Here is a 144,179-nt window from a genome sequence, read left to right on the forward strand (position 1 = left end):
CCCCTTCCTTTCTTTTGCTTTCGTTTTCACAGGAAGAGTTCTCTGGAAGAAGATCTGGTAAGTATTTGTGTGTGTGAGAGAGGGAGGGGGCAGGGGATTCCCAGGTTTGGAGGCCCTCCGCCCCCTTTAGAAAGCGTGGTGGGGAGGGAAATGTCTACTGGGCACTCTATTATTCCCTATGGAGAACGATTCCCATAGGGAATAATAGGGAATTCATCCGTGGGTATTGGGGGCTCTGGGGGGGGTCTATTTTTTGAGGTAGAGGCACCAAATTTTTAATATAGCATCTAGTCCCTCTCCCCAAAATACCCCCCAAGTTTCAAAATGATTGGACCAGAGGGTCCAATTCTATGAGCCCCAAAAGATGGTGCCCCTATCCTTCATTATTTCCTATGGAAGAAAGGCATTTTAAAAGGTGTGCTGTCCCTTCAAATGTGATGGCCAGAACTCCCTTCGAGTTCAATTATGCTTGTCACATCCTTGTTCTTGGCTCCACCCCCAATGTCTCCTGGCTCCACCCCCAAAGTCTCCTGGCTCCGCCCCTAAAGTCCCCAGATTTTTCTTTAATTGGACTTCGCTGTCACTCCACTTCACTGTCACTCCACTCCACTACAACTTCGCTGTACTAACCTCCACTCTCAGCTGTCACTCTTAACTGCCACTCTCAACTGTAGAATTCCATGTGAACCTCCTATCAATCAAGATTCTCAGACCCGGCTAACGCAATAACCACTCTCCAGTACACACTGGGAGGTTTGCTCAGCATTGATCCATTAGGCTTCTCATGTGAAGGGAGAAAAAGCTTCATTGAAAAGACCAGAGACAATCACTCAGCAAGGCAAAGTCTTGCCAAAACTGTAATCAATGTTGCATGGATATTATAGATGGAAGCAATGGCTTCAGGTTTGGCGCCTTAACTTCGCGCCCTTCACACATTTGAAAGAGTTCCCAAGAGTTAAATTGTTTCTGTTTAAGTCAAGGTTACTGTTCTCCTGCTGAGAGCTTCTGCCCTGCACCAGGCCAGTCTGTTGCTAAGGAAACAAGATAACCACATTCCATACAATTACACACTAGACCAGGGGTGTTGGACTCATATGTTATGAGGGCCGGATCTGTCATAAATGAGACTTTGTTGGGCCAGGCTATGTCAGATTGGGCCGAGCCATGTTGTGTCGGGCCATGTGTGCGCCTATTTAAGACTAGGTAGCAGAGATATAAATTTTATAAAGAACACAAACACACACATATATATATATATATTTTAAAAAACTAAAAACGTGCTTAAAACATTAGCACTCATTGGTCTTAAAGATGCTTTCTTTGTATTTCTCCCATGGGATCCAGCTCTGGCTCTTTCTTTCCTTTCTCAGGGGACCAGGAGGAGAGGAGCCACAGCCAATAGAAGGAGGAGAGGCTTGGCTCAGTAGCTCTGCTGTGTGATTGAGAGATCCTGGCATAGCGAGCTATCTTTCCCTCCCCCCTTCCTGCCCATTGCCTCAGCCAATGGAGGCTTTGCTCTGTAGCTCCTGTGCAATTGAGCAAGTCTTTCAAAGCAAGCTGTTATGCAGAAGGAAGCAACATATAGGGAGAAGGGGGCAAGTTGCTCGGGGGCCTGATATGAGCCCTCTGAGGGCCTGATTCGGCCTCCAAACTGCATGTTTGACACCCCTGCACTAGACACTCCAAGCCAACTCTCCAGTTACCAAACCTCAACATTGTGATTAAATGAACAGCAAAATATAAGGTGACCTATACACGTGACCTATAACGTGTAGGGTGAATAACTGTGATAATAGGTGCGATGATGTAAATATACAATATAAGGAAAGAAAATGCGAAACACGACTGATAAGCAACAATAATACTGCAAACAGTCAGCTTCAGTTACAAAACCAGAACACATCAAATACCTGACAGGAGCTCATTTATGGAATGCCGCCCATTTCTGGAACACCGTAGATCCTAAAATGTTACATATCCTGTGATTCCATGCTTATGACAATCCCCTCATATACACCAGAGAGAGTATATAACACAGATCATATTTTTAAAATGACCCTTTTAGAGTTATGGCTTGAATAATATGTTATATTTATATATAATATGTAGTGCTCTCTCTCTCCCTCTGTCTGTCTGTCTGGCTGAATGCCTGCCTGCCATCCATCCATCCATCCATCCATCCATCCATCCATCCAGGGCTCTTTTTCTAGCACATTGCTGTTATTGTGCCATGCATGGAATCTATCTTCCATGCATTTTTCATCCAGTTTATCCAAATTATTTCTACCTTTACCATTTCAGGCCACAATGTTCTCCAGCTGGTGCTCCTTGTCTTTACCATGTCAAGATTATTATCCATCAACATCTGTCACACCAGCTAGTTATGTTGTACCTAGTTGACAAGTATTTTTATGGGAGGGTGACAATGACAAGGGATTGCAGGGTGAAGGACCAGGTCTCTGCATCCCACAAACTGGATTGCCCTAAACCCCATTTCCATAGTCCCTACAATTCTCTTCAGCACTTGCTGGAACACGCAGGTACCAATTATTCCCGGTTTTTATATTGTCAAAAGAAGAGCAGACACTGCCTGTTTTTCGCAATAGTCTTTAATGCAATCGGATTTCCTTTTTGTAAATGAATACCTGCTCCGCTCCACTTCGTTGGCCAACATAATTGCCGCCATTTTGCTTTTCTGCTTAATATCAAGCCTGAAAAACTTGAAAACTTCCTCATGACTATGTGAACTTTGCAATATTCAGAGTAGAGGTATTACCCTATCGTTGCTTTTGAATTGTGAATTGTGTCTGACAGACCAACGTGACTACCTGTCATTTCACTTGGAAAAAAAGAAAAGGTGCTTACAAATCTAAATTAATTTAGTGCGTTATGCCAAGACATACTAGAAGCTTATCTTAGAATTATCACCCCATTACTTGATATGAACCCTGGTCACATAAACACAAACAAAACAAGGCTTCGCTGGTTTTTATCTGATAAAAATTCTAAGATCACATGTCAAGTCACAAAATTCAGTGTATTAACTCTTAAATTATGGGAATCACATTTAAAAAGTTCTTAAATCTGAATTTCTATTACCAAGCTTTATGACTGATAAAACAGTATGCTGGTCTTAGTCAAGCACAGGTAGTTCAATAATAGAGCCCTTTGTTTTCAATCAAAGTTACTACTTTATTTAAACTCCAAGTTGCAGATAAGACACTGTCTTTGAGAAGACTGAAGAAATAAGGTTACAGCATACTATATAGATACAAACAGACACGTTTGGAATTCTGAGTTCAAAGGGCAAAGCAGTAATTTTTCTTTACCTAGCAATAGCCTTCTAACGCCAACCCGTGACCAAGATAAGACCTGTAGAGGCCTGGGATATTAGGGGGGAATGTAGGTATTAAAAACAAAGAAAGTCAATTCCGTTAGATAAACATCCTCTGCCAGATGGCTACAGAGATGTGTGAAAAGGGGGGATGGGAATGGCTGATACCCAGAGCCCTTACTTGACAATACTTCAGCCGTTATATCTCTGTGAAACCATAGTGCTTGACAGTCTTAAGACCATGATAAACAATCATATGTAACGTAACTTACTAGAGCAGGGGTGACAAACATGTGGCCCAGGGGCCAAATCAGGCCCCTGGAGGGCTTCTATTAGGCCCCCGAGCAACTAGCTGTTTTCTGCTTCCTTCTCCCTCTCTCTTGCGTCTTTCTGCATAACTGCTTGCTTTGGAGGGCTTGCTCTTCTCCATTGGCTAAGACTCCTTCCTTGGGGAAGAAGGTGGGGAGAGAGAGCTTGCTTTACCAGGCTCTCTTAATTGCACAGCAGGGCTACCAAGCCAAGCCTCTCTTCCTTCTGTTGGCTGAGGCTCGTCCCACTCCTTTGGGAAAGGAAGGAAAGAGCCCAGTTCCCCAGATCCCATGGGAGAGATACAAGGAAAGCACCTTTAAGACCAACAAAGTGCTAATGTTTTAGGCGTGTTTTATTTTAAGGGTTTTTTTTAAAAAAAAATCTTTAATTGTGTTTGTCTGTGCCCCTTATAAAGTTTGGCATTACATTTTATGACACACAGGGCCCAGCCCAACAAGATCTCATTTATGTCAGATCCGGCCCTCATAACAAATGAGTTCGGCACCTCTGTACTAGAGGCTCTGTGGCTGCCAGATTGGTCCAAGGATCCTGGAGATCTTTTACTTTCCTGTGGGAATAGACCAGGAATTACTGAGGGAGAAGAGGGGAGGTAGTTGTGAATATCCTGCCTTAGGCAAGGGGTTGGGCTAAAAGACTGTTGAGGTCCCTTCCACTTCTATGTTTCTATGTCTGTTCTCTCTGAGCTAGAATACTTTTTTTTTCTGATCAGAAAGGTCTGAACATTTTTAACTTTTTAAATAGAAATCTGGAATTTACAGGAACTCAAATGCTGCAAAAGAATGAGGATGGATGTATCTAGGAGCCATAAGAAGAAGCTTATGGGATGCAAAGGTACTGCAAAAGCCCATCCTGGTTCCTTTCTGTATTGTGCGCAGTGGTGTAGTTAGGCATTTTGGGACTATGGACAATGATCACACCCTGACACCCCTTCATGGGTACTAATGTATACTTCATGTGCATTACAACCTGATTTGGGGTCCCTCTGCTGAACCCATAACTTCCACCTCAAAAGCAGGCCCTGGTTGGATAAATGATTCTAGGATCCTTGCAGAAACTTCCTCCCATGGAGATCAGGATGCTGATCTCCAAATCACAATGAAAATGGTGGTTGTCAGGATTTGCAGTTGCGACCCTGCGACTTTTCTGTGATAGCCATATTATCCAGCTACCCCCAAATATGGTGATGGTTGAAAGAGCTGTCGAGTCAGTCAACTTAGGGCAACCGCATAAGGTTTTCAAGGCCAAAGATGCTCAGAGCTGGTTTCTCATTGCCTGCCTTTGCATCGTAACCGTGGACTTCCTTGAAGGTCTCCCATCCAAATACTAACAGGGCAAACCCTGCTTAGTTTTTGAGATCTGCCAAGAATAGGCTAGCCAGGGCTATCTTGGTCAGGGCACCCCGAAATGAAAAATACTGTTATTGGAATTGGTTAATTTGAGTCAAGGAGCCCCATGGCGCAGAGTGGTAAAGCTGCAGTACTGCAATCCGAGCTCTCTGCTCATGACCTGAGTTCAATCCCGGCTGAAGCTGGGTTCAAGTAGCTGGCTCAAGGTTGACTCAGCCTTCCATCCTTCCGAGATCGGTAAAATGAGTGCCCAGCTTGCTGGGGGGAAAGTGTAGATGACTGGGAGAGGTAATGGCAAACCACCCTGTAGAAAAGTCTGCCGTGAAAAAGTCATGATGTGACATCACCCCAGAGTCGGAAAAGACTGATGCTTACACAGGGGACTACCTTTACCTTTTTAGTTTGCATCAACCAAAGATATGCTCCCTATTGATAGGGTTGTCCATTCTGGGTTGGAAAATACCTGGAGATTTTGAAGGTGGAGCCTGAAGACTTTTCAGGAGGGGAGGAACCTCAGCATAGTACAATGCTATAAAGTTCACCCTCCAAAAGCGGCCATTTTCTCCAGAGGAACTGATCTCTATCGTCTGGAGATCAATTGTTATAGCGAGAGAACTCCAGAACCCACCCAGACATTGGGAGCTCTCCCTATTGATCAGCCAAGTATGTCCATTCTTTTAAAATATATGCAGTTGGTAACTACCACCTTTGAAGAGGAATTCCTCGTCTTTCTCAAAAAAAGAATGGGTCTATTTGTTGAAAACTCGCTTTAAAACATCTTCATTAGCCATTCTTCCTTAGTCATTCTTCACCTCGACACATTCTATCAGGCTGTATTTCCTGGTGAATTCTCTCCTGTTCTTCTTTTAAGTCCTTCTTCAAAGCTCATTATTATTCTCGTGTCATCCATTTCCAGATCAAAGCTGATAAATCAGCTAAGTCATAACATTGATCCTCGGAAGCTCCAACAAGGTGACATTCAGGTCACATTCTGGTTTAAGCAAATTTTTGTTTGCTTTGCTTTTATTTTAAAAACAGTTGTTTAATCCCACCAAATATTCCATATGCATTGTATTCCTGCTGTCCATTATCTTTCTATATCTTTCCAAATTAAGCCATCATATTTTTCCAGCTGAGAGTTATTCCCCATCGATACATGTTTCTCACTGGTCATGGTTGATTTACCAAATTCATCCCTAGTGTAATCAACCGAAATCAATGTCTCTTTTAGAGTTAAGTTCTTCAGCAAATCAGGGTTCAGTGCTCCATTCTCTGCATTGACAAGAGATCCGTCCTTTTTGCAGAATTTGGTTAGTTCTCGAAACTCCACAGATGGTGACATCTAGTGGATGTGTCATGAACAAAGTGTTGTGAATTTCTGGCTGGAGTGCAAAACCCAAATCAACAGTGCATTGGTATAGCATTGTGACTAAGCAGGGTGTCAGAAGGCCTTTATCAGCTAGCTAGATGCACCTGAATAATATTTCCAGTTGTCTCAAGGGATGGTCTTCAATGCCTTTCAAAGGACCTCACCTTTCCCTAAGGTTGAGAGAGTCAGAATACTGATGTGAAATAGGAATCGTTGCAGGATAAATGATGCAAAATTGAAGGACTTATGCAAAATTTGTTTGAGTTAGCCTAACACACATGAAGGAGCCCTGTGATGCAGAGCCATAAGCTGTAGTACTGCAGTCAAAGCTCTGCTCACACAACCTGAGTTCAATCCTGGCAGAAGATGGGTTCAGGTAGCCAGTTCAAGATTGACACAGCCTCAAGATTGACACAGTTCAAGATTACAGGTCGGTAAAATGAGTCCCCAGCTTGCTGGGGATAAAGTGTAGGTGACTGGGGAAGGCGATGGCCAATCACCCCATAAAAAGTCTGCCAAGAAAATATCATGATGTAATGTCACCCCATGGGTCGGTAACAACTCGGTGCTTGCACAGGGGACTACTTTTACCATTAACACACAGAATTCAGCTTTGTTTGGGGCGGAATCTAGATTGTGCGATGCAGAATTTTAATTGTAACTGGAAGACTATCGGCACTCTTTATATACTGTAAGGTTCCATTGTAAGCTAACAGCAGCTGAATATATATATATTTGAAAATCTGAGATGAATTTGTGCAAACAGCCGCAGACAGCAGGAGCAACAAAAACAAGAGACTGTCTGAACAAGTTAGAATACAGCAGTTTGATGGATCGATATTCTGCATGCAGGGACAGCTTCAAAGGCAAGGAAACCGTGGCTCATCATGATGAATATTAGCAGTGACACAGTGAGTGGTCAAATGGTGAAGGGTGAAAAAACCCAGCTGAGGAAGCAAGGGACAGAGCGGGCTGCCGCTTTATCAGAACAAAACCACCGATGCAGATTATTGCACAATAAAACCAGGGTGGGACCCGCCATAAATTTTATGGTGATGTTTACGAGATCGATGCACTGTTAAGCTGCACATCTCAGAAAATGGATGCCTGGCGAGATTGCCTTCTGTTAATGAACACAGTGCGTATGATTCCCCACCGCTGTGGCATTGCAATATAATAGACAAGCTCCATGTGTTTTGAGGACAGAGGAAGGACTTAAGAAGGAGAAGGATGGAACTCTTACTTGGGAAATCTGTCCATTTGCCAACACACCCTCTGCCAAATGAAACATATTTTTGTCCCGCCATGTTTCTTCAGGCTCAACCCAAGCTGGGAACAGAATGCCTCACTCCCATGGGCATTCGGTTCATAACCAGGGCTTTTTTTGTAGCAGGAACTCCTTTGCATATTAGGCCACACACCCCTGATGTAGCCAATCCTCCAAGAGCTTACAGGGCTCTTAGTTCGGGGCCTTCTGTAAGCTCCCGGAGGATTGGCTACATCGGGGTGTGTGTGGACTAATATGCAAAGGAGTTCCTGCTACAAAAAAAGAAAGCCCTGTTCATAAGGGTAGCATCCAGATGAATGGTAGGAACATACATTTCTCCACATACAAATAGGTCTGAATTGAGATTTGGGATTGACAGAATGTCTTCTGATGTCACAAGTGCACATGGGCCTCCCCAAATGATGGCAAAGCTGTGCTCTTCTCATTTTTGGTTCATGTGAAAAGGAGGAGAACATTCATCCATGTCAAAGGCTGGGAATTCTCAACCCCTCTGTCATGGGTACTGGGGACCCTGCAGAAGAAGCCGAGCCTGCAGAAGAAACTGTGCCCCTGCCACCTGCACCAGCGCCCCTGCCTCCTGCTGGAGAAGATCCAAGCCCCCCTGCCTCACCCTCTCGGGTGGCTCGTGTGCGTGACCGCCTTCGTCAGGACCTCAGGGATCGGAGGAGGGCAGCACGCTCACGAGCAAGACGCTCCCTGAGCCCTGAGTTTTGAAAGGATTCTGGCCCTTCTAGGAGTGAGGATGCTTGAGTCTCAGCAGGATCCTGGCTGCCTCTCTGAGCCAGCAATTAGCCCAAATGGGCAACAGACAGCAGAGGGCTATATAGCTGTGGGCTTTGGGAGGAGGCTTTGTGGAAGCAACTAGTTACTTACCTGACGTTCTAGCATCCACTTTGGCTTTTGACTTTGGCTTCTGGACCCCCTGACTTTGGCTTTGACTTCTGGACCCCCTGACTTCGGCTTCTGAACCTCTGACCTGTGATACCTGGACTGTGATTCGGTTTTGGTGCCTTGGACCCTCTTTGCTCACCAGCTACAGACCTTGGACTACCCCTGGACTTTGCCTGACCCGGCCCCAGCCCGTGACACCCTCTCAGTTACAACCCTTTATGTGTTCAGATTTCCATACACGCACAAGGGGTTGTTTTGCAGGAAAAAAGGTGCCTGAGCTCATTAGCAAAATTCATTTGCATACACCACACACCCCTGACATCACTGGAAGGCGTACTAAATTAGATCAGCTCAGCATCTACCTTAAAATGCTTCTTGAATTAGAAATGTCATCATAAAACCTTAGTCCCATCATATGTTTTAAATGACTTTCTCCTGCGTGGCCACAGTGGCATGAGGAAGTGGCATGAGATTTCCATCTGTCTGCTTTTGTGGGGAGAATATTAACAAAGTTTGCCAAATCTTAGAGTTCAGCAAAATTCTCACAGGGGGTTGAACAATGGAGCCCCAAAGCAAGTTTCTTTTTTGGGGGGGGGAGGGTGGGGGGGGATAAGAAAGAAAGAGCGCAATAAAATTTAGAGCGCCGCTCCTGTGAGTTCCTGCCAAAAATGAGGCTTGTTGAGTGCTTCCTTTGTTTTTATATATATTTCACAACAATGAATGCTTCATGTAAGCAACAGATTACTGATTGCAAGATTATCTACTATACATTTCCATGTACTGAGGCAATTTTCCCTCTCAGAAAAGGAAATGCCACACATGACGGTTCATTAGGATTGCCAAGTCCAATTCAAGAAATATCTGGGGACTTTGGGGGTGGAGCCAGGAGACATGGGGGTGGAGCCAGGAACAAGGGTGTGACAAGCATAATTGAACTCCAAGGGAGCTCTGGCCATCACATTTAAAGGGACAGCACACTTTTTAAAATGTCTTCCTTCCATAGGAAATAATGAAGGATAGGGGCACCTTCTTTTGGGGCTCATAGAATTGGACCTGCTGGTCCAATCATTTTAAAACTTGGGGGGGGTACTTTGGGGGAGACGCACTAGATACTATACTGAAAATTTGGTGCCTCTACCTCAAAAAACAGCTCCCCCAGAGCCCCCGAAACCTCCAGATCAATTCCCCATTATACCCTATGAGAATCGATCTCCACACAGGGAATAATGAAGTGCTCAGCAGACATTCCTCCCCCCCCCATTTCTGGTGACTGAAGTGAGGGATTGGCCTGTCTACTCAAAGTACAAAGTAACACCTACACCACATCCCAAGAGGAAGCCTTTCAATTGGAGCCTGAAGCCTCCGGAGGTGGAAAGTCACATGGGGGCTGTGGGGGCGGGGCTTCCCCCCAGGGGCCAGCTGACTGGGGGTGGGAAGGAGCCTAGGAAAGCGGAAGAACCCCCGCTGGGACCAGGGGATTGGCGAGCCTACGGTTTATGTTCAGATAATCACCAGTAGTTTTCCATAGGGCTTGTTCAAAGAGAGGGGCTGTGCCAACTAAGCCCAAGGTACGAAAGGAAAGGTGAAGCAAAGTCAAGGATTTGTATTCCTTTGGGTTTTGCTGATGCCCTATTTTCACTTTATGCTGCATATCAGTCAACTTCTTACCCATTTGGAGCCCCTCGTTTCTTTGGAACCTGAAACAAATAATTGGAGAGAAGGTCAATTTTTTTTTTTTTAAAAAGAAACTTGAAAGCAGCAAAGAAAAGATCCCCACCCCAGAAATGTAAGAGGGCAACCCTGAAAGTCAGATTTCCTCAGATAGTTAGGGAGGCTCAGTGGAGACTCTTCCCTCATTCAGACCCCGTTTTGATTCATAATTAGAATCCCAAAGTGGGGTTCTTTTTATAGAAATAGAACTGAGGGCCATAGGGTTGCCAAGTCCAATTCAAGAAATATCTGGGGGGCTTTGGGGGTGGAGCCAGGAGCAAGGGTGTGACAAGCATAATTGAACTCCAAAGGGAGTTCTGGCCATCACATTTAAACGGACCACGCACCTTTTTAAATGCCTTCCTTCCAAAGAAAATAATGAAGAATAGGGGCACCTGCTTTTGGGACTCATAGAATTGGACCCCCTGGTGCAATCTTTTTGAAACCTGGGAGATATCTTGGGGAGCAGTACCAGATGCTATACTGAAAATTTGGTGCCTCTACCTCAAAAAACAGCCCCCCCAGAGCCCCAGATACGCGCAGATCAATTCTCATTATTTCCTATGGGAATAAGTCTGCATAGGGAATAATAGAGTTCCCAGCAGATCTTTCCCTTCCCTCCCCTTGCTTTCTGATGACCCTGAAGCGGGGGAGGGCCTCCAAACCAGGGGATCCCCTGCCCCCACCTGAGGATTGGCAACCCAAGAGGGCCATATGAGGTTGCCAACCTTGATGTGAGGCCTGGATATCTTTATTACAATTGATCTCCAGTCTCCAGAGTCAGTTTGGTGTAGTGGTTAACTGCGCAGACTCTTATCTGGGAGAACCAGGTTTGATTCCCCACTCCTCCACTTGCAGCTGCTGGAATGGCCTTGGGACATCCATAGCTCTTGTGGGAGCTGTCCTTGAAAAGGCAGCCACTATAAGAGCTCTCTCAGCCCCACCTACCTCCCAGGGTGTCTGTTATGGAGGGGGGGGGAAGGTAAAGGAGATTGTGACCACTCTGAGACTCTAAGATTCAGAGTATAGGGCGGGATATAAATCCAATATCATCATCGTCTTCTTCTTCCCTGGGGAAAACGGCTGCTTTGCAGGGTGGACTCTATGGCCTTGTATAATGATGAAGCCCCTCCCCTCTCAAAACTCTGCCATCCTCAGACTGCACCCCCAGAATCTCCAGGTATTTCTCCCCCCCAAGATGGCAATCCTAGGTTTCATCGGAACAGCAATAGACTGGGGATGGGACCTTTAACCCTTAAACCAGTAGACAAGTTGCTCCTTTAAGACCAAGTAAGTTTTATTCAGAATGGAATTTTTGTATGCTCTAAGCAGACAAAACGAGAATGGGAATGTTTTTTGCAGATTAAAAAAAAAATCACAAATTAGGGGTCTGCATTTGTTAGTTAATGTTGTTAACTGGGCTGAAAAATTATCCAGTGTTGTTTTTATCGCCCTCCAATGTTGTTTCAGCCCTGCTTTGTTCTAACGCTAACGTTCCCATGATTCCACATACCAACTCGCTGCCCACTTATATTAAGAACTGCTGCTTGCCATTCCAATTTTGTCTGATGAAGTCTGCTTAGAGCAGGGGTGGGGAACCATTTTTTCTGCCAAGGGCCATATGGATATTTATAACGTCATTCACGGGCCATAAAAAATTATCAAAAACCAGTACTCCACTGAGGGATTGAGGCCGGTAAAATTAATGCAAATAATTGTTTTTCTATTTGAAGTCATGTGGGGAGAGCCTAATCTGGCACACCCCCCCCCCCCCTAGCCATCCACCCTAGGCAAATGCATAGGTCCAGAGCTTTTTTTAAAAAGCCCAGCAGGAACTCAATAGTTTATTAGACCACATCCCCTAATATTAGCATATTAGGTCACACAGTCATTAGCATACTAGGCCACACCCTCTGGGATAATCAATAGGGTTGCCAAGTCCAATTTAAGAAATATCTGGGGACTTTGGGGGTGGAGCCAGGAGACTTTGGGGGTGGAGCCAGGAGACATTAGGGGCAGAGCCAAGATCAAGGGTGTGACAAGCATAATTGAACTCCAAAGGGAGTTCTGGCCATCACATTTAAAGGGACGGCACACCTTTTCAATGCCTTCCTTCCATAGGAAATAATGAAGGATAGGGGCACCTTCTTTTGGGGCTCATAGAATTGGACCCCCTGGTCCAATCTTTTTGAAACTTGGGGGGTATTTTGGGGATAGGCACTAGATGCTATACTGAAAATTTGGTGCCTCTACCTCACAAAACAGGCCCCCCCAGAGCCCCAGATACCCACAGATCAATTCTCCCATTATTTTCTATAAGAATAAATCTCCAAAGGGAATAATACAGTTCCCAGCAGACATTTCCCTCCCCTCCCCCCGCTTTCTGATGACCCTAAAGCGGGGGGAGGGCCTCCAAACCGGAGGATCCCCTGCTCCCACCTGGGAATTGGCAACCCTAATAATCAAGCGCAAACTGAACTGGGACAGTAACTTTTCCAGGCCCTGCAGCAATTCTGGCCGGCCAACCAGGCCCCAGGAAGGTTGCCGTACAGTACATCTGGGCTCTGTGATCCCTGCCTGGCCCTGGGGAGGCTGCTGCACAGCGCAGCTGGGCCCCAAGGTCCTCACTGGCCAGCCAGGCCCCAGGGTGGCTGCCACATGGCTCAGTTTGGTCCAGCAATCCCGAGGGCCACAACAAGTGACCTCGAGGGCCATATATGGCCCTTGGGATGGAGGTTCCCCACCCCTGGCTTAGAGCATACAAAAACTTACACTCTGAATAAAACTTAGTTGGTCTTAAAGGTGCCACTTGTCTGTTGCTTTGTACTACTGCTTCAGGCCAACACAGCTGCCCACTTGGATCTACCTTTCTCTGGGGGCCATTTCCCCAATCAGCCTCTCCTAGGGTTACCAAAAATCCTGGAGGCAATAGAAGCTTAATATATGCCAGTCGGTAACTGAAGCTTTTCATGACATGAAGGTAGATAACATCCCATTAACCTGGTATTGATGACAGAGCATTTCTTCTCCAGGCAGCTGACAACCCTAACCACAGTTGCTTTCCCTCTTTTCCCTGTTACCTGTGGTGGGGGGGGGGGGGGGTGCGAAGCAAGTTAGAGAGGGGAAAAAATGGATTAAAAACAGAAAAAGGAGGAAATGAAGTCTTCTGATTTCACTGGTGTTACAGAGAATACAATGAAGGCGTTTCAATTTATTGGATTTATATCCCGCCCTCCACTCCGAAGAGTCTCAGAGCGGCTCACAATCTCCTTTATCTTCCTCCCCCACAACAGACACCCTGTGAGGTGGGTGGGGCTGGAGAGGGCTCTCACAGCAGCTGCCCTTTCAAGGACAACCTCTGCCAGAGCTATGGCTGACCCAAGGCCATTCCAGCAGGTGCAAGTGGAGGAGTGGGGAATCAAACCCGGTTCTCCCAGATAAGAGTCCGCACACTTAACCACTACACCAAACTTAAACTACACCAAAATTAAAACAGGAGACTAAACCTCTCTCTGTCACTCAGGCGACCACCATTCAACCTTCAGAGACAGAGTAGCACCAGGATCTTTTCTGACAGGCTTTCAAGGATTCCCACATCCAGGGCAGGAAGGACTGACGGTTTTTACTAGGCTAGGGAGACACATGTATTAGGGCTTGCGGGGGAGGGGAGAAACAGTAAAAGCAAAAGGTTGTAAGCCACATACCACCTTCTGTGGTCAAAAAGCGGGACAGAAAAATCCATCAAACCGCCCAAGCAACTGAACATCAGCACAGCACAGCAAATGGCTAAGGCTGAACCCTCCTTCCTTCCTTTCCTTTCTTGCTTGTGCTTTTTCCATAAAAGGGATTGTTCAGAAGTGGTGCCTCCCGCCTGTCTAAAGCGAAACTGTCTGTTTCCTTTGGCAGCAGGTGTAACCAATACTCCCTCTAAGCTGTGGAGCCCAGTGAGCAAACATTCTACTTTGGGAGCTCCTGGCATCGAAGTTGTGAGCGCCTGCATCAGTTCCCCGTCTGATTTTTTCCGACTCTTTTGTGGGAACTTGGGAGAAAAGGTGTCCAGATCATTTTAGACTCTGTGATCTCTCCCCTGAGTCCCTAGCAGTGATGGAACTGAGGGATGCGAAAGAACTTCTGCGCCTGAGGTTGGTTGAGCTGGAACTGAGATCTGCTAGAGCTCGTCTTTCTGCGCACATTTTCTTAGGGAAGCAAGCCGAAGTACTGTCCCCAGCCAGGTATCTTTTCAACATCACTATCCCAAAACATCGGATAGCTTTCTCAAAAGCACGACTCAACGCACTTTTCTCTTCGGTGCTTTTGGGACGTTACGCTGGGTGCCCATATCTGGAAAGATTGTGCCCCTGCAATTGCAATGAGGTCGAAACAACTCTCCACGTCGTTTTGCGGTGCCCTAATTACAAGGACTTGAGGGCAAGATTAATCTCTCCAATTCTCGGGTCCTTGGCGGGCAGGCCGGAGGATGAGCAGATTGCCTTCCTCCTGTCTGACACTCATTCTGATGTTTCATCTAAGATTGCCCGTTTCTGTTATGTTGCTCAGTTGGAAAGGAGGGAAATTGGGAATGTAAATCTTGGTTATGAGTTTTAACAATATGTGCAATAGTTGGCTTGAGGAATTTTGTGTAAGAGGTGATGGGTTTGTTTTTATGATTTTGTTTTTGTTTGTATTAAACTGGTCGGATGACCGTGAATAAAGTACTACTACTACTACATCAGTTAGTTTGCTCTGGGGGCCATTTTTCCTGAGCGAAGGAAAAAAATGTGTGAGCCAGAGCCTAAAAGACTGTGAGCTGGCTCACACTAGCTCAGCTTAGAGGAAACACTGTGTGTAACTACTAGGGTTCCCAGTTCTGGGTTGGGAAATTCCTGGAGATTTGGCAGTGGCATTCGGGGAGGATGGAGTTGGGAGGGGAGAGGGGCATCAGTGGGATAGAACGCAATAGAGTCCACCCTCCAAAGAAGCCATTTTCTCTAGGTAAACCCTTTTCTGTATGCACACATGAAGCTGCCTTCTACTGAACCAGTCCATCAGTCCCTCAAGGTCAGTAGTGTCCATTCAGACTGGTAGCAGCTCTCTGGGGTCTCAGGTGGAGGTCTTTCCCATCATCTGCTGGCTGGTCCTTTGCTGAGCAATCGGGTTACAACAGATAAAAGGAAGTACTTCTTCACCCAAAGTGTGACTAACATGTGGAATTCACTGCCACAGGAGGTGGTGGCGGCCACAAGCATAGCCACCTTCAAGAGGGGGTTAGATAAAAATATGGAGCAGAGGTTCATCAGTGGCTATTAGCCACGGCTTATCGTTGGAACTTTCTGTCTGGGGCGGTGATGCTCTGTATTCTTGTGCTGGGGGGGGGCACAGTGTAAGGGCTTCTAGCCCCATTGGTAGACCTCTTGATGGGACTTGGGTTTTTTGGCCACTGTGTGACACAGAGTATTGGACTGGATGGGCCATTGCCCTGATCCAACATGGCTTCTCTTATGTTCTTATGTGACACAAAGTGTTGGACTGGATGGGCCATTGGCCTGATCCAACATGGCTTCTCTGATGTTCTTATGTGACACAGAGTGATGGACTGGATGGGCCATTGGCCTGATCCAACATGGCTTCTCTTATGTTCTTCTGTTAATTGGAGATGCCAGAGATTAAATTTGGGAACTTCTGCATGCCAAGCAGAGCCCCTACCGCTTACCCACAGCTGCTTCCCTAAAGAGTCTCAGTTCTAATTCTGGGAGCTTTTCAGGCCTCACTAGGGTTGCCAATCCCCAGGTGGGGGCAGGGGATCCCCTGGTTTGGAGGCCCTCCCCCCGCTTCAGGGTCGTCAGAAAGCGGGGGGGAGGGGAGGGAAATGTCTTCTGGGAACTCTATTATTCCCTATGCAGACTTATTCCCATAGGAAATAATGAGAATTGATCTGCGCGTATTCCCTATGGAGAATACGCGTATTCCCTATGGAGATTTATTCCCAGATAAAATCATGGAGAATTGATCTGCGGGTATCTGGGGCTCTTGGGGGGCTGTTTTTTGGGGTAGAGGCACCACATTTTCAGTATAGCATCTAGTGCCTCTCCCCAAAATACCCTCCAAGTTTCAAAAATATTGAACCCCCAAAGAAAGTGACCCTATCCTTCATTATTTCCTATGGAAGGAAGGAATTGAAAAGAATTGAAAAGATGTGCCATCCCTCTAAATGTGATGGCCAGAACTCCCTTTGGAGTTCATTATGCTTGTCACAGCCTTGATCTTGGCTCCACCCCTAATGTCTCCTGGCTCCACCTCCAAAGTCTCCTGGCTCCACCCCCATAGTCCCCAGATATTTCTTGAATTGGACTTGGCAACCCTAGGCCCCACATGGGAGTTTGTTTATATAGTTACAAAATTCAGTTCTTTTGGGGGGCCGGAGCGCACAGGAGCAGAGCTCTGCCTAGGCTGGCCAGGGCTCTGGTTGGCAAGCTGGGGAAGGCATGGGGAGGCATCTTGAAATGCTTCCCTGATCACTTCAGCCTTCTCCAGTGTACCCACTGTGGTGGGCACATTGGGGAAGGCATGGGAGAGCTCCTGCCGGGCTTTTTCTACAAACAGACAAACAAACAAAAAGCCCTGACAAAATTTGTGTTCTGCCTTTCTGCCCTTCCAAGGACCACTACCAAGCAACTAACAATTTAAAACATACACAACAATTTAAAACATACACATTTTTAAAAGCATTAACCTCACGCTCCCAAACAGACCATTGACGCAATAAAAAATAAAGTTAAAATACATACCAAATGCATTAAAAACAGCTATAAAAACCTGGGCCAGGAAGGAAAGATTACTGAGGGAATGTCAAAGAAACAAACAAACAAAAATCTTCACCCATTGGAGGACAATGGCAATAGAAGGTGATAGAAGAAGAATTTCCTTGGAGAGTTCCAGAGCTTTGGAGTGATAACTAGGGATGGGCATAAATCGGCTAATGAACTAAATGAATTTTGGTCTGTTAGTGGTAAGCAAAGCAATATTTGTGAACTGAAGAACCACCAGAAATGTCCACAACTTTTGATGTAGTCCTTGGTAGATTTTGGTGATTCATAAACCCTGCTTTCTGCTCTTCATTTAAAAAAAAAGATGAGTGGCATGGACTACCCCTCCCTGTCAACTGTTTGAATGGCTCTGAGCCATTTAAACCCTGCTTTCTGCTCCCCACAAAAAAGCTATGGGAAGCAGAAGGCAGGGGTTGAAACTTTAAATGGCCCACAAACCAATATGAACCGATTTTGTTCACCAACCAGCATATCGGCTGGTGGTTCAGTTCGTGGTTCAGCCACAAATGAGGAGCCCAACTGCAAAAATGTGGTTTGTGCCCATCTGTAGCCATAAACAAGAAAGTGCTCTCCTATGTTGCCTCCTGCCTAATATTAGAGGGCAACCCTATGTGTAACCCAATCATCATATGAGATGGAGGAATCATTCAGACTAGGGCTGCGTGAGAATATGAATTATCCTAAGCATTGTTCACTGTTTCACTAAACACCTACCACTGATAGTACAGCAAGCAATAGACAATGACAGCTTACCACCTGTAGATCCTGCCGGCACCTTCAGATTCAAGAAGCTGCCCATGCCAAATTTGGGACTCTGCCCACCACCCACACTCCGTATGAACTTAACCCTAATTCCTAAAATTTCAACTCAACAGGATGTCTCTCTCCCTGTTGAGCTGAAAGTTCTGATTAAAGGGGATTTATAATATAGTGGGTTCAATGCAAGGAGGAGACACGGTTGCAGTGATCATAGCTCTCTTTATTAGTTACAGCAAAAAACAAGATCTGGAGCTGACTGTGGCTCAGATCATGAGCTACTCATTGCAACATTCAGGCTTAAACTGAAGAAAACTGGGGAAACCATTAGGCCATTCAGGTTTAACCTTGAAGAAGTAGAATTGCAGTTTTATACCCTGCCCTTGTCTCTTAATCAGAGACTCAGAGCGGCTTACCATCTCCTATATCTTCTCCCCCCACAACAGACACCCTGTGAGGTGGGTGGGGCTAAGAGAGCTCTACCAGCAACTGTCCTTTCAAGGACAACCTCTGCCAGAGCTATGGCTGACCCAAGGCGATTCCAGCAGCTGCAAGTGGAGGAGTGAGGAATCAAACCCAGTTCTCCCAGTTAAGAGTCCGCACCTTTAACCACGGCACCAAATTGGCTCTCTAAGCAGCATCAAACTGGCTCTCTAAACAGCTCTCTAAACAGGTCGCATCCCTTATGAATATACAGTGGAGGTGAAGGAAAGGTTTAAGGAACTAGAGTTGATAGACAGAGTGCCAGAAGAACTATGGACGGAGGTCCGTGACATTGTACAGAAGGCAGCCATCAGCACCATCCCCAAGAAAAAGAAATACTCGAAAGCAAAGTGGCTGTGATGAGGCTTTACAAACAGCTGAGGAATTTATTTATTTAATTAATTTATATCCCACCCTTCCCAACAAGTGGCTCAGGGCGGCTCACAACATAAGAAATTGACATAAATAGGATATAAGCATAAAAACAGTTAAGATGATTAATACATTTAAATTTAAAACATTAAGCCATTTAAAACAATAAACCATTTAAAACATTAGGGCAGCAGACATCTAGTATAACTACACTCAGTTTCTTGTACCAGCTAGTCATAGGCCAGCTGGAAGAGGGTTGTCTTACAGGCCCTGCGGAACTGGGCGAGGTCCCGCAGGGCCCTCACCTCTTCCGGCAGCTGGTTCCACCAGGAGGGGGCCGTAACAGAAAAGGCCCGGTCCCTTGTAGATTTTAAGCGGGCTTCTTTTGGCCCGGGGATAACTAGGAGGTTTTGCGTTCCCGATCTCAGTACTCTCTGGGGCACATGTAGGGAGAGACGGTCCTTCAGGTAGGCAGGTCCTAGGCCATATAGGGCTTTAAAGGTAATAACCAGCACCTTGTACCGGACTCGGTATGAATGGCTGAACTAGAAGACTGCCTAATTGGGCTAAAAGGACCAACTATATACTATCCTGGGTTCCCACGCTAGGATGCCATTGGATCATTTGAACCAGCAGGGGGGCTCTGGTTGAACCTGAGCAGCAGAGATTTGGATCCTACTGTCCATTGTTCAAGAGTCCCCAAGATCAGTCCTTAAGGCTCCAATGAGCCAGGCAGGACCACGGGTAAAGAGCATCCACATCCACAACAGGATTTATTATCTATTTTAACTATTTAAAAACATAGCTCTGTCGCTGGCATCCGTGCGATAAACACATAGTTGAGGTTTCTTTGAAAAGTCATATAATGATTGGAAAGCTGCCAGTTTCGGGCCATCGTTTCAATGGAATCATTCAATTAAAAACTGTATACGTGAAGTTCATCTTCATTCAATTTCACTGTGGTTGCCAAAGTAATTAAACTCATTTTCTGTTTCTTGAAAGATGTTCCAGTGACGACTTGGAAACTTAAGCTCGACACAGCATGGGAGAGATTGTTTTGGACAAGCTTCTCTCCAGGTATTTTCCGGCACAATCGTTTCTTGGGGAGGCGTCAAATGTGACAACGGAGATCTTTAGAAATTCAAGCCTTTACTAGCTGAAGGACAGCTTCTTCGTAAGGACTCCAGTATGCCCTTTGCAGTACTTGGCAAGCCAGAACAACTATGTATTCGCAAATAAAGAAAATATGAAAAAAACCCTCTTTTGTATTGTTTCTGTTTCTTATACAAACCTCATTATACAGAGGCAATCTAATTCTGTGTACAAAAACAACTGACGTCAAGCAAAATGTCTCACTGCATTCTTATCAGGCCCAAGCAATCCTAAAAGAACATAAGAGAAGCCATGTTGGATCAGGCCAATGACCCATCCAGTTCAACACTCTGAGTCACATAAGAACATAAGAAAAGCCATGTTGGATCAGGCCAATGGCCCATCCAGTCCAACACTCTGTGTCGCATAAGAACATAAGAGAAGCCATGTTGGATCAGGCCAGTGGCCCATCCAGTCCAACACTCTGTGTCACATAAGAACATAAGAGAAGCCATGTTGGATCAGGCCAATGACCCATCCAGTTCAACACTTTGTGTCACACAGTGGCCAAAAAAAGCAAGTGCCATCCGGAGGTCCATCAGTGGGGCTAGAAGCCCTACCACTGTGCCTCCCACACCAAGCACCAAGAATACAGTGCATCACTGCCCCAGACAGAGAGTTCCAACAATAGGCTGTGGCTAATAGCCACTGATGGACCTCTGCTCCACATGCTTATCCAATCCCCTCTTGAAGCCACCTATGCTTGTAGCTGCCACCACCTCCTGTGGCAGTGAATTCCATGTGTTAATCACTCTTTGGGTGAAGAAGTACTTCCTTTTATCCGTTCTAACCAGATTGCTCAGCAATTTCATCGAATGCACACAAGTTCTTGTATTGTGAGGAAGGGAGAAAAGTACTTCTTTCTCTACCTTCTCCATCCCATGTGTAATCTTGTAAACCTCTATCATGTCACCCCGCAGTCGACGTTTCTCCAAGCTAAAGAGCCCCAAGCGTTTTAACCTTTCTTCATAGGGAAAGTGTTCCAACCTTTTAATCATTCTAGTTGCCCTTTTCTGCACTTTTTCCAATGCTATAATATCTTTTTTGAGGTGCGGTGACCAGAATTGTACACAGTACTCCAAATGAGGCCACACCATCAATTTATATAGTGGCATTATGATACTGGTGTCAGACCCCAGAGTCAAGGAACATGCAGAGGATAGCTTCAGACATTTATTCCAAGCATCTTTAAGGAAATACAAGAAGTTGCTGAAACTGGGGTTCCAGCCTGAAGGCACCAGCTATATACTCTTGGTTGGCCGTTACCAATTCAAGCAAAGCGCGGTAAATAATAGCGAGTACATTTGGCGGGCTTTCTATTCCCCTTTTCCACCCCCCATTAGTCCAGGTGTTCTATCTACTAGCTTCTCCATCTCCTCCAGCGTGACCTTGGTTGCCATGTTAACTCGCTTCTAAGATAACAATTTGGGGATGTGTCTACTAGCCAAAAGCGAAAACAAAGTGAAGCAGCAATTATGTATTTCAGATTGGAATGCAGACAGTTTCACTCGTCAGTTACAAAAGTGTTCAGGGTTACTGATATACATTGTCTGGGTAGTTTATGGCAAGAGGATACAGTGTGGGGTAGACTCTTGACAACTGCCTGATTTGTTTTCAATTCCCTTTCTAATAATTCCCAGCATAGGCTAGCCTTTTTTATTGCAATTGCACACTGTCTCGACATTTTTAGTGAGTTATCTACCACAACTCCGAGATCTCTCTCTTGGTCAGTCCCTGCCAGTTCACACCCCATCAACTTGTATTTATAGCTAGGATTTTTGTGCATTACTTTACACTTGGTCACATTGAACCTCATCTGCCACATTGACGCCCACTCGCACAGCCTCGATAGATCCCTTTGGAGTGCCTCACAATCTTCTCTGGTTCTCACCACACTGAATAATTTAGTGTCATCTGCACACTTAACCACTTCACTGCTTACTCCCACTGCTTACTGAACAAGTTAAAAAGCATGGGACCCAGTATTGAGCCCTGCGGCACTCCACTGCTTATCATTCTCCACTGCGAAAATTGCCTATTTATATTTACTCCTATTAGCCAGTTTTTGATCCAGGGAGGTTGCCACATGGCTCAGTTTGGCCCAGCAATCCCTGAAGGCCACACCAAGTGACGGAGGTACCCCACCCCTGAACTAGAACCTCTTTCCTTTTCACTGATAGCTCCCACACTATTATGGTTGACAGGCCTCCTGCTATGGTGGGAAACCGCCTGCAAAGAACCCTGTCTTCCTGCCGCTGCTCCAAGAAAACTCACAGATTGTCACTGGGCTGATGATGACATCAGCCCTTTCTAGGGATTGGCAGAAACTCTATGGTTTTAGGTTACGTTGACACTGACAGCACACCCCCATGCCTCCGGACTCCCACCAGCTGCCAGATTACGCTCGGCAACCTACATTCTATATAAGTGGGGGCTTCTGTATCCTACAACTCTTCTCAACCCTCCTTCAGCCTAAGGAGTCTTCCTCCAATTTAAGTAGCTCTTCCTTAAAGGACTAGGGAGCCCCGTGGCGCAGAATGGTAAAGCTGCAGCACTGCAGTCCAAGCTCTCTGCTCACAACCCTGTGGAAGCTGGGCTCAGGTAGCCGGCTCAAGGTTGACTCAGCCTTTCATCCTTCCGAGGTCGGTAAAATGAGTCCCCAGCTTGCTGGGGGTGGGGAGGGAAGTGTAGATGACAGGAGAAGGCAATGGCAAACCACTCTGTAAAAAGTCTGCCATGAAAATGTCATGATGCGACATCACCCCAGAGTTGGAAATGACTGGTGCTTGCATAGGGGACGACCTTTACCTTTTCCTTAAAGGAATGGCATGGCTTTTCCCAGTGCTCCTGGTCTCTAGAACTCTGCTGCTGTTCCAGGGCACGCCAGCTTCTCCTTAGGGCACAGCAGGAACTGAACCATATTACTGGACTTCTGGGTGGCAGGAAGTTGCCCCCCTATCAGCTGGCCTTGATGTATGTGCGACTGGACCCCATTATGTAGGAAACCACCTTCTGCCAAGCCTCAAATCCACACTGATTTTCATTTTCTCCTGTTTTGGATATATCATGAAGGACAACATTTCTCATCCATGGAGCAGCTGTAGCCAAACCCACTTGCCGACATCCATTTTGGATTGACACCACAGCCGTTAAGGCCAGATGTGAATTGACACTTGCAAAACAGTAAGTGGAGGCACCCTAAAACACAGCCACAAGGGCAGTAATGAAATAGCCTCACTTATTCTCAAGAGAGAGCAGGGGTGGTTTTGTAGAAAAATAGGTGGTGGAGCTCATTAGCATCTCATTAGCGAATGCCACCCCTCCACCAGCCAAAAGCAACCCGATGCAAGAAAGGAGAGCCCCGGGTGAGCGAGGCCTGCTTGAGCTGGCTAGAGATCCAGCCAGCCCAAGCAGGCCTCACTCACCTGAGGCTCTCCTTGCCCTCCCACCCCCCAGTCAAAAGGCCAGCAAGTCACCTGCCACCCAAAATCACATAAGAAGTGGAGAAAGGGTGGTGCAGGCTTCTCCAGGGGTTAATGAGGGCACCTGGGGGTATGGTAAAGTTTCTAGTGGCTGTCTGCTCTCCTAATCCGGGGATTGTTATGCAACTGCACCTTCTATTCAATGGACAAAGTAGGTGGGGAGGAGGAGGGGGAACACTCAGAAAGGTACAGGAGCTGTGCTCCTTTGAGCTCCTGCTGAATTCAAGGCCTGAGAGAGAGTGTTTGGTAAAAGACATCCCTCTTTGACCAGTGATTTTCCTGCCCCCCAAAGCCCAAGCCCTCCAAAACCCAAGCATTGACTTGGAAAAAATTCACAAACACGTGGCTCTATTCTATTCTAGTTTGCATCTTCTGAGTCCCTCTAACTCCCGCTACCGGATCTAATTATTTTGTTGTAGTTCGAGACATTAACTTGTCAGGCTGTTGGGGAGGGGGAGGCAGATACGGCCCGATACAAATTGTTATAAATGACACTCTATTTCACCGTTCCAATAATAAACACACCGTAGTGGCACGACAAAGGTGATAATTACACGTTTGTCATGTAATTTCTCAAAGGCTCTGAAGAGGCGACGGCAAGGCAAATCAACACTAATGTGTATGCACGGCGCACGAAAGGGAGGAGGGAGGCAGGCGAATAAGCTTCGTAAGGCGAACCCAACGTGAAGGTGAACCCTTACTGCAGCCTCCTCTTCCTGTTCCCTTGGTAGTGTGTGCAAGGTCACCATCTTGTGCCTGCTTTGCACAAGCAGTGCCAAAAAGATGAAAAGAGAGTAGGGCTGACAACTCCAGGTTGGAGAAATACCTGAGAATTGGGGGTGGTGCCTAGAAATGGCAGAGTTCGGGCATAGGAGGGAGATTGGTGAGGATGCGGAGCCATAGACTAGGGCTTTACTAATGGAAAGAAGCAGGGGTGGAATTCTAGCAGGAGCACCTTTGCACATTAGGCCACACACCCCTGATGTAGCCAATTTTCCAAGAGCTTACAAAAGCTAGTAAGCTCTTGGAGGATTGGTTACATCAGGAGTGTGTGGCCTAATGTGCAAAGGAGCTCCTGCTAGAATTCTACTCCTGGAAAGAAGTAGTTGAAAGAAGTTTTATGGAGAAATTGGAGATTGGTGCCTTTGCTTATTGACTTCTGTACAATATTCAATAAGATGCATTTCACTTTTCTTCAGGAGAGCCAGTTTGGTGTAGTGGTTAAGTGTACGGACCCTTATCTGGGAGAACCGGGTTTGATTCCCCACTCCTCCACTTGCACCTGCTAGCATGGCCTTGGGTCAGCCATAACTCTGGCAGAGGTTGTCCTTGAAAGGGCAGCTGTTGTGAGAGCCCTCTCCAGCCCCACCCACCTCACAGGGTGTCTGTTGTGGGGGAGGAAGGTAAAGGAGATTGTGAGCCGCTCTGAGACTCTTCGGAGTGGAGGGCGGGATATAAATCCAATATCTTCTTATCTTCTTCTTTATCTGAAGTGTCTGAAGAGTTTATGTTCAGGAAGCCTTGTCTCATTCGGTTATTACATGGAATCAAATGTTATATGAAAAAGCCACCTTCAGAAATCAATTATATGGACCGTTTCCTTTATAAAACATAGAAATCAATTATATGGTCTCTTTTCTCAACGAAAAGAAAAAAAGGAAAAGAATTGCTACTGTTTATTCCTAGTAAGGTTTTTGAATATGTGGTGTATGATGTAAGATGTTGATGGAGATGAATATTACATGATAATACACAAAAAGAACATATCAATATTTTTGGAAGAAGCATTTATTGCAATCAATTGTACAATTTATTCTAATCAGCATCTTTTATCATGGTTATTTTTCTTATTGTTGAATAGACTAGGCATGGGCATGAACCGAACCATGAAGCAAAATTCACTACGAATTTTGCCCTGCTTGTAGTTTGTGAAGAGAAGTTCATGACGGATCTACCATCACGAACTTCTGCGAACTTTTAAAACAGTTGGTAGTAATTTGTTTAAAAGTTTCAAGGGACTGCACAAGACAGCCCCTAACATCTGAGCGGCAGGGAGAAAGCTACTCCTCATTCTTCAGCTGTTTTTCAGGCTTTCTGCAAACCACTGTGACCCCTGCCTTTCAATGTTGGACGTAGATTCAGATTTGCATTAGAGCATGGACAGAGTGCCAAAATAGAATTGCACTAATCTTGATTATAGAACTCATATGCACTAACCTGCCTTAACAAAGTATTATATATATGTTCAAAGTATTATATTTGCAGTATTATATTTGCCAACTCTCTTTACGATCTTCTTTAGCATGATGCTTCAAAGAGCCGCAGTAGATCTAGATGATGACGATGGTGTCTACATCCGCTATCGCACCGATGGCAGCCTGTTCAACCTGAGGCGACTAAAGGCCCACTCCAAGACAATGGAAAAACTCATCCGAGAGCTACTGTTTGCTGATGATGCTGCACTCGTCTCCCACTCGGTATCAGCTCTGCAGCATATGATGTCCTGCTTTGCAGAGGCTGCCAAGCTATTCGGCCTAGAAGTTAGTCTGAAGAAGACAGAAGTTCTCCACCAGCCTGCACCCCAGGAAGATTATCACCCTCCCTGCATCACTGTGGGTGAATCAGTTCTGAAGACAGTCCAGCAGTTCAGCTACCTGGGGTGCATCATCTCCTCAGATGCCAAGATCGACAAGGAGATTGACAACAGGCTGGCAAAGGCAAACTGTGCATTTGGCCGACTGCACAAAAGAGTGTGGAGCAACAAGCATCTGAAAAAAGGCACAAAGATCAATGTTTACAAAGCGGTTGTGATGACAACCCTCATCTACGGCTCCGAATCGTGGGTTTTATACCGTCATCACCTGCGACTTCTCGAGCGCTTTCATCAGCGCTGCCTTCGCACCATCCTCAACATCCACTGGAGTGACTTTGTGACCAACACTGAAGTCCTCAAGCAGGCGGAGGTTACCAGTATCGAGGCACTGCTGCTGAAGACGCAGCTGCGCTGGGCAGGGCATATCTCTAGGATGGAAAACCACCGCCTTCCCAAGATTGCCCTGTATGGCGAACTCTCCACCGGCCATCGAAATAGAGGGGCACCAAAGAAGAGGTACAAGGACTCCTTGAAGAAATCCCTTGGCACCTGTCGCATCAACCATCACCAGTGGTCTGACCTAGCCTCAGATCGCAAAGCATGGAGACACACCATCCACCAGGCTGTCCTCTTCCTTTGAGAACGCACGCATAGCTGGTCTTGAGGACAAAAGGAGACTGAGGAAGAATCGCACTGCTACAGCACCAACCCTAAATCAGACTTTTCCCTGCAGCCACTGTGGCCGGACCTGCCTGTCCCGCATTGGTCTTGTCAGCCACCAGCGAGCCTGCAGCAGACGTGGACTATTGCACCCTTCTTAAATCTTTGTTCGCGAAGCCAAGCCGAGAGAGAGAGAGAGATTATATTTGCTGAGCTTGCCTTAAAGTATTATAGTGCCTTTTTTATTATTTTGGTTCCAAAGTCCTAACGAAGAACAGTGGGCTACTATTAGAATATTTGCTAAGCATGTTAGATATGAGGGAAGTCTCTTCTTTAGCAGAGACTTGTTATCTTCATTTTGTTCTGTAAACATCTTTCAGGGGAAAGTAAGCTATCTTTTCTACCTCCAGGAGTCTCCGGGATCCTATCTCTAGAAGAAGGTCAAATCCCCCTGTTACAGCAGAAGCTCTGCTCTTACTCATCCTGGAATTGGGCCAGGAGGCCTACACTGGAGTCGAACAGGGAAGGGGGAGAAACCGCAGATATGAAGTATGGGGAAGTGGGACATGGGGGTTCAGATTAGTGACCCCCGGGTGATATCTATCCATCTCTCGCTTCTAAGTTGGGATATGGGACCTATTTGACCAATGAATGTAATCAGAATGTCAAAGGTGAAGACCGGTGTAGCCAATCTGTAAGTTGGCCTTTGTTTACGGAAAGGTATAAGATTTTGTGGCTATGGGGAAGAATTTCGAAGGAGAACGGAGGAGGGGGTGAAGGGTTTGTTTCCCCTTCCCACATTCAATGTGGAAAAAAAAAAACGATAAAAGAAATCTGCACATTAACTCTTCTGTGCCTCTGTCATTTGGAAAGTCCCTTGATTAGAAAGAAGGGGGCTTCATCCATTTGCTACATCAATGAGGTTTGAGGGGCTATGAACCATGAATCAGTTCAGTTAATGAACAAACCTCCTGGTTCGGTTCATGGTTCAGTTCATGGTTTGGCCACCACCCATGAACTGAACTGCATTTTCCTGGTTCATGCCATCCCTACCATAGACTCCACACTCCAAAATAGCTATTTCCTCCTCTCCCTTCTCCTCCTTTTGTCAAGCAAACCAGAATGACCTGTTTCTCACTGACAGGTCAGATCTTCTTGAGATCATATTTTTCACAGACCTGGCATTGAGTATCATCAAAATCAAAGTAGAACCACTTAACAGAGCCTCCCCACCCACATTTTGAGAGATAGGCTGAACCAGCATGGTGGCCAGGCCTCCCAATGAGTTCCAGGAATTATTTCTTTTGGATTTAAGTGCTGGCCTTTAAAGATGAAAGCCTTCTGAATTCTTTGTAACCTCTTATTTCCTCTCAGATGCCTGGATCCAACCATTCTATTCCTGGCGTCGCTGTACTTTAGGGTGGGGAAAAACCTGGATATTTTGGTGGGTGGAGCCTGGGGAGGGTGGGGTTTGAAGAAGAAAAAGATGAAGATGATGATGATATTGGATTTATATCCCACCCTCCACTCCAAAACTCAGAATGGATCACAATCTCCTTTCTCTTCCTCCCCCACAACAGACACCTTGTGAAGTGGGTGGGGCTGAGAGAGCTCTCACAGCAGCTGCCCTTTCAAGGACAACTCTGCCAGACCCAAGGTTGACCCAGACTCAAGGCTGACCCAAGGCCATTCCAGCAGGTGCAAGCAGAAGAGCGGGAATCAAACCCAGTTCTCCCAGAGAAGAGTCTGCACACTTGACCACTACACCAAACTGGCACTTGAGGTGAAGAGAGACCTCAGCCATAGAATCCACCCTCCACAGCAGCCATTTTCTCCTGGGGATTGATTGTAATAGCAGGGGATCTCCAAACCCCCTCCAAGGCTGGTAATAAGAGGGGTTGGGCTAGGCTGAGAAAATATGAAGGGGTAAGATTGCTTTTTTCTGCAAGTGCACAGAAAGAATAGGGAAGCTTCCTCCCCTATCTTTCCTCACTCCATCTATCGGCTTGCATAGCTATGACTCTGCAGAGATCCCACAACCCCCGGGAATAATCTTTCTGGGGTCCGGAAGAGGTTGCAAGGGTGGAGAGGCACACTGGGAAACTGTGTGCATATTCAGTGCACAAAGATTTGCAGCTATGCCTTATTCCTTGATTAATCCCAGGAGAAGGAAGGACTGACGGTTATAGACAGAAATGTCTTTTCCATTGAAAGCAATGATGAATGACTTACAATTAACTCATCTGAACATGTGTGACCACGTTGCTAAGGAGTCTGAACCAAATGATATAGCCCAATTTGTAATTGAAAAACATTTTACAACCTGGAAATGGCATGGCTTTTTATTCTTAAAAAGGTAAAAGTAGTCCCCTGTGCAAGCACCGAGTCATTACCGACCCATGGGGTGATGTCACATCGTGACGTTTTCTTGGCAGTCTTTTTGTTATGGGGTGGTTTGCCATTGCCTTCCCCAGTCATCTGCAATTTCCCCCCAGCAAGCTGGGTTCTCATTTTATCAACCTCCGAGGGATGGAAGGCTGAGTCAACCTTGAGACAGCAACCTGAACCCAGTTTCCGCCGGGATCAAACTCAGGTTGAATACGTGTTTGACACCCTGCGTTAGAACATGTAAAAAAAAAATAAATCAGGATCTAGTTGGAACTCTACATGAAATTTACTGATTTAGGGCACTGTTGTCCTTGGGATTAATCGAAGGAATTGAATCTAGTGTTTCTTTTGCCTTTAAGTGATTTTATGTACCATGTGGATCTGTTGCAATATTCCAATCCAGGTAGGGAACCCTTGTGCAAAAGGCTGAAGCTGTTTTCTGCATCCACGACTGCAAGACCTTGGGAAGGTTGACAGGAGGACACTGGAAATGAAACTGCAGCTAACAGTCATTACGGAAGAGGTTTCGATACGGTTGCTGGAGGTACGCTGGTGGCCTGGGAAGGGGAGAGGGAGTTGCTGACGGATAAGGGCATCACACCTCTGTTCATGCAAGTTCAATTTCATTTACATAATGAACAGAAAAATGAAGCAGAACGTGTCAAAGGGATCCATCACAGTGGCAGGAGCAACCTCCTTGTCAGTTGACTTTACCGGAGATCACAGAATCAGTTAGGGAATCACAGCTCCGGTATCGTTGCGGGGGGTTTCTCTCTGCAGAATGAACGAGTCTGCCACAAGGAGAGGCAGTGCGCATATCTACATCATGTGGATACTTGCTGTGCCCAGTGAAGAGAACAATTTCAAGGCATGGTAATTAACATCCCAAAAGAATAAATCCCACACAGTATTGTGGCCTGCAAGAGTCCCATCCAATGGTCTGTTTGGTCACTGTTGTGTATGTGGACTCATGCTTACGAAGACTGAAGAAGAAGACTGCCGATTTATACCCTGCCCTTCTCTCTGAATCAGAGACTCTGAGTGGCTTACAATCTCCTATATCTTCTCCCCCCCACAACAGACACCCTGTGAGGTGGGTGGAGCTGAGAGCGTGCTCACAGAACCTGCCCTTTCAAGGACAACTCATGCAATAGCTATGGCTAACCCAAGGCCATTCCAGCGGCTACAAGTGGAGGAGTGGGGAATCAAACCTGGTTCTCCCAGATAAGAGGCCGCACACTTAACCACTATACCAAACTGACTCTCTTATGTTCCTTTACCAGTGTTCCTGCCTGGCTCATCGGAGCCTTAAGGACTGAGCTTGGGGAATCTAGAACATTGGCAGCAGTATCCAAATCCTTGCTGCCCTGGTCCAATCAGAAGCCCCCTGCTGGTTCAAACGATCCAATGGCATCCTAGCGCAGGAATCCAGGACTGTATATAGTTGGCTCCAGGCCTCGGATTAAGTGGGAGCTCACAGGAGCACAGCTCCTGAACCTTTCTGAGGGGTTCCCCTTCCTCTTTCCCACCTTGTCCATTGAATAGTAGGTGCAGCTGCATAACAATCCCTGGATGAGCTTCACCACCTATTTTTCTACAAAACGATCCTTGGTTGGCCCCATTGGCCCAATTCAGCAGTCTTGTCCTTCAGCTAGGGTTGTCAAATCCAATTCAAGAAATATCTGGGAACTTTGGGGTGGAGCCAGGAGACTTTGGGGGTGGAGTCAGGAGACATTGGGGGAGAGCAAAGATCAAGGCTGTGACAAGCATAATTGAACTCCAAAGGGAGTTCTGGCCATCACATTTAAAGGGACGGCACACCTTTTCCATTCCTTCCTTTTATAGGAAATAATGAAGGATAGGGGCACCTTCTTTTGGGGCTCATAGAATTGGACCCCCTGGTCCAACCTTTTTGAAACTTGGGGGGTACTTTGAGGAGAGGCACTAGATGCTATACTGAAAATTCGGCACCTCTATCCAAAAAGCAGGGCCCCCCAGAGCTCAGATACCCGCGGATCAATTCTCCATGATTTTCTATGGGAATAAATCTCCATAGGGAATAACAGAGTTCCCAGCAGACATTTCCCTCCCTTCCCCCCGCTTTCTGACGACCCTGAAGCGGGGGGAGGGTCTCCAAACCGGGGGATCCCCTGCCCCCACCTGGGGATTGTCTTGCCTTTAGCCATCCTGTCTCTTGGCATTTCTCCGTTCTTCAAAACTCCTCCTCCTTTGTCCAGCATTTCCCCTGGCTTTTTCTCAGCGTATTGCCTACTCTACAATTATCTTTTATTCATGTTGTCTCTAGGTTCCCTAGCCTCTCCAGCCTTTTAGGTCATCTCAATCTTCGGCCTGCTTCAAAATTCTACTCTGGTTCCTAAGGCTGGTGTCAGGTTTTAACCCTGGCAACCCTACCTTCAGCCGTTACTATGCTGTAATATAATAAAGAGTTGTGATCACGACAACCACGTCTCTGCTCTGCACTGAACCCACTATATTATAGCCACAATCCTACTAGGTGGCCTTTGGGAAGCCATTCACTGAGCTTCATCACACGCACTGGCAATCTGAGGGAAATATCTGTGTCGAAGGGCTGTTATCAAGATTACAGAGGGGATTCCTGCAAAGTCTTTAGGCCACTTGTGGGATTTTTCTGGAGACCCTGAACGCAAAACGAGAAACACTCTGAACAGCAAGGGCTGAGCCTGACGAGATGCTGAGAGTTTGGGGACCAGCAGTGTTTTAATCTAATAACTGGATTGTGTGGGCCCAATGGATATCAGGGCAGTGGGGCAAAAGGGGAGCTTAATAGATTTTTACGACTGGAAATGGGCCCAGAGAGTTCCTATGTTTTCCCACTAGGGAATTATACGGGCAGGGGTGGAATTCTAGCAGGAGCTCCTTTGCATATTAGGCCACACCCCCTGATGTATCCAATCCTCCAAGAGCTTACGAGGCTCTTTTTTTTGTAAACTCTTGGAGGATTGGCTATATCTGGAGGTTATGGTCTTATATGCAAAGGAGCTCCTGCTAGAATCCCCACCCCTGTATATGGGTATGAAATCAAGACCTTTGTGGCAGCTATGGGAGGGGGGGAAGGCTCTGAGGCAATGGCCTTCTGGACTAAAGAATATCCAGTCCCCAACTCTGGATGCTCCTATAAATTCTTTATATCCCAAACTATCACAATCTAACAAAAAGGACAAAAGCTTTACATTAAAGACTGGTAGCATGTAAGCTATGAGCTCTCCAAAGGCCTCATTTGGAAACCTGCTGGGCTATGGCAGTACTTATATGTGAGATAAGCAGGGCTTTTTTTGTAGCAGGAACTCTTTTGCATATTAGGCTACACCCCCTAATGAAGCCAATCCTCCAAGACCTTACAGGGCTCTTCTTACAGGGCCTACTGTAAACTCTTGGAGGATTGGCTATATCACAGGTGTGTGGCCTAATATGCAAAGGAGTTCCTGCTACAAAAAACCCCCCTGGAGATAAGTAGAACCTGCTTTTTTATAGATATTTACCTAGACAGGCAAGACACAGATGGTGATGTACAACAAAGGTTTAACAGATAATAAAACATGTGTGGTAGGCTTCCCAAGCCCCAGGTCCCAGACGGGGATCCCCCGGTTTTACAGGCTTCCTCCCTCCCCCAGCCAGCTGGCTGGCGGGGGATGCCCCACCCCCACAGCCATCATGCACCTCCATGAACGATTCCCATAGGGAACGATGGGGAATTGATCTGTGAGTATCAGGGGCTCTGAGGGGGCTGTTTTTTGAGCTAAAGGTGCCAAATTTTCAGTATAGCATCTAGTGCCTCTCCCCCCAAATACCCCCTAACTTTCAAAAGGATTGGACCAGGGGGTCCAATTCTATGAGCCCCAAAAGAAGGTGCCCCTATCCTTCATTATTTTCTATGGAAGGAAGACATTTTAAAAGGTGTGCTGTCCCTTTAAATGTGATGGCCAGAACTCCCTTTGGAGTTCAACTATGCTTGTCACACCCTTGCTCCTGGCTCTGCCCCAATGTCTCCTGGCTCCACCCCCAAAGTCTCCTGGCTCCACCCCCAAATTCCCCAGATATTTCTTGAATTGGACTTGGCAACCCTAATGTGTGGATAACTTAAATATATAAAATGAAGCTAGCTCTCAAATAAAGTAAATAACTCCTGAGGGAAGAATTGATTCCCCTTTCTCTGGACAGGGTATCTCGGTAGGTTCGAAGGTGCTGTTTTCTCTCACAGAGCATCTTCTCACAGTGTGAGCAACAGGCCGTGGTCTCCCAAATTTCCCCCATAACTACTCATCGAAGACTGTATACTATGGAAAACCATCCATAATGGACTATGTATCAACTCCTAGGAGTTTGCCAAATATTGCTAGGAATGGTGAGTTTATCCCAAAGATTAACACAGAGCCATGCATAAGTCCCTGAATGCACATACAGATCACAGTCCCAGTCACCCCTCATCCATGACCAGTCTTCACTACCCTGAGAGAATCAGGAAGGCAAAGGGGAAAAAAAGCTATTGCCAGTGAGATAGGGTGGGAAAAGGACAATACAGATTCTTCCCAGCCACCATGACTGCAAGGCCACCCTTCCCGTCCACGACTGCAGTCACGTCTATGTACATGAACTACCGCTGGCACAGATGAAAGGAGACTGCACCAACGGCGCCAGGAACTCGTCAACAAGTCAATGCCCAACATCGAAACCAGCTGCCAACTGGCCACATCCATTGTTTCCCCTTTCCTCCCTTTTGTCTTGCTAAAGGTTTCCAAGAGGTGTTACAAGTAGTTAGCATATGGACTCCAAATTCTCACATGATAGCAGAATCCTGGACTTCATTAGTCCACCCTGGGATCCAATCCAGGGAGGTGGTGGGGGCTCCAAGCATAGCCAGCTTCAAAAGGGGATTGGATAAAAATATGGAACAGAGGTCCATCAGTGGCTATTACCCACAGCCTATTGTTGGAACTGTCTGGGGAAGTGATGCACTGTATTCTTGGTGCTTGAGGGAGGGGGGGCAAAGTGGAAGGGCTTCTAGCCCCAATTGTGAACCTCTTGATGGCACTTGGTTGTGGGTTTTTTTGCCACTGTGTGACACAGAGTGTTGGACTGGATGGGCCATTGGCCTGATCCAACATGGCTTCTTTTATGTTCTTATGTAAGGATCAGGTATCTCTTCCAATTGGGGATACTCCCTAATGGGCATTGTGCCCCCTTTCTAAGGTAGGAAAATTGACTATTTAAGGTCCTATACATAGATATTCTGGGTTTCCCTGTTGGTACCCCACGTATTGCCAGCAGAGACAACCCACATATCTTCCCCCTCATAGTAAGTCCCGCTGGTCAGTTCTAGCTCTTCCTCTCCTCGTTGCTGAGATCTTCTCTTCTCTTCAGATAGGTAATCTATATCACCCGTGATCATCGCTTCAATCCAGCTAATGCAAATGTCCCTATCCAATTTTCACCTCTGTATTCTTAGTTCTTTATGATGGTGTGAGTGTTAAAAAAAGAGCCCCGTGGCGCAGAGTGGTAAAGCTGCAGTCCTAAGCTCTGCTCACCATCTGAGTTCGATCCCAGTGGAAGTGGGGTTCAGGTAGCTGGCTCGAGTTGCTGAGGTCAGTAAAGGTTTACTTCCGAGGTCAGTCAAAGTTGTCGCCAGCTTGCTGGGGGGAAAGTGTAGATGACTGGGGAAGGCAATGGCAAACCACCCCGTAAAAAGGCTGCCGTGAAAATGTGAAAGCAACGTCACCCCAGAGTTGGAAACGACTGGTGCTTGCACAGGGGACTACCTTTACCTTTGAGTGTTAGTGTAACTGTATGATTGTGTAAGCTATATTTTTCCAATTTAAAAAAAATTGAACTTTAGCAACCAATTTCCGCATTATTGGATCTCTGGGGAATTCCAATTCCCGTAAACATAGGTCGTTGATCCTGCTCTGGCCATTTGCTTATTAAATCTAATTCCCCTAATTAGTTCTCAGAAGCGATTTGGCTAACAATAGAACCTGTACACACCAGTTAGGAATGACGGGGTCTGGACGGGATGCTTGCTTGTACCTCTAAAATAAGCTGTCTGAAAGAAAAGGTCACCTTGGTCTTTTTCTGGCCTGCCATTCTATTATTTGCTAGAGGTGTCTTCCATCACCAGAGGAAAGCATTCAAATATGCATTTTTTTTTTTGCCTATACCATGAAATGGTACAGTCCCAGTGTCAAGATCCCTTGCCATGTTGTGTTTTTGGTATTATATTCATGCTACATTAGGCTGGTTTGCTGTATGGCCAGCATCAGTTTGTGTAGATCCCAAACGATCGTCCCCACACCTGCCCCCCTAGATCTAGAAGGACACATCCACCTCCAGCAATATTCCATGCCATTTCACTAGGGGGATAGCCCCACTGCCACGCAAGGCCACCCCCCCCCCCCTTATGCTGCTAAGTTGGTGGAACTCCTTTCGTTGTAGTGTTCTGTCTACTAAGTATCAAAACTATTGTCCATTGCACAGTCAGTGATAACTTCACATTGGATCTCTGAGATTAGCCCTTCTATTTGATCTTGGCAAAGAAGAAGAAGAAGATATTGGATTTATATCCCGCCCTCCACTCCGAAGAGTCTCAGAGCGGCTCACAATCTCCTTTACCTTCCTCCCCCACAACAGACACCCTGTGAGGTGGGTGGGGCTGGAGAGGGCTCTCACAGCAGCTGCCCTTTCAAGGACAACCTCTGTCAGAGCTATGGCTGACCCAAGGCCATGCTAGCAGGTGCAAGTGGAGGAGTGGGGAATCAAACCTGGTTCTCCCAGATAAGAGTCTGCACACTTAACCACTACACCAAACTGGCCGTGTAGCAGTGAGAGTGTCAGGCTAGGATTTGGGAGACCCGGGTTCCAATGCCCTCTTGTGCCATGGAAGCTTGCTACGTGACTTGGGGCCAGTCACATGATCTCAGCCTAAGCTACCTCACGGGGCTATTGTGAGGATAAAATGGAGGAGAGAATGATGCAAGTTATGGGACTATTACATTGCATAGAAAATCTTGTCTTATGTAAAACCTGCTGTATCTGTCCCTCAAGAAGCTAAAATGATTGCTATTTGGTATTTGCTGATTGCTATTTGGTATCCCATTATTAATTACCTTACTGAAAAATGAGGTTATACCTAATAAACATATCTATAAAAGAATGTCTGATTACTCTTATTTCGATTACTTTTGATCTTTGTTTTTTGATTACTTACGTAATGCAAATGGCGATTTGTGCTAACGTTGCGATGGTACTTTATATATTATGAGGTCTAATGGTATTTAATTATTTACTTTTAAGCTTGGAGATAATTTTGATGGATGTATTAATGGGTTTTATCCATTTTAATGCGGCTTATGTTATGTTTAAGGTTCTTAATTGTATCCTGTTCTTTATATTCAATAAAAAAAAACTTGGTTTTTTGGAGGGGGGAAACGAAAACTGTGCCCCACATTAGGAGCCAGTACAAACTGGCTCTTAAGGTCATTACTATCTTGTGGTGAATTCAGACCAATTATACTCCGTTTATTTTTACTTTTCTGTGAGAACCAACTGTCCTTGCACAGGCGCGCTTTTAGTGGCTCAGATGCTGGCAGGACTTTGTAATTGCCCCAGATAAGGTATATAACCTGTGACACCTGTAGCCATCTTTAGTTCTGACACTTCCCTGGAAGTGTCTATGTTCTGTCCATCAAATAGAGATCTTATCCAGACAACCTGGAGAGCGTCTTTTGTTGAGGATAGCAGCAGAGTTGACACCCAGTACTATCTGATTCTGTGGACTGTGTACCACGGACCTTAAAAGGTAAAGGTGTAAGCACCAGTCATTTCTGATGTCGCATCACAATGGGCGTTTTCGCACTGACCTTCAAGTGGTGCGACCACCCTCCTCACGCCGGCGGATCTGCAGGGATTTCGCACCAGAAGCGCCGGCGCACCCAAAAGAGCCGGCGACTTCCGTCGCGAAACCAGCTCAAATGGAAACCGCCAAGAAGCAGGAAAACGTTTGAGCTGGTTTCGCGACGGAAGTCGCCGGCTCTTTTGGGTGCGCCGGCGCTTCTGGTGCGAAATCCCTGCAGATCCGCCGGCGTGAGGAGGGTGGTCGCACCACTTGAAGGTGAGTGCGAAAACGCCCAATGTTTTCATGGCAGACTATTTTATGGAGTGGTTTGCCATTGCCTTCCCTAGTCATCTACACTTTTCCCCCAACAAGCTGGATACTCATTTTACCAACCTCGGAAGGATGAAAGGCTGAGTCAACCTTGAGCCGGCTACCTGAACCCAACTTCCGCTGGGATCAAACTCAGTTCATGGGCAGAGAGCTTGGACCGCAGTACTGCAGCTTTACCACTCTGCACCACGGGGCTCCTAGACCTTAAGAAATGGCAAATGTTTGCTAAGTCAAAGGAAATAACATACATCAGGGGTGGCCAACGGTAGCTCTCCAGATGTTTTTTTCCTACAACTCCCATCAGCCCCAGCCATTGGCCATGCTGGCTGGGGCTGATGGGAGTTATAGGCAGAAAACATCTGGAGAGCTACCGTTAGCCACCCCTGACAGACATACATCATGGAAGCAAAAATGGTGTTGTTTTGCAGTAATAACAAAAGTATTTGATTGTATTAGACTGACATCATAATGGGAAGGACTTTCATTTGGCAATTGTCGGATGTCTCCACGATGCAGTTGCTTCCCTTAAAAATGATATGCAGCGTTTCCTATAATCACAATGTTATTATAAACACATCACTGTGCCATTGATTCTTCCAATCGATGCATCTCAGATTTTAATTTTCTGATTACGAAGACTTCGGGAGATGGGGAAATTATTAACGGAGCAGCCTATTTCAAACAACAACAATCCCAGACCAAGATCTGTATTTCATTGGCTGTACCTGCGCCAGTATAGCAGCCAATATGATGTCTATGAAGGCTGTCAAGCTCAGAGATTCCCTTCAAGAAAATGGATACTTTGGAGGGTGGCCCTATGGAGTCATACCTTGCTGAGCCCCCCTCTCCTAAAACCCCATCATCTCTGGTCTCCAGGAATTTCCCTATCCAGAATTGGCAATGGGAACTCTACTTTATGCTTCCATCCAGGGGTCGTTTTGTAGAAAAATAGGTGGTGGAACTCATTAGCAGAACTCATTAGCATAAGCCACCCCCCACCAGCCAAAAGCAACCCAATGCAAGAAAGGAGAGCCCCAGGTAAGTGAGGCCTGCTTGGGCTGGCTGGATCTCTAGCAGGCCTTGCTCACCTGGGGCTATCCTTGGCCACCGCCCCCCCCCAAGTCAAAAGGCCAGCAAGCCACCAGTCATCCAAAATTACATTAGCAGTGGAGAAAGGGTGGTGTGGACTTCTCCAGAGGTTAATGAGGGTTGTTGGGGGTGTGGCAAAGCTCCTGGTGCCTGGCTGGCTGCCTGCTCTCCTAATCCAGGGATTCTTATGCAGCTGCATCTACTATTCAATGGACAACGGAGGCAGAGAGGAGGAGGGGGGCATCAGAATGGCTCAGGAGCTGCACTCCTGTGAGCTCCTGCTGAATTTAAGGCTCAAGGTCAATTCAGCCTTCCATCCTTCTGAGGTTGGTAAAATGAGTACCCAGCTTGTTGTGGGGAGGGGGGGAGAAGTGTAGATGACTGGGGAAGGCAACGGCAAACCACCCTGTAAAATTCTGCCAAGAAAACATTCTGATGTGCCGTCACCCTGAAGTTGGAAACGACTGGTGCTTGCACAGGGGACTACCTTTACCTTTATATGGAATAACAAATATGTATAATGATCAGGGCTTTTCTTTTCGCAGGAATCCCTTTGCATATTAGGCCACACCCCCCTGATGTAGCCAATCCTCCAAGATTAGGGTTTGTAGAATCTTTCGGGATCAAGTGCCGTGTTCTACTGGAGAAAGTTTTCCTTCCAGACGTTTCGTTCTCAGCTGCGGAGAACATCCTCAGTGGCGTTGCAGCCGGAGCAGGCGCTCTGACCTTCTTGGCTGCTGTGCATTGAGAGACTTTCTGTGTGTGATTTAAAATGTGCGGGAGGTGCCGGAAGGGCCAACTGACCAGCTTATCAGCAGAGCCATTATTTGTGAGCTTGAAGGACTGTGGCTCTCAGTTCCTTGCTCATTTGTCCCACCCACCCACCCACCCCAGGGAGGGTGGGGGGGAACCCAATTTGGTGCCTCCCCCTGCCAGCAGCCAGGTAAGACCTGGCAACCCTAGAGATCGCAGAAAGTCTCCTGTATGCACAGCAGCCAAGAAGGTCAGAGCGCCACTGAGGATGTTCTCCGCAGCTGAGAACGAAACGTCTGGAAGGAAAACTTTCTCCAGTAGAACACGGCACTTGATCCCGAAAGATTCTACAAACCCTAATGATGTTACCAGCCGTGAAAACCTGAATTCTTTGATAATCCTCCAAGAGTTTGCAGGGTTCTTAATACAGGGCCTACTGTAAACTCCAGGAGGATTGGCTACATTGGATGTGTGGCCTGCTAAGCAAAGGTGTTCCTGCTACAAAAAAGGCCCTGATAATGATAATTGACATGCAACACTTCAGACCTCTTGTGTTTGAGCAGACCGAGGTCTTTTCCGACTTCCGTCTAGCCAGTCTCTTAAAGATGGATTGACTCGCAGCTCTGCTCTGCACTGGTGTGTTGTCTATTCTTTCTTTTCAGGAGTTTTCCTAGAATATTGATGTGCAATAGCTCTGGAATACTAATGCATAGTTTTATAGAAAAAAATTGAGTCCTTCTGAAGTAAGCTACCGGCAGCTTCAACCCCTCTGTTCTCTCTGGGAATATTGTGATTTTTGTCTTTATATGGAGTACCCTCAACTAGGGATGACTTCGGATTATTTCGGGTCTCTGGGTGACAGAAATCAGGTCCCCCTGGAGAAAATGATGGCTTTGGAAAGTGGGCTGTATGGCATTTGAAGATATTGGATTTATATCTTGCCCTCCACTCCGAAGAGTCTCAGAGCGGCTCACAATCTGCTTTACCTTCCTCCCCCACAACAGACGCCATGTGAGGTAGATGAAGATATTGGATTTATATCCCGCCCTCCACTCCGAAGAGTCTCAGAGCGGCTCACAATCTGCTTTACCTTCCTCCCCCACAACAGACACCCCGTGTGGTGGGTGGGGCTGGAGAGGGCTCTCACAGCAGCTGCCCTTTCAAGGACAACCTTTGCCAGAGCAAGTGGAAAAGTGGGGAATCAAACCCGGTTCTCCCAGATACGAGTCCGCACACTTAACCACTACACCAAACTGGCTCTCCCCCCCCCCCCCACAAACTGGCTCTTGACCCCACAGTTGTCCCTTGGCTCCACCCTCCCAAAATCTCAGGGAGTTTCCCAGGGCTTTTTTGGTAGAAATAGCCCAGTAGGAACTCATTTGCATGTTAGGCCATGCCCCCTGACATCACCATTGTTTAACACGGGGCTTTTTTGTATAAAAAACCCAGTGAGAACTCATTTGCATATTAGGCCACACCCCCTGACACCAACCCAACCGGAACTGCATTCCTGTGCATTCCTATTCAAAAAAAGCTTTGGAGTTTCCCAACCCAAAGCTGGCAACCTCGATTGCAAAAAGCTTACATTCTGAATAAAACTTTGTTGGTCTTAAAGGTGCACTTGACGCAATTCTTTGAAATAAATAGCCCGTAAAGGCTACTGTATCCAAGACTGCTCCAGTCTCCCAGAACCGTCCAAATCTTGGTCAGTTCTGAGTCTCTCTGGTGGGAGAGCAGGGTGTCCAAGAAGAATAGGGTAAAACTTATGTGGAAGGGAAACCAGAAAGAGTACCCCAATCAAAGCCCAAATTCCTCAGCAGCATACGACAGAAGGCATGGTGTAGTGGTTAGAGTGTTGGCATTAGGTTGCGGAAGACCCATTTCAAATCCATGTTCTGCCCCAGGATGCTCACTGGGTAGAAGAAGAAAATATTGGATTTATATTCTGCCCTCCAGTCTGAATCTAAGAGTTTCAGAGCATCTCACAATCTCCTTTATCTTCCCCCCCCTACAACAGGAACCCTGTGAGACGGGTGGGCCTGAGAGAGCTCTCTCAGAAGTTGCTCTTTCAAGGAGGAGGGACGGTGGCTCAGTGGTAGAACATCTGCTTGGTAAGCAGAAGGTCCCAGGTTCAATCCCTGGTATCTCCAACTACAAGGCGTCCAGGCAAATAGGTGTGAAAAACCTCAGCTTGAGACCTGGAGAGCCGCTGCCAGTCTGGGTAGAGAATACTGACTTTGATGGACTGAGGGTCTGATTCAGTATAAGACAGCTTCATATATTCATATGATAGCTCTGTGAGAGCTATGGCTGTCCCAAGGCCATTCCAGCAGCTGCAAGTGGAGGAGTGGGGAATCAAACCCGGTTCTCCCAGATAAGGAGTCTGCGCACTTAACCACTTCACCAAACTGTCTCTCCACTGGTAACTCCACCAAACTGGCTCTCCACCTTGGTCCAGTAACATGCTGTAAGCCTAATCAACTTCACAAGGTGGCAATGAGGATAAAATGGGGGACTTGTGTGCAATCTTGGATAAACATCTAAAGAAGATTTTCCAGCATCCTTCTCTTTGATTCAGGAAGGGCAGATTCGTTTAACTAAAATTTCACAATGAATGGGGTTGCCAGCTCTGGGTTGGGAAATACCTGGCTAATAGGGTTGCCAAGTCCTCTTCATCCCCCAGTGGGGGACATTCACGTGCACGATGCCTGCATGCGACAAAATGGTGTCACCTGGAAGTGACATCATCAAAATGGCGGTGCTCCATGTGGGGCTGCTCTAGGCATTTCTAGGAAAACTCTATCGTTTTCCCAGATGCTCTAGCCATTTGGGAGGTTAAAACTCTATGGCAGGGGTGGCCAACAGTATCTCTCCAGATGTTTTTTGTCTACAACTTCCATCAGCCCCAGCCAGCATGGCCAATGGCTGGGGCTGATGGGAGTTGTAGGCAAAAGACATCTGGAGAGCTACTGTTGGCCACCCCTGCTCTATGGTACCTCCCAAATGACTAGAGTGTCTATTTTGATGACATCACTTCCGTCACATTGGGCTGTTTCCCCCCACCAGCCCAATGTAAGCTGGTGGGTTGAGAACCTCCCGGGCGGGAGATTCCCTGCCCAGACCGGGGGCTTTGCAGCCCTACTGGGTAATTTGGGAGTGGAGTCTGGGAGGGCTCTCAGTAGCATAGAAGGCCATAGAGTCCACCCTTCAAAGCAGCCATTTTCTTTAAGGGAATGGATCTTGTTCATCTGGAGATTGGTTGTAATTCTGGAAGATCTTTAGGTGCCACCTAGAGGTTGAGAACCCTCAATAATGAATCCCAGAGGAATAGCCATGTTGAGCTACGGTAGCATGACAAAAAGTCCTATGGCACCACGAAGATAATGTTATGCATGTATGGCACAATGAATGTATTTATGAGGCTCTTGGGTCAGGAAAAAAAAATGGAGAAAGGGTGCAGATATGTAAGCTGTGAACTTTAAAAGGTCACCTGAGCAAAGAAGAAGAATTGCAGATTTTATACCCCGTCCTCCTCTCTGAATCAGAGACTCAGAGCGGCTTACAACCTCCTTTATCTTCTTTCCCCACAACAGACACCCTGTGAGGTGGGTAGGGCTGAGAGAACTCTTACAGCAGCTGCCCTTTCAAGGACAACTCCTACAAGAGCTATGGCTAACCCAAGGCCATTCCAGCAGCTGCAAGTGGAGGAGTGGGGAATCAAACCCGGTTCTCCCAGATCAGAGTCCACATACTTAACCAGTACACCAACACTACACACTATACCAACTAGATCTCTTTGCTTTTTGACTCTTAGGAATGTCAGAAAAGGGAAATCTGATGGAAATTTTTCTTCCGCTAAGAATTTCTCAAAGGGCACCAACCTTAGCGAGCTGAGGCTAAATCCGGAAAAGACAGAGGTCCTTTGCTTGGGCCGTCGGGGTCCGGGAAGGGAAATCCCTCTTCCTGTTTTTGACGGTGCACCGCTGATTGAGACGCATACGGTCAAGAGCCTGGGGGTACTACTGGAGCCTTCCTTAACAATGGAGGCCCAGATAGCAGCCACTGCCAAGTCCGCATTTTTCCATCTTAGGCGGGCAAGGCAACTGGCTCCCTTCCTGGAGCGCGACGATCTAGCAACGGCGATCCATGCAACGGTCACCTCGAGGTTGGACTACTGCAATGCCCTCTACATGGGGCTGCCCCTGTGCCGAACCCGGAAATGGCAGCTGGTGCAGAACGCCGCCGCCCGGTTGTTATTGGGGCTCCCAAGATGGGAGCACATCCAGCCAGGACTCTGGGCTCTGCACTGGCTGCCAATACTCTACCGAGTTTGGTACAAGGTGCTGGTCATTACCTTTAAAGCCCTATATGGCCTAGGACCTGCCTACCTGAGGGACTGTCTCTTCCCACACGTTCCCCAGAGAGTACTGAGATTGGGAACTCAAAATCTCCTTGTTGTCCCCGGGCCAAAGGAAGCCCGTTTGAAAACTACAGGGGACAGGGCCTTCTCCGTAATGGCCCCTTCCTGGTGGAACCAGCTGCCGGAAGAGGTAAGGGCCCTGCGGGACCTTGCTCAATCCCGCAGGGCCTGTAAGACAGTCCTCTTCCGGCTGGCCCACAACTAACCGGCACTGAACTTGAACTGAGTGTAGCTGTAAGATCGCTGTATGGTTTTAATGTTTACGTGTATAACCGTGACAAATGTCTAGATTTTAACTATGTAAATTATGAAATGTTAATCTTTTATGCTTAATTCTATATTCTATGTTAGTTTTTATATGTTGTAAGCCGCCCTGAGCCACCTGGTGGGAAGGGCAGGATATAAATCACAAATAAATAAATAAATAAATAAAAAATGTCTGTGCTGATATCGGGGTCATGCCCAGGGCTGGTGCTAACCTTTCTGGTGCCCTAGGCGAATCACCCCCTAGTGCCCCCCCCCCAGTTATATATATATATATATATATATATATATATATATATATATATATATATATATGGAAAATGAAGAGCACCAAACTTGAAACTTTTCACATTTTTAATTTACTGATTTTTAATGTTAATTTTTTAAAAAAAAATGTGATAAGTCATTTAAACAATTGTGAGAATAAGTCCTTGCTTGTCCCCAGGAAGAAGGGTGTCGGGATAGGATGAGAGGGGAGGCCAAGTCACACATCGGGGAGAGGGGGGTGGCTTGTTTTTGTTGAGGGCAACTTGGTGATGGGAGAGGACAAGGCGACGGTGGTCAGGAGCCAGAGTCATGCGCTGGGAGGGGGCACCCAGTGGTGCCCCCTAGGCTAGGTGGCGCCCTAGGCGAATGTCTACTTTGCCTACTCCCATGCACTGGCCCTGGCCATACCAATCAACGAGATGCAGGACAGGTACTGCTAGTCAGCTGTGGAAGGGGGTGCGGCAGAGGTGGGTTGTTAAAAAAAATAACAACGCAGTTCAAATGTTTTTTCCCCACCAAAAAAAGTTGGTTTTTCAATACTAATAAAACTGTAGGAGGACGTAATAGCTCAGAGTGGGAGGAAATAATAAGAAAGGTGAAAATAGAGGGAGACCCTTTTCCCTAAGATTGTGGTGCCTTTTGGAAATCGCTTTAGAGCATTTACAGTCATGCACATAACACGCTCTTTCTCTCTCTGTGTATGTGTCAGAGAGAGAGAGAGAGAGAGAGAGAGAGAGAGAGAGAGAGGAGTCCAATTGCAATGAGAATTCTGCCATCTAGTGTTCAGTCATGGTTTTCCGCAACGTGAACCTCAAACATCTATATTTGCAGACTGAAAGTGTACGGCTAGGGAGAGGGAGAAATGGCCCTATCTGTCAAGGACTGCACAACTCCCAATAATGACACCTCTGTGGAGGTTTTTTTTTTTTTTTTTAAGGGTTATTAAAAGAAAGAATATGCTAGTCATGAACAGTTCTTGACGAAACAGCAGTTCTTACAGACATACCCTTGGTCATCCACCGTTACAACATAATGCCCTTTTCGCATCTCGGATTGCCCCGCAGCCCCCCTCCAATTCTAGCTTGAACAAGTCTGCCAAAGCCAAAGTGCCATATCCTTCCAAGCTTCCAACCACATTGGAAGAAGGGCAGAGACAGAAGCAGATGGACCCTTAGGACGCTTGGGGATTTTCTGAAGCTTGGATGAAGCCCTCTGCGAAAGGAAGGTCCTAGTATCTGGAGATGCTCGTTTAGCGGCTTTCAGTCTTCTGCTGGACTATGGTCTGTCTTGGATTCCAGCTTGCAGCACATTGAACAGAAGATATTCCCTCTGGTAAAGGAACAAGTGGCTGGGTCGCCATCTTAACTTTACCTGTGGCATTTTTCTGGGATAGTTCTGTCCAGCAGTGGTCGTTTTGTAGAAAAATAGGTGGCAGAGCTCATTAGCATATCTCATTAGCATATATGCCAATATAACCCGACGCAAGAAATGAGAGCCCTGGGCAAGTGAAGCCTGCTTGGGCTGGCTAGAGATTCAGCCAGCCCAAGCAGGCCTCACTCACTTGGGGCTCTGCTGGGATGCACCCCCCCCCAGTCAAAATGCCAGCAAGCCACCTGCCACTCAAAATCACATAAGAGATGCTGGCTTCTCCAGGGGTTAATGGGGGCTACTGGGGGTTACTGGCAAAGACCCTGGTGACTGCCTGGCTGCCCATTCTCCTAATCCAGGGATTGTTATGCAGCTGCACCTGCTCTTCAATGGACAAGGTAGGTGGGGAGGAAGAGGAGGAATCCTCAGAAAGGTGCAGGAGCTGTGCTTCTGTGAGCTCCTGCTGAATCTGAGGCCTGGTTCTGTCTGTTCAGCACTGCATTTGTTCCGTGTTTTGTATTAAGTATTTCAGTCCATCTTCAATATTAAGAGGAGCCCGATGGTGCAGAGTGGTAAGCTGCAGTACTGCCGTCCAAGCTCTGCTCACAACCTGAGTTCGATCCCAGTGGAAGCTGGGTTCAGGTCGCCAGCTCAAGGTTGACTCAGTGTTGAAATTCAAGTTAATTGCATTTCAGGCATCATAAGGTTAACTGTTGTTGTTTACCAGAAAGTAGGATATGATGTAACTTATATCCAATTAGGATCCGTCTTTCCTAAGTCCAAGAAAACAGACTGAGATGTAAGCACTGTGTTGGTCAGTTGGCACCTTGTGTGTGGGATTTCTTTTGATCTTGTATGCAAGCTGAATTGCTCTTTTTCCTGCCCCAAAGTTATCTGGGAAGAAGAACCAGTAGACGAAGCCTTGTAAATAAGCTATGTAATCGGTAGGACATACACAGCCATGTTTTATTCCCTTTATCACAGGTACCTTTCCCTGATGTTTTATACTAGTAAACTTTATCTCTTTTGATAAGTCTCTCAGCTCTATTTATGCAACCTCCTCACCTCTGAATTTAAAATGCATTTCCCAACACTCAGCCTTCCATCCTTCCATGGTCAGTAAAATGAGCAACTAGCTTGCTGGAGTTAAAGTGCAGATGACTGGGGAAGGCAATGGCAAACCCCATAAAAATGTCTTCCAAGAAAATGTCATGATATGACATCACCCTATGGTTGGTAATGACTCAGTTTTCAATGAAGAAGATAGAAGATATTGGATTTATATCCCACCCCTATACTCTGAATCTCAGAGTCTCAGAGGGGTCACAATCACCTTTACCTCCCCCCCCACCACAACAGACACCCTATGAGGTAGGTGGGGCCAAGAGAGCTCTTACAGCAGCTGCCCTTTCAAGGACAACTCCTAGAGAGCTATGGCTGACCCAAGGCCATTCCAGCAGGTGCAAGTGGAGGAGTGGGGAATCAAACCTGGTTCTCCCAGATAAGAGTCTGCACACTTAACCACTACATCAAACAGACACCCTGTGAGGGTGGGTGACCCTTTATCCCAGGGCTTTTCAATGTGCAGCCCGAGGGCCGGATCAGGCCCCCAGAGGACTTCTATCAGGCCCACAAGCAACTCACTGTCATCCTTATTTTTCTCTCTCTCTCTTGCTTTCTTTGGCATCACAGCTTGCTTTGCTAGGCTTGCTCAATTACACAGAAGCTACAGAGCAAGCCTCTATGTTCTCTGTGTTCTCCATTGGCTAACCAGCACATGAAGCAACTTATGTCCAAAAGCTTGGAATGCCCAGCCATTTCATGTTTCCCCTGGGTCTTAGGCTCAAGGCATTGACCATGAAATTTCTGTAATGAATATCAAATCAATAAATCAAAAGTAGGTTTGCAACTTACAGACACACGCCTGAATAGCATACTCAAGATTGCTAGAGGACAGACATTGTCTTCAGATTTTGATGCAATAATTCAGAGCAGGAGGTGTCAGTTATAAATAAACCTGTGACATAAACAAAATATTGCAAGAGTGCTCATCTTTTAAGCCTATTCTATTTTAAATTGTTAATTGTGTTTGTCTGTGTTCTTTATAAATTTTATATCTCTGCAACCCGGTACTACATTTCATGACATGCATGGGCTGGCCTTACAAGGTCTCATTTATGTCAGATCCGGCCCCTCATAACGATTGAGTTTGACACCCCTGCTTTATCTGTAGAGGGGTCTCCTGCTGGCTTGCCCTTCCTACAGATTTCTTATAAGTCTCCTGAAATTCTGTTCTGTGTTGTAAGATCCACACCCCCAGATCTCCAACTCACATCATAATTCTGCTCTCCTGTCATTGCCTTCTTCCGGAATACAAAGCAGCACAATCTCTGGGATATGTTAACTTTGAAGTGTGTTGCCAGCAACAAGAAATGCAGATCTCAGATGTCAAGAACAAGCAATCAGGTACGTGAGCATCAGAGATGAGATTAGAGAGGGGAAAAAAAGAAGACAATCTGGTGGGGAGATGCAAAGATGATGGAGGGTGTCCTATTTAAATACCCCAGCCCCGATAGAAATACTAAAAAATAAAATAACTAAAGAGACATCTGAGAATAAAACCCAATAACAAAAGTGACATGTTTCTTGGAACTACACTAAGTATGTGGGATGATTCTCTGACTTCTAAATGGGTTTTGCGCTATGCATTATGTATGCCCGTTAATGTAATGCACCAAAAGTTTTACTTTACGAATAGAAAAGTTCAACATGTATCTCCCAGTGATAAAATCACGGATTTTCTAGAGAAGGGCTTCCCAACCTTTTTGCTTCTGTGAACGCTTTTGGAATTCCAATACAGGCTGATGCATGCAATTACAACATGGCTGCCCTAGGATCCAGAGCCACATCCAGAGAGGAAGCCAAAGCACATGGGAAAAGAGGGGTAATTAAAAGAAGAAGAAGAAGATATTGGGTTTATATCCTGCCCTCCATTCCGAGCCTCAGAGCAGTCACAATCTCCTTTACCTTCCCCTCTGCAACTGACACCCTGTGAGGTGGGTGGGACTGAGAGGGCTCTCACAGCAGCTGCCCTTTCAAGGACAACTCCTACGAGAGCTATGGCTGACCCGAGGCCATTCCAGCAAGTGCAAGTGGAGGAGTGGGGAATCAAACCCGGTTCTCCCAGATAAGAGTCTGCACACTTAGGAAAAGAAAAGGAAAGGTCCCCTGTGCAAGCACCAGTCGTTTCCAACTCTGGGGTGACGTTGCTCTCACATTTTCATGGCAGACTTTTTATGGGGTGGTTTGCCATTGCCTTCCCCAGTCATCTACGCTTTCCCCCCAGCAAGCTGGGTCCTCATTTTACCGACCTCGGAAGGATGGAAGGCTGAGTCAACCTCGAGTCGGCTACCTGAAAACCCAGCTTCCACTGGGGATCGAACTCAGGTCGTGAGCCGAGCTTAGGACTGCACTACTGCAGCTTTAACACTCTGCGCCTCGGGCTCTTACCACACACTTAACCATTACACCAAACTGGCTCTCTTGGAACAAAAAACACTTGGAAGGAGGACGGAGAATAAAACCAACTCCATGATGACAGTTGCCACTGACACAATGTTATTGTAATCAGCACAGCCAATTGGATCTCCAGTGGCCACTCAGAAGCCCTGCTGGGCAAGAGCCCTGCTGGGTGGGACCACCCACTTTCTAAAAAATAGTTGATGAGTCATAGGAAAGGTATCACTGAGTGCCGTGCTGCCCCGAGCACTGCACTGAGGGCTTCTGAGGGTAGACATTTGCCCATCATAGGAAAGCAAATGGCTAGCCTACTCCACAAGGAAATCAGAGCAATTCAGTCTTAAAACATGATTACTTGAAAGGGTCTTCCATTTTGATCAGGGGGCTGCAGGAACAGCCAAGTTCATTATTTATACAGCTTAAGAAAAGTTTGCTGCATTCTAGAACAGGGGTAGCCAACACGATGACTGTGGGCACCAGGGGTGGAATTCTAGCAGGAGCTCCTTTCCCTATTAGGCCACACCCCCTGATGTAGCCAATCCTCCAAGAGCTTACAAAAAAGAGCCCTGTAAGCTCCAAGAGGATTGGCTACATCAGGGGTGTGGGGCCTAATATGCCAAGGAGCTCCAGCTAGAATTCCACCTCCGGTGAGCACCGGTGGTGTCCTCCAGCACTTTTTCTGCTTCGTGCCATCTGTGTCTAGGAAGTGGGCAAGGCCAGGTAGGTCTTTTGCCCAGCCAGACTTCTGATTGGACTAGGGTTGTCATGAGGCCAGTTAGGGTGGGGTTTCATCCCATTTCAGGGACTCCAATCCACCCCTGGTCAAGTTGGCTGGTAGGGAAGCCTAGCCCCCAAACAGCCCCCTCCTGCATCAATGTTGTTGGCGCGATGATGTCCCATGGAAACGAAGAAACCACTGAGTAGGATAATATTTCCAAATCTGATTCAGTTCTCAAATTCATTTATCAATTAGTACAGCATAGGGTTGCCAATCCCCAGGTGGGGGCAGGGGATCCCCCGGTTTGGAGACCCTCCCCGGGCTTCAGGGTTGTCAGAAAGCGGGGGGAGGGGAGGGAAATGTCTGCTGGGAACTCTTATTATTCCCTATGGAGATTTATTCCCATAGAAAATCATGGAAAGTTGATCTGTGGGTATCTGGGGCTCTGGGGGGGGCTGTTTTTGGGGTAGAGGCACCAAAGTTTCAGTATAGCATCTAGTGCCTCTCCCCAAAATATCCCCCAAGTTTCAAAACAATTGGACAAGGGGTCCAATTCTATGAGCCCCAAAAGAAGGTGCCCCTATCCTTCATTATTTCCTATGGAAGGAAGGCATTGAAAAGGTCCCTTTAAATGTGATGGCCAGAACTCCCTTTGGAGTTCAATTAGGCTTGTCACAGCCTTGATCTTGGCTCCACCCCTAATGCCTCCTGGCTCCACCCCCAAAGTCCCCAGATATTTCTTGAATTGGACTTGGCAACCCTAGTACAGCATTTAAACAATACATAGACCAAGCTCATTAACAAATTTCAGATACAAAAGTAAATATCTCCCCAATACAATCCTCAGCCAGTGTGTAACCTTCTCTCACAATTTCCTTTTAACCTTCCCCCACCCCAATAAATTAAAGTTCATTCATATGAGTCCACAGTGCTACCACACTTTTCCAAAAAGGGGATGAAGAATATGAGGTTGAAGCGTATAATATTCTGTTCAGCCTTCATTTTTAAAATTTATTTTAGTAAATTTCGATTCTGCTCATTCCCCGTAGGGCTCAGGGCGGAGTGCAACATATGATAAAACAATCAAATACAATCAAAAACATTTTATAAACAGACAACTCAACAGCACTCAGATTACCATGACATCACATATTGCCCAGCCTGGCCATCTCACATCATGATATCTCATAGGGGTGGCAGTTATTATTCCATTTCCTAGCACAGATGACAGTGCTGGCCGGGGAGGTCAACCAGATCAAGAATAGACGCCCGCAGCCTCAGCTAAAAGCCTGGTGGAACAGCTCCGTTTTACAGGCCCTACGGAAGGCTAATAAGCCAGGTAGGGCCCGGATCTCTGTAGGGAGTTGATTCCACCAGGTAGGGGCCAGGACCGAAAAAGCCCTGGCCCTAGTTGAGGCAAGGTGGGCGTTATTAAAAACACACCCATTCCAGATATTCCAAGATGTTTCACATCTTCCTCAGTTTTCAGACTAAAATGGAACCAGATTTCAATAGCTTCGTTCATAGAGTTACAGTTCATAGCTTTTACAGTCGAACCATTGTACTATTTGATATACCAATTCGCATGGCTTTTTGTAGCAGGAACTCCTTTCCATATTAGGTCACACACCCCTGATGTAGCCAATCCTTCTGGAGCTTACAGGGCTCTTAGTACAGGGCCTACTGTAAGCTCCTGGAGGATTGGCTACATCAGGAAGGTGTGGCCTAATATGCAAAGGAGTTCCTGCTACAAAAAAAAAGCCCAGCGAATTTGAGAACTGAATTAAATTTGGAAACAATATTCTACTCAATGGTTTCTTCATTGCCTAGTACTAACACTGAGATCCCTTCATAGGTTGATTTTCTCCAGGGGAACAGATCTCTGCATTCTGTAGATCAGTTGTAATTCTGAGAGATTACCAGGCCCCACCTGGAGCCTGGCAAAGCTTCTCTGAAAATAGCCCATGGGAAAGGCTTTGAGCTTCATGCAGATAAGGGCTGCTGCATTAATTTTGCCCAGGCGCAGGCTGCGTTTCTTCCTTGAGCATTATTTATGACAATTAATTGTCATGCTTCATTGGCTGTTGCGAGGCTTGAGCCAAGGACACAGCGTGAGAGCTGGGATTCCATATATATTCCCATATTTCAAGCATCATAAACTTTAAATTAAGAAAAAACTGAGCTAACAGATAGAAGTTGATTTTGTGTATTTTAGGAAAGGCATTAATAGTTTTTGATTGGAATGGGCACTCGTAACGGCAATTCGTGCCTTTGATGCCCTTGCACACGGCCAAGTTAAACAGAACTATTTATCCTTGCAATCATCGCAATTATTAAACAGTCCATGCAAGACTTAATTTCAGTGTATTTATTGCATGGAAATTGAGAATACCCCCCAGCCCCTGTCTCTGAGAATGAGAGTACACACTGAATCTAATTACTTTTTTGCAGTTACAAAGTGCTCTCTTAACTAAAAGAGCCCCAGGTCACGAAGGTAGCCAGCTGGAGTTTTCCCAATGCACCAAGTTAGGCAACTGACTCCTTACCTATCTCACCTCAACCTAGCCACAGTAATCTATGCAATGGTCACCTCCAGGATAGACTATTGCAGGGCTTTTTTGTAGCAGGAACTTCTTTGCATATTAGGCTACACCCCCTGATGTAGCCAATCCTCCAAGAGCTTAAAGGGCTCTTATTACAAGGCCTACTGTAAGCTCTTGGAGGATTGGCTACATCAGGGGCATGTGGCCTAAAATGCAAAAGAGTTCTTGCTTTTTGTTGGTCAGTTGCACAGTCGAGTCCGACTCTTTGCGACCCCATGGACAAAGTCACGCCAGGCCCTCCTGTCTTCCATCATCCTCCGAAGTCTGCTCAAATTTGTGTTTGTTACATCAGTAACGCTGTCCAGCCATCTCATCTTTTGCCATCCCCTTCTTCTTTTGCCTTTTGTCTTTCCCAGCATCAGGGTCTTCTCCAGTGAGTGCTCCCTTCTCATTTGGTGGCCAAAGTATTTGAGCTTCAGCTTCAGCATCTGATTTTCCAGGAAACAGTCTGGGTTGATTTCCCTTAGGACTGACTGATTTGATCTTTTTGCAGTCCAAGGGACTCTCAAGATTCTTCTCCAGCACCACAGCTCAAAAGCATCTATTCTTCTGCGCTCAGCCTTCCATATGGTCCAACTCTCATAGCCATACATTACTACTGGGAATACCATCACTTCGACTACGTAGACTTTTGTTGGCAGGGTGATGTCTCTGCTTTTTATTATACTGCCCAGGTTTGCCATAGCTGTCATCCCAAGGAGCAAACATCTTTTAATTTCCTACTATATATATATATATCTATATATATTGCCTGGCCTGCAAGCTCCAACGGTTCCAGAATGTGGCAGAGTAGGTCCTTACGGGGATCCCTCGGACAACACACATCCAACCTGTGCTGCATGAGCAGATCTGAGTCAAGGTCTTGGATTTGACCTTCAAGACCATTAGCGATCAGGGACATATATATCTTCAGGACCACCTATGTTCCTGGAAGAGTGTTACACTCTAGTAATAAGAACTGAAGGGAGAAGAAGGAGGAGGAGGAGGGGAAGGAGGAGAAGGAGGAGGAGGAGAAGAAGAAGGCATCACCCATAGCCAAACAGATCCATCAGACACAGTCCAAGATCTGTAAATTATTAATAACTCAAAAAAAGTTTTGTTTGTTTTTAAAAAATAACTACAACATTCAAATTTGGATTGTGAAAGTTTTACCGTGGAGTGAGATGCACAAATTAACTAAAACTTTAAGAGGCTATGATTTAGATATATTCAAAAAGGAGTGGAAGAAATTTAAAGGCTATATGGAGAAAGAGTGGAACGTGAAAAGGCATTGGACAATTTTTTAGTATTAATGAGAAAAGAAAAGTATTGAACTTTGATTGGTTAGTGGTACCTTATAATTGAATTTAAATTTATAACTTCAGGGAAGTCAAATATTGGAGGGAGGGAGGGTTGAAATATCATATGGGTTAGTATAGAAAATTAAATATTGTAACCATATGATATTAATAAATTGTTAAAACACAATTTTTTCAATCATTGCATGCAGGGAAAAACATTTAATGTAGAAAATGGTGGTGCAGGAATAATGGTGGGAGTCTTTGTTGGGGTTCACCTGCGATTCACTGTGAAGAGCTTAATTAAAATCTGTCAAGAGATGCCTGTGACTGCAGGGGGTGGCCACAAGGTGGGGATTCCTCATTGTAGCCCTCTTTGAAGAGGGGGGTGGGAACAGGGGCAAGGTCAGAACCAGTTGGTGTAGTGGTTAAGTGCGCGGACTCTTACCTGAGAGAACCGGGTTTGATTCCCCACTCCTCCACTTGCAGCTGCTGGAATGGCCTTGGGTCAGCCAGAGCTCTGGCAGAACTTCCTTGAAAGGGCAGCTTCTGGGAGAGCTCTTTCAGCCCCACCCACCTCACCTCAATATGACCAAAGTTTAGTCATTTTAGCTTCTAGAGAGTGATTTCTAGAGAGCCAGTTTGGTGTAGTGGTTAAGTGGGTGGACTTTTATCTGGGAGAACCGGGTTTGATTTCCCACCCCTCCACTTGCACCTGCTGGAATAGCCTTGGGTCAGCCATAGCTTTTGTAGGAGTTGTCCTTGAGTGGGCAGCTGCTGTGAGAGTCCTCTCAGCCCCACCCACCTCACAGGGTGTCTGTTGTGGGGGAGGAAGATAAAGGAGATTGTGAGCCACTCTGAGATTTGGAGTGGAGGGAGGGATATCTTCTTCTTACACGAAAAAACTTTGTTTCCTTCCTATTCTTCCTCCATTTTCTGCTATTTTTGAATGTGCTTAATGTGTTTAAATTCAGATATATCAGCAAGTACTTACAGTATTTTGGAGACGATAACTACAGCAATCTCAGCCCCACCCACCTCACAGGGTGTTTGTTGTGGGGGGGAGTTAAAGGAGATTGTGACCAATCTGAGACTCTATGATTCAGAGTATAGGGCAGGATATTAATCCAATATCTTCTTCTTCTTCATCGTCTTGGGCAGGAGCTCACAGGAGTAGAGCTCTGGAACCTCTACATTTTTATTGTGCTCTTTCTTTCTTAACCTCCCCCCCAAAAAAACAAAACAAAAACAAAAACAAACCAAAACCAACCAAAAACTTGTTTCTGGTCTTCATTGTTCAACTCCACTCCCCAACATTTTTTTCCTGAACTCTAAGATTTGACAAACTTTCTAATATTTTTATCCACACAAAAAAGGGATAATAACAAAACCATATAAAGCAAGATCAATGGAAATCTTCATCATGCCCCTGTGGCCACAGAGAAGAAAGTCATTTAAAAAGCAAAATGGGAGTAAGGTTTTATGATGACAATTCTAATTCAAGAAGCATTGTAAGGTAGAAGAAGAAGACTGCAGATTTGTACCCTGCCCTTCTCTCTGAAACAGAGACTCCGAGCAGCTTACAATCTCCTATATCTTCTTCCCCCAGAACAGACAACCTGTGAGGTAGGTGGGGCTGAGAAGGCTCTCACAGCAGCTGCCTTTTCAAGGACAACTTGTATGAGAGCTATGGCTGACCCAAGGCCATTCCAGCAGCTGCAAGTGGAGGAGTGGTGAATCAAAATCGGTTCTCCCAGATAAGAGTCCGCACACTTAACTGCTAAACCAAACTGGCTCTCATTTTTTGCAGTTACAAAGTAGATGCTGAACTGATCTAATTTAGTCCACCTTCTGGTGAAATCAGGGGGTGTGTGGTATATGCAAACGAGTTGTGCAGATGAGCTCTGGCACCTCTTTTTCTCCGAAATGACCCCTGGGCATGATCAGCATGAGTCAGAGGGTAGGAGACATGCTGCCTGGTGATCTAAGGATGAGAGATAAGAAAGGTCGAGACCGAGCTTTCTGCTATTAGTCACCATATGACTTTGACCCCTCAAGTGTCTTTCCCTGTGCTCATGAATGTCATCTTTCTTCCTAACACCTTCCTATCATTCTTACTCATCCCATCCAGCTAATTGCCTGGAACCATTTGCAGGATTCTTTCCACTTCTATCACCTTAACACCTTTCATAGCAGACTATCATTGATAGGAGACTTTGGATTTGTCATTTTATCTAATATTGCTGGGTAGTTGCTTTTGGGGGAAGGAAATGCCGCAGCTCAGAGTGGTTCCAGGAGCTTTTCACCAAAGCAGTAGCCATATCTTTAGGAGAACATCAGTTTTGCACATTTGCTGTTGAATCTTTTAGTCATATAATCAGCCCCTAACCCAATCAGGTTATGGTTTCAAAAAATCATGGCGCGCCTTTGGAATAATATAATAACCGTATTTTAACTGGAGGAACTTTGAAAGAACACTAGCAGAGAATATATGTCTGTAACTGGAGATGCGTGTTCAGATATATTTGAACTGAATATATATACGAGCTAGGAAAAGAGAGGGGGGAGGGACAGTGGCTCAGTGGTAGAGCATCTGCTTGGTAAGCAGAAGGTCCCAGGTTCAGTCCCCAGCATCTCCAACTAAAAAGGGTCCAGGCAAATAGGCATGACAAATCTTAGCTTGAGACCCTGGAGAGCCTGGAGAGCTGCTGCCAGTCTGAGTAGACAATACTGACTTTGATGGAACGAGGATCTGATTCAGTATGAGGCAACTTCATATGTTCAATCTCCGGGGTTTTCCAGGATAGCCTTAAATGGTTCTCCCCACGAATCCCAGATATATTTGGGATTAACTGGGAGTGTTGAGAAGATACCGGTGTTTGAAAGCTCAAAGGATGTTTTTCTTTTCCTTTTTTCCCCCTGAGCATCTGCGTTTTCCCAGGCTTTGTACCAGGCTGATTTGTCTTAAATTGTGGCTTTTAAACTTGTTTTTTGTTGACTACGCATTCTTTTGCTTGGGTTGCTTCATGTCACGTTTGCTTTATTTAAAGGATCCTTGGGTTTTGCATGCTATTGATGATCAGGTTGTACATTGGCTGGATTCTCTGCTAGGCTTGCATCAGCAATTTTGTATTAGAATGTTCATTGATTTTTGAGGGTGCTTATGTATTTTTAAACCACCCCCCTGTCTCCTGTAGGCTAACTGATGGTCAACAAAAATGGACCCTCTTTGCCCTTACCGAGGACTCTATCAAAGTTTGAAAACATGGCATATTGACAATGACTGAACATGGACCTATTTTTAGATATCTGGAAAGCTTTTGTAGAAATTATGTGAAGATTGGCCACCACTGCTGTTACTATGGCTTTTATTTTTGTAGAAAAAGCCCAGCAGGAACTCATTTGCATATTAGGCCACACCCCTGATGCCAAGCCAGCTGGAAATGCATTCCTGTGCATTCCTACTAAAAAAAAAAACACCCTGGTTTTTATATTTTTGACTCTACTATATGTAGCGGTGGAATTCTAGCAGGAGCTCCTTTGTATATTAGGCCACACACCCCTGATGTAGCCAATCCTCCAAGAGTTTACAAAAAAGAGCCTTGTAAGCTCTTGGAGGATTGGCTACATCAGAGAGGTGTGGCCTAATATGCAAAGGAGCTCCTGCTACAATTCCACCCCTGACTGTATGTATAATTGTCTTTTTAAAAATTCTATTCAGTTGTATTTTGAGGGGATTTCCCCCCCTCTTATCACAGGGCAAAAATTGCTCTAACTTGAGTTGCTCTAATGTTTGCATTGACACCTGTAAATTTAATCATCAGGTTTAATTTATGTAAGATTTTTGTATGTTGCCTTAATGTTGTCACATGACAGTAGAAAACCAAAATTTGTAAGTCATCCTAAAGTTAAGAATTGTAATGCCCAACACTTCATTGTGAAAGGAAATTTAAAAGAGAGCCAGTTTGGTGTAGTGGTTAAGTGTGCGGACTCTTATCTGGGAGAACCGGGTTTGATTCCCCACTCCTCCACTTGCACCTGCTGGAATGGCCTTGGGTCAGCCATAGCTCTGGAAGAGGTTGTCCTTGAAAGGCAGCTGCTGTGAGAGCCCTCTCCAGCCCCACCCAGCCCCACCCTGTGTCTGTTGTGGGGAAGGAAGGTAAAGGAGATTGTGAGCCGCTCTGAGACTCTTCGGAGTGGAGGGCGGGATATTAATCCAATATCTTCTTCTTCTTCTTCTTATTTCTGGGCGGATTTTTTTTAAAAAATAATGTAAGGTACACCACAAAATAGAGATGTGATTGTTTGCCACTTACTTTCAGCCATCACTTGGTTCTTTTATATTCAGCTGCCCCCAAATCAGCAAATGCGAAAGTGTGGCCTTTCAGAATGCTTCCATAGGGCCTCTGTCTACTTCACACTTTACCCTGCTCAGAATAGAACATTGCACTCCTGCTCGGTGTGCGGTGGCTCGGATTTATAACGCTTTAGGTAGCCGTGGCCCTGGTATGATGACAATGATAGCCTCGTTAAGCACATCTCATTTGAGTCAAACGGCAAGATGCGTTTTGTTTATATGGCTCATTTCGCCGACAAATTAGATTTCAAATTGATTGCCTTCGAGAATGTCTTTCTTCATCACTTTCTGCAGGAGGCAATCGCAAAGAGAGTTGCGGCAATTAATGAGCTCCTAGATCAATCGAAGGCAGGGCACCGATGACGGAGTTTGAAGGAATCTAAAGGTCCTTCTGAGTGTCCCACTGTGGGCACGTTCTATCATTACACAATCTTCTATGAGCCCCATTGAAAGCAATTAGATCGGCACAAGGACCGACTCCCCAATAGCCCTATGCTGCTCTCTCCTCTTCTCCGCAGAGCTTCCATGGGATTTCACACTATCTGCCTCGGGGCTGCAACTCACTCCGCCTCTTTGGCGCAGCAAACAAGATCCTCTAAAAACTGGTTTCTGTTTGCCATGTGAAAAAAGTGAAGCGACTTGCAGTCCCGGGGCTTCTTCCCTCCAGCTGCCAGCTCACCAGGCCTCAGCAGTCTCTCACACTTTCTCTCTGACTGTTGCTCTCTCACTCTCCACCGTTGCTGTCACTCTTCTGCTTTCCCTCTCACTGCCACTCTCTTGCTCTTCCCTTCTCTGTCGCTCTTTCTCACTGTCACTTTCTCTCTCTCCCCCTTGCTGTCACTCTCTCTCTCACTGTCACTCTCCCCTCACTGCCACTCTCTCGCTCTCTTGTTTGCTGCCACTCTCTCGCTCGCTGTCACTCTCATCCTTGCACTCTCTCGTTTTGCTGTTGCTTTCTCATCTTGCACTCTTTCTCTTGCTGGTGTTCTTTTGCGTTTGTTGCTCTCTCATGTGCTCTCTCATTTACTCTTTCTCTCTCACGTGTGCTCTCTCTCTCCCTCCCTTTTCCTCCAATCCTGGAGACCCTCCAACGGGAGGGCCTTATAAAGGGAAGGGTTTTTTTTTAATATAGTGGCCTGCCCACTGCCCCCCATAGCCATCAGCCTGCTACGCAGTGAGCTGTGCACAACCACAAAATGGGCTGCTACAATACGGCTTCCAGAGGAGATGGAACCAGTTCCAAAATGGTTGCTGAAGCTTACTTTCAGTCACACAGTGTAGATCCGTGTTCTGTGGTGGCAGCTGCTGCCAAAGCAACATTCTTTTAAAAACAACAGCAACTATATAGCCAATCAAATTTCCAAGGGTCAATCAAACACTTGTTGGGCAAAAGCCCCATGTAGCCCCGCCTACTTTCTGAAAATACTTGGCGGGCTTCAGGAGATGTATTGAAAGGCACCAAGGTGTTCAAGCAGGGCCGGATCTAGGAAGGGGCGGAGGGGGCGCATGCCCCGGGCACCACCAGAGGGGGGTTCCAAATCGGGTATGGAGTCCAGTTCTGTGTTCAAGGTCACCATTTTGGGGACCCCTGATCTAGAACATCTTTATTTTTTAAAGTAAACGTACATAAATAGTACATAATGTGCATAACTAGTAAGTAGTACATTAAAATGGCTACTCACGATGCCAACTTAAACCTGTGGCAAAGGCACAGGAAGAAGTATATCCCAGGGGTGGCCAACGGTAGCTCTCCAGATGTTTTTGCCTACAACTCCCATCAGCCCCAGCCAGCATAGCCAATGGCTGGGGCTGATGGGAGTTGTAGGCAAAAAACATCTGGAGAGCTACCATTGGCCACCCCTGGAATATCCCATCATCAGCCTCGAGCCTTTCACTGTTTTGCGTGATTCTGTTACTTAGGATATTGATAGCCACCCTTTTTTTAACTCGACAGGTACGAAGGCAGGAGGTTAATTTTTATAAGTGCTGAGCAAGCTGCAGCGCCTCTATAAACAGGAGCACTCTTTAGCGGTTTTGACAGCCCCACAACAAATGTAGGCATGTAAAAAATGATTTAGAAGTCCGGCGTGAGGTTGCAGTTTCATAAATCTCAGCCCCGACTCATTTATCTTTCTTAAAAAAAACCTTACAGGCTTTGGCTCCAGAAAGATAAAATAAGACTTAGCGGAGTCTAAGCAGAGGGAGAATTTCCGAGCTGAGAATGAACTCAGTACAAATGAGGCCTATTGAGGCCTTGGTGGTGAAGAGGGTTGCCAAGTCCATTTCTGGGAACCTTGGGGGTGGGGCCAGGAGACTTTTAAGGTGAAGCCAGGAGACTTTGGGGGTGGAGCCAGGAGCAAGGTTGTGACAAGCACAATTGAACTCCAAAGGGAGTTCTGACCATCACATTTAAAGGCACTGCACATCTTTTAAATGCCTTCCTTCTATTGGAAATAATGAAGGACAGGGACATCTTCTGAAGGGATCAGGACTTTCAGCTCCCCTTCCAAGCTCAGAGGCCTTGCCTCAATGTCTTTTGCTAGCTCAGCACCTGGCTACCATAGGGACGGAGTAATACCTTGTGCACTCTGGGGGGAAAGCCAGTTGCCAACTGATCGCCTTCCCCCTGCCTGGGACTCCCCTTTAAAATAGCATGTCTGAAACAGTGGAGATCTATGTGATACAGAGAACCACCTCCAGAATCAAAAGTTTAACGAGTTCATGAAAAAGAAAACGTTTACAAGCCTACTTTTAGCACAACAGCAGAGCGAAGCAAGGAAGAACAAAAGGAATCGGTCAAATGCAAATCCTTTGTCCCTCTCAGCTGTATGCTGAAACTAGGACAGACTTTTTAGCTAGTTCTTCAAAGATCTCCAAAGAACTTTTAGCTTTTTGTCCCAGTTTTCCAAAGATCTTCCAATACTGTAAAGTACTGGGGTCGGCGCAGTAAGAGACCAGAGTCGGAGAGTGATTTCAGCAAGCTTTACTTCAGGAACACCAACACAGACTGAGCTCTATTCAAACCTCCCGCTCCTTTATACAATTCTTGCCCCCTTCTGATTGGACCTTAACTATGTACATGGATTGGCTATTTACAGAGGCCTAAGGGCCTATCAGGGTACAGTATGAGCCTAGATGTTGATTGGCTACTTATGTTTCAATCCTTCCCCTGATTGGGCACGCTTAGGCCTTCTCTGGAACCCTGATGTGGAGTACAAGCTTGGCTTGTTCAGCTTCCCTCCAAAAGTAACAGTTCCCTCCAAAAGTAACAGTTCTCCATTTGAACCTAGGACACAACAAATACCTTCTCTCCTTCTTTGCACTCTCCTTTCTTTGGAGGTTTTTCAACAGAGGCTAGATGGCCATCTGACAGCAATGCTGATTCTATGAACTTCGGGAGATCGTGAGAAGGAGGGCAGGAAAGGTTGCATCGGTGCTTAGTTCTTGTGGTTCTTTCTTAACTCCTTTGCATATTAGGCCACACCCCTCTGATGTAGCCAATCCTCCAAGAGCTTACAGTAGGCCCTGTAGTAAGAGCCCTGTAAGCTCTTGGAGGATTGGCTACATCAGGGGTGTGTGGCCTATTCTGCAAAGGAGTTCCTGCTACAAAAAAGCCCGGCTCCCAGCTCTCTAGGCAAGGTGCATGGTCCAAGATGCCTGCTTGTTCCCCACCTCAGACACGAGGTCTGTTCAGCTCAGCATCCCAAGAGAAAGAGAGACCACCTTCCCCTTGTAGGGTAGTTTGAACAAATCTATGTCTTTGATTCCAGTCAGCCCAAGTCGTGTTATCTCTAAAGATTTGTTTCTTCAAGCCTCTCTAGAATCTGACACCTCTTTAGTTGTTGTAGATTTTCTGTGGTCTTGGCATTGTAGAACCTGATGTTTCACCAGCAGCTGTAACTGGCATCCTCAGTTCTCTCTGTGTCAAAGTGAGAAGAAGATGGTAGGCAGGTAATTTATATCAACTCAGAAAGGTGGGGTAGGACTGAGTCATTATCTTGTAGGAGCTTCCCAGGCTGTGACATGCTAATGGAGGAACTTCCCTGAGGAGGTCCTTTTGCATCTGGATTGGCTGTTGAAAGTCTAATCTTATCTGTAGTGCTGTCGTAAGATGTAGAGCATTTTGTGTTTTTTCAGGGCCGGAAACCATGCCCTATTTGTTTTTAAACTCTCGTCCTTCCTGTTGACATTGTCTTTGTGTTTATAGATTTCAATGGCTTCCTTGTGTAATCTGACACAGCAATTGGATGCATTGTCCAACATTACAATGTCTTGGAGTAAGATACAATGTCCTGTTTGAGTTAGGCTATATTCAGCCACTGCTGATTATTCGGGTTGGTCAAGTCTGCAGTGTTTTGCATGTACTTTTATTCTTGTCTGGATGCTACGTCGTGTGGTCTCAACATATACCTGTCCCAACTCTGTTTCCTGCCTGAAGAATGGGGGAGAGCGGGTGTGTGTGAGTGTGACCTTTGTCTAAATCAATTCACATCTGTATGAAACCCAAGTGCCATCAGGAGGTCCACCAGTGGGGCCAGGATGTTAGAAGCCCTCCCACTGTGCCTCCCCAAGCACCCAGAATACAGAGCATCACTGCCACAGAGAGAGTGTTCCAATGATTCGCTGTGGCTAATAGCCACTGGTGGACCTCTGCTCCATATATTATCCAATCCCCTCTTGAAGCTGTCTATGCTTGTAGCTGCTACCACCTCCTGTGGCAGTGAATTCCATGTGTTAATCACCCTTTGGGTGAAGAAGTACTTCCTTTTATCAGTTCTAGCCTGACTGCTCAGCAATTTCATTGAATGTCCACGAGTTCTTGTATTGCGAGAAAGGGAGAAAAGGACTTCTTTCTCTACTTTCTCCATCCCATGCATAATCGTATAAACCTCTCATGTCACCCCGCAGTCTACGTTTCTCCAAGCTAAAGAGCCCCAAGCATTTTAACCTTTCTTCTTTCATTTCAGTTCTTAATACCTTTCTCCGTAAGGCCCGCCCCCATTCTGTAGCTAGATGGGCACTGCATAAGAAACATGAAATCAGATCTAATCAAGGAAGTTGCAGTGTGAGCTATGATAAGCAGAACTAATTCACATCCATAAAAGGTAGGCCATGCTGAGCTATTCAGGCCTACAGTGAGGAAAGAAAAGTGCCCATTCAAACTCGGTGGAAAGATAGCATTACATCTTTTAATGAATCCTAATCCAGGACTTTCATGCTGGACTCTCCCTTTGAAGCTTTTTTTGGCAAGAGAACACTAACGTTAAGATCAGTAACTGTATGTCCTGGAAGTGTCAAGTCATTTTTAAGTTAGAAAGTTTTTTTTTTTAAGCTAAAATGGAACACACTGCAGAAAAGCACAAGGTAAAAGTGTCACTTTCAGAAGCACCGCGGATATTTCAAACACCAGTGATTCAGAAGTGCAAAGAACGCTGGAAAATAAAGGAAATGAGTTTTCAGGGGAGAAAAAAGAACGCAGCTCAGTCTCACTTTGCAAATGGGACACAAGTGGCTTTGTTAGGGAAAGGCACATCAAACCCATGAACAGCTGGCAGCGGAAATGGATTACAAAGTTTTTTTAAAGGGGGCTCGGTGTAAGTAAGCGTTAAAATGTTGTACCTTGGAGCAAAAGTTCCTCCATTTACAGACATACTAATGGGGTCTGAAGCAGGGCTTTTTTTGTAGCAGGAACTCCTTTGCATATTAGGCTACGCCCTCCTGAGGTAGCCAATCCTCCTGGAGCTTACAGGGCTCTTAGTACAGGGCCTACTGTAAGCTCTTGGAGGATTGGCTGCATCATGGGTATGTGGCCTAATATGCAAAGGAGTTCCTGCTGTAAAAAAAGCCCTGGTCTGAAGTATCGTAATACCTTTGCACAGATCTGTGGTGCAGCTGCATTTGGAATATTGCACACAGTTCTTGTTGGTGCATCTCCAAAAGGCTATTGTAGAACGTGAGAAAATACAGGGGAAAAAGGGAACTGAGATGATCAGTGTGTAGGAGCCACATCCCTATGAGGCAAGGCTGAGGACTTTGGGGCTTGGTTTAGAGACAAGGAGATTAGGAGAAGGGGGACACATGGCAAAGGTTTATAAAGGCTTTAAAAGGGGGTTAAACAAATCCATAAAGACCACTCCATGGACCTCTGATGGACCTCTGCTCCATATGCTTATCCAATTCCCTCTTGAAGTTGGCTATACTTGTAGCTGCTGCCACCTCCTGTGGTGGTGAATTCCATGTGTTAATCACCTTTTGGGTGAAGTACTTCTATTTATCCGTTCTAACCTGACTGCTCAGCAATTTCATTGAATGTCCACGAGTTCTCGCATTGTGAGAAAGGGAGAAAAGTACTTCTTTCTCTGCCTTCTCTGTCCCATGCATAATCTTGTAAAACCTCTATCATGTCACCCCATGGTGTCTAAATTGTTAACCATGGTGTCTAAATGAAATGCCATGTCCAGAGGCAGAAACCCTGAGACTACCAGGGCTGGCAGGTTACAACCGGCAGAAGCCTTCTAGGGCCATCTGAATGGACACCAAAGTGACCAGAAAGATGGACTATATCAGCGTTTCCTAACCTGTAGGTGGGACCCCAAAATGGGTCATGAAGCCTCTGAAAGTGAGTCATGGGCCAGCCCTCCTTAATTCTTCACTGAATATGCCTGTTTATCAAGTATAGCCTGCCCTGATTGTTACTAGAGTGAGTTTCTTAGAATATTAAGAGGGATTAGAGGAAGTAATAAAGGAGAGAGTACTCAGAGACCAGGATGTAACCTCCTGTGATGGACTGCACATTTTAAGAGGCTTAGAAGCAGGGGTGGAATTCTAGCAGGAGCTCCTTTGCATATTAGGCCACACACCCCTGATGTAGCCAGTCCTCCAAGAGCTTACAAGGCTCTTTTTTGTAAGCTCTTGGAGGATTGGCTACAGCAGGGCTGTGTGGCTTAATATACAAAGGAGCTCCTGCTAGAATTCCACCCCTGCTTAGAAGTGCTGAACTGCCAACTAAAGAAGTGTGAAGGATTAATTCTTCACAAAGCCAGAAGGCATTGAGTGACAGGTTGCTTCAGGCAGTCTGATTGGTCAGCATCAGTTGACCAGAAAAAAAAAAAATCTCGTGAAAGCTGTATGCTGAGGAGAGTTAATCGAAGTCCTGCCTTAACTAAGAAGAGACATGTACTGAGACCATCTGGGAATAGTTCTGACAGAAAAGGGTTTAGTGCTGACAGAATCAGATTTCAACTGTGACTGAATACTTTAGCTGAGAGCAGTTTGAACACAGACAGAGAACAGGGTGAAAGTTTGGCAAGGAAGTTTGGGTAGTAGAATAAAATTTCCATTCAGGCCAAAGGAAAGGGGAAAACTCGAGAGAGAGAAGAAGAATCTCTACCTAGTCCAACAGGGAGAGTTGTCTCTAAAGAGTACAGAGTTGTCTCTAAAGAGTACAGAGTTGTCTCTAAAGAGTACAGAAATCCCTGGTCTGGTGTGGTTAGAAACTGCCTGGAGAGACCTAAAAGTCTGTTAACAGCCCAATATGTGTATCGGTGTTCCAAGAGAAGGGGTTTGAGTACTGGGAAGAGAGTCTCAGCCTTCTGGGCACCAAAAGGGTCAGAAATTACTCAAAGTATACTAGTGTTTGAGAAAACACTGGAACAAAGGCTTCTCAATATAAAGATCTAAGTAACTGTGAATAACTAATTAGCCTGATACATAAGAACAAAAGTCTGTGCTTGTACTAATTTTGCCTCAGTAACTTCAAACCCTGATTTCACCTGACCTTTTTCCCTGATGTAATTTTTTTTTGTTTGAATTTTGAAAGCATCAGCAGTGTCATTTTCAGTGGTTTAAGTTAAACCCTCTGATTTCTGGGATGAGCAAATAGCCATTATATCTTACTGATGCAAAGTAGAGCAGCCAGAGTTTTTTTGGAGAGAAGAATACATGTTGCCAGGGCTGCTCAGTCTGTGAGGGGACAAACAAAAAGGAGGGGGAACTTAGCCTCGGAGGGAGGGAAGTGAACAGTGTTTGGTGTACAGAGCCAGACGTAGTGGTTAAGTGCCAGTTTGATGTAGTGGTTAAGTGTGTGGACTCTTATCTGGGAGAACCGGGTTTGATTCCCCACTCCTCCACTTGCACCTGCTGGAATGGCCTTGGGTCAGCCATAGCTTTGGCAGAAGTTGTCCTTGAAAGGGCAACTTTCTGTGAGAGTCCTCTCAGCTCCACCCACCTCACAGGGTGTCTGTTGTGGGGGAGGAAAATAAAGGAGATTGTGAGCCACTCTAAGACTCTGAGATTTGGAGTGGAGGGTGGGGTATAAATCCAATATTATCATCATCATACTTCCATATTCGAAAGCTGTGTATGTCAGAAAGCCACTTGAATGGGGTTCACAGTGGGGACAGGTACCCCTTCTATGTAATGTTTTGTTGGTTTCTCAAAAACATCTGGTTGGCTACTGTAGAAAATGGAATGCTGAAGTAGATGGGTGCCAAGATCACAGTTTGCTGTGGGTGCCAAAAAACCTTGGGCTAGCCTTGGACGGGTCATTATACCAACTAAATTTGGACATGTGGGTTGCCGCATTGAAAAGTCTGGCAACCTCTCAACTAGATGACTCATCAGTCCGATCCAGCACACCTGCTTTGATATTTTTAAATCAACAGCATCTTCAAAATTGCTTCTGTCCACAATCTCTTGGCATCTTTATCAACCAAGGCTGAACTAAAAAGTAGTTATTAAGTGAACTGCCTGTTTGGAACTACGGCTTCTTTGTCCCAAAACCTTAGCAAACATTGAAAATTAGAAGATTGTGGTACATACAACCCTTCAGGCCTCATTTTGGGCAGGAGCTCAAAGGACCTCTAAATTTTATTGTGCTTTCTTTCTTACCGCCCCTCCCCCCAAAAAAATTCTTGCTTCTGGGCTCCATTGTTCAACCCCCACTGTGATAATTTTGCCAAACTCTAAGATTTGACAAACTTTCTAATATTTTCCCCCTGCAAAAAATGAGAAAATAACCAAAACTTATCAAACAGACTGATGGAAATCTTCCTCATGCCACTGTGGCCACATAGGAAAAAGTCATTTAAAAATATGATGGAAGTAAGGTTTTCTTATGACAATTCTAATTCAAGAAGCATTTTAAGGGAGATGCGGAGCTGATATCATCGAGTACACCTTCTGGTGATGTCAGGAGTGTGTGGCATATGCAAATGAGTTATGCAAATGAGCTGTGTTAATGAGTTCCGGCACCTCTTTTCCCACAAAATAACTCCCGCACACCACCATCCGATCATTCCACCTTCCATGGGGCAATGACAGTTCCACAGCGGCCTCCCTTCACCCAGCTTGCTTCTTTGAACAATATTTTGGGGATAGACAGACTCATTACCTGGATGAACATGAGAGAAGCCATGTTGGATCAGGCCAATGGCCCATCCAGTCCAACACTCTGTCACACAATGGCCAAAAAAACCCCAAGTGCCATCAGGAGGTCCACCAGTGGGGCCAGGACACTAGAAGCCCTCTCATTGTGCCCCCCAAGCACCAAGAATACAGAGCATCACTGCCCCAGACAGAGTTCGAATGATAAACTGTGGCTAATAGCCACTGATGGACCTCTGCTCCAAATGCTTATCCAATCCCCTCTTGAAGCTGGCTATGCTTGTAGCCACCACCACCTCCTGTGGCAATGAATTCCATGTGTTAATCACCCTTTGAGTGAAGAAGGACTTCCTTATATCCATTCTAACCCGACTGCTCAGCAATGTCATTGAATGTCCACAAGTTCTCATATTTTGAGAAAAAGAGAAAAGTACTTCTTTCTCTACCTTCTCTATCCCATGCCTAATCTTGCAAACCTCTATTATGTCACCCCGCAGTCGACATCTCTCCAAGCTAAAGAACCCCAAGCGTTTTAACCTTTCTTCATAAGGAAAGTGAGAGCCAGTTTGGTGTAGTGGTTATATGGGAGAGCCAGGTTTGATTCCCCACTCCTCCACTTGCAGCTGCTGGAATGGCCTTGAGTCTGCCATAGCTCTGGCAGAGGTTGTCCTTGAAAGGGCAGCTGCTGTGAGAGCCCTCTCATCCCCACCCACCTCACAGGGTGTCTGTTGTAGCGGAGGAAGATAAGGAGATTGTGAGCTGCTCTGAGACTCTGAGTGGAGGGTGGAATATAAATCCAATGTCTTCTTCTTCTTCTTCCCTATGAAGAAAGAAAGAAAGAAAGAAAGAAAGAAAGAAAGAAAGAAAGAAAGAAAGAAAGAAAGAAAGAAAGAAAGAAAGAAAGAAAGAAATCCTTAATTGTGTTTGTCTATATCCTTTATAAAGTTTATATCTCTGCTACCTGGCATTACATTTTATGACATACATGGCCTGGCCCAGCAAGATCTCATTTATGTCAGAAAGAAAGAAAGAAAGAAAGAAAGAAAGAAAGAAAGAAAGAAAGAAAGAAAGAAAGAAAGAAAGAAAGAAAGAAAGAAAGAAAGAAAGAAAGGCGATGCTGCAGCATTTCTAGAGGGATGTATGCAAAGGGCTCAGAAAATGCAAAAAGCAGGCATTGTTATTATCAATTCTGACTGAAAGAGTCAAGACCTTTAAAAACGACCTTCTGGTCTGTTTGCTGAAACCGGGTGTTGGATTTTTTCCCCCTTTTCTTCCATGTGGAAGACAGCATACCGGACCTTTGTAAAACTCCATCGGTTCACATTTTTGTTCTCGTCAACCTATTGCGAAATGCAACACAATGGTGTCGCTTGACGATTTCAATCTCTCCCTGACATCGTTTACTTTCTCTTAGTGGTGTTAAATGAAATGCCAAGGGTTCTCCTGCCTGCCAGCCTGTTGTCAAAGCATCCTCAGGTTTCCTTTTTTCTTTTTTGTAAACGAAAACCCCACAAACAATGCCTAAATAAAGAAGGAATCCGGCTGAAGGAGAAATATTGTATCTGATTCCATGTGACATCAGAATCCAATCCCTAATAGAAAGCCTGAACGCCATTTCAATCTCTCGTTCACATCTGCATTGGCCGGTATCGTCGGGACCAGTTCTCATTACTTACCTCACCAAATTGACACAAAATAGTCGCATGGTCAAATAGTCCAAGACAATTTCAAAAAGATATATATATATATATTTCGCATGGAACACCTATGAATAAACAACGGCCGTTTCTCCGCAGACATGTTTATAAGCTTGACTTTCCCATGTGACGTTAAGAAATTGGAAAACAGAATGAGAAAACCACAACAGCCAATTTATATGCAGATGAAGCCCGTCTCCTATAGGCTGCTTATTTCCTGTCTATTTACTCCAACATCCTTCATGCTGTGTAATGTTTATAAGACACCGTGGGGAGAATTTATCCAGGGACTGACAGAGAGGTGCCCTCCAAAACGTGGATAACCCTCAGCTCTGCTTCACCCTAGTTGCTGAGTTGGGCGAGTCTTGAGCAAATGCTTGGAGAAAAGTAATGGAATGGATGAGGACCTGAAAGACTATGCTGTTTCAGCAAGCATTCAACTCAAATAGCGACCATCACTAAGGATATTAGACCTGAATGGATGTTTTAAGACCACTGCATGCCATCATTAAATTGTATGGAATATATGAACATATGAAGCTGCCTTATACTGAATCAGACCCTCTGTCCATCAAAGTCAGTCTTGTCTACTCAGACTGGCAGCGGCTCTCCAGGGTCCCAAGCGGAGGTTTTTCACGCCTATTTGCCTGGACCCTTTTGAGTTGGAGTTGCCAGGGATTGAACCTGGGACCTTCTGCTTACTAAGCAGATGCTTTACCGCTGAGCCACCGTCCCTCCCCTAATGAACATATGAAGCTGCCTTATACTGAATCAGACCCTCAGTCCATCAAAGTCAGTCTTCTCTACTCAGACTGGCATCAGCTCTCCAGGGTCTCAAGCTGAGGTTTTTCACGCCTATTTGCCTGGACCCTTTTTATTTGGAGTTGCCAGGGATTGAACCTGGGACCTTCTGCTTACTAAGCAGATGCTTTACCACTGAGCCACCGTCCCTCCCCTAATGAACATATGAAGCTGCCTTATACTGAATCAGACCCTCAGTCCATCAAAGTCAGTCTTCTCTACTCAGACTGGCAGCTGCTCTCCAGGGTCTCAAGCGGAGGTTTTTCACGCCTATTTGCCTGGACCCTTTTTATTTGGAGTTGCCAGGGATTGCACCTGGGACCTTCTGCTTACTAAGCAGATGCTTTACCACTGAGCCACCATCCCTCCCCTAATGAACATATGAAGCTGCCTTATACTGAATCAGACCCTCTGTCCATCAAAGTCAGTCTTGTCTACTCAGACTGGCAGCTGCTCTCCAGGGTCTCAAGCTGAGGTTTTTCACGCCTATTTGCCTGGATCCTTTTTATTTGGAGTTGCCAGGGATTGAACCTGGGACCTTCTACTTACCAAGCAGATGCTCTGCCACATATATGAACATATGAAGCTGCCTTCTACTGAATCAGACCCTGGGTCCATCAAAGTCAGTATTGTCTACTCAGACTGGCAGCGGCTCTCCAGGGTCTCAAGCTGAGGTTTTTCACGCCTATTTGCCTGGACTCTTTTTAGTTGGAGATGCCGGGGACTGAACCTGGGACCTTCTGCTTTCCAAGCAGATGCTCTACCACTGAGCCACCGTCCCTCCCCTAATGAACATATGAAGCTGCCTTCTACTGAATCAGACCCTCAGTCCATCAAAGTCAGTCTTGTCTACTCAGACTAGCAGCAGCTCTCCAGGGTTTTAAGCTGAGGTTTTTCGTGCCTACTTGCCTGGACCCTTTTTAGTTGGAGATGCCGGGGATTGAACCTGGGACCTTCTGCTTACCAAGCAGATGCTCTACCACTGAGCCACCATCCCTCCCCTAAATTAGCACCTGAATTGTTTTTAACTTAATGTTTTATTGTTGTTTCATTATGAATTGTGAGCTGCCCTGAGCCTGCTTTGGCAGGGTGGGCGGGATATAAATGGAATAAACCTAACCTAACCTAGCTCGGTCCAGACCTGAGTGAAATGCTCTCGGTCAATGACAAAGCCACTCAAGACCAGGGTGTTCTGACGGTGGGTGGAGGCAAGGTGATACCAGGGGATCTGTAGGCATCCATTAGTAGGCTGTTGGCCAATTGGGCTGCCGTGAGGATATGTCACTGGCATGCCACTCTGTGATTGGTGGCCAGATGGTGCATTGCAATAGATTCCAGTGCAATTGCTGTGTTCTGAGTTCCTTGGATCTTGAGGGTTTCTTTGCACATATTTTCCCTCTGCTGGGATGAGGAAAAGAAATACAGATTAACTAAGGCAGCACCAGGCCAGCTGTAGAGACTCACCAGCAGGCCTCAGATTTAGCAGGAGCTCACAGGAGTGCAGCTCCTGAACCTTTCTGAAAGCCCCCCCTTCTTCCTCCTCACCTACCTGGTCCATTGAATAGGAGGTGAAGCTGCATAACAATCCTTGGATTAGGAGAGCGGGCAGCCAGCCAGCCACCAGGGGCTTTGCCACACCCCTAGCAGCCCTCGTTAACCCCTGGAGAAGCCAGCACCACCCTTTCTCCACTTCTTATGTGCTTTTGGGTGGTAGGTGGCTTGCTGGCCTTTTGACTGGGGGGGGGGGGCGGGGGAAGCCCAGGAGAGCCCCAAGAGATGCCCTTTCAAGGACAGCTCTGCAAGAGCTATGGCTGACCCAAGGCCATTCGAGCAGGTGCAAGTGGAGGAGTGGGGAATCAAACCCGGTTTTCCCAGATAAGAGATCGCACACTTAAGAAGAAGAACTGCAGATTTATATCCCACCCTTCTCTCTGAATCAGAGACTCAGAGCGGCTTACAGTCCGCCCACTTAACCACTACACCAAACTGGCTCTCTAGAAATTACTCTCTAGAAGCTAAAATGACTAAACTTTGGTCACATTGAGGTGAGGTGGGTGGGGCTGAAAGTGCTCTCCCAGAAGCTGCTCTTTCAAGGAAGCTCTGCCAGAGCTCTGGCTGACCCAAGGCCATGCCAGCAGGTGCAAGTGGAAGAGAGGGGAATCAAACCCAGTTCTCCCAGATAAGAGGCCCCGCACTTAACCACTACAGCAAGTTGTTATCGACCCATGGCAGACAATAACGTTTGAAGAAGATGATACGTATGAAGCACGGTGAGCAATCAGAGTATTGCATGAATGCTGATTCTTATTTTTAAAGCTACTGCAATCTCCAACAGGATGGGAAGAAGAGAAGGGATCTTTTTAATGGAGAAAATTGAACCATCTGCCAACTGCCAAAGATCCGTCCTGTCTCGCTCTGCAGATGATCACTGAGACAAAAGTGTTTGTGAAACTATCCACACTTTAGAGGTATATGGGGGGGGGGGGAGTCAAACAGGAAAGAAAGAAACATGGACCCAGCTGTTTTTGCTGAGGAATCAGGAAAAATGCACTCCGGAAAATGCAAGAAGGTGATAGAGAAATACATTAACGATCTCATTATTCCTAAAAGATCTGCAGAGTTGGTCAGAAGGATGTTTTATTCCTCACATTATTTCTGTGCAATGGCGCTGGCTTTCTTCTTTAGTCCCCCCCTGGAGACTCATTTGTCCTAGTTTATTGCAAATGCGGTTTCCCTGCAAATGCCAATATTAATGTAGGAGGGTTTCCTTCCTTGCACAAATCTAATGCAGAGAAGTTGCACCGATGAATGTTCTAGGCACCATTCAGAGTCGGTAACGCAACATTTCAGATGAGAAAAAGAATGGACGTCCTGTTTGACTGTAAAAAAAAAAGGGCCCTTCCAGTAGGACTGCAAGCCTTCCTAGTGGGGCCTTTGTGTGGAGGTGGAGATTATGATTATCTCCAGACATGAGAATTCAGAGAAGAAGAAGAAGAGGTGAAAGAGGTGGTGGAGGAGATTGGATTTATACCCCGCCCTTCACTACCTGAAGGAGTTTCAGAGCGGCGTACAATCTCCTTTCCCTTCCCTTCCTCACAAAGACACCCGGTGAGGTAGGTGGGGCTGAGAGAAACTGCTCTTGAGAGGAACAGCTTCCAACAGAGTTATGATTGACCCAAGGTCACTCCAGCAGTTGCATGGGGAGGAGTGGGGAATTAAACCTGGTTCTCCCAGATAAGAGTTTGCACTGAGCTGATCTAATGTAATACACCTTCTGGTGATGTCAGGGGTGCGTGTCATGCAAATGAGTTGTGCTAATGAGCTCCAGCACCTCTTTTTCTACAAAATGACCCCTGGTTGCCATTATGGAGGAAGAAGAAGACTGCAGATTTATACCCCGCCCTTCTCTCTGAATCAAAGTCTCAGAGTGGCTTACAATTTCCTTCACCTTCCTCCCCCACAACAGACATCTTGTTAGGTGGGTGGGACTTATAGGACTCTCACAGCAGCTGCCCTTTCAAGGACAACTCCTGCAAGAGCTATGGCTGACCCAAGGCCATTTCAGCAGCAGCAAGTGGAGGAGTGGGGAATCAAACCCAGTTCTCCCAATAAGACTCCACACACTTAACCACTACACCAAACTGGCCGTGTAGCAGTGAGAGTGTCAGGCTAGGATTTGGGAGACCCGGGTTCCAATGCCCTCTTGTGCCATGGAAACTTTCTAGGTGACCTGGGGCCAGTCACATGATCTCAGCCTAAGCTACCTCACAGGGCTATTGTGAGGATAAAATGGAGGAGAGAATGATGTCGGTTGCTTTGAATCCTCATTGGGGAGAAAACCGGAGTGTAAATGAAGTCAATAATTGAATCTTGTAGGACAGGGGTGGCCAACGGTAGTTTTCCAGATGTTTTTTGCCGACAACTCCCATTAGCCCCAGCCAGCATGGCCAATGGCTGGGGCTGATGGGAGTTGTCGGCAAAAAACATCTGTTGAGCTACCGTTGGCCACCCCTGTTGTAGGAGATAGACCTCCAAAATGATCATTCCCCCCTTTTGTAACCTTAGAAGCTCATTGATTCACAAATCTTTTTTAAAAAAATAATTTTTATTGAAATTTTGTGAAAGTGGAGAAAAAGAAAAAAAAACAGAAATCAACCTACAACATGTGGCAATCAAGGCTAGAATCTTGAGTAGCAGAAGACACTTATTCCTTTTTTTTTAATTCCATCTTTTTCATGCAAGGGCTAAAAGAACTGAGACAAATTGTGCAATTGCTAGAGGGCTCTTAGGATCCTTATCACTGAGCAAAAAAGCCAGTACAGGGGTGGTGGGGGGGGAGTTGGTTGGTTAAGAAAGTAGGAACATAAGAGAAGCCATGTTGGATCAGACCAATGGCCCATCCAGTCCAACACTCTGTGTCACATAATAGAAGCCATGTTGGATCAGGCCAATGGCCCATCCAGTCCAACACTCTGTGTCACATAAGAACATAAGAGAAGCCATGTTGGATCAGGCCAATGGCCCATCCAGTCCAACACTCTGTGTCACATAAGAACATAAGAGAAGCCATGTTGGATCAGGCCAATGGCCCATCCAGTCCAACACTCTGTGTCACATAAGAACATAAGAGAAGCCATGTTGGATCAGGCCAATGGCCCATCCAGTCCAACACTCTGTGTCACATAAGAACATAAGAGAAGCCATGTTGGATCAGGCCAATGGCCCATCCAGTCCAACACTCTGTGTCACATAAGAACATAAGAGAAGCCATGTTGGATCAGGCCAATGGCCCATTCAGTCCAACACTCTGTGTCACACAGTGGCCAAAAAAACCAGGCACCATCAGGAGGTCCACCAGAGGGGCCAGGACACTAGAAGCCCTCCCACTGCCCCCCGCCCCCAAGCACCAAGATCCAGAGCATCACTGCCCCTGATGGAGCTCTGTTGGACCTCTGCTTCGTATGTTTATCCAATCCCCTCTTGGAGTTGTCTGTGCTGGCAGCTGTCACCACCTCCTGTGGCAGTGAATTCCATGTGATAATGAAGTGGGTGAAGAGGGACTTCCTTTTATCAGTTCTAACCCGACTGTTCAGCAATTTCATTGAATATACATGAGTTCTCATATTGTGAGGAAGGGAGAAAAGTACTTCTTTCTCTGCGTTCTCTGTTCCATGCATAATCTTGTAAACCTCTGAATAAAAGTTTCATAGAGCAATCCCTCATCAATGTTTCCTCTACGGTGAGTTAGTGTGAGCTAGCGCCCAGATTTTTAGCCTCCAGCTCACACATTTTTGTCTTAGCTCAGGAAGAATGACCCTAGAGCACGATCACTGATGTACCGGAATAGCTTACAACTTTAATGCCAGCAGCTCAAACTTTAATGCCAGTAGCTCACAAAGTAGAATTTTTGCTCCCAAGACTCTGCAACTTAGAGGGAGCATTGCTTATAACCTCGAAAAATCTGCACTCCATCAGAGCACAAAAGGATGAATCAATTTTGAGGGTTTTTTTTTTTTTAAATTGAAAGGGAAAATGACCATTTTAAATGAGTAGAGTTGCTCTGCTCTCAGGCACATCTCCTTTGGAAACCGGAACTGCTGATTAAGCTTGCCTAGTTTATCGAAAGTCAATCGATTTCTGCAAGGGTTTGCCGACAATCCAGTTAAAATGGAAGGAAACAAAGTCATTTGCTCAACGAGGGTCTGCTTCCGAAGTAAGAATTTGCACGAGGCTCCTTGTTCTTCTTGGTGCGAATCAAACCAGAATGTCAAACCACTTCCCATCTGGTTTGTATGTAACGAATTTGGGGAGGCGGTGGAAATGCACCAGCTGTGAAAACAAATTCCAGGCTGTAATTGTTACCCAGAGATCATTCAAAAATATACAAGCACAAAACGCGGCCATCATAAACATGGACCATAGACTTTCTTTGGGAAAGCAAAGCTGCTTTCCTGGGAAAAACAGTCTTAGGAAGAAGTAACATAGGAAGGAGGTATCAGTGAAAGGAAAGGTCCCCTGTGCAAGCACCATTAGTTTCCGACTCTGGGGTGACGTTGCTCTCACAATGTTTTCACGGCAGACTTGTTACGGGCTGGCTTGCCATTGCCTTCCCCAGTCATCTACGCTTCCCCCCCAGCAAGCTGGGGACTCATTTTGCTGACCTCAGAAGGATGGAAGGCTGAGTCAACCTCGAGCCGGCTACCTGAAAACCCAGCTTCCACAGGGGATCAAACTCAGGTCGTGAGCAGAGCTTAAGACTGTAGTATTGCAGCTTTAACACTCTGCACCACGGGGCTCCAAGGAAAGGAAATGTCCCCTGTGCAAGCACCAGTCGTTTCCGACTCTGGGGTGACGTTGCTTTCACAACATTTTCATGGCAGATTTTTTACGGGGTGGTTTGCCATTGTCTTCCCCAGTCATCTACGCTTTCCCTCCAGCAAGCTGGGGACTCATTTTGCCAACCTCGGAAGGATGGAAGGCTGAGTCAACCTAGAGCCTGCTACCTGAAAACCCAGCTTCCACCGGGGATCGAACTCAGGTCATGAGCAGAGCTTAGGACTGCAGTGCCAGTTTGGTGTAGTGGTTAAGTGTGCAATCTCTTATCTGGGAGAACTGGGTTTGATTCCCCACTCCTCCACTTGCACCTGCTGGCATGGCCTTGGGTCAGCCAGAGCTCTGGCAGGGGTTGTCCTTGAAAGGGCAGCTGCTGTGAGAACCCTCTCCAGCCCCACCCACCTCACAGGGTGTCTGTTGTGGGGGAGGAAGGTAAAGGAGATTGTGAGCCGCTCTGAGACTCTTCGGAGTGGAGGGCGGGATATAAATCCAATATCTTCTTCTTCTTAACACTCTGCGCCACAGGGCTCTTAGGTATCAGTGAGGGGGATACCAAATGAAAGAAGAAAAGTCTTCAACTACTGGCAGAAAACAGCAACCAAGGGGATAGACAAATCTCTCTGGGAAGAGAGCTCGATAGCGTTGGTGTCATGATCGAGAAGGCCCTCTCCTCAGTTGACACCTGCCTAATCTCAGAAGGCAAAGGTATCTGAAAAGGGCCTCCAAAGCTTAACACCTGTATTGTTTTCCCCTGGGCTCTTGGATATACCTGGAGGATACAAGTGGTTGTTGTTTGGTACATACTTGCCACATGGTCAGTGGGAAGGGTGTGTCAGAACTTAAGAACTTCAAACGGATCCCATACTTGGTTACAAAGCTAGGATTTTATTGAAGAGAACTAAGCACTGGAAGAGGCAAGATAACAGTGATGGCGAGAGCCAGCACCAGCACAATTTTATACACGTAAAACAAACATCTCACAAAGCCCCAATTCACACCGTTACAGGCACATCTGTCTTCTCACCATCGCTATCAGTAGAGAGGATGCCTCCCTACTTCGAAGGCCATGCTGCTCGGCTTCAAAGGGTCCCAGTGTGAGAATGTGCAGAGACACAACATAACTCATTCTACAACCCCAAATATTTTGGATACCAGTGGGGCAAGGTTAATTACTATTCAAGCATCTTGGGTCAAGCAAGGGTTACAACATGGAGTCAGTTTGGTTCAGTAACAAAGCAGTTCTAAGTCATAGTAAAAATACATTGCAGCATTGGTCACATTATAGGGGACCAGCAGTAAAGATACAAGTTCTGACATACTGCCCCCCCTAAGCGCCCCCTCCCGCGGGGCCTGCCTTGGGCTTGTGCGGGTACAGTAGGTGAAACTTTTTCAGCAGTTGCGGAGCGGCTACATTCTGAGATTCGACCCACTCGTCACAGCTCGGGGGGAAGTGTTTCCACCTGATCAAATAATACAGTTTCCCCCATTTGACTCTGGAGTCCAGGATCTCCTGGACCTCATGGTGACTCTGACCCCTCACTGTCGTCGGAGGGGGCGGTGGGGCCCTGGGATGGAAGGACGTAGCACCAGGGTCTTTCTGAAGCAAGCTGCAATGAAAAACAGGATGGATCTTACTGAGAGATTTGGGCAGTTCGAGTTCCACGGTCACTTTGTTTATTACCCTTTTTATTTTAAATGGGCCCAGGAACTTCAGTGCGAGTTTGCGACAGGCCTGGGGAAGGGGAAGGTTTTTTGTGGACAGAAAAACTGTATCCCCCACCTTCAAGTCCCACTCCTGGGAGTGCTTTTTGTCAAACTGCTTTTTGTAGGCCTTTTTCGCTTCCTCCAGGTTTTCCTGAATACCCTTCCAGCCTTCACGGAGGCCCTCCCACCATTGCTGACAGGAAGTGGGTTCGGCCGGGCTGGCGGGGAGGGCGAGAGTGGGAAATGGTTTGCCCTCGTAACCATTGATGATTTGAAAAGGGGAGGTTTTGGTTGAGCTATGGAGGCTGTTGTTGTAGCCATATTCTGCAAAGGGGAGGAGGTCCACCCAGTTGGACTGTTGGAAGTTAATGAAGCAGCGGAGGTACTGTTCCAGAAGACCATTAACCCTCTCCGTCTGTCCGTCCGACTGGGGGTGGTAGGCAGAGCTTAGCCCCTGCTCGATACCAGCTAGTTTGCAGAACTCCCGCCAGAAGTTGGCAACGAACTGTGTCCCGCGGTCACTAATGACCTTGTCTGGGAATGAGTGTAGGCGTACAATGTGGGTGAAAAAGAGCTGGGCGAGTTTCTTGGCCGTGGGAAGTTTTTTGCATGGGATGAAATGGGCTTGCTTAGAAAATGTGTCGACTACGACCAGGATGACTGTTTTGCCCTGTGAGGGTGGGAGTTCGACAATGAAATCCATGGAGACTACCGACCATGGTCTGGTGGCGGTAGGGAGTGGAACCAGGTGGCCTGGGGGTTTACCCCCCCTTCTTTTTGCCATGAGGCAGGTGGGGCATGAAAGAACAAATTCAGAGACATCTTTCTTAATTTTCGGCCACCAGAACTGGCGGGTGAGTAAGTTGAGGGTTTTGACATAGCCAAAGTGGCCGGCCAGGCGACTTGAGTGACAGCGCTCCAAAACCTCTTTTCTGAGGGGTTCGGGTACATAGATTTTTTCATTGTGCAGCCAGAGCCCGTTTTCGGCTTTAACCAAGTTGGGTGGGCGGTCGGTCTCCTTGTTGTATCCTGAGAGGAATCGAGGCAGCAGATCTGAATCCGGGGGGCTGGTCTGCCTGCCTGAGCGGGTAGTGACCCCCCCCGAGATGGCTGAGGGGGAAATTAATGAGTCCACTACCTCCTCCCTGAGACTGTCGTGTTGTGGCATGCGAGAGAGGGCGTCTGCTAAAAAGTTCTTTGAGCCTGGGATGTGTTTTAGCACAAAGTCAAATTTAGCAAAGAAACCTGCCCACCGGATTTGTTTTGCAGTCATTTTGCGGCGCCCGGTGAGGGCTTCAAGGTTTTTATGATCGGTCCAGATTTCAAAGGGCACTCTCGCTCCTTCGAGCCAGGAGCGCCAAGTTTTCAAGGCAAACATGACTGCAAACGCCTCCTTGTCCCAGACTGACCAATTTCTTTGTTCGTTGGAAAATTTCCTCGAGATATAGGCACATGGACGGAGCACCCCATTTTCCCCCCTCTGCATTAGTATGGCTCCCACTGCGGCGTCGGAGGCGTCGCATTGGACCACGAAGGGTTTCCGCTCGTCAGGATGAGCCAACACGGGTTCGGAGGTGAAGAGGCGTTTTAGTTCATTGAAAGCTTTTTGGCATTCAGGCGTCCACGTTAGGCGTGCGCCCGGTTTTTTCGCCTCTTCACCCTTCCCTTTGGTTTTGAGAAGTTCTGTGAGGGGGAGCATGACGGTGGCAAACCCCTTAATGAAATCGCGGTAAAAGTTAGCGAACCCGATAAAACTTTGTAACTGCTTGCGGGTTCGAGGGGGTTCCCAGTCTAGTACCGCTTGGACCTTTGCGGGGTCCATGGCCAATCCCTCCCCCGACACCCGGAAACCCAAATAGTCCAATTCGGTCTTGTGGAACTCGCATTTTGACAACTTAGCGTACAGTTTGTGTTTGCAAAGGGTGCGTAACACTTTTCGGACCAGGGGTACATGCGACTTTAGATCTTGTGAATAAATAATGATGTCATCAAGGTACACCACCACCCCCTTAAACAGGAATTCCCGTAGCACTTCATTGATAAAGTTCATGAAAACACCAGGGGCTCCCTGCAGTCCAAAGGGCATGACTAGGTACTCAAATTGTCCCAAGGGGGTGTTGAATGCTGTCTTCCACTCGTCCCCCTCTTTGATGCGGACGCGGAAGTACGCGTCTCGGAGATCAAGCTTTGTAAATACTTTGCCCTTTGCTACAGTGTTCAACAAATCCTTTATCAACGGGATCGGGTAGGCGTTGGACATGGAAATCCCGTTTATAGCACGAAAATCTGTGCAAAGCCTAAGAGACCCGTCCTTCTTCTTTCGGAAGAGGACGGGGGCGGCATGGGGGGCAGTGGCCGGCCGTATGAAGCCGCGCTTAAGGTTCTTGTCCAAAAACTTTCGGAGTTCAGCTTTTTCCGCCCAACCCATGGAGTACAGTTTCGCCTTGGGAAGCTGTTGCCCTGGGATCAGCTCGATGGCACAGTCCGTGGGGCGGTGGGGCGGTAGCTCGTCCGCTTCCTTCTCGCTAAACGCTAATCTTAGATCTTGGTATTCCTTGGGGATCGAGGCGACTTCCTCGAGAGTGAGGCAAGCCCGCATGTTTTGGGGAGGAGCGTGCGGCCCCCATTCGGGGCGCCAGTGGTGATGCTCACACCTCCAATCCGGGAACCGGACGATTTGTTCCTCCCACCTTATGTCTGGTTGGTGGCGGGCGAGCCAAGACGAGCCCATCACCACGTCAAAAGAGCAAGAGGGGGCAATTACAAAAGTTTCAATCCCCCAATGCTCCTCGGTTCCCACCAGGACTGCCTGAGTCTCTAACGCACATGGCTCCCCTCTCATGGGCCCCCCGTCCATCTGCTGGAACTGCATCGGCTGTGGTAGGGGGGAAGTGGCTAATCCCAACGCCTCAACTAGGCGGGGGGTGATCAGTTCCCTGTTACACCCGGAGTCGATCAGTGCTCGGGCGTGCATGAATCTCTTTAGGTTAGGGTTGAGGAGGGTAACGGCCATAAAAAGTAAACCCCCTGTTGCTCTCACCGTGAGGAGTGCCGGCTGTTGCTGGACCTGCTTTGCGGCACCCATTAAAGCAGGTCGCTGTCGTTTCCCGCCGACTCGGTGTCGTCCGATTCTTCGGTCGATTCTTCCACGGTAGCCAATTCGGTGGTAAAATCCTCGTCAGTCGCCAGGGAAGTGGCGACAGAGCCCCGGCTGGGCTCCTTCGAGCGGCCGCTCTTCTTCTTCTTCGGCCCCGGGGTAGTTGCCTTCACCGTGGGTGGGGCGGCACCCACTTTCACTGGGCAGTTGGCAGCGAGATGATTTGGGTCTCCGCATTTGAAGCACTTGCGAGCAGGAGACGGGGTGGAGGTCGCCGGTGTCTTCCTCCCTTCGGATTTAGTCGGGGTGAGTTTCGCCGCCTTCTTTGCCAGCTGCTGCCGTCGCATCCCCACATGTTGGAGGTTGGTCTCCACCTCTCCGGCCAGCTGGATCCATCCGACCAACGTGTCGGGTCTCCCCTGACTGTAACAGCGGTCGAGGATTGTCGGGTTCAGACCATTGATGAACGCGGTATATTTCATGACCTCGTTCCATCCCCTTGCCGCCGCGCAGTACCCCAGGAACTCGGTGGCATACTCGCGGGTGGAGCGGTTGCCTTGCTCTATGCGCTGAAGGGCGGTGACAGCCTTCTCCTCCCGTAGGGGATCGCCATACTGGCGGAGCATCGCGTGCAGGAACCCTGCCACCGTAGCTAGTTCGGGCTTTCTTCCCATAAAAAGCCCGACGTACCACTTGCGGGCCGCGCCTCTCAGTCGGGACGCGATGTGGTACACTCGGCTGGCTTCGGTCGGGTAATCCGCACCCCAGTGGGTGAAGAACGTGTCGCACTGTATGGTGAAATACTCCACGTCCTCCGGATTCCCATCGAAAGTAATCTTCAATTCTCTTCCTCGACCCTCGGCCCCTCCCGGGGCTCGCGGCGCCCCCGGCGGCGGCGCGGGGCCCGGTAGCACCGGCAGGATCGGGGCGGGTGGCGCCGGGGCCCCTGGAGCGGGCAGGGCCGGCAGCGCCGGGGCAACCGGGGCCAGCGGGGCTGGTGGTGCCGGGGCAGGTGGAGCCGGCAGCGCCGGGGCGGCCGGAGCTTGCGGCGCTGGGGCGGCCGGAGCTGGTGGGGCCGGGGCGGCCGGAGCTTGCGGCGCTGGGACCGGCGGGGCCAGCGGGGCTACGGGCGGTTGCCCCAGCGGTAGCCCTCCTATCGGGACTCCCAGGACCGCAGTTTGCAAGGTGCGGAGCTGGTCGTAGATCGCGCCCAGGTTCTGCTGCAACTCCTCGGCCATCGTCACGCGGGATCGATGCACGTCGTCGTGTATCTCCCGGACCCAGTCGAATAAGTCGTTGCGGAGGGTCCGGATCTGGTCGTCTCCCCCTCGGGGCTCCGGACCCTCCTCTTGGTCGCCGCCGCCGTCTCCGGCTCCCCCTTCGCCCAGCATGCTTCGGTACCGCTGCTCCGCGGCGTCGATTGCTGCCGTGGACTTCCGTGGGCTCCAGGTTCGCGGGGCTGGGAACGCGGCGTCGACCGAGAAAGGCGCTGGGACCTTAATCTTGCGCCGGACTCCCGTCACATTTGGGTCGAGCGGCGGGTCCTCTATTGGGGTGGTGGGCTCTCCGTCGTCTGGCACTTTTGCCGCCATCGGGCCAAGCCTCCAGTACAGATAAGCCACGAACAATGGGATCACTGTTATAATGTCAGAACTTAAGAACTTCAAACGGATCCCATACTTGGTTACAAAGCTAGGATTTTATTGAAGAGAACTAAGCACTGGAAGAGGCAAGATAACAGTGATGGCGAGAGCCAGCACCAGCACAATTTTATACACGTAAAACAAACATCTCACAAAGCCCCAATTCACACCGTTACAGGCACATCTGTCTTCTCACCATCGCTATCAGTAGAGAGGATGCCTCCCTACTTCGAAGGCCATGCTGCTCGGCTTCAAAGGGTTCCAGTGTGAGAATGTGCAGAGACACAACATAACTCATTCTACAACCCCAAATATTTTGGATACCAGTGGGGCAAGGTTAATTACTATTCAAGCATCTTGGGTCAAGCAAGGGTTACAACATGGAGTCAGTTTGGTTCAGTAACAAAGCAGTTCTAAGTCATAGTAAAAATACATTGCAGCATTGGTCACATTATAGGGGACCAGCAGTAAAGATACAAGTTCTGACAGGGTGTTGACTAGTATAAGGGAGACCCAGGTACAAATGCACACTCTTCCATAACAGCTTGCTAGATAATATTGGACCATTCACACATGCTTGTCCTAAACTTCATCACAGGGTTGTTGTGATGAAAAACGGAGGAGAGGAGAAGGACTGAAACCACAGAGACCCCCACCAGTAATGGTTAAGTGCATGGACTCTTATCTGGGAGAAGCAGGTTTGTTTCCCCACTCCTCCACTCACAGCTGCTGGAATGGCCCTGGGTCAGCCATAGCTCTTGCAGAAGTTGTCCTTGAAAGGGCAGCTTCTGTCAGAGCTCTCTCAGCCCCACCTACCTCACAGGGTGTCTGTTGTGGGGGAAGAAGGTAAAGGAGATTGTAAGCCACTCTGAGACTCTGAAATTCAGAGTGAAGGACGGGGTATAAATCCAATATCATCATCTTCTTCTTCTTCTTCTGGAGAGCCAGTTTGGTGTAGTGCTTAAGTGTGCGGACTCTTATCTGGGAGAACCGGGTTTGATTCCCCACTCCTCCACTTGCACCCGCTAGCATGGCCTTGGACCAACCATAGCTCTGGCAGAGGTTGTCCTTGAAAGGGCAGCTGTTGTGAGAGCCCTCTCCAGCCCCACCCACCTCACAGGGTGTCTGTTGTGGGGGAGGAAGGTAAAGGAGGTTGTGAGCCGCTCTGAGACTCTTCGGAGTGGAGGGTGGGATATAAATCCAATATCTTCATCTACCTCACAGGGTGTCTGTTGTGGGGGAGGAAGGGAACAGAGATTGTGAGCCGCTCTGAGACTCTCCGGAGTGGAGGGCGGGATATAAATCCAATATCTTCTTCTTCTTCTTCCACCACCACCCATCACAGCCATGTCACTCAGGCTCAGGGATACAGATAGGTAAAGCTACCACAGGTTGCCACCTGTCTCGTCTCTTTTTAATATACAGCAATTTCTGGCACTTTTTCACGCCAAGTCCCCTCTCTCATTCCCAGCAACGCTAACAGGCAGGGCAGCCCACTCCCCTTATCGACCACCCCTCACTCAGACGCTTCACGGAGCTACTGGGGGATCAAGGCCAAAACGCTGCTTCAGTCTCACACTGCCATTTTTTAGGTAAGTGTATTTTATTTAGTGATCTATTTAAACAAATCATATCCTGCCTTTATGCCCTTACAAGGCAGGTAACAATTCAAAACATATATGATAAAATTCAATTAGGAAGCCGTTGAAATAATAAAATAAGATAACGTGTACAACAGTCTTCTTTGTACAGTCTTTGTAACACTTTCCCAATGAAGATAGGTTAAAACGCTTGGAGCTCTTTAACTCGGAGAAGCGTCGATTGCGGGGTGACATGACAGAGGTTTACAAGATTATGCAGGGGATGGAGAAGGTGGAGAAGGAAGTCCTTTTCTCCCTTTCTCACAATACAAGAACTCGTGGGCATTCGATGAAATTGCTGAGCAGTCAAGTTAGAACGGATAAAAGGAAGTACTTCTTCACCCAAAGGGTGATTAACATGTGGAATTCACTGCCACAGGAGGTGGTGGCGTCTATAAGCATTGATAGCTTCAAGAGGGGATTGGATAAACATATGGAGCAGAGGTCCATCAGTGGCTATCAGCCACAACTTATTGTTGGAACTCTCTGGGACAGTGATGCTCTGTTTTCTTGGTGCTTGTGGGGGCACAGTGGGAGGGCTTCTAGTGTCCTGGCCCCACTGATGGACCTCCTGATGGTGCCTGGTTTTTTTTGGCCACTGTGTGTTGGACTGGATGGGCCATTGGCCTGATCCAACATGGCTACTCTTATGTTCTTATGTTCTCAATGTAGTGTAGTGGTTAGACTGCTGGATTTGGATCTGAGAGACCCAGGTTCAAATTCTTACTCTACCCAGGAAGCTTGCTTAGTGACCTTGGGCCAGTCCCACACTCTCTCATCCTAGCCTACCTCACAGTGTTGTTGTGAGGATAAAACGGAGTGCATGTGGGAGAGGAAGCTACTTTGTGAGGAAGCTACTTTGGGTTCTGACAAGCACAAATAAAATACATTCCCAACGCCACTTTTCAGTCATGGCTGCATTTTGCAAATCCTAAACGATTTTACTAAATATTTAGGAATGGGCTGTCAATTATATCTCCAAAAAGGGGCATATACGATTCAGAGAAAGATGCTGTTCTTCTGGATTTAAATAATATACCGAGTCAAGGTTAGGGAATGTTCTTCGACGAAATCCAGTTATGTAATGCCGCCATCTGCTGAACTTTTGCTGGTACTGCATCGGAAATGCCATGATTTATCGTGATGACTGCAGCCATGATATATAGCTCGGGTGGCCAAACTGCAGCTCGGGAACCTCATGTGTCTCTTTCACACATATTGTGTGGCTCTCCAAGCCCCCACCACCCTGTCAGCCAGCTTGGAGAAGGCATTTCTCTCTTTAAATCAGTTTGCCAAGCCATCCAGCAGCTTGGAGAATGCATTTGAAGTTGAAGTTGCTTTTCTCCCACCCCTCCTTCCCCCCTCATCCTTCCTTTCCCCTTCCCTTTTCCCCTTTTCCTTCCTGCCTTTCCTCCTCCCTTTTCCTCTTTCTTTCCTTCCTTCTGGCTCTCATACATCTGATGTTCATGTCCTGCGGCTCTCAGACTTCTGACATTTATTCTGTGTCACTGAGTATAGCTGCGCATCCACAGTGTTCCAATGTATTTCTCTTTTAGAACAGTGTATCAGAATAATGTTGTTGGTTTTTTTGTGTGTTGACATGCTCAAATGAGGGATGTGGGCTGTTTGTCTCATTAGATATACTAACCCACCTTCCACTATGCTTTAATGCACCCTGTTTTTCTAATGGCTAACATATTATTTCTCTTGTAGAACAGTGTATCAGAATATTTGGGGTTTTGTTTTGTTTTTTTATATAGACATACTCAAATGGGGGATATTGGCTGTTTGTCTCATTGCATATACCAACCCATCCTCCACTGTATTTTAATGTCTTCCTTTTTTTCTAATGGCAAACTGTAATGTATGTTATAACCTCTTGAGAAACCATGCCCTCTATTTAAACTAACAAAGCCAGAATGTTACCGAGATTTATGGCACTTCGCACCTACAACAGCAGTCTGCTTTTTATCACCCTCCAGTGTTTTTTCAGCCCTGCTTTGTCCTAACACTAAAAAACGCAGATCCCTATCTGCAATTCTTTTTAATCTGCTAAAAAACATTCCCACGATTCTACACCGCCCACTTATATTAAGAATTGCTGCTTGCCATTCCCATTTTGTCTGATGAAGTCTGCTTAAGAGCATACGAAAGCTGACATTCTGAATAAAACTTAGCTGGTCTTAAAGGTGACACTTGTCTCCTACTTTGTTCTATTGCTTCCGTTCCCATTTGTCTGATGATTCCACACTGCCCACTTATATTAAGAACTGCTGCTTCCATTCCCATTTTGTCTGATGAAGTCTGCTTAAGAGCATACGAAAGCTGACATTCTGAATAAAACTTAGCTGGTCTTAAAGGTGACACTTGTCTCCTACTTTGTTCTATTGCTTCCGTTCCCATTTGTCTGATGATTCCACACTGCCCACTTATATTAAGAACTGCTGCTTCCATTCCCATTTTGTCTGATGAAGTCTGCTTAAGAGCATACGAAAGCTGACATTCTGAATAAAACTTAGCTGGTCTTAAAGGTGACACTTGTCTCCTACTTTGTTCTATTGCTTCCATTCCCATTTGTCTGATGATTCCACACTGCCCACTTATATTAAGAACTGCTGCTTCCATTCCCATTTTGTCTGATGAAGTCTGCTTAAGAGCATACGAAAGCTTACATTCTGAACAAAACTTAGCTGGTCTTAAAGGTGACACTTGTCTACTGCTTTGTTCTATTGCTTCAGACCAACACGGCTGCCTACTGGGATCTATTTATTCTGTGTGGCTCTTATGTTAAGCAAGTTTGGCCACCCCTGTTATATAGTCTGCCATACCAAAATAAAACAAGAACCTAGTGGCGCCAGTGTTCCCCCTAACCTGAGTTAGTGTGAGCTAGCTCACCGTTCTTAAGCCCCCAGCTCACACATTTTTTTTTTTTTTGTCTTAGCTCCAGAAAAATGACACCCAGAGCAAACTGATTTATGCAGCAGCCGAATCGCTCGCTCGCAAGGTTAATGCCAGTAACTCACAAAGTAGAATTTTTGCTCACAATTTTTGTGGAGAGCCAGTTTGGTGTAGTAGTTAAGTGTGCAGACTCTTATCTGGGAGAACCGGGTTTGATTCCCCACTCCTCCACTTGCACCTGCTGGAATGGCCTTGGGTCAGCCAGAGCTCTGGCAGAGGTTGTCCTTGAAAGGGCAGCAGCTGTGAGAGCCCTCTCCAGCCCCACCCACCTCACAGGGTGTTTGTTGTGGGGGAGGAAGGTAAAGGAGATTGTGAGCCGCTCTGAGACTCTTCGGAGTGGAGGGCGGGATATAAATCCAATATCTTCTTCTTCTTCTTCTCTATTGGCTATATCAGGGGCGTGTGGCCTAATATGCACAGGAGTTCCTGCTGCAAGAAAGCCCTCGTTCTGGCTATATTGGCCTCCACTGCTCTAACCTGCCTAGGCTGTACATGGTGCCAACTATGCAACAGGCAACACCTAGCCCACCTACTGATATGCATGCCTTAGTGCACATTTGCAGCACACCCATGGGGCTTGATATGCAGACGATGCCACTCTAATGGCAGAAAGTGAGGAGGACCGAAAGAACCTCTTGTTGAGGGTGAAAGTGGAGAGCACAAAAGTAGGCTTGAAACTCAACATCAAAAAACTAACATCATGGCATCCGGCCCAATCACACTTCGGCAAATAGAAGGGGAGATATGGAAGTCGTGACAGACTTCACATTTCTGGGATCCAAGATCGTTGCAGATGGTGACTGTAGCCATGAAATTAAAAGACGTTTGATCCTTGGGAGGACAGCTATGGTGAACCTGGGCAGTATAATAAAAAGCAGAGGCATCACCCTGCCAATAGAAGTCCGTATAGTCAAAGTGATGGTATTCCCAGTAGTACTGTATGGCTGTGAGAGCTGAACCATAAGGAAGGCTGAGCGCAGAAGAGTAGATGCTTTTCAGCTGTGGTGCTGGAGAAGAATCCTGAGAGTCCCCTTGGACTGTAAGAAGATCCAATCAGTCAGTCCCAAAGGAAATCAACCCTGACTGTTCCCTGAAAGGTCAGATGCTGAAGCTGAAGCTCAAATACTTTGGCCACCCAATGAGAAGGGAGCAGTCCCTGGAGAAGATCCTGATGCTGGGAAAGACAAAAGGCAAAAGAAGAAGGGGACGGCAAAAGATGAGATGGCTGGACAGCGTTACTGATGTAACAAACACAAATTTGAGCAGACTTCGGAGGATGGTGGAAGATAGGAGGGCCTGGCATGACTTGGTTCATGGGGTCGCAAAGAGTTGGACTCAACTGTGTGACTGAACCACAACATGGGACTTTGTGAACTCTGCTGGTTTTTTTAGTGTGCCATCTTTGTTCACAAGCTAGCTTCTAGGTTTTAATTTCTGATTTTATGTCAAACTGTTTTCATCTATCCTACTGACTGTTTTAAAGAGCCCCAAGCCTGCTAGCGAAGGAGGGCAGGATAGAAATCTCAAGTATTTATATAACTAAATAACATGAATGCCCTTCCATACCTCAGTATTGTAAGCAGAAGGAAATATCTTGGCATTTTAATTGGAGGGGGAATGCCGATAGTAAATTTAGGGAAAAGAAAAAGATATTGGATTTATATACCACCCTTCACTCTGAATCAAGCAGATAACACAGCCAACCCATCCGTCTGCATAGAAAAAGACTTTTTGCCTGGACTTTTTTTGGTCAAAATAGAAACTTTAGCTCTTTTTCCAGCACAAGGTAATCAAAGAGCCAGTTTGGTATAGTGGTTAAGTGTGCGGACTCTTATCTGGGAGAACTGGGTTTGAATCTCCACTCTATTTCCAGCTGCTGGTATGGCCTTGGTTCAGCCATAGCTCTCAAGGAGCTGTCCTTCTGTGAGAGCTGTCTCAGCCCTACTTACCTCACAGAGGCCGATTTCCCACTCACCTTACACTGCTCTCACTTTTCTCTTCTCAGAGGAGCTTCCTTCCGATTTCACACTATCTGACCAAGGGCTGCAGCTAGCATCAGCTTTCTTGCATAGGAAACAGAAACCTCTAAAAAACAGTTTCTGTTTGCTGCAGGAAAAAGCTAACGCTAGTTGTAACCCCGGGGCAGATAGTGTGAAATTGGAAGGAAACCCTCTGAGAAGAAGAAGATGATATTGGATTTATATTCCGTCCTCCACTCCGAAGAGTCTCAGAGCGGCTCACAAACTCCTTTAACTTCCTCCCCCACAACAGACACCCTGTGAGGTAGATGAAGATATTGGATTTATATCTCGCCCTCCACTCCGAAGAGTCTCAGAGCGGCTCACAATCTCCTTTCCCTTCTTCCCCCTCAACAGACACCCTGTGAGGTAGATGAAGATATTGGATTTATATCCCGCCCTCCACTCCGAAGCGTCTCAGAGCGGCTCACAATCTCCTTTACCTTCCTCCCCGACAACAGACACCCTGTGAGGTAGATGAAGATATTGGATTTATATCTCGCCCTCTACTCCGAAGAGTCTCAGAGCGGCTCACAATCTCCTTTACCTTCCTCCCCCACAACAGACACCCTGTGAGGTAGGTGAAGATATTGGATTTATATCCCGCCCTCCACTCCGAAGCATCTCAGAGCAGCTCACAATCTCCTTTACCTTCCTCCCCCACAACAGACACCCTGTGAGGTGGGTGGGGCTGGAGAGGGCTCTCACAGCAGCTGCCCTTTCAAGGACAACCTCTGCCAGAGCTATGGCTGACCCAAGGCCATGCTAGCAGGTGCAAGTGGAGGAGTAGGGAATCAGACCTGGTTTTCCCAGATAAGAGTTCGCACACTTAACCACTACACTAAACTGGCTCTCCAAACATGAGGGTGGTGTAAGAAGAGGAACGTGAGGGTGGCGTAAGGTGAGTGGGAAATTGGTCAGAGTGTTTGTTGTGGGGGGTGAAGGTAAAAAAGAGGCACTCGGATTCAGAGTGAAGAGTGGGATATAAATCCATCATCATCTTCTTCTTCTTTGCAGAGCGCACCCTCCAGGCTCAGTGGCTGTGCTTCCACAATCTTGATCCTTCAAGCGGCATGTTGTCGAATTGCCCTGTTCAGATAACACAGCTCTTACTAACACAGCTCCCGCTCTCTGCCCATCTTCCTGCATAGAAAAAGACTCTTTGTCTGGACTTTTTTTTTTTTTTTTTGCCAAAACAGAAACTTTAACTCTTTCTCCAACACAAGGTAATCAAAGAAAACTGCAATTAATCAACAGCTCGGTTTTTAAAGTGTGTCTCTCCTTCCTACCACAAGATAGCAGTGTTTTCCAAAGAATTACCAAACAAAAATTAGGGGATTACCATGAGGGTTTTTTTTTTTTTTTTTTTTGCTTTTGCAGGGTTTGAAAATTGCATTAAAGAAGCTTTTACAGTCAATATATGAGACTTCTGTCTGCCTTTTGCTTAAGCAATGTAAATGCAATCATTAAAAAAAAAAAATACTATCTGTGGAATCTAGCCAGAATCAAATGTTTTGGCAGCCCATTGAGCCTGCAGCAGACGTGGACTACTGCACCCTTCTTAAATCTTCGTTCGCGAAGTCAAGCCGAGAGAGAGAGAGAGAGAGATTTTGGATCTTTCCTATTAATGTTAAAAATATGGAACTTTAAAAGACTGAATATTGCCATTAACAGACATGGGCTAAAGCTTCTATGAAATCGGGGAGGGGGGGGCAAATTACCTGTTTGACAGCTATAATGGCATTACAAAGATCTGTAATGGTATTACGCTCACTTTCCTCAGGTATGACTAAAAGCCTGTTAGACTGGTGGTTTTTTTTTTTTTTTAAAGCCAGCCACATGTTATTCTCCAGTGTCTTTCAAAACGGAAATCACTGCTGACCTTCTTGTGACAAGATTCCACAAGACACACAACAAAGTGAAGAGAGAGACCCACATTGAAGAAAACTACAACTCCTTAAGAATCTTCTTGACGCTAAGAACCGTGAGCTTACATACAAATGAAAAAAAAAAAAAAAATTGGCTGGCTTGCCAAAAGAATAAGGAAAACTCTAATAATTCAGTCAGGAAATGGCTAAACACCTTTACCGATCTGTTTGCTGTAGCTGCCACGTTCTGTTATATTTGTAGTTTCCCGACAGTATTTTATGTCTTTTTACGTATGATTTTATGGTCATTCGGTTTTAATTTTACTGTTTGAAATGCTGCCTTAGGCTGCGGATAAACTCAACTAAACTGCGATCCACATCTAAGCACATTAGCCGGAAAGCCTCCAAAGTTACGGCAGATAGCAAAGACGCAACTGCTCCGTCACTCTGCCCTGGTGACACTCCAGAGCTGTTTTGTTATAACCAGGCAATGTGCAGTGAAACCAAAGAATAATTTCAAAGTTTTATAATGAGTGAAAAAGATTATTCCTTTGTGCTATTTTACTTATTTATTTGATTGGTATCCCGCCCTTCCTCGTAAACAGGCTTAGGGTGGGTCACGGCATATAAGTAAAATGCATAGAATACATAGAATTAAAACGTTAAACATTAATAATCCAAATTAACAACTAACATATGGACATATGAAGTGGCCTTATACTGAATCAGACCTTTGGTCCATCAAAGTCAATATCGTCTTCTCAGACTGGCAGCGGCTCTCCAGGGTCTCAAGCTGAGGATTTTCACACCTATTTGCCTGGACCCTTTTTTGGAGATGCCAGGGATTGAATAATAACAATAAATTTGGTAATCATATGTATGATGGCAGATATTCTGGGACTTCAGGTGCCTCCTTGAGGAAGAAGAAGAAGAAGGTTGATTTATACTCCACCCTTCTCTCTGAATTAGTCTCAGAGCACCTAGGGGTGTCAAACTCATTTGTCTGACATAAATGGGACTCTGTGGGGCCAGGCTGTGCTTAAAACTCTTGCAATGTTTTGTTTAAAATGGAAAGGTGGTGGGGGAATAGTGGGATTTGACAATGCAATTTTTAAAGTAAAACATGAAGAAAAAGCACAAGAAGCACAGCAGAAACCAAAAATACAAATACTCTGAGGCTAGAAAAACATGAAATGGCTGGGCATTGCAAACCTCTCTCCCCCCCCCCCACACACACTCATCTACTCAGATTGACAATGGCTTTCCAGTGTAATAGCCCCCTTTCATTGTAGGTTCCCAGAGTAGAGTACTTATTAAGCAGTAGTTCTCACATCCATTCAGCAGAGACAAGCTGGCTCAAAGCATCAACCCTTTATTTGCAAGGATGCAACTCCAGGAAGCAACAGCTTCAGCTGGCCACAGGAATGCTGGAAAGTGAAACTGAGCTCCACTCTATTGAAACATGTAGCACAGACAAAGTTACAAGGAAAACATGGAATAGATTCTCCATTAAGGTTGCTGGGTCCAGATAGCACAGAGATCTTAATGAAAAATCCATTCCACATTTTCTTTGCAGCTTTGCAAGACTAGAAGAGGATCTTGCTGCAGCTGGCAAAGATAAGACAGAAGTGTTCATGTCCTGGAAGACTGAAGTGTTTCCATGGGTTTTTCAGTCTTGTGATTCCTAACGTCAGATTTGTGTCCATTTATCCTTTGGTGTAGGGTTTGACCTGTTCGTCCTGTGTAGAGAACAAAAGGGCATTGTTGGCATTTAACAGTATATACAACGTTAGAAGATGAGCAAGTAAATGAGCTTGAGATGACATATTTAATGTTGTTGGGTCCAGAGTTCACATTTTCTGGGTGCATGTAGCAGCACAGTTGGCATCTGGGTTTATTCCCGGCTCTGGTATCTGGGTCTGTTGTTCCCTATGGGCACTATTAAATATACCCAACTGTCTTTCATTTTAGCATATGGGCAAGCATGGGCCTCATTAGTCTCTGTGGGTAAGCATGTACACCATTGTTTTCTATGAGCAAGCATATACACCATTATACCCTATTAGTAAGTGCATCCGCCATGGTTAAACATGGGTCCCATTGTTCTCTATTGGCAACTATGCTCTCCATTTTAAACTTTGGGCAACTATGGACTTCACTATTTTCTATGGGCAACCATGTTCTCTACTTTAACCTATGGGTAAGTATGTACACCACTGTCATCTATGGGTAATTTTACTGAAGTTTGACTTTATCCAGTCCATTTCCTTTGTGTGATTATTCTTCTTTGGTTTTACTTTTTCATCCTCTTTCATTGTTATTTATTTATTCTAATTTAGTTTTCTTGAAATTAATAAGCTTAGACTGCAACAAATCTTCATAGGACTACACTATTAATTATTTGAAGGTTCATCTTTAATTGCTGTTTCGAGTTTTAAAAATCATAGCTTGTGCTTGTTTAAACAAAACAGAAAGGACTGCAGCTGCTTCTTCTAATTGATCATTTTTATTCCCATAATACATTTTTATCTCTCTAAGCAGATTCAGGTGGGTAAGCCTTGTTGATTTGAAGCAGCAGAATGAAGTCGGAGTCCAGTGGCACCTTTAAGGCCAATAAAGTTTTATTCAAGGTATAAGCTTTTGCGTGCAAGCACACTTCTTCAGATACAGAAGAAACTCAAGCTGCGTTTTCGCACTCACCTTCAGCCGGCGCGACCCCCCTCTTCACCGCGCAGGATCTGCGCGGATTTTGCACTAAAAGCCGCGGAGCAGCCTTTTGCGCCGGAAACTCCCGGTGCAAAAGCCGCTCAAACGGAAACCGCCAAAAAGCAGTTTCCGTTTGAGCGGCTTTTGCGCCGGGAGTTTCCGGCGCAAAAGGCTGCTCCGCGGCTTTTAGTGCGAAATCCGCGCAGATCCTGCGCGGTGAAGAGGGGGGTCGCGCCGGCTGAAGGTGAGTGCGAAAACACCCAAGGTGATGCCCAGGACTCTTCGGTCTCCAGATCTATCAAGTTCTGCAAAGTTGTCATCAACTCAACCTCTTTGAGTGTAAATCAAATAAGGCTTTTATGGAATGAGCTTCATAATCACAGCCAAGACATTCTTTGTTAGAATTGACCCATCAGGGTCAAGCATTACATTCATACCATGCTATGACTGTTATCCACATAATCAACTAGGCACAAAGGGAATAGCACAAAGCAATTCAGTGCGAATATGATACAAAAGGTTTTCCCAGATTTATACTTCCTCCCCGCATCAGAACAAACTTGCTTTTTAGAGAATCAAAAGTTACATTCTCTGGCTAAAGAGATAAGAACATAAGAAGCCATGTTGGATGAGGCCAGTGGCCCATCCAATCCAACACTCTGTGTCATACAGTGGCTAAAAAACCCCAGGTGCCATCAGGAGGACCATCAGTGGGGCCAGGAGACTAGAAGCCCTCCCACTGTTCCCCCTCCCCCAAGCACCAAGAATATAGAGCATCACTTGCCCCAGACTGAGAGTTCCATCAATACACTGATGGACCTCTGCTCCATATGTTGATCCAATCCCCTCCATATGTTGATCCAATGACCTTTGCAGCTGTGCTGAGGAATGTGTCAGCCTATAGAGAGGCCTGTCTTTAGCCAAGGCAGAAAGAATACGTATAACATTGCATTAAAGACAGTATAGTGCCAAAGCAAAATATCACAGAAGCATTGGATTACTGATTGTCGGTGATACATATTCTATTGGCAAGAATCTATTCTTGGCAGGATGAACCTTTTATCATCTTTGGCTAATCAGGCAACTGATTCCTTTGGGAATTTCTTCACCCAAAGCATGATTAACACATGGAATTCACTGCCACAGGAGGTGGTGATGGCTACAAGCATAGATGGTTTCAAGAGGGGATTGGTTAAGCATATGGAGCAGAGGTCCATCAGTGGCTATTAGCCACAGTTTATTGTTGGAACTCTGTCTGGGGCAGTGATGCTCTGTATTCTTGTTGCTTGTGGGGGGGGTACAGTGGGAGGGTTTCTAGTGTCCTGGCCCCACTGGTGTAATTCCTGATGGCACTTGGGGGTTTTTGGCCACTGTGTGAGATGGACTGGATGGGCCACGGACTGGATGGGCCTTTTTGGTAACTGCTCCTTGCTGGTGGAACCAGCTGCCGGAAGAGGTGAGGGCCCTGCGGGACCTTGGCCAGTTCCGCAGGGCCTGTAAGGCAGCCCTCTTCTGGCTGGCCTATAACTAACTGGCATTGGAAACTTTATAGAAGGTTGTAGTGTACTATTCTGACAGATCGCTGTTTTATTTGTTTTATTATTTTACTGTTTTAATTGTTGTAAATTGATGTATTTGAAACCAAAATCTATGTTAGATCTTATGTTGTGAGCTGCCCTGAGCCGCTTCGGTGGGAAGGGCGGGATATAAACTGAAATAAACTGAAACAGATCCAACATGGCTTCTCTTATGTTCTTATCCCCCCGCCCCCCAGACTTAACTACAGTGATCCATGCAATTGTCACTTCCAGGTTGGATTACTATAAATTGCTCTACGTGGGGATTCCCCTGAGCAGGTCCATAGCCAGGATTTTTCAATTTGGGCGGGCCTTGAAAACAGTCGGAGGGCACCCCTGGAAAAGTGCAGCTTAAGACGCAGCACCACACCACCAACGACCCACCCATTCTGCCCTCAGCCACCCAAACTGCCACCCAAAACCTGCCTCCTCCTCTTCCCATCCCCTTCAGCCTTCGCACAGACAGAACCTTCCCCTGCAAAGTCTCCTCCAGGTCTCTCCATAGCTCTGCCAGCTCCCCTGCAGATCCCACTGCCAGCTGGGCACCCCCACCACTCCGCAACAGCTGTGGATGCACAAGCAGAGTGGTGGCAGGAGCGAGGGTGAGCCGCCTCCACTCATGCTGGCGTCCGGTCAGCACACCTGAGCAGTGGCAGCAGTGGGGTCCAGGAAGCTGCCACCATGGTGGCCTCACGAGCCTGGCCAGGACGTCCTGCATGATGGTGGCAGGCTCCAGGAACCTGCCACAGCAGTGCACCGTGGCCTCACAGTCGGAGCAACGGGCACCCGGAAGAAGGCTTCAGCCAGGATGCGGTTTGGGGGCCCTGAGCGGAAGTCAGGGCAGGCCCCCAGAGGTCCCCATGGCTATGGATTCAGAAATTGTAGATAGTGCAGAATGTGACAGCATACCTGCTGAAGTCAATGCCTTTGCAGGTGCGCATTCAGCAGGTGTAGCACCAGGGCCTTTTTTTTGAGCAGGAACACACAGGAATGCAGTTCCAACTGGCTTGGCATGAGTTCCTGCTGGGCTTTTTCAACAAAGAAGCCCTAAGTGAAACAATGGTGCCATCAGGGGGTGTGGCTTAAAATGCAAATGAGCTCCTGCTGGGTTTTTTCTACAAAGAAGCCCTATGTGAAACAATGGTGCCATCAGGGGGGGGGGGCTTGAAATGCAAATGAGCTCCTGCTGGGCTTTTTCGACAAAGAAGCCCTATGTGAAACAATGGTGCCATCAGGGGGTGTGGCTTAAAATGCAAATAAGTTCCTGCTGGGCTTTTTCTACCCCAAAAAAGCACTGTGTTGCACTAACTACACCGGCTGCCGGTCAAATACTAGATTCACTTCAAGTTTCTGGTCTTGACCTTTAAAGCTCTTTGTGGCCTGGGACCATCATACCTGCGGGACGGCTTCTCCCCATATGAGCCCCAGAGAGCTTTATGCTCTTCTGACCAGCACCTCCTGGTGCTTCCTAGCCTGAGGGACCAGCTCAACGAAGGCAAGCTTTTTTTGGCCTTTGCCCCAACCTGGTGGAAGATGTTCCCACTGGAGATCAAGGCCCTGAAGGACTTACTACAGTTCTGCAGGGCCTGTAAAACAGAGCTCTTCCACCAGGCTTTTGGCTGAGGTGGCAAATGTTCACCCATTCCAGCCTCCCCTGTTCATGGTCCCTTTCCCAGTGCTCTGCTGTTCTGGACATTATTTGGGCACTGGAGTTTCCTGAGGTACCTATTTCTGCCTACATGAGGCATGGACCTTTGCTACTATTGTGCCTTTCATCGTTTCATTGCTTTATTGCTTGATGGGTTTTATCTTGTAATCCACCCTGAGCTGACTTGTGGAAAAGGGTGGGGTGTAAATTAAATCATCATCATCATCATCATCATCATCATCATCATCATCATCATCATCATCATCATCATCATCATCATCACGGGTCATTTTGTAGAAAAACAGGTGGTGGAGATCACTAGCATAACTCATTAGCATATGCCCCCCCCCAGCCAAAAGCAACATGATGCAAGAAAGGAGAGCCCTGGGTGAGTGAGCCAGCCCAGCCCAAGCAGGCCTCACTCACCTGGGGCTCTCCTTGGCCACCCCCCCAGTCAAAAGGCCAGCAAGCCACCCGCCACCCCAAATCATATAAGAAGTGGAGAAAGGGTGGTGTAGGCTTCTCCAGGGTTTAATGAGGGCTGCTGGGGGTGTGGCAAAGTTCCTGGCTGGCTGCCCTAGAGATTGTTTTGCAGCTGCACCTACTATTCAATGGACAAGATAGGTAGGTGAGGAGGAGGAGGAGGGGGAACCCTCAGAAAGGTTCAGGAGCTGTGCTCCTGTGAGCTCCTGCTGAATTCAAGGCCTCATCATCATCATCGCCGTCACCATCATCGGTCTTAAAGGTGCCACTGGACTCAAATTCCAACTCCCCTCCCTCATATCATATTCACAACAACCCTGTGAGGTAAAATGTGGGATTTTAAAGGAGAGGTCTACAGAAAGAATATAACTGGGCCTTCATAATGTGCTGTCTCTTTATTACTCAAATATTTTCTCACTTTGGCGGTGTGAGGATTAAACATACCTCGGGATGAAATGCACTGGTTTGTTTTGGTGTGGAAGCAGCAATAATTAAAATTAAGTTGCAAGTTAAACACATTTGGAAGGGCTAGATGTTCAAAAGCCTGCACTTCAAACATGCTTGAAAAGGGGGAAATGCTTTGTCTCAATTTATTCAAACGCCTTTGAAAGAGAATTTGAGAAGATCAAGATGCAAGATCAGGCATTTTCATAAATGGAGACACAGCTTAAAAAGAGCACATGGTGGAGCCAGATAAGTTTCTGGCTCAACTGTGCAAAAGAGAGAAGGGTCCTATCAGAAAAGCACACAGCCAACCCAGTTTGGTGTAGTGGTTAGGTGCTCAGACTCTTATCTGGGAGAACCGGGTTTGATTCCCCACTCCTCCACTTACAACTGCTGGAATGGCCTTGGGTCAGCCATAGCTATCGCAGGAGTTGTTGTTGAAAGGGCAGCTGCTGTGAGAGCTCTCTCAGCCCCACCCACCTCACAGGATGTCTGTTGTGGGGGGAGGAGAAGATGTAAGGGATTCTAAGCTGCTCTGAGTCTCTGATTCAGAGAAAAGGGAAAAAAGGAAATGTCCCCTGTGCAAGCACCAGTCATTTTCGACTCTGGGGTGATGTTGCTTTCATGTTTTCACGGCAGACTTTTTACAGGGTGGTTTGCCATTGCCTTCCCCAGTCATCTACGCTTCCCCATCCCCCCAGCAATCTGGGTACTCATTTTACTGACCTCAGAAGGATGGGAAAGCTGAGTCAACCTCAAGCTGGCTACCTGAAAACCCAGCTTAAACCGGGGATCAAACTCAGGTCATGAGCAGAGCTTAGGACTGCAGTACTGCAGCTTTAACACTCTGTGCCACGGGGCTCTTAACTCAGAGAATGGTGGAGTATAAATCTGCATTCTTCTTCTTATCCCATCACTTCCCCCATTCCTTCAACACCTTTCTAACTGGTTTATTTTCTGCATTGTCAGTTTTATACTGTAAGCTTCATTGGAGCTTGCTTGTTACTATAGAAAGCACAATGTTGATGACATTTGTTTGGATCCACCCAGATTTGTACTGCAGATAACGGGAGGATTGTTACCCGGATCACCCAGACAGGTGCACTCAGGGGCTTTGTTTTGTAAAAGAAGCCCAGCAGGAATTCATTTGCATATTGGGCCATACCCCCTGATATCACCATTGTTTCACACACAGCTTTGTTTGTAGACAAAGAAGAAGAAGAAGATATTGGATTTATATCCCGCCCTCCACTCCGAAGAGTCTCAGAGCGGCTCACAATCTCCTTTACCTTCCTCCCCCACAACAGACACCCTGTGAGGTAGATGAAGATATTGGATTTATATCCCGCCCTCCACTCCGAAGAGTCTCAGAGCGGCTCACAGTCTCCTTTACCTTCCTCCCCCACAACAGACACTCTGTGAGGTAAATGAAGATATTGGATTTATATCCCATCCTCCACTCCGAAGAGTCTCAGAGCGGCTCACAGTCTCCTTTACCTTCCTCCCCCACAACAGACACCCTGTGAGGTAGATGAAGGTATTGGATTTATATCCCACCCTCCACTCCGAAGAGTCTCAGAGCGGCTCACAATCTCCTTTACCTTCCTCCCCCACAACAGACACCCTGTGAGGTGGGTGGAGCTGGAGAGGGCTCTCACAGCAGCTGCCCTTTCAAGGACAACCTCTGTGATAACTATGGCTGACCCAAGGCCATTCCAGCAGGTGCAAGTGGAGGATTGGGGAATCAAACCCAGTTCTCCCAGATAAGAGTCCGCACACTTAACCACTACACCAAACTGGCTCTCCAGCAGGGGCTCATTTGCTCAAAGCCCAGCAGGGGCTCATTTGCATATTAGGCCACACCCTCTGACACCAAGCCAGCCGGAGCTGCATTCCTGTGTGTTCCTGCTCAAAAAAAAGCCCTGGGTGTACCCTTGTAGCTAATAAAAGCATCCTTCTATCAAAGTGAAAACACATGTATTCTGAACAATACTCCCTCTAAGCTGTGGTGTCTTGTGAGCAACAATTCTACTTTCTGAGCTCCTGGCATTAAAGTTGTGAGCGCCTGCAGAAAGTGGCTTGCTCTGGGGCCATTTTTCTTGAGCTGAGGCAAAAATGTGTGAGCAGGAGGCTAAAAAAGTGTGAGCTAGCTCACACTGACTCAGCTTAGAGGGAACACTGAGTGTGAATAGGGTTGCCGGGTCTCCTCATTATGCTGGTGGGAGAATTTTTTTTTTTTTGGGGGGGTGTAATTCTGAAAACAGGTGGGATGCTGTGCATTGTGCTGAAATCACCCAGAAGGAATGTCATCACATTAATGATGTTGGGGGCAACATTCTAGTTTTTCAGGCAAAGGAAAGGAAAGGTCCCCTGCGCAAGCACCAGTCATTTCCGACTCTGGAGTGAGGTTGCTTTCACGTTTTCACGGCAGACTTTTTACGGGGTGGTTTGCCATTGCCTTCCCCAGTCATCTACACTTTCCCCCCCAGCAAGCTGGGTACTCATTTTACTGACCTCGGAAGGATGGAAGGCTGAGTCAACCTCGAGCCAGCTACCTGAAAACCCAGCTTCCGGTGGGGATCGAATTCAGGTTGTGAGCAGAGCTTAGGACTGCAGTACTGCAGCTTTAACACTCTGTGCCAACTTAAGAAGTTACCATGATTTCATGGTGAGAGCTAGTTTGGTGCAGTGGTTAAGTGCGCAGACTCTTATCTGGGAGAACCAGGTTGATTCCCCACTCCTCCACCTGCAGCTGCTGGAATGGTCTTGGGTCAGCCATAGCTCTCGTAGGAGTTGTCCTTAAAAGGGCAACTGCTGTAAGAGTTCTCTCAGCCCCACCCGCCTCACAGGGTGTCTGTTGTGGGGGGGAAGGTAAAGAAGATTGTGACTGTGCTGAGACTCTGAGATTCAGAGTATAGGGCGGGATATAAATCCAATATCTTCTTCATCATCTTCTAAAATGGGCATCAGATAATAGAGTTTTCCCCAAAAAACCAGAGTGTCACTACACAACATCCCCAACATAATAGTGTCACTTCCACATGGCATCATCACATCTGGGACATCAGTGTTTGGGGGTGGGGTTTTCCCTGGCAGGCAGAAGCCCCGTCCCCCAAATGGGGGATTTCCCACCTGGACCTTTGAAATTGTGACCCAAATTCTGGGGTATTAATCACTGAGATCATAACCTCTGTATACGGGGGGCTGAGGTGCAGACCAACACTCAAAAGAAATGGACAATAAGCGTCTTAAACATGAAAAGCAAATAATTGAATTAACGGAAGGAGAACCAAGTTAAATCAAGTAAATAAAAATAGAGGGGCTACAGAAAGGAATTAAAATGTATGTGTTAAGCATAAAGATAGTTTAAGCCTTTTCCCTAACAAATCACCTGCTACTAAGGGAGAAAATAAAAGGGGAGAATCAAAGACATACAGATGTGCTTCCTGAAGATAACTGGGCAGCTCTGGAGAAGTGCAGCAGGATGTGATGGAAAAGTAAATGTGGAGCAGAGGTCCATCAGTGGCTATTAGCTAGACTGTCTGGGGCAGGGATGCTCTGTATTCTTGGTGTTTGGGGCAACAGCGGGAGGGCTTCTAGTGTCTTGGTCCCACTGATGGACCTCCTAAAGGCACCTGGGGTTTTTGGCCACTGTGTGACCGAGTGTTGGACTGGATGGGCCATTGGCCTGATCCAACATGGCTTCTCTTATGCTCTTAAAGAAGCCAGCCATACAGCTGGGGCAACAGCCTGGGATCCAAAACCTGCTACAAATTGGGGACAGAGGGATAACTTTTTATACATTGTTGCTCTGACTGAGGGAATGGAAAGGTGTTGTCATAAGGATGTGGGGGTGATGAAAAGTCCGTCTCTCTGGGGAGGAGCTAATTTGAAAAGTAGTAAAGGGTCCAGCAGCACCTTTAAGGCTAACACATTTTATTGTAGCACAAGCTTTTGAGAAACACAGCTCTCTTCGTCAGATGCATGGAGGGCATGTAGAAACCGGCCAGAGATATATAGGTGGTAAGTGGGGGGAGGAGTGGATGCAGGAAGTGAGGGCCATGTAAACGCAAAGCAGTTGCAAAAGTCATGGAAAAAGTAGAATCCAGGCTGAAAAGGAAAGACAGTTCCATTGAAAAGGTCTTTGTGTCTGTGTGCATTGTGGAGGGGAATTTCTTCTTTTGCATGACAGGTAAAAAGCTTTAAGGAGAAATGTTCCCTTAGGGAGATTAAGAGTTTAGATAACCAAGTATCCATGGCTGAGTATTTTATATTATGGAGTAAGGGGATGAAATATTTCCTGCACTTTCTTTCCTGGAGAGCCAGTTTGGTGTAGTGGTTAAGTGTGTGGACTCTTATCTGGGAGAACCGGGTTTGATTCCCCACTCCTCTACTTGCACCTGCTGGAATGGCCTTGGGTTAGCCATGACTATCGCAGGACTTATCCTTGAAAGGGCAGCTGCTGTGAGAGCCCTCTCAGCCCCACCCACCTCAAAGGTGTCGCAGGGAGAAGACATAGGAGATTGTAAGCCGCTCTGAGTCTCTGATTCAGGGAGAAGGGCAGGATATAAATCTGCAATTCTTCTTCTTCTTCTTAAGGTAAGCAGAAAATAGCTTAGGTTGGCCTGCTGTTCATTATCTTGCTTATATGGGATGTTCATTAAGGCCAGATTATCAGGGAGGGGACCAATGTTCTCTTTAAGCTGCAGGGTCTTGTGAGCAAAAATTCTACTTTGTGAGCTACTGGCAGGGGTGGAATTCTAGCAGGAGCTCCTTTGCATATTAAGCCACACGGCCCTGTTGTAGCCAATCCTCCAAGAGCTTACAAAAAAGAGCCTTGTAAGCTCTTGGAGGATTGGCTACATCAAGGAGGTGTGGCCAAATATGCAAAGGAGCTCTTGCTAGACTTCCACCCCCGGCTACTGGTATTAAACTTGTGAGCTACTAGCATTAAAATTGTGATCCACTGTGTAAATTATTGTGCTCCAGGGTCATCCTTCTGGAGCTAAGACAAAAATATGTGAGCTGGCGGCTAAAAATCTGTGAGCTAGCTCACACTAACTCAGTTTAGAGGGAACTCTGGAGGGGACCCCTTAGGTCCTGAAGCAAAAGGCTCTTTGGTTGGCTCCAGGGCTTTTTTTTGTAGCAGGAACTCCATTACATATTAGGCTACACCCCCTGACACCAAGTCAGCCAGATGTGTTCCTTTTTGTGTTCCTGCTCAGAAAAAGCCCTGAGTATCTGAAGGTTAATATAAATGTACAAGCCCAAAAATACTGTTAGTCAAATTGAAGATTTTAAACTGATAAATATTAACAAATGCTAAAAAAAAAAATGCATGCATTTATTTCACAGTAGATTAGAAACAGGAACTCTGTGGTACAGAGTGGTAAGCTGCAGTACTGCAGTCAAGTTTAGAAGAAGAAGAAGATGATATTGGATTTATATCCTGCCCTCCACTCTGAATCTCAGAGGCCGTTTTCCCACTTAGCGTTTGCTCCCCTTATTCCCCGGCGCAATTATCTCCGGATCATTTTTCTCGTTTTCCCACTAGTGACTCTTTGCGGAGTCGCCTTCCCTGAAGCCCCGGCTCAAATCATTTTCCCACTGGCATCGGCTTGAGTTCGATGCCCTGTCAATCATTTTTTTTTTAAGCGCAAGTCTGGTTGCGTAATGACGTACTAACGTACTAACGTACTAACGTAACATCGAGCTGTTCCCTCCCCTTCATTTCGTGGACAAACCGCATCACGTGTGCTGCTGCTGCTCATGGATTGGCTGCAGCTGTAGAGTCCTCCACAGTCCTTCATGTATTAACAGAAGCATTCCTAGCACTATATTCCCCCCCCCAAATTCTGAATTTGCGAAATATCGCAATAACGAAGAGAGAGAAATCGAGGGGTTTGTGTGTGTGTGTGTGTGTGTGTGTGTGGCAGCTTCTTCCCTTCGCTCCCTCCCGGGTGGCGAAGCTGGGATTTCCTCCGCTCTCTTTCCCCTCTCCGGCTGGCGCTTGCAACGGGGGACCTGACTGATTCCTGCTGCCAGAGCTCCCCCCCCCCGCCCCATTCTCTCCTTCCCCTTCTGTGGCGGGTGTGAAGAGCGAGCTCCGTCTATTTTCTAACCGAGCGGAATGTAGCCAGGGAGAAGAATGCAGGACTCCAACTTCCCATTTTATACATGGCGATTTTGTGCAGGTCCAGAAATCCTGGTGGCACAGCTGAGGGAGGCATTCCGTTTTTCACACACACACATGAACGCTTTGGCCCGCACCGGCACTAGATTCCCCCCCCCCAACAATGGAGAAGCGCCGCCGCCGCCAAATGTCTCTGGGCGGCTGGGCTCCCTTTGCCAAGGCGGCGGCGGCAGCGGGAAGCCGGCGGGGTCAAGCGGGGCGCAAATGGAAGTGAAGTGGGGGGGTTTGAGCTGGGGAGAGTCGAAGCTGCCGGGGCCCCTCCGCCTGCCCGCTGAAACCGCCTCCTTCCCGCTCGCCCTCCCTAAACTAGACCCGAAACGAACTGGCTGGAAAAGGCCTGCTGGGGGGGCTGCCGCGGTCCCCCCACCGGGGCCCCTAAAGGGAGAAGAGGCGGGGGATAACGCAACAGCGAAATAACGCAACTATTCCAGGAGGGTTTTTTTTTTTCCTTTGTTAATTTCGAAATATCGCTATTACGCAAAACTGTGAAGTTTAAAAAAAAAAATGGCCGCGCCGGCACTTCGGGGAAGCGCCACGAAAGGCTGATGATTGGCCAAGGGGGTGGATGGGGTGGGAGGACGGAAAGGGAGAGGGTGCCGCCCACAAAGCAGTCGATCCGGCGTGGATGGATTTCCCACAGCAAACTCCGCTGAGTGGATCCGGAGTGGATCCGGAGGTTTTCGGAAACTCCGGCAACATGCTGAAAAACATACTCCGGCGTAAAATCCCTGTAGCGCCGGAGCAAACCGCAGCGCCAGAGCAAGATGTGCGAAATCCAAGAGAAGATCCGGAGGTAAATGGGGCGCTACGACGGAGCAAACGCTAGTGCGAAAACGGCCAGAGTCTCAGAGCGGCTCACCATCTCCTTTATCTCCCCCCCACAACAGACACCCTGTGAGGTGGGTGGGGCTGGAGAGGGCTCTCACAGCAGCTGCCCTTTCAAGGACAACCTCTGCCAGGGCTATGGCTGACCCAAGGCCATTCCAGCAGGTGCAAGTGGAGGAGTGGGGAATCAAACCCGGTTCTCCCAAATAAGAGTCCGCACACTTAACCACTACACCAAACTGGCTCTCTTTGCTCACAACCTGAGTTCAATCCCGGTCGAAGCTGTGTCCAGGTAGCCGGCTCAAGGTTGACTCAGCCTTCCATCCTTCTGAGGTTGGTAAAATGATTACCCAGCTTGCTGGGGTAAAGTGTAGATGACTGAGGAAGGCAATGGCAAACCAGCCCATAAAAATTCTGCCAAGAAAACATCATGAGGTGACATCACCCCATGGGTTGGTAACAACTCAGTACTTGCAGAAGGTACCTTTACCTTTAAAAAAAAAAGATTAGAAACAGATATTATCCCTCATACTAGTTTCCTCACTTGGTGAGAAATGTACAAGCTTTCTTGTTTGTATCTTTCTTGCTTGGTCAGAAAAAAAAATCAGTGAACCTAGGAGCACTATATTTTTTCTGACCAAGTGAGAAAAGCACTCAATTGAAATGTTGCTATAGGAACATGTACCTGACCATGGCAATGAACTCTCAAGAATGTGACTTTTGATTAATAGCCTTGCCTTTGGTCATAGACAATAATTATCAAAATAACTTCATCTCAGTCAGTTTATAATAAATGAAAGTTATACCATTATGTCGGGAGCCATGTTGTAACGTTATTAGTTTGACCACCGAGGAAGGCCATTTGGGCCAAAATGTGTCTAGTCAGGGTCGCTATTGGTGCATTCACACTACACTAAGTAATGCATTTTTCTTCTGGATATTTGCTATTCTTACACAGTAAAAGTCCTGATGTAAAACACATTTAGTGTAGTGCGAATGCACCATATATATCACTTTTGGATGTCGCTGTACGTTATCAACAATAACTGAGGCTCTTGTGAGGACCAATATCTATTTTTAATCTACTTTGGGGGGAAAAAATACATGCATTTTTTTGTGTATTTGTTCATTTTTATCAATTTTTAATTTGACTAACAGCATTATTGGGACTATCCATTTATATTTCCTTGGCCTTCAGATACCTAATTCCATTTGGTTTGGGTTGAGTTTATTTCCTTTTTTTTCATTTTCAGTAAGATGTGTGTGTGTACAGGGATCGCAATGCGGGGTCCTCTGTGAGAGGGAGTCTCAGAGTATCAAGATGGGGTCCCCTTTGACTGCCAAAAAGGTGATGCTGGGATTATAGGACCTGCATGCACGAAAGCCATGTGGGATGGGTGCTGTGATAAGGATCAAAATTGAGTGTGAATGAGATTGGATAAAAAAAGCTGTCTGGATTCAACCTATTATATCACTCACGCATTCATTCATTCATTCATTCATTCATTCATTCATTCATTCATTCATTCATTCATTCACTCATTCATTCATTCATTCTGTTAAGCAGTGGGTTTGATGCATGAGGAAATGTAGTTGCAGTTGACCACATTAGTGATTACAGTATTGTAATAGGCAGACTACACTGCAATCACACACACTAAATAATGCACTTTCAATGCACTTTCCAACTGGATTTTGCCAGTTCACACAGTGGAATCCAGCCAGAAAGTGCATTGAAAATGGATTAAAAGTGCATTATTTAGTGTGTGTGATTGCAGCCTAGGACTACTGCACTGGGCCAACGGGAACAACTATATACACTCCAAAGTTCCCGCACTAGAACATCATTGGGTCATTTAAACCAGCAGGGGGCTGGTGATTGGTCTGGGGAAGCAGAGATTTGGATCCTGCTTCCCTTTGTTCCCATGTCCCCAAGCTCAGTCCTAAAGGCCCCAATGAGCCAGGCAGGAACTAACAACCCACCCCAAACATAGAGTCACACATACACAACACATTCATTCATTCATTCATTCATTCATTCATTCATTCATTCATTCATTCATTCATTCATTCATTCATTCATTCATTCCATTTACCTCCCGCCCTCCCCGCAAGCAGGTGCAGAGCAGCTGATCTCCTGTAGAAATGTTAAAGATGTGTGTGCCTGATCACCCATCTGTCTTATTCCTCCTGCTTCAGTAACACAGGCGGATGTGGATTTCCAGATTTCCCCATCTTCTTAAAAGACAGCAGCAAGAAAATGCCTGCTCAGGCAGCATTAAGAAAAAGTGCTATATCGCTGGCCAATTAACCCAGTCACACCACTCTGCTTCTCTTTCCTGTCTGCATGGCGTAGCATGGAAGGGCTACGAATCCAGAAAATTGCTGGTTCGAATCTCAGCTTTGCTGTAAACTCACTAGGGTGGTTTCTGACAAGCCAAGCAATCGACTGCAGTAATCTCATTTCCCCATTTTCTATTCGAGTAGAGCCAGGTTTTTATTGAGCAGACGCTTTTGCAGACCACTTCAAAGAGCAGGCCTTGTTCCGACTCTTTGGGAGGGCAGAATTTTACCTCAATGATAACCTCTTTGCCATTTTCTCTCCTCAGACTTTTCAAGTGAGGGAGTTTGGTTACTCTGCTGTAGCAGTTTGTAGAAAAATGCTGCAGGGGGCACTTCAAGACCAGCATAGGAAAAAAGGGGACAAGTCACAAGTAAAGCAATTCCTAGCTTGATGAAGTAGGTAAACTGTCTTGTACAAAACAAAATATAAAATATACATAAAGCAATTAAATATGTATTTAGCAGGAGCTCAGATTCAATTTCTGTTTCTTGAGCCTCGGAAACTATCTCCTGAAACTGGACAAGCAAGTGAAAATTGCGTTCTTGTTCAGAGCAGATTGCTTTGTCTAATCTTCCTAACATCAGAATAAACCGGCAGTAGATTTTAGCACTCTGCCGAATGCAACAGTATTGGGTATTGGTATGTGAGGTCACTTTTGAAGCTTTGAACAACAAATGCATGTAATTTAAATATTGCACCGTTTCAGTTTCATTAAGAGGCCTTTTTTTTCTTAATTAAATACCTTACCTTTTCATTTTAGAATATTTTCTGCTGTTTTCACCTCCCCTCCCATTCCCAATCTAGAAGCTTGCATTCTGAAAACTGCCCCGTTCAATACAACATTAAGTGTTTGCTCACATAGAGTTTCCAATATAAGATTATTGAGGGGTTTGCTGCTAGAACTCATCTAAACCTGAGGCAATTTCTCCCACAGGACCGGGGGGTGGGGGGTGGGGAGGAGGTGTGCTGTGTTCAGTTCTGTCTACCCGTGAATACAAATGACAATTGCGTCATCTTTTTTTTTAATTTGCAAAAAATAAATAAATAAAGGAGCACGTCCGTGTGCTGTTGAGTTACGTCATGTCTCGATCTCCAAACTCTAATTGGCAATGGAGGTTTTGCTGGGGTCAGTTTTAATTGGTAATGACATATTCGAGTTGGTAGGGAAGGCTGATTGTCAGGGCACTGTGGTTTATTCTGATGCCTGTTCTTGGCTCTGATTGGTTGTAATCAGAGCCACTGTGGTTTATTCTGATGCCTGTTCTTGGCTCTGATTGGAGGAGGAAGAAGAAGATGATGATGATATTGGATTTATATCCTGCCCTATACCCTGAATCTCAGAGCGATCACAATCTCCTTTATCTTCCTTCCCCACAACAGACACCCTGTGAGGTAGGTGAGGCCGAGAGAGCAGCTGCCTTTTCAAATATAACCCTACAAGATCTATGGCTGACCCAAGGCCATTCCAGCAGCTGCAAGTGGAGCAGTGGGGAATCAAACCCCGTTCACCCAGATAAGAGTCCACTCACTTAACCACTACACCAAACCGGCTCTTACCATGAAGTCATGATGACTTAAGTTGGTAGCTCACCAGGAAACATTTTGCTGCACTGTGGCTCAAAAAACACAATGATGTCCATACCAACCGACTTGACTACCACCAATCAGGTGGCAATCAATTTTGCGGTAAGGTTTGAATGCAGAAGCAGGAAGTGAACATTGAGGCAGGAATCATAGAGACTAATGTCTGCCCAAGAGTTTCCTGTTTGATTTGGGAAACCCATCAAGCTCTGTTTAATCTGTACCCACCATACTCTTAGCATATATATATATATATATATATATATATATATATATATATATATATATTCATTTATTTATTTTATATCCTGCTAACCAGTGGTCCCTCTAAGCTGAGTTAGTGTGAGCTAGCTCACAGATTTTTAGCCTCCAGCTCACACGTTTTTGTCTTCGCTCAGGAAGGAGGACCCCAGCGCACACTAGTTTACGCAGGAGCTCACAACGTGAATGCCAGTAGCTCACAAAGTAGGATCTTTGCTCACAAGACTCTGCAGCCTAGAGGGAACATAGCTGCCCACCCAAACAAATAACCACTGTAATGCAGACAGAGAATTATTTACGAAACAACTTATTTTCCAACACTGTAGTATCCTATCAATAATGATTCTTATTCTATCAATAGTGATAATATCCTATCAATAATGATAATGGGGTTGGACTAGATGGCCCTGGAGGTCCCTTCCAACGCTATGATTCTATGATATATGTGTACCATTTGCATGCATCAGTCCGTTTATGCCAATAGAGGCTTATCCTACCAAGGGCTGTTGCTTTGGGGTTTTTTTTTGTTTTGTTTTTAAAGGCCTTGATTACTAAAGAGATGTATAATCTCAATGCAAACAGAGACAAATGAAAATCTCTTTATGCCAAAAACAACAACAATACGGAAGTGGGGGCTGCTTTCTTCCAGCTTGAGTTAAATTCTGAAGCGGTGGATTGGCAGAAACAAGATCTGGGCACTAACTATATAGTGTCTCATTATGAGCAATGCAGGCTATTATCTGTATGCACAGCTATTAATCATCATGATACTCTCTTGCAGGGCTAAGGGGGGAAAGCCTATTTTCAGCATGAGCAATTTGTTCACCAGGGCGATTTTGAGGCGGTTTGTTGATGTTTTTGTTATGGCTTGGAAAGTCTGGGTTTTACCCTGGCACCATGTCTCCCTGGGTTACACCTAGGAGTCATTTTGTAGAAAAAGAGGTGCCGGAGCTCATTGCCACAACTCATGTGCAGAATTCATTTGCATATGCCACACACCCCCTGACATCACGGGAAGGGGGTACTAAATTATATCGGCTCAGCATCTACCTTCAAATGCTTCTCGGATTATAATTGTCATCATAAAACCTTACTCCCATCCAGGGGGCTTTTTTTGTAGGAAAAGCCCAGCAGGGTCTCATTTTCCTATTAGGCCACACCCCCTGACATCACCATTGTTTAGTATAGGGCTTTTTCGTAGAAAAAAAGCTCAGCAGAAGCTCGTTTGAATATTAGGCCACACCCCTGATGCCAAGCCAGTCGGGACTGCATTCCTGCTCCAAAAAAGCCCTGCTTCCATCATACTTTTATAATTACTTTCTCCTCTCAGGCCACAGCGGCATGATGAAGATTTCCATTTGTCTGCTTTACACATTTTGTCTATTTTCCTGTTGTTGTTTTTTTTTGTGTGTGGAGAGAAATATTAGAAAGTTTGTCAAACCTTAGAGTTCAGAAAAATTCTCACGGGGTTTGAACACTGGAGCCCAGAAGCAAGCATTTTTTTTGGGGGGGGGGGGAGTAAGAAAGAAAGGAGCCCCGTGGCGCAGAGTGGTAAAGCTGCAGTACTGCAGTCGGAGCCCTCTGCTCACGACCTGAGTTCGATACCGGCAGAAGCTGGTTTCAGATAGCCGGCTCCATCCTTCCCAACCCCCCGCTCTTAAAAAATCTGGGGGCGGGGGGGAGAGAGAACATACCTAGCTACACTGTGTACAACAGAGATTCAGGGGAAGGAAGGAAGCAGAGCAGAGGTCATGCTTTTCTGGGGGTGGGGCTAGCTTTGGCTTTTCTCGTGACCTTTTAGTGAGGCTTTCTTGGTCTGGTACCGGGTCATGACCCTGCAAATGGGAAACACTGTTGTAGAGACATCACCCTGCCAACAAAATTCCATATAGTCAAAGCGATAGTATCCCCAGTACTAATGACTGTGAGAGTTGTACCATAAGGAAGGCCGAGTACACAAGAATAAATGTTTTTGAGCTGTGGTGCTGGAGAAGAATCTTGTGAGTCCCTAGGACTGCAAGAAGATCAAATCAGTCAGTCCTAAGGGAAATCAACCCTGACTGTTCCCTGGAAGTTCAGATGCTGAAGCTGAAACTCAAATATTTTGGCCACCAAATGAGAAGGGAGCACTCACTGGAGAAGACCTTGATGCTGGGAAAGACAGAAGGCAAAAGAAATAGGGGACGGCAAAAGATGAGATGGCTGCTCAGCGTTACTGATGTAACTAACACAAATATGAGCAGACTTCGGTTGGATGGTGGATGGTGGAAGACAAGAGGGCCTGGTGTGACTTTGTCCAAGGGGTCGCAAAGAGTCAGACTCGACTGCGACTGAACAACAACAATAATCTTTAACATAACTCCCTGCCTAACTGTAAGACCTCCTAACCCTTCTCCCACCAAAATCCAACAACTCCCAACTCTCTAGCACAGGTGTGGCCAAACTGTGGCTCTTTCACACATATTGTGTGGCTCTCAAAGCCCCCACTGCCCTGTTGGCCAGCTCGGAGAAGGCAATTGTCTCTTTAAATCATTTCTCCAAGCGAAGCCAGCCAGTGGCTTGGAGAATACATTCCCTTCCTTCCTTGTGCCTCTCAAACATCTGACATATATTCCACGTGGCTCTTATCTTAAGCGAGTGGCTCTTATCTTAAGCAAACCTGCTCTAGCATTCACTTAAAGCTGTGTGGCATGTTGGAATGTCACTTTGATGAGAGGACGTCGCTTCCTGGTTGCGCCAGAAGTGATGTCATGGAAGTGTCATGACACTGATCACCTCCCCCTGCATTTCCCTCCCTTTCCGTCCTGCCAGCCTAGCAAGTGGCGGAAGCACAGGTGGAGCTGCGAGTCAAGAGTTGGCAGTTGCTCTGAGCCATAGAAATAGTAGATTATATAAATGTAGGTTATGTAAATGCTCTGCCAATGGTATAATTCCCATCAATCTCAGAACATTGTCTGCCTTATATACACATCTGCAGCTGCCAGTTATGAATACAATACTAGAAGGAGACCCTGGATTTCCCCCAAATTTGGTGCATTTTGTACAACTCTACTAGTATGAGGCACTAAAGGTAAAGGTAATCCCCTGTGCAAGCACCAGTCGTTTCCTATTTTGGGGTGATGTCGCATCACGACGTTTTCACAGCAGACTGTTTTACGGGGTGGTTTGTCATTGCCTTCCCCAGTCATCAACACTTTACCCCCAAACAATCTGGGTACTCATTTTACCGACCTCAGAAGGATGGAAGGCTGAGTCAACCTGGAGCCGGCTACCTGAACCCAGCTTTCTCCGGAATCGAACTCGGGTCATGAACAGAGAGCTCGGACTGCAGTTCTGCAGCTTTACCACTGTGCCACGGGGCTCCTTGCATGAGGCACTAGGGGTGCGGTCAAACGTACCATTAAAAGCGGGTGTATAGCGCTCAAATCTGAATTGCTGAATATTGATTCGATGCAGGGCAGTTCAGACGAGCATCCAAGAATGCGATTCATTCTGTTGTGTGCGATCAGACATCCAATACTATCACGCTCCTTTCTTGGAGCATGCGTAATCAGATGGTGATTTCTGGGAGGGGAGGGGGTCCATTGAACATGCACCCAACTGTTTGGAGCTGGGAAAGCAAAACTTTCTTCAGAGGCGGGGGGAAGAGCGAAAGTTTCCAGAATTAACGTTGCCGATCCAAACCACGGAACTGCCAGGAATTATTTTCCTAGAAATTGGCAGTGACAATGATATCTTGAAATCCTCCACATTGAAAAAAAAGAATTTTTCCCCTGTTCTGAATAGTGGGATAACGATCCCCCCCCCCCTCCGATCCTGTGTTGATTGGAGAAGCAGAAGCGTCACCTCAGATTCCCAGATGATCTGGCAATGCGCATGTCTGCTGGGGCTTTCTTTGAAAAAAAAGGTGAGAGACAGTATTGCGTGTGAGCTGTTCAAACAACAAAAAGCTGATCCTGTGCCGCTGTTTTGAAAAAGGGCCGGACTTTATGTGCTGTCAAATTAATGCGCCATTCATGTGTAGCAAGCCTGGATGACGCCGGATGATGCTCGATTGCCAGATGTGGATGTCTGAACGAACACATTTAATCCGTCAGCCAGACGGAGCTGTGTCATCACTAATGGTATGTGTGACTGCGCCCTAGGGAGTTCTGATTTTATTTATTTATATGTTGGCTTGAGAAGACTTGCAGATTTAATTACTCACGATAGGGCATTTCTCCTTTTCTGGCTTCCTGCATGTGCAGGACAACTGTAATAGCTAGGTATCAAGAAACTATTAGAGACATATAGTCCCCATCTGCAAATCCAAATCCGATATCAATATCTGAGGAAACCTAAATCTGCAGATTGGGGCCACCTGTATGCATAGCTTCCAGTCTGCAGTTGCCGGGGGGTGCAGGGGAGGTTAATAATACTGATCGATCTCAATCGGTGTAATAACTGCAAGGTATTGTTTGTTTCTTTAATCCAGCTTGGTTCCTGAAGCATTATCTTCTCCTACTCATTTCTGTTTGCCAGTTAAGATCTGAAAATACTAGATCAGGGGTCACCAACCTTTGTCAGCCGGTGGGTACCTTTAGAATTTCGTGAGGGTAGTGAGCACCAATGCTCCCTCTAAGCTGTGGAGACCTGTGAGCAAAAATTCTACTTTGTGAACTACTGGCATTAAATCTGCTCGCTCAAAGGCCATTTTTCCTGAGCGAAGACAAAAAAAAAGTGTGAGGTGGAAGCTAAAAAAAAAACGGTGAGCTAGCTCACACTAACTCAGCTTAGAGGGAACACTGGTCATGAGTGGCATAGATGTCATAGCAGCTGGCCCGATATCTAACAATCTGAATAGCTGGTCAGTTAGGGTTGCCAAGTCCAATTCAAGAAATATCTGGAGACTTTGGGGATGGAGCCAGGGGACTTAGGGGGTGGAGCCAGGAGACATTAGGGGTGGAGCCAAGATCAAGGCTGTGACAAGCATAATTGAACTCCAAATGGAATTTGGGCCATCACATTTAAAGGGACGGCACACCTTTTCAATGCCTTCCTTCCATAGGAAATAATGAAGGATAGGGGCACCTTCTTTTGGAGCTCATAGAATTGGACCCCCTGGTCCAATCCTTTTGAAACTTGGGGGGTATTTTGGGGAGAGGCACTAGATGCTATACTAAAAATTTGGTGCATCTACCCCCAAAAACAGCCCCCTCAGAGCCCCAGATACCCGTGGATCAATTCTCCATGATTTTCTATGGGAATAAATCTCCATAGGGAATAACAGAGTTCCCAGCAGACATTTCCCTCCCCTCCCCCCGCTTTCTGATGACCCTGAAGCGGGGGGAGGGCCTCCAAACCAGGGGATCCCCTGCCCCCACCTGGGGATTGGCAACCCTATGTTCAGTGCAGGGAGGTCTGTTAGATGATACAACCAGCAAGATGAGGACTCCCGCTTGCCTCAGCCGAAAGCCTGGCGGAATAGCTCCATTTTACAGGCCCTATGGAACGGTAGTAAGTCCGGTAGGGCCCAAATCTCCATGGGGAGCTGATTCTACCAGGTTGGGGGCAAGGCCGAAAAGGCTTTGACTAATGGACGAGGCAAGCTGGATGGCCTTTGGGTCAGGGATGGTCAGAAGCAGGGGTTTTTTTTGAGCAGGAATGCATCACCCCAAAATAGCTACCAAAGGAGGAAGAACCAGACTAAAAATGACTACCAAAAGAAGCAGAGCCAAATGGAACACTTCCCTCCAAGGCTTATTTTGAGCAGGAATGCAGAGGAACGCAGCTCTGGCTGGCTTGGCATCAGGGGGTGTGGCCTAATAGCCATATAAGTTCCTGCTGGGCGTTTCCTACCCAAAAGTCCTGTGTGAAACAATGGTGACACCAGGGGGTGTGGCCTAACATGCAAACAAATCCTTGCTGGGCCTTTTCTACAGAAAAAGCCCTGCTTCCTTTCTCAGGGGAAGAAGGAAAGCCTGAGAGGGAAATGGAATCACATATTGATTAAGGAAAGCCCTGGCTGCTTACCAGCCCTCCTTATCTGACAGCAGGTAGCTGTTATTGCAGCTGTAGAACCCCTCTTATTTGAATGAGGGCAGCCAGTAAGAAGCCCTGCCTGCTTTTTAAGAAGACTTCTTCACCCAAAGGGTGATTAACATGCGGAATTCACTACCACAGGAGGTGGTGGCGGCTACAAGCATAGACAGCTTCAAGAGGGGGTTAGATAAAAATATGGAGCAGAGGTCCATCAGTGGCTATTAGCCACAGTGTATGTGTGTATATAACATTTTTGCCACTGTGTGACACAGAGTGTTGGACTTGATGGGCCACTGGCCTGATCCATCATTGCTTCTCTTATGTTCTCATGTGACACTGAGTGTTGGACTGGATGGGCCATTGGCCTGATCCAACATGGCTTCTCTTATGTTCTTACCAGTGGCTCTAAGGAAACCTGTGCCTTAGGTTAGCATCCGGAACAATCACTGCCTTTTACAAACTTTGAGAGGCATATAGGTAGATGAGGGGTGTCGAGGTCATTTGTTATGAGGGCCAGATCTTATATGAGTGAGTTCTTGTTGGGCGGGGCCATGTTGGGTCAGGACATGTGTATACTCATTTAAGATTAGGTAGCAGAGATATAAACTTTATAAAGGACACAGACAAATTTTAAAAAGCAACCTTAAAACATGCTTAAAATGTTAGCACTGGTTAGTATTAAAGGTGATTTCTTTGTACCCCTCTCATGGGATCCAGGGAATGGGGGAAAGGAAGCTCTGGCTCTTTCTTGCCTTCCCCAGGGGACCAGGAGGGGGAAGAGCTTCAGCCAATAGAAGGAAGAGAGGCTTAGCTCAGTAGCTCTGTTGTGTGATTGAGAGAGCCTGGCAGAGCAAGCTATTCCTCCTCCCCTTTCCTCCCCAAGGGAGGAGGCTCAGCCAATGGAGAGGGCTCTTACAGCAGCTGCCCTTTAAAGGACAACCTCTGCCAGAGCTATGGCTGACCCGAGGCCATTCCAGCAGCTGACCAGCAGGAGGAATGTGGAGAATCAATTGGGAAGGGTAGCTTCAGAGCCATTCAGCACCATAGAAATGTACATGACCCTACCGAGAAGAGAACAAAAAGGCAGGCAATATCACATCACAGTCACATCTAAACTATTCTTCACCCATTCTTCACCCAAGGGGTGATTAACGCATGGAATTCACTGCCACAGGAGGTGGTGGCAGCTACAAGCATAGATGGCTTCAAGAGGGGACTGGATAAACGTATGGAGCAGAGGTCCATCAGTGGCTATTAGCAAACCCCACATTTTAATCACTCTCTGTGTAAAGCACAATTTCCCTTTGTTCATCCTGAACCAACTGGCCATCTCCCCCCTGACCCATTGCCTTCGCTTCCTCACAGTGCCTTCCTCACTCAGCCAGTAGTTGCACACTCACTCATCTGCCTAGAAACCACATTTCCTCAGTTCAACCTTACAAGGTTGTTGTGAGGACATGATGGGGCAATAAACCGGCCTGGAGTTCCTTGGAGGATTGGAGAGGTGAAATAAAAACGGGAAAGGGGAGAATTAATATATCATTTGACAAAGAATGTGCTGAGGTTTTGTGATTGTTCAATGCACCTCATTAATACAAAACAGCGTTATGAAGTTGAGACAAAGTTTGTACCCAACTGGATTGCAGAGCTTTGAGAACCCTGCTGAAAATGATAAAGTATTCTTAAAGCACGGTCGCTATAGATGAATTGCAAAAAATAAATACTCTAATTAAGGCTTGTTAAAAGAAAAGAGTTCTGCAAAACATCAAACGCTACTTCTTAGCTCCGGAAGGGTATCTAAGCATGGTATCTGAGAAGAACCTTGATATTAGTTTAAAGAGTTGAACAAGAAAGGTTTGCTGTAGAGTACATTTTGTACTGTTTATCATTTTCATTTTAATCCTTCAGCGTGCAGCTGTTCAAGAATGCCTTTTTTTGGGTGCTATTTTCTTTTCTTCCCTCCTTTTATTACGATAGTTTGAGACCTATTTAATTTGGTTCTGCAATATCTTTTGGTCTAATCTCTCCCAGGAAAGTTTAAATAAAGAAAAAAATCTGCTTTAGATGCCTTTTTGTGATAATTCTTGAGAAGACTTCTGCCTTCCTTCACTGTAGAAGTTTATCTTATTCCAAGTAGTTTCAGATTATCGTGTGCCCAAGGAATATTAAGAACATAAGAGAAGCCATGTTGGATCAGGCCAATGGCCCATCCAGTCCAACACTCTGTGTCACATAGTGGTAAAAAACAACAACAACAAGTGCCACCAGGAGGTCCACCAGTAGAGCTAGAAGCCCTCCCACTGTGCCCCCCCCCCCAAGCACCAAGAATACAGAGCATCACTGCCCCAGACAGAGAGTTCCAACAATAGGCTGCGGATCTTCTCAAAAGTGAACCTGCAAATTGGAGGTACAAGTTCATGCAGTTGAATTCAGAACATTGACAGTGACTCTATGTTGGATCACAGGGAGTATTTCTGACTGATTTTTTTTTATCAGTTCCTTCCATTGCAGACCTCCAGATTTCTCCTCATGCCTGTGGACATCAGCCATGCCCTGCCCCAGCACTTGATGAAGAGACAAAAGAGAGTGATGCTCTAGGAGTCTCCCAAATCTCTATGGCAAAGACCAAAGAGACTGGAGTCATTCCACCATCCAAACGTGATATCACATCCTTTGTGATGCTCTAGGGTTTCCCCAGTCTCTACGGTCTTTACCATAGAGATTGGGTAAATTCTAAGAATGTCACAGAGACATGACATCACATCCCTTGAAATTTCACCCTCTCCAGGCACCACCTCCCATATCTCCCAGCACTTGCTGGTGCAGAACTGCTAGCCTTTCCATGCTGTTTCTTGGGATCCTGAAAACCTTGAGGAGCAGCAGTTCCCCTTGCATTGGGAGGACAGGGTGAGGTGAGAAAGTGAGAGATGCGAAGGCTGTTTCTCAGTCAGCCTCAGAGACTGCTGAGTCCAGGAAAGGGTCTCAGAGATACCAGAAGGTGATCAAGTGAAACAAAAAGTCCAACTACATTTAGGGATGCCAGACTCTAGGTAGAGCCTGGAGATTCACCGGAATAACAGCTTCTCTCCAGAATAAAGAGATCAGTTCCCCTGGAGAAAGTGGTTGCTCTGGAGGGTGGCTGCTATGGCATTGTACCACACTGAGGTTCCTATGCTTCCCAAGCTTTACCCCAAATCTCTAGGACTTCCCTAACCTAGATCTGGTAACCCTACCACCCATCCCCCACCAGCGGCAAGGGAGACCTGGAAACTCTAACTCAATCTCATGTTCTCCGTCTGGTAGACCTGTCACTGAAGAGCACAATTACCCTTTTCATCAATCAGGCCAACTTTGTAAAAAGCTCAATTCTGAAAGAATTGGGTGCTGATGGCTGAAAAGTTCGCTGGATCATAAAGGTAAAGAAAGGTAAAGGTAGTGCCAGTTTGGTGTAGTGGTTAAGTGTGCGGACTCTTATCTGGGAGAACTGGGTTTGATTCCCCACTCCTCCACTTGCACCTGCTGGAATGGCCTTGGATCAGCCATAGCTCTGGAAGAGGTTGTCCTTGAAAGGGCAGCTACTGTGAGAGCCCTCTCCAGCCCCACCCACCTCACAGGGTGTCTGTTGTGGGGGAGGAAGGTAAAGGAGATTGTGAGCCGCTCTGAGACTCTTCGGAGTGGAGGGCAGGATATAAATCCAATATCTTCATTTACCTCACAGGGTGTCTGTTGTGGGGGAGGAAGGGAAAGGAGATTGTGAGCTGCTCTGAGACTCTTCGGAGTGGAGGGCAGGATATAAATGCAATATCATCTTCTTCTTCACCTCTGCATATCTTCCATGGCCCCTGTCTTCACCAGTTCCTATGCAAGCACTGAGTCATTACCGACCCACGGGGTGATGTCGCATCGGGTCATTTTCATGGCAGACCTTTTACAGGGTGGTTTGTCATTGCTTTCCCCAGTCAGCTACACCAGTGTTGGGGAACCTTTTTTCTGCCAAGGGCCATTTGGATATTTATAACATCATAATACAAAATTATCAACTTAAAAAAACAGTACTCCGCCAAGGAAGAAGGATTCAGGCAAGCAAAATGAATACAAATAATTGTTTTTTTCTATTTGAAGTCATGTGGGGAGAGCCTAATTTGGTACACACACACCCAGCCCACCACCCTAGGCAAATGCCTAGGTCCAGGGCTTTCTTTGTAGAGGCCACCACATGTCTCGACTCAGCCCAGCAATCCCCTAGGGCCAGACCAAGTGAACTCGTGGGCCATAAATGGCCCTTGGGACAGACATTCCCCACCCCTGATGTACACTTTATCCCCAGCAAGCTGGGTGCTCATTTTACCAACCTCGGAAGGATGGAAGGCTGAGTTAACCTTGAGCCAGCTACCTGAACTCAGCTTCCGCCAAGATTGAATTCAGGTCATGAGCAGAGCTTGGACTGCAGGATCTTACCTGTTACCAATTCCAAAGCCCTTCCCCAGAAGTTCTGCTTCTATTCAGGATGTAAAGAATTAGATTTTGTACATACATAATCAGTGTCTGCACTGACCAGGCTTTTTGGCAGACACATGCATGGAAATTTAATGTTAACCCTTTATTCTCAATTGAACTGTCAGTAGCTATGAACTATGCAACCACACCATCCAAGCAAGCTGTCTTCTGTTGGTGAGTCATCTCTTATGAACACTTTTTCCTCAAATGGTTCTGGCAGAAATCTTATGTAGCTGCTGTGTCCCTAAAGCCATATGGGAAAATTCCAGTCATTTGCCGTGGTATTTTGGAAAAGAGAAGGATTGAATTTTTCAGTTCTTTTGAACTTCAAACTAATTAAAAACGCATTATACTTGATTATCATAATGGTTTTCCTGTTCATCTTCCCAAAGTTTTCCTGTGACTAGTTCAACTCCCCCCTTCCATACGTATTTCCATACCCCATTTAACAGCCCCATGCAATTCAACTCAGCCCCCAATAGGCTCACATTACAGCCTCCAAGGATACATTGTTCTTCCTCTCATTTTTTGTTTCCCTTGTATTCATTGTCTCATCCCCTCCTTAAATGTGGTCATCTGAACCCCCATCTTGCTACTCCACAAAGTAGAGTTTGAACCAGTCTTGGACGAAGAGCCATTGAAGGGCTCAGCAGCTTTTGACTCAGTGGTAGAACATCTCCGCTTGAAAGGACCTGATAGGAGATGATGTAAAAGATCTCTGTTTGAGAACCTGGAGAGCTGCTGCCAGTCTGAGTAGACAATACTATGACAGATCAATGGTAAGGCAGTTTCATTTCTTGTGTGTTTTCGGAATGGAGGAACTTTTTCCATCCAACCATCTTGGGCTCCTGAATTCTACCAACACTCCCTATTAAAGATGACATTTGAGATACCAACTAGAAATGGTCTTCTATCATCTCTGGTGGGGACCTCAAAGAGAACAAAAAGCCTTGGGTGGTTGTTGATTCAGAGTTTTATTTCCTGAAAGATCTGAGCTACCACTCTATGGTTGATGGTTCTTCTGGAATTTGCGGGATGTCTGCCACTGAATGTGTATACCCAAGTAGGTTCAGGAGCCAAGAGACCACCACAGGAGACAAGGTCATTATCTGACAGGGCCTTGATATGAAAGCTCACTATACCTTGATGTTCAGGGTTGAGTTCTAGCTGAAATCTCCTTGTTTGTCTGCATTGGTTCTTTGTCACTGCAAACAGTTTAATGGTTTTTAAGTCTGAGCTCAGAAAGTCCCATTAATAGATGCAAAAGCAAGTACTGCGCTGCTTCTTTTTTTAATGTAATCCACCAAACTTTAAAATATCCTCATAAAACTTAGTTTGCTGCTGCTACCTGTACAATTCCCATGTCGGAATGTAAGAAAAAAAACAGGAAGGGAGGGGGAGAGAATCACTGAATTAACCTTGTGCAAAAACATATGAATAAATGATAGAGCAAATAATCCTTTCCCTGTGTTCTACATTCATGCTGTTTTTAAAAGCTGCACATCTTAGCAAACTCAGCAAGAGACTGAAGGAAATGTTCCAGATTGATTATTGGACATGTTTTAGAAGATGCCCGAGAGAACTTGAGCTACATGCTGAAGACACGCAGATTGCAAAGGACAAAGTAATTCAGGTTTATTTCTCAATGGTCTCTTTTCCTCTTGTAGCGCAAGGCTGGGGCAGGAGCAAGGGGCAAGGGGAGAGGTGAAGACAGGGACCGTGGAAGATTTGCATTTGCTGGAGGGCAAATTCCTCTGAAAAGCATCAAGATTGTTTTTAAGGCAGGAAACTTTCCTAATCCACTTGGCTTTCCTGTGTCATCATCGACTTGCTTGATACTCAAAGAGGCAGTCTCCTAATTAGTTGGGAGGAATTAGCTTTAAAGACACAGAATGAGAGGGAGCAACTGGTATTCTCTACAAAGAAGAAGAAGAAGAAGAAGAAATTGGATTTATACCCTGCCCTTCACTCAGAATCTCAGAGCTGCTTACGGTCTGCTTTACCTTCCTTCCCCACAACAGCCACCCTGTGAGGTAGATGGGGCTGAGAGACCACTCACAGAAGCTGCCCTTTCAAGGACAACTGCTGCGAGAGCTATGGCTGACCCTAGGCCCTTCCACCAACTGCAAGTGGAGGAGTGGGGAATAGTTCTCCCAGACCGCTACACCATACTTAACCGCTACACCAGACTGGCCCCCTATGTATATGGGAATCTTTCCTTTAAGAGAACCTCAAATAAACCAGGCAGATATTCAATTGGAAATACACACAAAATACATACAATAAACATGCATACAAGAGCTAACTAAGAAAAACACAGGGAGGAGAGGGGGTAAGTGTTTTCAGGGAAGGGTGATAAGTATGGATTTTAGATAGTCCATGAAAGCAGCAAAATGACTAGTGTTTTGAGAGAACATAGAGCCAAACAGTGCTGGGTGTGTGTGTGTATGTAGTGGAATTCAATCACACACACAATGCTAGGAAACAGGGTGCTTCTAATATAAAATCACAATATATATCCTTGGGCAAATATGCATTTGCCAGAAATAAACAATAACTTAAAGGGTTTTTCTGAGTTGGACAATGATGTGTGAGAGGTTTGATGACCCTACAAGTGCATGGCAGGAAGAGCTAATGGTTTAAGTGGATAGAATTAAGCATTGCTTAAATGAGTGTGGGGAAGTGAAGTTGGGTGTTGATGAGATTAATCCAAAGGTTAGTCAATAGGTTTTTTGGGAGACCTATTTTCCTAAATTATGCATATCTCCAGAGCATGGAGAAGGCAACAGACAGTCAACCGCTTTTACTCGCACTTCTAAACTATGTCCAGGCTTGTTTCTGACCGGCATCCATTTTGTGCCATTTTCGGCTAGGCAGTTGTCTTGTGCTTATGATTCTGAGGTGATATTTTAAGAAGAGTGTTTATGGTTCTTCTTGCTATAAACTGCCCCTCAGTGAGAGGAAGGGTCTGACGGCTAATGTGCTTTGCAACTGGCAGCGTACGAATACTTAACTTTCTTGCCATCTTTCCAAACCAATCAAGGGTTGAGCTAATATCTAATTTTAGCGCTAACCTAGAAAGGCTCCCCTCTGCCCCCGGCCTGGTCTCATTCAGTGTTCGCTTTTCCTGTTAGTGCCTTTTAATGCAGCTCTTAATATACTATACATAGAACCTCTTATCTGCCAAACACGAATGATGCATCTCTAACAGAGCCCTCTGGACCCATGCTGGGATTGTAAATGCTGATGGGCTACAGGACAATTTTCTTGCTCATGCTCAGCAAAGCCGAGGCTGCTATTTACAAATGCATTAAACATTAATCTGCACAGAATTGGTGCCCTTTTAGAGGACCAAAACCTGACTTGCATGAAAGCATATTTATTCGTTAATAGCCCATCCGGACCCAAGCGCTCCCCCCACCCCCAGGACTTACGAACGCGTTCCTTTTGATTTGCAGCAAATCAGAAAAGTTCCTGAAAGATCGAGAGGGCCAATGAACTCATGTCTTTGACTCGAGAAGTTTGCATTTCAAAGCTCCTTTTTGGGGATGCAAATTCTGAAACCTTAGGCAACTTGCGATTTCTTTAGTCTCAGCATCTTCCCTCACCCATCTACACTGCAAGAATGATCTTATTCAACTTACAGGTGTGTTACAAAGATTCACTGAGAGCCAGTTTGGTGCAGTGGTTAAGTGTGTAGACTCTTATCTGGGAGAACCAGGTTTGATTCCCCACTCCTCCGCTTGCACCTGCTGGGATGGCCTTGGGTCAGCCATAGCTCTCACAGAGCTGTCCTTGAAAGCGCTGTTTCTGTGAGAGCTCGGTCAGCCCCACCTACCTCACAGGGTGCCTGTTGTGGGAGAGGAAGGTAAAGGAGATTGTAAGCTGGTCTGAGACTCTGAGATTCTCTCTCTCTCTATCTATCTATCTATCTATCTATCTATCTATCTATCTATCTATCTATCTATCTATCTATCTATCTATCTATCTATCTATCTATCTATCTATCTATCTATCTATCTATCTATCTATCTGAGAAACTTTATTCTGCAGCCCCAACCAATGAACAAAGTATGTCTATTCAGCTACTGGAAGTGGGGGAAGAGAAAAAAAAAATTAAACATTTCAATGACAATCCCGAGTAGCTACTTTGTTGACATTAAAAATTCAAGGATTAAAAAATATCTCCATTGAAATGCTAACAAGTACAGTGATTTAGGCTATGGGCCCCGCTGCTAATTATTATGCATAGCTTGCATATAACATAAATAGATGTAACCTTTGTGTGAAGAGCAAAGTCAGGAAATGTTAATCCGTTGGGAAGTGATCACTTCTCTGCGACTCCCTCCTAGCAAACTCTCCGGTTCTGAGGCGAATGCTTGTTCCTTGGTCCAAACAAAAAGACAGGAGGGGAAGACTTTCTGCAGCTGCACGGTTCCGTGCAGATGTGTGAGTGGAACTAAACTTCCTAAGAGCACTTCAGCTTGAATTGGATAACTGGATCATCAAGGACATCAGTTTGAGAAGTGGGGGAAAGAGGTTTCTTAAGTGCATTGGCAAAGCACCCACTGTCGTGAGAGGCAGGTGGTGATGGCGATGCAGATAAAGAAGGACAGCATGGTAATTCTTAGTACAGTTCTACGCCCCCTTGGGAGGGTCATTTTCAAATCAGGAGGGGATGTGGCTGCCATGTCCCCAGGCCAGGTGGGGATTCCCCCGCCCTGTAGGTTCCCAACCTGCTGGCTCTCATTGAGCCAATGGGGGGAACCTCCTCCAACGTTGGCAGTGCAATGACATCACTCAGAAGTGACGTCATCACACCGGCAACGCTGCACGTCAGCTGCTCTAGGTGTTTTCAGGAAAACTCTATGCTTTCCACGGACGCTGTAGGAATTTGGGAGGGAAAACTCTACGGTACAATAAGTACCATATTTTTCACCTCCCGAATTACTAGAACATCCAGAAATGCCTAGAGCTGCCAGCACGCGGCATTAATGGCATGATGACTGACGTCACTCCTGGAGGCTGCGGGGGACTTGGCGACCCTAGGTGGGGAGGGCAAGAGGAGACGCTCAGGGTTTTAGGCCACCCCTCCTGACCATTTTCCAATGATTCTGACAGTCAGCAGAGAGTTGTTTATACTTCTTGCTGCCCTGAGGGCACCCAGGGCCGGCCCTAGACTGTCTGGCACCCTAGGCAAGGCTAACTTCTAGAAACCTCCCCACCTGCAGTGATAACATCACAGAGTCACATGGGGGCAAACGTCAATCTGGAGATCTGTGTCTGATTCCCAATCCTCCACACGCAGCCAACTGTGTGGTCCTGGGTCCATCCCAGTTCTCTCAGAGCTGTTTTCTCAGGACCCGTTCTTTAAAGAGCTCTCTCAGCCCCACCTACCTCACAGGGTGTCCATTGTGGCAAGAGGAAGGGAAGGAGATTGTAAGGTGCTCTGAGACGCTGAGTGAAGGGCAGGGTATAAATCCAACTCTCCTCCTCAGTTTCTTGAGGTCAGGAGATTGGGGATGAGGGCAGAAGTTTACCCACTGTAAGTGGCAGATGGGAAGTATCGACAGAACTTGGAAGGTCTTGGAGCGGGTGTTTAGGAAAGGTCAAAATAAGGAAACAGATAAGCACGTTCAAACTGAAGGAACATCAAATAACTCTAAACATGTACTCTCTATAACAGGGGTGTCAAACATCTGGCCTGGTGGATGAATCAGATTTTTAAATCTCTTCCAGCTTTTTGTTTTTAACAAGATAAAACTCCCAGGTTAGGATATGCAGTTTACCGATCAAGACCCAGCCTAAAACAATGTCACATCACTCAATAAAAATTCAGTAAATAGTCCAAATCCGAGTTGAATAATTCCTGATGCTTGAGAGCGCTCAGAGACTTTCAGATCATACAGTTATCTCAGAGTCTTGCTGTCAGTTTTCAGTTTCCCACAGATGGGAGGGATTGAGAGGGCAGAGCGTGAGCTGGAAGAGATGTGCATGACAAGAGTTTTGTCCAACCAAAAGGGTTAGCCTGTCTTTCCATTAAACAGGATAATCTGATCAGTGTTTTTGTGGTCAATATTTATATTTCCTCAGGCCTTGAATTCAGTAGGAGGTCACAGGAGCGCAACTCCTGAACCTTTCTGAGGGTTCCCCCTCTTCCTCCCCACCTACCTTGTCCATTGAATAGTAGGTGCAGCTGCATAACAATCCCTGGATTAGGAGAGCGGGCAGCCAGCCAGCCACCAGGAGCTTTGCCACACCACCAGCAGCTCTCATTAACCCCTGGAGAAACCCACACCACCCTTTCTCTACATCTTATATGATTTTGGGTGGCAGGTGGCTTGCTGGCCTTTGGACTGTGGTGGCCAGCAGCCAAGGAGAGCCCCAGCTGAGTGAGACCTGTTTGGACTGGCTGAATCTCTAGATAGCCCAAGCAGGCCTCAATCGCGGGGGCTCTCCTTTCTTATTTTGGGTTGCTTTTGGTTGGGGGGGTGGCATATGCTAATGAGTTACGCTAATGAGCGCCACCACCTATTTTTCTACAAAATGACCCCTGTATTTCCTCCAATTCTGGGCTAAGAAATTCTTGGATATTTTAGGGTTGGAGCCTGATGAGGGTTGGGTTTGGGGAGAAGAGGGGTTTCAGTGGATAGCATTCATGAAGTAGCAAGAATGTTTCCAATTGGACTTTAAAAACTGGTTCATTTCAAATATTGGATTTATATCCCGCCCTCCACTCCGAAGAGTCTCAGAGCGGCTCACAATCTCCTTTACCTTCCTCCCCCACAACAGACACCCTGTGAGGTAGATGAAGATATTGGATTTATATCCCGCCCTCCACTCCAAAGAGTCTCAGAGCAGCTCACAATCTCCTTTACCTTCCTCCCTCACAACAGACGCCCTGTGAGGTAGATGAAGATATTGGATTTATATCCCGCCCTCCACTCCGAAGAGTCTCAGAGTGGCTCACAATCTCCTTTCCCTTCCTCCCCCACAACAGACACCCTGTGAGGTGGGTGGGGCTGGAGAGGGCTCTCACAGCAGCTGCCCTTTCCAGGACAACTTGAAAGGACAATTTCAGCTGGAAAGAGGGCTTATGCTTGGCCCTTGGATCTCCAGAACCATCTGTCCTGCTTTCACCCACGACTGCTCTGAACTTGGCCCACAAACACTGTGCAAGTCAAAGTTGGGATGCCGATTGCTGTCAGCCCTAGCCAAGATTAGGACAAGATATTAAGAATGTCAATGATGTGGGATTGCTAACTCTGAGTTGGGATAGTCCTGGAGATTTTAAGGATGGGCCCTGAGGAGGGTGTGGTTTGGGGCAGGAGGGATGTCAGCAGGTCCCCTTGCCAAAGCAGTCATTTTCTCCAGGAGAATGGGTCTTTGTCACCTGGAGATCAGTTGTCGTTCTAGGAGATCTCCAGGCCCCACATGAAGAAAGAGATGGAGAAGAAGAAGATATTGGATTTAAATCCTGCCCTTTACTCTGAATCTCAGAGTTTCAGTGTGGCTCACAGTCTCCTTTATCTTCCCTCTCCCCCACAACAGACACCCTGTAAAGTAGGTAGGGCTGAGAGAGCTCTTTCAGCAGCTGCCCTTTCAAGGACAACTCCTACGAGAGCTATGGCTGACCCAAGGCCATTCCAGTAGCTGCAAGCGGAGGAGTGGGGTATCAAACCCGGTTCTCCCAGATAAGAGTCCACACACTTAACCACTACAGGGGAGGAAGGTCTATGAGAGCTATGGCTGACCCAATGCCATTCCAGCAGCTGCAAACGGAGGAGTGGGGAATCAAACCTGGTTCTCCCAGATAAGAGAACTCTGGCTGACCCAAGGCCATTTCAGCAGCTGAAAGTGGAGGAGTGGAGAATCAAACCTGCTTCTCCCAGATAAGAGTCTGCGCACATAACCACTACACCAAACTGGCTCGCATGGAGGTTGGCCACCCTATAGGATTGGCCCCACCTCATTGCTCTGCAACATTTGTCATTTGAATGGGCAGGTACTCTTCTATTCTTGTCTTGCGTTAGACTGTGAGCCTACAACAGACAGTCCCAGAGTGTCCCAACTGCCTAAATCCCTACCTCGGGCCCTTCTGGGTTCAAGTCCCAGAATCCCTGACACAACTCACTCGCACTTACGAATTTCTTTTGCAGCAGGCACAAAGGAAACACTCTCCTCTGTTATTCGGTTGCCCTTGACAGCTTCTGGTCCAGTTTCGCTTGTTCTTGTCACATTAGCACTGCTGAGATAATAAATTAGATCCTTTTGTTATTTTAGGGGGGGTGTGGAAATGAAAGAAATCTTACTCAGTTGTGGTAATAAGCTGGAAGGAAGGCAGCGTTTGTACGAGGCTACCTTGTGAACTAAAATTCTAATCCAAATCCCCTTGACCGCTGTGTAATTTTCCTCCACTTAAGTCTCGACAATTAATAACTATATTTATTGTAGTAGTTTTTTTTTTTTTAAAAAAAACCCTCTTCACTGCAAGTAAATGAGCTCCTGCCCGCTTGAATTTTGCACCTCTGCTTTGCTGTGCTGATTAATATCATTTAAGATGGGAACAGTTGTTTTGGTGATATTCTGAAGTCAGAAGATGAATACGTCTTCTCGCAGGTGAACATGAAATGAAATGAACCACGATGTCATTGGGGTTAAGGTTTATTGAATCGCAACAGAAGGCTCTGAAACAGGCAGAGTAATTAACTTCCTTCCTCGCCTTCAGAAGAAGAAGAAGAAGATATTGGATTTATATTCCGCCCTATACTCTGAATCTCAGAGTCTCAGAGCATCTCACAATTTCCTCTACCTCCCCCCCCCACACACACACACACACACAACGGACACCCTGTGAGGTGGATGGGGCTGAGAGAGCTTTTACAGCAGCTGCCCTTTCAAGGACAACTCCTGTGAAAGCTACGACTGACCCAAGGCCATTCCAGCAGGTGCGAGTGAAGGAGTGGGGAATCAAACCCGGTTCTCCCAGATAAGAGTCCATGCACTACACCAAACTGGCTCTCATCCTCCAAGAGCTTACAGTAGGCCCTGTACAGTTCTAAGCTGAGTCTAGGCTTCCCAACCCTCCCACCCTGGTGGGGGACCCCAGGATTTCCAGCCTCTTCCCCCGTTCCCCAAAAAAACAGAAGCGGGGGGAGGGGGGAAACGGCACCAAGGAGCATGGTGAGCCGCCCCATTCCGGAGCGGGCGAGGCCACAGCGCCGCTGCCGCCCCCTCCCCGCCCACCGCAGCTGCTCCTCCAAGATGGGCCCAGGCTGAGCCCATCTTGGAGGAGCAGCCAAGAGGCGGCAGCAGCGCAGGCAAAACCAGCGAGGCAAAACCAGAGAAGGGGAGGGCAGAGGCAGGCCAGGAGCATGGTGAGCTGCGAATCCGGGCCCTTCTAGGACCCGGACTCGCAGCTCGCCACGCCCCCGGCCCGCCTCTACCCCCCCCAAATTCACCCCAGAGGCGGAGCAGGTGAGGCCGCCGCGCCGCTGCCGCCCCCCCCCCCCGCCGCACCACAGCTGCTCCTTTGAGATGAGCCCATCTCGGAGGAGCAGCTGCGGTGGGGCAGGGGGGCGCGGCAGCAGTGCAGCGGCGTCGCCCGCTCTGAGACGGGGCGGCTCTCCACGCTCCCCAGTGCCGTTTCCCCCCTCCCTCCTAGCTCCACCCCAGTGTCTCCTGGCTCCACCCCCAAAGGCTCCTGGCTCCACCCCCAAAGTCCGCAGATATTTCTGGGATTGGACTTGGCAACCCTAGCTGAGTCAGTGTGCGCTAACTCACAGATTTTTAGCCTCCAACTCACATATTTTTGTCTTCGCTCAGGAAGGATGACCCCAGAGCACAATAATTTATGCAGTAGCTCACAACTTTAATGCCAGTAGCTCACAAAGTAGAATTTTTGCTCACAAGACTCTGCAGCTTAGAGGGAACATTGGCCCTGTACTAAGAGCCTTGTAAGCTCCTGGAGGACTGGCTACACGAGGGGTGTGTGGCCTAATATGCAAAGGAGTTCCTGCTACAAAAAAAGCTCCAGGGGTATTGCACAAAACCGATCACAAGATTCATAAATAATTCCTTGTCTTGCCTTTTCAGTTTTCAATCTCCTTTATCTCCTCTCCCCCCCAACAAACACCCTGTGAGGTGGGTGGGGCTGAGAGGGCTCTCACTGCAGCTGCCCTTTCAAGGACAACCTCTGCCAGAGCTATGGCTGACCCAAGGCCTTTCCAGCAGGTGCAAGTGGAGGAGTGGGAAATCAAACCCGGTTCTCCCAGATAAGAGTCCACGCGCTTAACCACTACACCAAACTGGCTCTTAAAGGGCCTACTGTAAGTTCCTGGAGGACTGGCTACATCCGGGGTGTGTGGCCTAATATGCAAAGGAGCTCCTGCTACAAAAAAAGTCCTCGTTACTACTATGGTACAAGCAAGAACAAAGTATCTTCTCCAACCCACCTGCACAACTTAAGACAGTACATTATATGGTTCCCAAGACAGTTGCAAGAAATGAAAGTTAACATATGGTTAAACAGAAACCACGGGATGTCCATCCTGACACATTGGTTTAACCAAGAAGAACAAAAAAGTGATACATTTTCCTTATCCAATCTGTTGCTGTAGCATTGCTTTTTTGGTGTGATCTGTAATCACATACACACACACATACACCCCGATGCAGCCAATCCTCCAAAAGCTTACAGTAGGCCCTGTAAGCTCTTGGAGGATTGGCTACATCAGGGGTGTGTGGTCTAATATGCGAAGGAGTTCCTGATACAAAAAAAAAAAGTCCTTTCTGTAATCATTAATTGATAGGAAGAGGGAGAAAGAGAGAGAGAGAGAGAGAGAGAGAGAGAAAGGGAAGAGTTAAATGCCCGGGGTAACTGTGGGGTGGATTATAATGGAAATTTTCTTTCCAGCGGTGCGGCTGTTGTATAAACATCATTACACCTCTATTCTCACAGAACATTTGGTGTAGAGAATATTTACATATATAGTACTATAGCATGTCTTACAGAATCCCTCCCGGTAACACTGAAATGATGGTTTCATGAGGGAAATTATGTGACTTTTTAAAATGTACCCATGCTGATTTTAAGACAAGAGAAGCTAAGGCATTGTCATAATGCTTTTGTATATTACCTAGGGAAGTGGTTAAATTCCCTGTTAACTATTAGTTTGGGTGACTGATGAGGGAGGATACAGATTTTGGAAGATTTTATTGTACTTACCTGAGCTAATAGGCAGCCCTGTTTTTGTTGTTTGATTCCGCCGTTCATGTTAGCATCACTTTTTGGAGCTCAACAACTTTTCTGTACTTGGGAGGTTGGGAACCTAAAGTTGCCAATTTCAGGTTAGGGGGAAATCTGGAGATTTGGGGGGTGGAGCTTGAGGAAGATGGATTTTGGGGGAGTGGAGAGTCTTCAGTAGAGTATAGTACCATAAAGCCCATTTTTCCCAAGTGTCTATTTTCTACAAGTGAACTGACATCTGTTGCTTGGAGATCGTTTGTAATCCCAGGAGATCTCCATCCATCACCTGGAGGTTGGCGACTCTAGGGCAGGTGTGTCAAACATGTAGCCCAGTGGCTTAGAGGGCTCTTAGAGAGCCAGTTTGGTGTAGTGGTGAAGTGCGTAGACTCTTATCTGGGAGAACCGGGTTTGATTCCTAACTCCTCCACTTCCAGCTGCTGGAATGGCCTTGAGTTCGCCACAGCTCTCACAAGAGTTGTCCTTGAAAGGGCAGCTTCTGTGAGAGCTCACTCAGCCCCACCTACCTCACAGCCGTTCTGAGAATCAGATTCAGAGAGAAGGGTGGGGTATAAATCTGCAGTCTTCTTCTTCCTGAGGTGCCTCTCTCTCTCCTGGTCCCCTGGGGAGGGAGGGAAAGAGCTAGAACTTCCTTTGCCCAGTTCCCTGGATCTCATGGGGGGAAATACAAAGGAAGCACCTTTAAGACCAATGAGTGCTAACGTTTTTAGCATGTGTTAAGGTTTTTTTTTAAAAAAATCTTCAATTGTGTTTGTCTGTGTCCTTTATAAATTTTATATCTCTTCTACCTAATCTTTAATAGGAACACATAGGAACACACATGGCCTGGTCTGGACCAGATCTACATGTTTTTTGAGGGGGTACAGAATTAAAAATGGCACCCCTTTATGGGCCCATTCTACCTTATGGGCCCATAGAATAGAATGGACTCCATACCCAATTTGGCACCCCCCTCTGGTGGTGCCCAGGGCAAGCACACCCCCCCCCCTGGAGAGCCAGTTTGGTGTAGTGGTTAAGTGTGTGGTCTCTTATCTAGCAGAACCGGGTTTGATTCCCCACTCCTCCACTTGCACCTGCTGAAATGGCCTTGGGTCAGCCATAGCTCTGGCAGAGGTTGTCCTTGAAAGGGCAGCTGTTGTGAGAGCCCTCTCCAGCCCCACCCACCTCACAGGGTGTCTGTTGTGGGGGAGGAAGGTAAAGGAGATTGTGAGCCGCTCTGAGACTCTTCGAAGTGGAGGGCGAGATATAAATCCAATATCTTCTTCTTCTGCCCTCCCTAGATCTGGCCCTGGACAAGGCCCAACATGGGCTGGCTGGACAAAGTCTCATTTATATCAGATTCAGCCTTCATAACAAATGAGTTTGACACCCCTGCTCTAGGGCATCCACATGACCTTGTCTTCTTCCCATTGCCCTTCTGCTACCTTTTACAGGTTCTCCTTTGGGCCAGGGATTTCTGAAACATCAGTCAAAGTGCATTAGCTCATATGTGGGCAGGGAGGTACTGATTTCCAAACATATCTATCCACACCTATTGCCTGTATCCCTCCCAATTCCTTAAAAAAAATGGTGGTAGATATATGGCTACAACATAGAGAGCCAGCATGGTGTACTGGTTGAGAGCTGCAGACTCTGCTCTGGAGCACAGGATTTGATTCCCCACTCCTCCTCCACATGAATCCTTATGGGTGACCTTGGGCTAGGCACAGTTCTCTCAGAACTCTCTCATCCCCTGTATCTCTTCATGTCACTACTCACTAGACTTGCCAATCCCCAGGTCCCAGCGAGAGTTCTTATGCTTTCCCAGGCTCCTTCCCGCCCCCAGTCAGCTGGCCGGTGGGGGGAAGCCCCGCCCCCAAAGCCACCATATGATTTTTTCCCCTCCGGAGGCTCCAGTCTCTGATTGGAAAGGCTTCCTCTTGGGATGGTGTGTCTGTGTTGCTGTGAAGAAGTTGGCAGCAACTCGTGAGTAGAGAGGCCAATCCTCTGCTTCAGACTCGCCAGAAACGGTGGGGGGGGAGGGCGGGGGAAGGAAACGTCTGCTGAGCACTTCATTATTCCCTATGTGGAGATCGATTCTCATAGGGTATAATGGGAAATTGATCTGGAGGTTTCGGGGGCTCTGGGGGAGCTGTTGTTTGAGGTAGAGGCACCAAATTTTCAATATAGCATCTAGTGGCTCTCCTCAAAGTCCCCCCCCCCAAGTTTCAAAATGATTGGATCAGGGGGTCCAATTCTATGAGCCCCAAAAGAAGTTGCCCCTATCCTTCATTATTTCCTATAGAGGGAAGACATAAGAACATAAGAAGATAAGAGAAGCAATGTTAGATCAGGCCAATGGCCCATCCAGTCCAACATTCTGTGTCACACAGCGGCCAAATATATATATATACACACACACACACACTGTGGCTAATAGCCACTGATGGACCTCTGCTCCATATTTTTATCTAACCCCCTCTTGAAGGTAGCCATGCTTGTGGCCGCCACCACCTCCTGTGGCAGTGAATTCCACATGTTAATCACCCTTTGGGTGAAGAAGTACTTCCTTTTATCCGTTTTAACCTGTCTGCTCAGCAATTTCATCGAATGCCCACGAGTTCTTGTATTGTGAGAAAAGGGAGAAAAGTACTTCTTTCTCTACTTTCTCCATCCCATGCATTATCTTGTAAACCTCTATCATGTCACCCCTCAGTCGACGTTTCTCCAAGCTAAAGAGCCCTAAGCGTTTCAACCTTTCTTCATAGGGAAGGTGTTCCAGCCCTTTAATCATTCTAGTTGCCCTTTTCTGAACTTTCTCCAATGCTATAATATCCTTTTTGAGATGCGGCGACCAGAACTGCACACAGTACTCCAAATGAGACCCACCATCGATTTATACAGGGGCATTATGATACTGGCTGATTTGTTTTCAATTCCCTTCCTAATAATTCCCAGCATGGCGTTGGCCTTTTTTATTGCAAACGCACACTGTCTTGACATTTTCAGTGAATTATCTACCACGACCCCAAGATCTCTCTCATGGTCAGTCTCTGCCAGTTCACACCCCATCAACTTGTATTTGTAGCTGGGATTCTTGGCCCCAATGTGCATTACTTTGCACTTGGCCACATTGAACCGCATCTGCCACGTTGACACCCACTCACCCAGCCTCAACAGATCCCTTTGGAGTTCCTCACAATCCTCTCTGGTTCTCACCACCCTGAACAATTTGTGTCATCCGCAAACTTGGCCACTTCACTGCTCACTCCCAACTTTAAATCATTTATGAACAAGTTAAAGAGCATGGGACCCAGTACCGAGCCCTGCGGCACCCCACTGCTTACCGTCCTCCACTGCGAAGACTGCCCATTTATACTCACTCTCTGCTTCCTATTACTCAGCCAGTTTTTGATCCACAAGAGGACCTGTCCTTTTACTCCATGACTCTCAAGCTTTCTAAGGAGCCTTTGATGAGGGACTTTATCAAAAGCTTTCTGGAAGTCAAGGTAAACAACATCTATCGGGTCTCCTTTGTCCACATGTTTGTTCACCCCCTCAAAGAAATATAACAGGTTAGTGAGGCAAGATCTTCCCCTACAGAACCCATGCTGAGTCTTCCTCAATAACCCGTGTTCATCAATGTGCCTACTCATTCTGTCCTTGATAATGGTTTCTACCAACTTTCCCGGTATTGAAGTCAGACTGACTGGCCTGTAATTTCCCGGATCTCCTCTGGAACCCTTTTTAAAGATGGGGGTGACATTTGCTACCTTCCAGTCCTCAGGAACAGAGGCAGATTTCAATGAAAGATTAGAGATTTTTGTTAGAAGATCCACAAGTTCAACTTTGAGTTCTTTCAGAACTCTCGGATGTATGCCATCCGGACCCGGTGACTTATTAGTTTTTAATTTGTCTATTAGTTGTAGGACCTCCTCTTTTGTCACCTCAATCTGACTCAGGTCTTTCAACACCCCTTCCAATATTAGTGGTTCTGGGGCGGGCAAACACTTCTCATCTTCCACGGTGAAGACAGAGGCAAAAAATGCATTCAGCTTCTCAGCCATTTCCCCATCCTCCTTCAGTAATCCTTTTACCCCATGGTCATCCAAGGGCTCCACTGCTTCCCTGGCTGGTTTCCTACTTCTAATATATTTGAAGAAATTTTTATTGTTGGTCTTTATGTTTTTTGCAATATGCTCCTCATAGTCCCTTTTTGCCTGCCTGATCACAGTCTTGCATTTGATTTGCCACTGCCTGTGTTCCCTTTTATTAATCTTACTAGGACTGGTTTTCCACCGCTTAAAGGAGTCCTTCTTACCTTTTACAGCTTCCATTACTTTGTTTGTTAACCATGCTGGCCTCTTCTTATACTTGTTTGTGCCTTTCCTAACTTGTGGTATGTATTTTATCTGAGCTTCTAGGATTATAGTTTTAAATAGTCTCCAAGCTTCCCCAAGGGTTTTGACCGTATTTACCTTTCCTTTCAGTTTCAGACATTTAAAAAGGTGTGCTATCCCTTTAAATGTGATGGCCAGAACTCTCTTGGAGTTCAATTATGCTTGTCACACCCTTGTTCCTGGCTCCACCCCCAATGTCTCCTGGCCCCACCCCCAAAGTCTCCTGTCTCAACCCCCAAAGTCCCCAGATATTTCTTGAATTGGACTTGGCAATCCTAGCCACCACTCTGGGACTTCTCAAGGGTTCCCCTTGAGAAGGCCCAGAGTTCTCTCCCAAGCCTTTCAGGCCTCTTGTAGCTTAGGCCAAATAATAGGCGTGAGGACCAGGCAGAGTGAACAACAACGAAAAGGTTTATTTTAAGGTCAGTGCAATATTAGCAAACAAGGTGCATAAAACAGTAAAAGGGTGAAGGAAAAAATAACCAAATGCCCTAAGGCGTCTAAACTTACTGTCCCTAACTGTCTCAGTCAGACCTGGGCCTACTCACCCTACCTCACAGGGTAAGGGTCTCTCCCTGGCTGCAGCTCTTCCTCAGCTCTGCCTCCTAGGAAAAGAACACCCGCTTCCTGGGCTTGGCCTTTATATAGTGTCTTCCCAGGCCCCACCCCTCTCTGGACCTGTTTCCCTCCAAACCCCCTGCTACCCAATCAGCGGGATAGAGGTAGGGTTGCCAAGTCCAATTCAAGAAATATCTGGGGACTTTGGGGGTGGAGCAAGGAGACTTTGGGGGTGGAGCCAGGAGACATTGGGGGCAGAGCCAAGATCAAGGCTGTGACAAGCATAATTGAACTCCAAGGGAGTTCTGGCCATCACATTTAAAGGGACTGCACATCTTTTTAAATGCCTTCCTTCCATAGGAAATAATGAAGGATAGGGGCACCTTCTTTGGGGGATCATAGAATTGGACCCCCTGGTCCAATCTTTTTGAAACTCGGAAGGTATTTTGGGGAGAGGCACTGGATGGTATACTGAAAATTTGGCGCCTCTACCTCAAAAAACAGCCCCCCCAGAGCCCCTGATACCCGTGGATCAATTCCCCATCATTCCCTATGGGAATCGTTTATGGAAGTGCATGATGGCTGTGGGGGCGGGGCTTCTCCCGCCGGCCAGCTGGCTGGGGGAGGGGGGGAGCCTGTAAAACCGGGGGATCCCCCTCTGGGACCTGGGGATTGGGAAGCCTAGATAGAGGGGATCCTGGGGAATGTAGGCTCTTCCCAGTACTCCTAAGCAGGCTTCCCTGGGGCCTGCAGGCCTTGCTAGGCCCATGATCATGACACTTCACAAGGGGCCTGTTGTGGGGAGAGAAAGGGAGGGAGATTGTAAGCCTTTGTGATACTCCTTAAGGTAGGGAAAAGTTGTGTATAAAAACCTTCTCTTCTTCTTCTAGTTCCATTGCCATTTGTTTAAGGAGGCAGAAAAGCTGTTTACTGGCGTGAGGGAATAATGGAAGGCAAAAGGGAATGGGGAGGGAAAGCCTGAGACAAGGGAGTCACGGCTCTGCAGCAGAGCATCTGCTTGGCATGCAGAAGGTCCCAGGTTCAATCCCCAGTATCCCCCCCCCCCCCAACTAAAAGAATCAGGTAGCAGGTGATGGGAAAGACCTCTTCCTGAGACCCTGGACAGCTGCTGCCAGCCTAAGTAGACAATATTGACCTTGATGGACCAAGAGTCTGATTCAGTATAAGATACCTTCGTGTGCGTGGCCCCTGCTGTGATCCCTCCATTCCTCAAGCCCTACTCTCTCTAGGCTCCAACCTCTCAAATTCCCAGGAATTTCCCAACTTGGAGTTGGCAGTCCTCTCAGGACTGTTGCGTGTGTGCCAAAGTGGCTATGTGAATTGTTGCATGGAAGTGACGGGACTGAATGCGTACCTACTTCAGCTCCATTTCTTAGCCCTCTTATAGTTCAAGTGAAGGAACTGTTGGAAAAGGCAATGTCTGGTGTACAAAGAAGAGAAGACTCTGAAGGGGGCAGCAAGAAGATGGTTAGTTAGGACCGGGATTATTATTATTTTTTTTTGGTAGCAGGATCTCCTTTGCATATTAAACTACACCCCCCTGATGTAGCCAATCCTCCAAGAGCTTATAGTAGACCCTGTAAGAAGAGCCCTGCAAGCTCTTGGAGGATTGGCTACATCAGGGGGGTGTAGCCTAATATGCAAAGGAGTTCCTGCTTCCAAAAAAACCCCAACAACCCTGGTTAGGACAATGAGGACACCACCTTCTCTCTCCTGTTTAATAACATTCCTTGTTTGTCTCCAGATTACTACTCTTAGGGCAATTTCCCTCTTCTTGGAAGTTCAGTTTTACTCTCTCTCTCTCTCAGCTAGAGATGTAGTTTGGCATTTATCTCTGCCCCTGTTATTTCTTATCAAGTATCTTAGTTCCTAAATAAACATTTATGTCCTCTTTCATCAGGTTGGGCACCGTTTCTGAGTTAATTACTCTGCCAACAAGAACTGGCAAAACACACACACACAAACACACACACACAAACACACACACACACACACTCAATAAAGCACTCTCTAAAAACTACAAGAGCTTTTTCACAAGTTCACAGCCACATGTCTGGGAGTTGTTATTTTGTTTCAGTCTGTTGTGAAAGTAATTTGCAGAATGCATGGCAAGTATTGAGAACTGTTCTGTAGAGCACCTGCTCCTACAAGAGAGTGACATTTTGAGTTAATTAATTTTGTTACAATATTGTTAGAGGGAAGTGACTATTGTTGAGGGCTTGGCAGCTTCCTTTTCATTTCGAAAACACTTTCCCTGAGAACGACTGATGGTAAAAGGCATTGCTACAATCAAAACTTCTCAGCTAATCTGTTTTCTTCCAGGGCGTTCCGAAAGCAAACAAACATTTTGCATTCGAGTGTTGTTTTGTTTTAAATGGATGAAAATGTAGCTATTAAGAACAAAAGGCACATCTCCGAACAGGGGAGCCTGTCTCTGTGTCTTCTTGTTTGTTTGAAAGGAATACAAAATGGCTTCCATGGACACTTTAGTCCTCTGCTGCTGAAGGAGGTCATTTCAAAGTAAAATTGTAATAAGATATTGTCTAGATGAACTGGTGTTTTTCAGATTTCTGCTGGTTAAATATATACTTTGTTTTATTCTTACAACCCAAAAGCTAGCTACTCTTGGAAAAGACCAAGGGCGTTTTCGCACTTACCTTAAGCCGGAGCGACGTCCCTCTTCACCACGCAGCGTCTGCATGGTTTTTGCACTAATTGCTCCGCAGAACCTGGAAGAGCCGCAAAGTCCCGCGGCTTTTGCGTCACAAATGTAAACTGGTTTTTGGCGGTTTACATTTGCGACGCAAAAGCCGCGGGACTTTGCGGCTCTTCCAGGTTCTGCGGAGCAATTAGTGTGAAAACCGTGCAGATGCTGCACGGTGAAGAGGGACGTCGCTCCAGCTTAAGGTAAGTGCGAAAACACTCCAACTCTCAAATATCTGTGTGAATCGTAGGGCTTTTTTTGTGGCAGGAACTCCTTTGCATATTAGGCTATACCCCCCTGATATAGCCAATCCTCCTGAAGCTTACATGTATGAAGAACCCTGTAAGCTCTTGGAGGATTGGCTACATAAGAGGGGTGTGGCCTAATATGCAAAGGAGCTGTTATTCCAGGCATGGCTCATCTGAGGACTGTTTCTGCAGAGGTAGTGTGATGGACTACCGGGACTATGGAGGAACTACTGTTGACAAAACACCCAACCTCTCTCCAGGTGTTAAAATATAACAACTAGTAACAAATTATAACAAATGTCTGTATTCTGTAACAAATCCAAATTCTAATGTTATATGCAGTACAAGATATACAAAATATACAAACCATGAGAGACCGTACAATGAGTTCTCCATCCACAGTACACTCTTATTCCTACTGTCTCTTCTGTGACCAATGTCCACATCAATTTATAATCATGAATAACATCTGACAATAATGAAAACCGGTTCTAAAGTCATTTTGAGTCTGAGAGCTCTTCTTCCAGGGACCGTTTTTTCAAATGTAATGTGCAGTAGGTAAGTAGTGCCAGGAAACATCGCTTGTATCGCAGTATGTCTCATTCATTTTGCCTTACTATCACAACTTTGTTAGTATATCATCATGGAATGCTTCTGCAAATTTCATTCATGTCTGCTCTTCAAAACGCTCCAAAGACCCAGCCAGTCCCACCCTGTGCTCTGGCGCAACACTGGGAGTCCACTCACAACCCCTGGTCCCACCTCCATTTGGACTTTGGGGGGCCCTTTCAGGGGCAGACATTTTTCCTCATCTTGGATTCCCACTCAAAATGGCTGGAGGTTTTTCCAGTGGGGTCTACTTCCTCCCGAGCGGCCATCGGTGCCCTCCACCGTGCATTTGCAATGTATGGACTACCAAACACCCTGAACTCTGACAACAGGACTGCATTCATCTCAGTTAAATTCCAGGACTTTTCCAGCTAGAATCTGATCTGGCACATCAGATCAGCCCCCTTCCATCCAGCCACCAATGGCCAAGCAGAGAGGATGGTGTGGACTACTAAAGAGTCACTCCGCTGCATCATCCATGGGGACTGTGAAGCTCGGCTTGCTGAGTTTCTGCTGGCCCAGCATGCCATCCCCTCCACCACTACTGGTCGCAGCCTGGCCAAGCTATTAATGGGCTGACGGCTGCCCATCCTCCTGGATCGATTGCACCCAGACTGAGCTCCTGATCTCCAGGAGGTACTGGAGGCAGTGCAGGCACTCCAAGGGTTCGACACAAGGACTGGGTCTATGCTAAGAACTTTGGGGGGGCATGGAACCTAGCCAGGGTCACCTGGGTGCTGGGGCCAGTGATGTATGAGGTCATCATGAAGGGCAGGTCAACCCTGAGGAGACACATCGACCAGCTATGGTCTCGTAAGGCCCCAGGTGATGGAGTCAAGGATGATGGCGCAGATGACCCACCAACAGCTCCGACTCCTCTGCTGATTGAGTCATCCGAGCCAGAGGTCTCGGCCATGGCTCCCACTTCCTGGGTGGAGCTGGCCACCATGTAGAACTCTGAACTCTCGATGGAAGACGCAGCTGAACACCACCCCCCTCGCTGTGCCAGAAGCAGCCGCCGCCCATTCTGGCACTGAGGTGGTCCATGTGATAGCACTGAAAGCCCGCTTCCTTAAAGAACTATGTTTGTTAGCTTGCAAACTTGTGGAGTGGGGGGAGGGGTGTTGTGTATGTGATTAGACTCACTAAGTTAATGACATTCCAGCCAGGCTCATTGGAGCTGGTAAAACTATGCTTGGGGACTCGGGAACAATGGGCAGCAGAGTCCATGTCCCTGCTGCCCTGCTCCAATCACGGGCCGCTGCCGGTTCGAAAGATCCAATGGCATGCTTGCGCGGGAACCCTGTGGTGTATAGAGTTGGCCCATTGGCCCAGTTCTTCAGTTCTCATTCGAGCTGCCATATACCTTATTGTATGAAATAAAGAGCTATGTTCACTACAACTTGTCTTTGCAAAGAACCCACCATATTATAAAAACCAACCACATTTTATTCAGTTTTTGCATGCATGCAGACTTCATCTGACGAAGGGATGGTGTACAGTGAGCAGAGTTACATATAACGGGTGGGCAGTGGTTAAGCATGCAAAATGGTACAAAGTTGTAATCCAATAGCAAAATGAAATGAAATAAACAAATTGAAAGGACATTTGGTCAAATTGACTCTCTTGACTCTATCCACTTTCCAACTTAATAGACTGCTAAAGCTTTCTTGCTGTCTCTCAGTTTGAATGTTTAACCTCCTTTCTCATTAGACAGGGGAAACGAACATAGGAGGGAAAGTTATTTGTAGCTTAACATTCATTCATTTATTTTTTTTAAAAAAACTTGCTTTCAAAAATGGCGAGAAGTTCGAAACTTCTCAAGATCATGGGTTTACTTTGTACCGGAGACATTATGAAATCTTTCCCGATGACTTTTTTAAGAAGAATCATGTTTGACTATGGAAATTAAATGTGTGCACAGCTTCTTAAATAAATTCTCCTAAACTACTCATTATACCTGTGTCAACAAGGTGCTTACAACCAAGCAAAACTCTTTAGTTCGGTGTTGGGTGCGTGGTTGGCAAAGGTGGGCAGATTGGAAAAGAAACCCTCCGCTGTTTTGTCTTATTGTACAGTCTGAGTGCTACCAGCTTGAACAAGTCACTTCTTTCCCACAGCAGTGAAAGTGGAAGTTGTTACTTGGGATTGCTTTACCATCTTAACTGCATATCTTGACCTAATGTAAAGAACTCCAGGGCTTTCTGGATTCTTATACCACCAACCTAAGATAGCCAGCATGTGTAGTGGTGAGAGTGTTGAACTTAGCGATGCCAGCCCCCAGGTGGGACCTGGGAATCCTCCAAAATTATAGCTCATCGCCAGACTACAGAGATCAGTTCCCCTGGAGAAAATGGATGCTTTGAAGGGTGACCTCTGTGGCATTGTACCACACTGAGGTCCTTATCTTCCCCAGAGACCCAGTTTGCTGTAGTGGTTTAATGCATAGACTCTTCTCTGGGAGAACCAGGTTTGATTCCCCACACTTGCAGCTGCTGGAATGGCCTTGGGGCAGTCATAGCTCTGGCAGAGGTTGTCCTTGAGAGGGCAGCTTCTGTGAGAACTCTCTCAGCCCCATCCACCTCACAGGGTGTCTGTTGTGGGGGGGAGGAAGATAAAGGAGATGGTAAGCTGCTCTTAGATTGATTCAGGGAGAAGGGCGGGGCATAAATCTATGGTCTTCTCCTCCTTCTCCTCCTCCTCCTCCAGTTCACATTCAGGTTGCAGTCGAAAGGAGAGAAAGAAGCCTAATCTAAAGAGTACTTTCCCTATCATAAGTGCCCAGCTAATCTGACAACACATATATGGGAGTATGAGGACATTGTTTCTACAGGAGAGACTTGCAGATACATGTGTCTCCATGGAAGGCCATGTGAAGTGGGTGAGAAGACAGAGTGAGATAGAGATGGGCAGGGCCTCTTTTGTAGAAAAAGCCCTGCAGGAACTCATTTTCATATTAGGCCACACCCCTTGACATCACCATTGTTTAGTATAGGGCTTTTTTGTAGCAAAAGCCCAGCAGAAGCTCATTTGCATATTAGGCCACACCCCCTGACGCCAAGTCAGCTGGAACTGTGTTCTTGTGCATTCCTGCTCAAAAAAAGCCCTGGAGAGGGAGGTGGTCAGAGGGCAGCTCCAGGTTAAGACAAAGAGAGGCATCCTATTCAAGGCGATAACACCTATATACACTTATAGTAATGCAGCATCCTCCAATGTCCAGGTATGCTGAGTCACTAAGTCCAACACCTAGAAGGGTGTAACTCTGTTAGGATGGCACTGTTAGAATCCTTGGAGTGCCCCACTACCCTGGAAGAGGTGTGTCTGTGTAGGGGGGTTCAAACAGACAGTTCTTTCCCTTCCGCCTGCTTCAGATTTGTGTGGTGTGAATGGCAGCAGTATTTGGGGGTTGGTCCTCAGACCGTTTCAGGACCCTGGAAAATGCCCAACTTGCCATCTTGTGGAGCTGACTTTGTACCGAACTGAATTAAGGAATCAGTACATGAGCCTTAAGCAGAGATTACAGTATTGGAACAAGCTATGACATTCGGCTTTCTTATTCTGGTGCTGTCTCAGTCGTCGCCCACAGAGGATAATCGCTGAAGCCAAGATGTGTTTTGCGGGTTTTGAATTTCAAATGGAAATGTGCTCTTTTGGCATTTTGTCCTTACCTGTCATTTGCCACTCAGCAACCAAGACCTGACGGAGACCACACACGCACTACATTCTTTGAGTAGAAACTAAGAGCAAAGTGGAGGAGCAGAATATCAGAGACTACCCTCTTTCCTGCTCTCATCTCGTTTGCTATGCGCCCACTTTCCCAGGCTCTTCCCCTACTTATGAGGGACTAGGGAGCCCTAGCTTGCCCAGTATATTGGGCTTCTTTCCTGCAAACGTAATCCCAGGTGAGAGGTGGAGAGGGACCATAACTGGATTTGTCAGCCTCCAGGTAGGGGCTGGAAATCTCCTGGGATTGCAACTGATGTCCAGGCAACAGAGATCACTTCTCCAGGATAAAATGGTTGCTTTGGCGGGCGAGTTCTATAGCATTGTACTCTGTTGAGGTCCCTCCCATCTCCAAACCCCACCCTCCTCAAGCTATGTCCCCCAAATCTCCAGGTATTTCCCAACTCAGAAGTCGTAACCGTACTGGGGATAGACGTCGATTGATTTCTCACGAGGGCTTGTTCCGGGTGGACAGCCCTTTTGCCCCTGGCACTTCTCTCGGTTTTTGCACAAGTTGCCCCGGAGCTGCGAGTTGGCCCGCTGCTTTTCCGCGGCAAGCAGAAATCACTTGTAAGAGGATCTCGCTTGCTGCAAAAAAAGCGGCACACCAATTCGCAGTTCTGGGGCAGCTTGTGCAAAAACTGAGAGTAGTGCCGGAAGCAAAAGGGCTCTCCACCCGAAACAAGCCTAGTGCGAAATCAGTCCTTGTGAAATTGGCTTCCCCAGCTTGAAGCTGAATGCATGATCCAGAGAATAGATTTTATCACACACTGTATACATCTCTGCAGGCTTCTCTGAAGCACCACAGTAGCCGCTCCATTTTAGTGAATGGTCTTTTTGTCATACCTGGATCCAACCATTCTGAAGGCAGTCTGAAAATGATAATAGAATTTGTTCTTTTTTTTATACGCGGCAGCAGTGTTCTTAATTGTTGTAATGGTTGTGTCATGTACAGCACACTTCCCAATACTTTAGGAATTAATAACGGATCCCTTTCCGGGTCTTGGTGGTTGAAAAGGTTTCCTTAGCGACCGTTCTTTGAGTTGTTCCCTTTCTGTAGTCGGTAAATGAGAAAGCAAAAAACTGCATTTTCCACTAGCTTGTACAAAAAAATGAAAGTAGTGCAGCGGAGGTAGCG

Source organism: Heteronotia binoei, chromosome 9 (genome assembly GCF_032191835.1).
Source record: "Heteronotia binoei isolate CCM8104 ecotype False Entrance Well chromosome 9, APGP_CSIRO_Hbin_v1, whole genome shotgun sequence".
NCBI lineage: Eukaryota > Metazoa > Chordata > Lepidosauria > Squamata > Gekkonidae > Heteronotia > Heteronotia binoei.